General features: G+C 44.0%; 1 protein-coding gene and 1 long non-coding RNA gene across 2 annotated transcripts; both read right to left on the bottom strand.

Annotated features, from left to right (window-relative positions):
• Positions 1 to 65,516: 65,516 nt before the first annotated feature.
• On the bottom strand, positions 65,517 to 82,070 carry LOC123749533 (uncharacterized). The gene is made up of 4 exons (XM_045731628.2): positions 81,553 to 82,070; positions 80,689 to 80,835; positions 66,537 to 66,716; positions 65,517 to 66,420 (listed from the first exon to the last, which is right to left on the bottom strand). Exons 1-4 carry the CDS (start codon positions 82,063 to 82,065, stop codon positions 65,908 to 65,910), a joined length of 1,353 nt encoding a protein of 450 aa, XP_045587584.2. The 5' UTR covers positions 82,066 to 82,070; the 3' UTR covers positions 65,517 to 65,907.
• A 224-nt stretch (positions 82,071 to 82,294) lies between these two features.
• On the bottom strand, positions 82,295 to 137,948 carry LOC138372213 (uncharacterized). Its single transcript, XR_011230737.1, has 3 exons — positions 137,724 to 137,948; positions 111,724 to 111,794; positions 82,295 to 82,632 (listed from the first exon to the last, which is right to left on the bottom strand). It is a non-coding gene; the product is annotated as an uncharacterized lncRNA (long non-coding RNA).
• Between the last annotated feature and the right edge of the window lie 6,231 nt (positions 137,949 to 144,179).

Here is a 144,179-nt window from a genome sequence, read left to right as displayed (position 1 = left end):
GCACTGGTGTGGCACGCTCTGTTAGGCCTAGCATCTCGCCCGGCCAGGGAATGAGGATATTATGCCAGGAACACCTTCACGATCAACATGCTTCTTGCACATCTCTTCGCCAGCTCTCAAGTACTACGGTTTGTTGCCTGTGTATGTCAAGTTTTTGTCAAGTGTTAAGTATCTGTTAAGCAGATACTTATGCATGTACCACCAACTTCAAATTTTTCCGCGCCAACCTGCAAGGTGCGCTGTGACCTTGAAAATAGTGGAGCCTCATATATGCAGGCTGACCGATTTATTTCTGCTGATTTTGTTTGATGGTTGGCGGCCCCTTCCACCCTGTGAATAGGCCATTTGCTGATGTGCTTCTTTGTGGTTCACTGTGGAGCGAGTGTACCGTATTACTCTGCATATAGGTGTTGTGTCTTTAACGCCATGGCAACTGCCCCGGATAAGGTGCCGGGCAGCACATCGCCGTTGCCAGATAGTGACTTTGTGGACCCATCGCACGCTCGTCACTTGTTTTCTAATGATGGTGCCACCTCCTCAGTGGTCCCCCACGACACATCAGAAGGCGGTGCAGATGATGAGGGATTCACGGTGCAAATGAGTAAAAGTCAGCGCCGTAAGCAGTTGAGAAGGTCACGATCAAACTCACCAAATTCGGGTGCTGCCAGACATGTGCGGCTAGATTTTCCTCTGGGAACCACAGTAGAGAGAAAAGTGCGGTGGTTTTGTGAAGCCTCTGGTGCACATTATGATAAGGTCATTAAGTTACCTAGAGATGAAAGTGACTATGTCTTCGTTACAAACGACAATGCTTTTGTAAATGTGTTGCTAAACACAGAGTATGCAGGCATTAAGATGAAAAATGCAGCACCTAGGCGTCCAAAAGTAACCATTGTCATATTCAGTGTTAATAAACTCATTAAGCCTGAATATCTTTGTGATGAAAATATTGTAAACTCTAAACGTCTGAGAAATGGCCTCATAGCTGCCACATGGAAAGGTGCCACGCCTATACCGGACAGAATTTACTCTAGAGCAGCTCTAGGTCGGCACTATAACATTGCCCTCTACAACCCTCCCCCTCGTAGGTGTTATAAGTGTCAACGATGGGGACGTCACGTAGCCAGGTACTGCACAAGCAAAAACTTTTTTTGTGCCGTGTGTGGTGAACCTCATAAATCTGAGGTGTGTTTTAAACTCATAAAGGAACTGCAGTCAGTAAGTGAAAAATGCATAAACTGTGGCAGGAGCTGTGTTCAAGCCTGGCACCTTGACTGTGTCAAGCGACCAGCTGCTTACGGCCAGGTGCCCGGCCCCGCCCACCCGGGAGGACGGTTGCCAGGTACAGCTGCCGGCTCTAATTCCTGTGCAGAGCCACCTGGACGTAGTGTTCGTAGCAGCTGGATACCAAATACTTCACCATCTGCCAAGCACCAAGTGCATCCCGGGACCAGACGACAGGTGTCTGCTCAACCTGCGCCTGCCCGTCAGGTGCCAGGAACCTGCTGCCTCCCGGAGGTGTTGACACAACACTCGCCATACCCTTCACACCACCATGAAGAGCAGTTGCCAAATGCTGCCATCAGTCCCACTCGCTGTTCAGAGCCATCTGGAGGTGATGTTCGCTCCAGCTGGCTGCCAAACTCACCACCTTTAAATTACGAAGTGCACAAGGGGACCGGTACCAGACCGAAGACTCCTGCCATCATCCCAGCTCCCCCACAAGAACCAGGTGCTGCATCTTCTGCCAGTGGTGGGCCTTCCCCTGATGTAGAGTGGCCACTTCCTGGTTCTGGGATAATGTCACCTACTGTGAGACCACTATCCACAGCTGGACCCCACAGTCAACTGGAAGTGGGGGATAAGGAACTGGATCAAAATGAGACAGATCGCAACCTCAGCCTCCCTACCACCTCGCCCTTGGGTCGCTCCACTGTTCAAGCAGTGGTTGCCCTTCGTGACCGGTTGCAGGAACACCAGCAGCAGTCACAGCAGCAAACGGAGCGGCTGCAAGAGCAACTCCAACATGAGAAAAAATCCACCAGTGATATTTCGATGATGCTCACGTGTATGAGGGGACTTGTAAGCAATGACTGCCAAACTTCCCCTTCCACCCCTGAACCCTCCAAACATGTGTTCGCTTGCCCATCAGGGGAAACTTCTAGTGATCTTGAAACCTTGTGTAGTGGAGTCCTTCCACGCAAGTTAACTGCCAACGCTGTGTTAAGGTATGTTCAAAGCGACTCTATAGCTGGAAATGACCGACAAATTGTACTAGACCATTGGAGGCAAATGTGTGACATTGGTAATAAACTAAGAAATGTTCCTGGACTTATACCGTAGTGCAATAAATAATATGTATATAGATAATATATATTAAGTGAACTAATAATATCAATATATAATGTTGACTTTAAATGCACAATTAACTAAGTTATCCGTCCTTAGCTGGAACATTGCGTCCCTCAAAAAAAGGTTCTCAGATTTACATCACAAAGTAACAACTGAACACATCGATATTGTATGTCTCCAGGAGTGCAGAGTTCCCGCAAGATCCTCACCCCCGAAATTGCCCTCATTTGTTTCTTACAACCTCAGATCCAGTAACTCTTGCATTCTATACATCAAACAATCCCTACCCCATCAACTTCTGCCAGAAAAACAAACTGCCGGTCAACAGTATCATGGAGTGAGGATCTATGTGGGCAACTCTGTTCTCAATGTATTTAATCTATATGCTCCAGCAGGAAAGTTAAATTATATTGATCTTCCGGCCTGCGCTCAAGCAGAGCCAACCATCATTCTTGGTGACTACAATGCTAGACACAAGGACATTGGTGGCTCTCGCTTCAGTAACGGTAACGGGAATCAACTGCTGTCGCTACTAAATAGTCACCAAGATGTGCAGATTGTGGGTGACCTTGAACCCACGCATATTTGTGGAGGCATTCTAGACCTCTGTGTTGGTTTCAACGTCTCTCACGTCTGGTGCACATCATCTATTGTAACAGATTTGTTGTCAGATCATCACCCTAGATTGACTGCTCTATGTACAGGAAATACCATCCTGCCCGGTGGGACTTTCAAACACCAACGGCTCAGTGTTCCTCCTGCTCGACGTGAAGACTTTGTTGCTCATGTGTCAGAGTGGTACAGCACTTATCATCCCTCCACAGTCCAGACATTTAACGACGGTCTAGTACAGAACATTCAGATGTTTGCTGACCCTTTAGGTCGGCCTCCTGCACCATCCAATAGTCGCAACGATATGAAAGGTAATAAACGCCATGCCTATTACAATGACCCCAAACTGCGTACTTTGAAACGCACTGCCAGACGAGTTGGGCTTGCATATAGGGAAACACGTACGCCAACAATGCTCAAGCTCTTTCAGAAAGCCCTAGCCAAGGTGAGGGAGCGCATGACAGAGCTCAGGCAAGATAGCTGGGAAACTTTTGTTAACAGTCTCAACTCTCACACCCCCCTCAGCCAGGCATGGAAGGATATTAAAAGAATTAAAGGCGATAAGCTCGGCCAAGTAGCACACCCTCACCCTCTACACAGAGCAAACGAGTTAGTCGATGCTTGGGCAACCACCTCTAGCTTCAATAATCTTCCCCCAGACATACAGTTCAGATTAAATGCTGGTTACGGAGATCGAGAAAGGCTCGTTGACTTCATGCTCCACAACGAAGATGAATGCAACGTGCCATTTACTGAGTTTGAATTACTCGCGGCCCTAAACAAAGGCAAAGCCACATCCCCCGGTGAAGATGGTATCACTTATGACATATTGCGTCTGCTCCCTTTAGTACCAGGGAATCCCCTGATTGAGCTGTATAATATGAGCTATGTTACTGGGGAGCTTCCTAATTCTTGGACCAACAGTATAATCATTCCAATTCCCAAGCCAAATCAAGAGAATGCTTTCCGCCCAATTTCCCTTACTAGCTGCATTTGCAAAACATTCGAGAGAATGGTCCTAAACCGTCTCCTCCATAGAATAAGAACCATGCTATCCCCCAGATATATGGCTTCATGCATGGAAGGAGTGTGCATCATTGCATCACCACCTTTCTTACCCTGCACACTGAAAAGTCATATACCACCTTCCTAGATCTTAAGTCTGCCTTTGATATTGCAAATAGACATGTTATCTTGAGTGAGCTTGCAAGAATGAATATTGGTGGTCGGCTTCTTTGTTGGATCAGGGGTTACTTATCCAACAGGAAGTCATCTGTATTTTTCCAGGGGCGTAGAAGTGTAACAAGAGACTTTGAACTAGGCACCCTGAAGGGTGGTGTCCTCAGTCCTACCTTATTTAATATCTTAATAAACACGCTGTTAAACTCTATACCGAGCAAACCCAACGTCCACATCATTAGCTATGCTGATGATATAATGATACACACCGCTGGGTATGCTAACACGCAGAACACTCTTAACTCTGTATTAGACTCATGTCAGGACCTAGGTTTAATTATCTCAGCAGAAAAAACAAAGATACTAAATCGGCGCCCACCCAGGCAGTGAGGAGCTGTTCGCAAGATGCAACTGTCTGATGGCTCCCAGCTTGACTATGTAAACAGATTCAAATACCTTGGCCTTGAGGTGCCACTGTATGGTCCTGTTGTATTCAGACTCTGTCATCAGTTTAAAGAGAGGCTCCGAGCTCTCAAGGCTGTTGCAGGTTATCACTCAGGCTATGGTGCCAATGTCAGAATTGTCAAAATGATGTACTTTGCATACATCAGATCTTTAGTGGATTATGCTGCACCTCTGCTTGTTTTGATGCCTGAAAGAAAGCTTGGAGGGCTTGAAAAATTGCAGAACGAAGCCTTGAGGATAATCCTTGGGTGCCCTCGTACCACAAAGGTACTTAATATGAGAGAGGAACTTAATATTCTGAGCGTTGTTGATCGTGTTACTGAAATTAACTGTCAAATTGGTATACAAATGCTTAGGCTAACTCATCCTAATCCTTGCACAGAAGCCCTCCAGAATTTCTTTATTGAAGATCAGCATTGTTCCAAATGGATAACAAAAACTGGGACTCAACTCAGAATGTATGGGGTTTTGCATAATCCATAATTTGTGGATTTGATAATCCACTCTTCATTGCCCTTGCGGCGACTGGACTTTAGCTTTTGATCAGAAACCAGTTGGTATTGCAAGGTTACCAGGGACGCCTCACGGTATAGTAGTATAGTAAGGAGATTAAAATATATAAAGCCAAGTTGTCCCTCACTGCCCTTTGATTCAGACGCTGGTGCCATCCTTCTACGTCATTGTTGGTCCTCACCAGTCGTCTAAATGCACACCAGTTCCCCAATTCCCACACACTGTTGCACAGCCACGTATTTTTTTATGTAATGAGTTAATTGTGTCGTTAAGGGTGGACTGCTAGCCGACTTTTCTAATTCAGCAAACGCCTTACAATTATGTAACACATACGTACCACATAAGTACGTGTGTGTTACACACGTACACACACACACACACACACACACACAGACACACACACCTTGTCAAGCACACGACGAAGCTTGAAAAAGTTTAATGGTATGCCAATAGGCTAGTCACAGGACTAAGAGGCATGAGTTACGAGGACAGGCTGCGAGAAATGCATCTCATGACACTGGAAGACAGAGTAGTAAGGGGAGACATGATCACTACCTACAAAATTCTCAGCAATAAGGTACATAAAGATAAACTGTTTAACACGGGTGGTAGGCGAACAAGGGGGCACAGGTGGAAACTTAGTACCCAAATGAGCCACTGGGATGTTAGAAAGAACTTTTTCAGTGTCAGAGTAGTTAATAGATGGAATGCATTAGGCAGTGATGTGGTGGAGGCTGACTCCATACACAGTTTCAAATGCAGATATGATAGAGCGCAGTAGGCTCAAGAATCTGTACATCAGTTGATTGCCAGTTGAGAGGTGGGACCAAAGAGCCAGAGCTCAACCCCCGCAACCACAACTAGGTGAATATACACACAAAAACACACACGTACACAGTACCCCATTAAATTGTTGATGCATAAGCTGGAGAAACAGGCAGGAGTAACTGGTAGGGCGCTCCAGTGGATAAGGGAGTACCTAAGCAATAGGAAGCAGAGAGTTACAGTGAGGGGGTGAGACCTCAGAATGGCGTGAAGTCACCAGTGGAGTCCCACAGGGCTCTGTACTTGGACCTATCCTGTTTCTGATATACATAAATGATCTCCCAGAGGGTATAGACTCATTCCTCTCAATGTTTGCTGACGACGCCAAAATTATGAGAAGGATTAAGACAGAAGAGGACAGCTTGAGGCTTCAAGAAGACCTGGACAAGCTGCAGGAATGGTCGAACAAATGGCTGTTAAAGTTTAACCCCAAGCAAATGTAATGTAATGAAGATAGGGGTAGGAAGCAGGAGACCAGATACAAGGTATCACTTAGGAGATGAAATACTTCAAGAGTCCGAGAGAGAGAAAGACCTGGGGGTTGATATCACGCCAGACCTGTCCCCTGATGCTCATATCAAGAGGATAACATCAGCAGCATATGCCAGGTTGGCTAACATAAGAACGGCCTTTAGAAATTTGTGTAAGGAATCTTTTAGAACATTATATACCACATATGTCAGACCAATCCTGGAGTATGCGGCTCCAGCATGGAGTCCATATCTAGTCAAGCATAAGACTAAACTGGAAAAGGTTCAAAGGTTTGCCACTAGACTAGTACCCGAGCTGAGAGGTATGAGCTACGAGGAGAGACTACGGGCATTGAACCTCACTTCGTTGGAAGACAGAGTTAGGGGGGACATGATCACCACATTTAAGATTCTCAAGGGAATCGACAGGGTTGATAAAGACAGGTTATTTAACACAAGGGGCACACGCACTAGGGAACACAGGTGGAAACTGAGTGCCCAAATGAGCCACAGAGATATTAGAAAGAACTTTTTTAGTGTCAGAGTGGTTGAGAAATGGAATGCATTAGGAAGTAATGTGGTGGAGGCTGACTCCTTACACACTTTCAAGTGTAGATATGATAGAGCCCAATAGGCTCAGGAACCTGTACACCTGTTGATTGACGGTTGAGAGGCGGGACCAAAGAGCCAGAGCTCAACCCCCGCAAGCACAACTAGGTGAGTAAACAGACACAAAGATACACACACTAATGCCCCTATTCACCTTGCAGTAAATAGGAACCTGAAAGTCAGGAAGCTGCTAAAGGCTGCATCTTGGGGATGTGTGTGTGTGTTAGATAAAAATATATGTTGTTTAGATATGATGGAGGAAAAGAGGCCGAGAGTCGGTACATTAGACAACCGACGCTTAGAAAGGCGGGGTCCAAGAGCCAACAGCTAAATCTTGGAAATAATAAATTAAAATATTTAATACACACACATACATGTTTTACATTATTTTGGCTGAGGGCTGATGGCCCCCGTCGACGGGGCAGGAAGTCGGCGGTTGATCAAAGGCCTCCCACATCCTCCACATACCTGAGGATTATTCCGGCTTAATTTTAAACGGAAGTAATGTCTTGGTATTTACGGCTTCAGCGGGTGGGTGGGTCCGTGTGTTTATTACACTATGAGTGAAAACAATCGCCTATTCTCTATTTTATATTGCCGCTTGTAGAGCTAGAAGCTGTTGCCTCTTGTGTGCGTTGCACAAGGGGATTAATATCTGGATTAATATCTTTCAATATTTCCAGTATTTTTTAAGGTATCGCTTAAATACCGAAGATACTGTAACGGTTCTATTGTTACGTAAAGTATGGTGACAAATAAACACAGACACTAAGATACTATATATATATTTGGTCGAATATACAGAAGTACACCGGTGATACTTTGGTGTGAGTTGAGCGCACTGAGCGTCGGGACAGTATCTCGCAAGTGTCTGCTCTAGACCACACTTGAAAGTAGACTAGCCAATGTTCGCTACACCGCTGCTTATATGCTCGGGCAACACCTCACCGTGTTGCCCAGGCAACGCCTCACCTCATTCATCTCCAAAGGTTGACAGGAATATTAACAATGCATTTGGAGCGAGTATATTATTGGGATAATCTACTCGCTACAATACTGCTATTGGACACCGCTTAATTGACAATGTCTCAACAACGCAGGCTGGAGATATGCGTGGCTCCTGCTACTGCAATGATGCTCATTTGTTTTTCAATGATGGGCCTTAGTTGCCCCCTCTCTAACTTACCGTTCTAAATACCCCTTCTCCATCTTCCGCAAACATTTCCCCTCATACATCTCCCCCCTTTCCTCCTGTCCCCCCTGTCCATCTTTGCCCCCCTGTCCATATTTGTCCCCTGTCCCGCACTTTGTCCCCTTGCCCACATTTTCTGTCCTCTGTCCCAGATCCCTTTCCCCCCTCTCTGTCCCCTGTCCCCCCTTTCCATCTCTCTGTCCCCCTGTCCCTCTCTATCCCATTGTCCCTCTCTCTGTACGTCCCCCCTGTCTCTCTCTGTCCCTTTGTTCTTCTCTGTCCTCCTGTTCCTCTCTCTGTCCCCCTGTCACTCTCTGTCCCCTGTACCTCTCTGTCCCCCTGCCCACTCTTTCTGTCCGCTGTCCATCATCTGTCCCCCTCTCTTTCCTCAAGTCCCACTATCCATCTCTGTCCCCTTGTCCCTCTCTCTCTTCCCCTGTCCCTATCTCTGCCCCCTGTCCCTCTCTCTGTCACCCTTTCTGTCCCCTTGTCCGCCCTTTCTGTCCCTCTGTTCCTGTCCTTCTCTGTCTGTCCCTGTCCCTCCCTCTGTCCCCCTGCCCACTCTTTCTATCCCCTGTCTCTCCTCTGTCCCCTCTCTCTTGGTCTCCTGCCCCCCCTTTCCTCCCTCTGTCCCCCGGTCCCCCTCTCTGACCCTGTCCCTCTGTCTCTGTCCCTGTGTTCCTGTCCCTCTGTCTCTGTCCATGTCCCCCTCTCGTTCCCTGTCTCCCTCCCTGTCCCACTGCTCCCCCTCTGTTCCCCCGTCCCTTCTCTGGCCCTGTCCGTCTGTCCCTGTCCCTCTGTCTCTGCCTCTCCTCGTTTCTGACATTCTCTGTGTCAGCCTATCTCTCTGTCTCTTTCCTCGCTCTATCTCTGTCATTCTCTCACTGACTTTGCATATCCTTATCTCTATTTCTCTGTCTCGATCTTCATCTCTTTCTCTCTCTCTCTCTCTCTCTCTCTCTCTCTCTCTCTCTCTGTCTCTCTCTCTCTCTCTCTCTCTCTCTCTCTCTCTCTCTCTCTCTCTCTCTCTCTCTCTCTCTCTCTCTCTCTCTCTCTCTCTCTCTCTCTCTCTCTCTCTCTCTCTCTCTCCTTACATACATACATACTTATTATATATATATATATATATATATATATATATATATATATATATATATATATATATATATATATATATATATATATATATAATTATATAATTATATAATTATATAATATATATATATATATATATATATATATATATATATATATATATATATATATATATATATATATATATATATATATATATATAATAAGTATGTATGTATGTAAGGAGAGAGAGAGAGAGAGAGAGAGAGAGAGAGAGAGAGAGAGAGAGAGAGAGAGAGAGAGAGAGAGAGAGAGAGAGAGAGAGAGAGAGAGAGAGAGAGAGAGAGAGAGAGAGAGAGAGAGAGAGACAGAGAGAGAGAGAGAGAGAGAGAGAGAGAGAGAGAGAGAGAGAGAGAAAGAGATGAAGATCGAGACAGAGAAATAGAGATAAGGATATGCAAAGTCAGTGAGAGAATGACAGAGATAGAGCGAGGAAAGAGACAGAGAGATAGGCTGACACAGAGAATGTCAGAAACGAGGAGAGGCAGAGACAGAGGGACAGGGACAGACGGACAGGGCCAGAGAAGGGACGGGGGAACAGAGGGGGAGCAGTGGGACAGGGAGGGAGACAGGGAACGAGAGGGGGACATGGACAGAGACAGAGGGACAGGAACACAGGGACAGAGACAGAGGGACAGGGTCAGAGAGGGGGACCGGGGGACAGAGGGAGGAAAGGGGGGGCAGGAGACCAAGAGAGAGGGGACAGAGGAGAGACAGGGGATAGAAAGAGTGGGCAGGGGGACAGAGGGAGGGACAGGGACAGACAGAGAAGGACAGGAACAGAGGGACAGAAAGGGCGGACAAGGGGACAGAAAGGGTGACAGAGAGAGGGACAGGGGGCAGAGATAGGGACAGGGGAAGAGAGAGAGGGACAAGGGGACAGAGATGGATAGTGGGACTTGAGGAAAGAGAGGGGGACAGATGATGGACAGCGGACAGAAAGAGTGGGCAGGGGGACAGAGAGGTACAGGGGACAGAGAGTGACAGGGGGACAGAGAGAGGAACAGGAGGACAGAGAAGAACAAAGGGACAGAGAGAGACAGGGGGGACGTACAGAGAGAGGGACAATGGGATAGAGAGGGACAGGGGGACAGAGAGATGGAAAGGGGGGACAGGGGACAGAGAGGGGGGAAAGGGATCTGGGACAGAGGACAGAAAATGTGGGCAAGGGGACAAAGTGCGGGACAGGGGACAAATATGGACAGGGGGGCAAAGATGGACAGGGGGGACAGGAGGAAAGGGGGGAGATGTATGAGGGGAAATGTTTGCGGAAGATGGAGAAGGGGTATTTAGAACGGTAAGTTAGAGAGGGGGCAACTAAGGCCCATCATTGAAAAACAAATGAGCATCATTGCAGTAGCAGGAGCCACGCATATCTCCAGCCTGCGTTGTTGAGACATTGTCAATTAAGCGGTGTCCAATAGCAGTATTGTAGCGAGTAGATTATCCCAATAATATACTCGCTCCAAATGCATTGTTAATATTCCTGTCAACCTTTGGAGATGAATGAGGTGAGGCGTTGCCTGGGCAACACGGTGAGGTGTTGCCCGAGCATATAAGCAGCGGTGTAGCGAACATTGGCTAGTCTACTTTCAAGTGTGGTCTAGAGCAGACACTTGCGAGATACTGTCCCGACGCTCAGTGCGCTCAACTCACACCAAAGTATCACCGGTGTACTTCTGTATATTCGACCAAATATATATATAGTATCTTAGTGTCTGTGTTTATTTGTCACCATACTTTACGTAACAATAGAACCGTTACAGTATCTTCGGTATTTAAGCGATACCTTAAAAAATACTGGAAATATTGAAAGATATTAATCCAGATATTAATCCCCTTGTGCAACGCACACAAGAGGCAACAGCTTCTAGCTCTACAAGCGGCAATATAAAATAGAGAATAGGCGATTGTTTTCACTCATAGTGTAATAAACACACGGACCCACCCACCCGCTGAAGCCGTAAATACCAAGACATTACTTCCGTTTAAAATTAAGCCGGAATAATCCTCAGGTATGTGGAGGATGTGGGAGGCCTTTGATCAACCGCCGACTTCCTGCCCCGTCGACGGGGGCCATCAGCCCTCAGCCAAAATAATGTAAAACATGTATGTGTGTGTATTAAATATTTTAATTTATTATTTCCAAGATTTAGCTGTTGGCTCTTGGACCCCGCCTTTCTAAGCGTCGGTTGTCTAATGTACCGACTCTCGGCCTCTTTTCCTCCATCATATCTAAACAACATATATTTTTATCTAACACACACACACATCCCCAAGATGCAGCCTTTAGCAGCTTCCTGACTTTCAGGTTCCTATTTACTGCAAGGTGAATAGGGGCATTAGTGTGTGTATCTTTGTGTCTGTTTACTCACCTAGTTGTGCTTGCGGGGGTTGAGCTCTGGCTCTTTGGTCCCGCCTCTCAACCGTCAATCAACAGGTGTACAGGTTCCTGAGCCTATTGGGCTCTATCATATCTACACTTGAAAGTGTGTAAGGAGTCAGCCTCCACCACATTACTTCCTAATGCATTCCATTTCTCAACCACTCTGACACTAAAAAAGTTCTTTCTAATATCTCTGTGGCTCATTTGGGCACTCAGTTTCCACCTGTGTTCCCTAGTGCGTGTGCCCCTTGTGTTAAATAACCTGTCTTTATCAACCCTGTCGATTCCCTTGAGAATCTTAAATGTGGTGATCATGTCCCCCCTAACTCTGTCTTCCAACGAAGTGAGGTTCAATGCCCGTAGTCTCTCCTCGTAGCTCATACCTCTCAGCTCGGGTACTAGTCTAGTGGCAAACCTTTGAACCTTTTCCAGTTTAGTCTTATGCTTGACTAGATATGGACTCCATGCTGGAGCCGCATACTCCAGGATTGGTCTGACATATGTGGTATATAATGTTCTAAAAGATTCCTTACACAAATTTCTAAAGGCCGTTCTTATGTTAGCCAACCTGGCATATGCTGCTGATGTTATCCTCTTGATATGAGCATCAGGGGACAGGTCTGGCGTGATATCAACCCCCAGGTCTTTCTCTCTCTCGGACTCTTGAAGTATTTCATCTCCTAAGTGATACCTTGTATCTGGTCTCCTGCTTCCTACCCCTATCTTCATTACATTACATTTGCTTGGGGTTAAACTTTAACAGCCATTTGTTCGACCATTCCTGCAGCTTGTCCAGGTCTTCTTGAAGCCTCAAGCTGTCCTCTTCTGTCTTAATCCTTCTCATAATTTTGGCGTCGTCAGCAAACATTGAGAGGAATGAGTCTATACCCTCTGGGAGATCATTTATGTATATCAGAAACAGGATAGGTCCAAGTACAGAGCCCTGTGGGACTCCACTGGTGACTTCACGCCATTCTGAGGTCTCACCCCCTCACTGTAACTCTCTGCTTCCTATTGCTTAGGTACTCCCTTATCCACTGGAGCGCCCTACCAGTTACTCCTGCCTGTTTCTCCAGCTTATGCATCAACAATTTAATGGGGTACTGTGTACGTGTGTGTTTTTGTGTGTATATTCACCTAGTTGTGGTTGCGGGGGTTGAGCTCTGGCTCTTTGGTCCCACCTCTCAACTGGCAATCAACTGATGTACAGATTCTTGAGCCTACTGCGCTCTATCATATCTGCATTTGAAACTGTGTATGGAGTCAGCCTCCACCACATCACTGCCTAATGCATTCCATCTATTAACTACTCTGACACTGAAAAAGTTCTTTCTAACATCCCAGTGGCTCATTTGGGTACTAAGTTTCCACCTGTGCCCCCTTGTTCGCCTACCACCCGTGTTAAACAGTTTATCTTTATGTACCTTATTGCTGAGAATTTTGTAGGTAGTGATCATGTCTCCCCTTACTACTCTGTCTTCCAGTGTCATGAGATGCATTTCTCGCAGCCTGTCCTCGTAACTCATGCCTCTTAGTCCTGTGACTAGCCTATTGGCATACCATTAAACTTTTTCAAGCTTCGTCGTGTGCTTGACAAGGTGTGTGTGTCTGTGTGTGTGTGTGTGTGTGTGTGTGTGTACGTGTGTAACACACACGTACTTATGTGGTACGTATGTGTTACATAATTGTAAGGCGTTTGCTGAATTAGAAAAGTCGGCTAGCAGTCCACCCTTAACGACACAATTAACTCATTACATAAAAAAATACGTGGCTGTGCAACAGTGTGTGGGAATTGGGGAACTGGTGTGCATTTAGACGACTGGTGAGGACCAACAATGACGTAGAAGGATGGCACCAGCGTCTGAATCAAAGGGCAGTGAGGGACAACTTGGCTTTATATATTTTAATCTCCTTACTATACTACTATACCGTGAGGCGTCCCTGGTAACCTTGCAATACCAACTGGTTTCTGATCAAAAGCTAAAGTCCAGTCGCCGCAAGGGCAATGAAGAGAAACAGGAACATTTGTGGAAGCTTTGGGACCGTTACGAGGAAAAACAGATAAGCACTTCACAGTTCCTCAAGGAATGTTCGCGTTTTATCCCAGGAAGTGCCTGAACTAGAATTAGAAAACAGCAGTCTGTTTACTGGTTGTTATTTAACTTAAGTTAGTTGTAAATGATAATGTAAAAACAGCCACTAAGAACTGATGAGTTGCCCAAGACTTTTGCTCGTAAAGAGGGAATTGATTATAAACTTGGACTGCCTTTGAGCAGCCCGAGGGCAGCAATATCCCAGGAACATCAACTAAATTTCGGAGACTTGAAGCAAAGTGAAATTCACACCAGTTACTCCATCTATCATCATTCTATTATGCAGGAAGAACCGCACGTCTATGGGTCATCCAATAATGTTAGCAGACTTCTAGATGTTACCACTGCTAGGCTTAGGCTCGGCTACAAGTACCTCTGGGAGTTTGTATAACATCTGCTGATGTAGATTTGACTAAATGTAAACTCTGTCAGCAGAACTATTCGCTTACTTTGCGTCATTATATAATGGAATGTGAAAAAATCGCGGAATTTAGAGATAACACCATCAATAGTGTCCAAGAAATGTGTAAGTACTTCATTCATAATGATGTGCTGCTCGAAATCTTAGCGAAGTATCCAAAATTTGCTTACTGTAGGTAATGCTGCACTGTAAAGCTGCCGCCCAGTTGAGTGGGTGTGGAGTACATGACTGTAAAGCTGCCGCCCAGTTGGGTGGGTGTGGAGCACATGACTGTAAAGCTGCCGCCCAGTTGGGTGGGTGTGCAGCAAGACTAGTAATTGTGTGACTCACCATAGATGTAAAGTGCCTTGTATAGTGACTGTTGTGAGCCTCTTGTTGATCACTTGTGACACAAAGATTATTGATGTGTGTATTTGTGTAGGTGATTAGATATATGTATGTGTATGTATATATGTATACGTATATATATATATATGTACATGTATGAGAGTGTGTACATGTATATATATTAATAATTTTGTAACTAGCGTCACAAATTGTTATTTGCTTAGCTAAACGAACTAGAGGGTTCAGTTCCAGAACCGATTATGTGCCTCTGTAATCCTTTACACCACCGCCCACGGGATTGGTATGGGGTGCATAATAAAGAAAGAAATAGAATTTAATTGGTCTGATTAAGACTTTATGACCATGTAATCTATGTTTTGCTCTACTACTTAAAAAGTTGAGTATGGGATGCATAACAAATAATAGCCTCCTTCGGGGGCGCCTTGTTTCTAAACGTGTTAGTCTTAAATCCTTTAATCTCAAATCTTGCTACAATGTACCTCTTAATATATGTTATGTACTCTCGCAACCCAATGTACCTTCTTGTATATAAATAAATAGATTTCAACTGTAAGGGGGTATGGTTTGCACCTTGTTATTCTAATATTGGATAAATAATTCTAATAATGGAAGCGCTAATTATATGAACAAGTACCATGTATTTATTCAGACGAGAACAACAGCGAACACAAACCAGCGCATATACGAACGGAATGGTTTGTATGTACAAACTTCTAAGTGAACGAAGTTGTTTCTAGCCCGGTATCCGAAATTGCAGTATACGACTTGACCAGTCCCCATCGCACACTAATATTTTTACCACTTCGGACACCAGCTTTCGATGTTTCGCATATGTGTACGTGTTCCACATTAAAACGACAATATAATGCTATTAACAATTAAAATATTCTATTTAACAGGCATATAGTTATTAAATGAAGTTTAGTGATGTAATAGACATAATCCGGAGTTGGTAAGGACGTCGCCCGCCAGCGTAAACACAACACACCCGAATGCCCACAAACACGTTACAACGCACAAAACACAACACTTATGTCAGTTTTTAGATAAACTCCTTTTATATTTATTATGTGAGAGTTATACTTGTATAAAATGATAACTATTATAGGTAAGCGCCTAATATTTAATATTAATCAATAAAAAAGAAGTCAGAAGCCACACGCCTGTCTGTACATGTCTTTTGTGTAAAAGTATTTTGGGCGCTCATGTACTTGTGCGCTAGCTGGCGTTCACAACTGTTCTCGCCTACAAGCATTAGAATTAAACAAACGAATTTATTTTTTCATTTATATACAAGAAGAGAAGGCTACCCTTGAGTCTGTAATATTCATCTGATCACTGGTCTCCCATTTGGTCCTCATTGCTTTATCTTACTATTATTGAATGTCAATAACCGTATTATGCAATTTCAATTTCTTCTATTTCTTTCTTTATTATGCACCCCATACCAATCCCGTGGGCCGTGGTGTAAAGGATTACAGAGGCACATAATCGGTTCAGGAACTGAACCCTCTAGTTCGTTTAGCTAAGCAAATAACAATGTTTGACGCTAGTTACAAAATTATTAATGTTGTATACACATGTACACACACACTCATACATACATACATATATATATATATATATATATATATATATATATATATATATATATATATATATATATATATATATATATATATATATATATGACAATGTCAGACCACGGAGGAAAAATGAAACCGGAAATTTCCTTAAAATTTCCTTAAATAAGGAAATTTCCGGTTTCATTTTTCCTCCGTGGTCTGACATTGTCACATTCTTAATCACGTGTTTATTTTCGTGATATACACACATATATATATATATATATATATATATATTATTAAATATGACCGAAAAAGTAAGATTAATAATTCTAACACCAATTTTCTCAATCTTTCGTACATTACGCTTCACTGTTGGAGGTAAATCAAAAATCAATTCTCCAAAACTCATTTTTATTTCTAGTCTGACGCGACACGGGCGCGTTTCGTAAAACTTATTACATTTTCAAAGACTTTAGTTCACAAATACACAACTGATTAGAACTTACGTATCTCCGATTTTATATCTACATTTGAGTGAGGTGGGAGGGGTGATGTGGCATTAACACAAGACAGAACAAGAGGGGATATTAATAGGGTATTAAAAGTATCAACACAAGACAGAACACAAACAATGGGTATTGAATAGAAGTGTTTGTAGAAAGCCTATTGGTCCATATTTCTTGATGCTTCTATATTGGAGCGGAGTCTTGAGGTGGGTAGAATATAGTTGTGCAATAATTGGCTGTTGATTGCTGGTGTTGACTTCTTGATGTGTAGTGCCTCGCAAACGTCAAGCCGCCTGCTATCGCTGTATCTATCGATGATTTCTGTGTTGTTTACTAGGATTTCTCTGGCGATGGTTTGGCTGTGGGAAGAGATTATATGTTCCTTAATGGAGCCCTGTTGCTTATGCATCGTTAAACGCCTAGAAAGAGATGTTGTTGTCTTGCCTATATACTGGGTTTTTTGGAGCTTACAGTCCCCAAGTGGGCATTTGAAGGCATAGACGACGTTAGTCTCTTTTAAAGCGTTCTGTTTTGTGTCTGGAGAGTTTCTCATGAGAAGGCTGGCCGTTTTTCTGGTTTTATAGTAAATCGTCAGTTGTATCCTCTGATTTTTGTCTGTAGGGATAACGTTTCTATTAACAATATCTTTCAGGACCCTTTCCTCTGTTTTATGAGCTGTGGAAAAGAAGGTCCTAGTCAATAACGGCTTCTCCAATGGTTTCATCGAAGACATCATAAGAAGGAAAGTGAAAAGCCATGCAACCTCTGAAGAGACAACTAACACAACACCTATACCCCATATTAGACTATTTTACAGGAACTTCTTTTCCACAGCTCATAAAACAGAGGAAAGGATCCTGAAAGATATTGTTAATAGAAACGTTATCCCTACAGACAAAAATCAGAGGATACAACTGACGATTTACTATAAAACCAGAAAAACGGCCAGCCTTCTCATGAGAAACTCTCCAGACACAAAACAGAACGCTTTAAAAGAGACTAACGTCGTCTATGCCTTCAAATGCCCACTTGGGGACTGTAAGCTCCAAAAAACCCAGTATATAAGCAAGACAACAACATCTCTTTCTAGGCGTTTAACGATGCATAAGCAACAGGGCTCCATTAAGGAACATATAATCTCTTCCCACAACCAAACCATCGCCAGAGAAATCCTAGTAAACAACACAGAAATCATCGATAGATACAGCGATAGCAGGCGGCTTGACGTTTGCGAGGCACTACACATCAAGAAGTCAACACCAGCAATCAACAGCCAATTATTGCACAACTATATTCTACCCACCTCAAGACTCCGCTCCAATATAGAAGCATCAAGAAATATGGACCAATAGGCTTTCTACAAACACTTCTATTCAATACCCATTGTTTGTGTTCTGTCTTGTGTTGATACTTTTAATACCCTATTAATATCCCCTCTTGTTCTGTCTTGTGTTAATGCCACATCACCCCTCCCACCTCACTCAAATGTAGATATAAAATCGGAGATACGTAAGTTCTAATCAGTTGTGTATTTGTGAACTAAAGTCTTTGAAAATGTAATAAGTTTTACGAAACGCGCCCGTGTCGCGTCAGACTAGAAATAAAAATGAATTTTGGAGAATTGATTTTTGATTTACCTCCAACAGTGAAGCGTAATGTACGAAAGATTGAGAAAATTCGTGTTAGAATTATTAATCTTACTTTTTCGGTCATATTTAATAATATATGTCTACAGGAAAGACTGCTACCAAAATATACTAATATATATATATATATATATATATATATATATATATATATATATATATATATATATATATATATATATATATATATATATATATATATATATATGTATATAACTGAAAACTCACACCCCAGAAGTGACTCGAACCCATACTCCCAGAAGCAACGCAACTGGTATGTACAAGACGCCTTAATCCACTTGACCATCACGACCGGACATAATGAGGTGATAGCCGAGGCTATTTGAACCACCCCACCGCCGGCACTCGGATAGTAATCTTGGGCATAGCATTTTACCAAATCACCTCATTCTTTGGGGCACACGTGAGGAACACAAATGCGAACAATATATATATATATATATATATATATATATATATATATATATATATATATATATATATATATATATATATATATATATATATAATAAGTATGTATGTATGTAAGGAGAGAGTGAGAGAGAGAGAGAGAGAGAGAGAGAGAGAGAGAGAGAGAGAGAGAGAGAGAGAGAGAGAGAGAGAGAGAGAGAGAGAGAGAGAGAGAGAGAGAGAGAGAGAGAAAGAGATGAAGATCGAGACAGAGAAATAGAGATAAGGATATGCAAAGTCAGTAAGAGAATGACAGAGATAGAGCGAGGAAAGAGACAGAGAGATAGGCTGACACAGAGAATGTCAGAAACGAGGAGAGGCAGAGACAGAGGGACAGGGACAGACGGACAGGGCCAGAGAAGGGACGGGGGAACAGAGGGGGAGCAGTGGGACAGGGAGGGAGACAGGGAACGAGAGGGGGACATGGACAGAGACAGAGGGACAGGAACACAGGGACAGAGACAGAGGGACAGGGTCAGAGAGGGGGACCGGGGGACAGAGGGAGGAAAGGGGGGGCAGGAGACCAAGAGAGAGGGGACAGAGGAGAGACAGGGGATAGAAAGAGTGGGCAGGGGGACAGAGGGAGGGACAGGGACAGACAGAGAAGGACAGGAACAGAGGGACAGAAAGGGCGGACAAGGGGACAGAAAGGGTGACAGAGAGAGGGACAGGGGGCAGAGATAGGGACAGGGGAAGAGAGAGAGGGACAAGGGGACAGAGATGGATAGTGGGACTTGAGGAAAGAGAGGGGGACAGATGATGGACAGCGGACAGAAAGAGTGGGCAGGGGGACAGAGAGGTACAGGGGACAGAGAGTGACAGGGGGACAGAGAGAGGAACAGGAGGACAGAGAAGAACAAAGGGACAGAGAGAGACAGGGGGGACGTACAGAGAGAGGGACAATGGGATAGAGAGGGACAGGGGGACAGAGAGATGGAAAGGGGGGACAGAGAGGGGGACAGGGGACAGAGAGGGGGGAAAGGGATCTGGGACAGAGGACAGAAAATGTGGGCAAGGGGACAAAGTGCGGGACAGGGGACAAAGATGGACAGGGGGGACTGGAGGAAAGGGGGGAGATGTATGAGGGGAAATGTTTGCGGAAGATGGAGAAGGGGTATTTAGAACGGTAAGTTAGAGAGGGGGCAACTAAGGCCCATCATTGAAAAACAAATGAGCATCATTGCAGTAGCAGGAGCCACGCATATCTCCAGCCTGCGTTGTTGAGACATTGTCAATTAAGCGGTGTCCAATAGCAGTATTGTAGCGAGTAGATTATCCCAATAATATACTCGCTCCAAATGCATTGTTAATATTCCTGTCAACCTTTGGAGATGAATGAGGTGAGGCGTTGCCTGGGCAACACGGTGAGGTGTTGCCCGAGCATATAAGCAGCGGTGTAGCGAACATTGGCTAGTCTACTTTCAAGTGTGGTCTAGAGCAGACACTTGCGAGATACTGTACCGACGCTCAGTGCGCTCAACTCACACCAAAGTATCACCGGTGTACTTCTGTATATTCGACCAAATATATATATAGTATCTTAGTGTCTGTGTTTATTTGTCACCATACTTTACGTAACAATAGAACCGTTACAGTATCTTCGGTATTTAAGCGATACCTTAAAAAATACTGGAAATATTGAAAGATATTAATCCAGATATTAATCCCCTTGTGCAACGCACACAAGAGGCAACAGCTTCTAGCTCTACAAGCGGCAATATAAAATAGAGAATAGGCGATTGTTTTCACTCATAGTGTAATAAACCCACGGACCCACCCACCCGCTGAAGCCGTAAATACCAAGACATTACTTCCGTTTAAAATTAAGCCGGAATAATCCTCAGGTATGTGGAGGATGTGGGAGGCCTTTGATCAACCGCCGACTTCCTGCCCCGTCGACGGGGGCCATCAGCCCTCAGCCAAAATAATGTAAAACATGTATGTGTGTGTATTAAATATTTTAATTTATTATTTCCAAGATTTAGCTGTTGGCTCTTGGACCCCGCCTTTCTAAGCGTCGGTTGTCTAATGTACCGACTCTCGGCCTCTTTTCCTCCATCATATCTAAACAACATATATTTTTATCTAACACACACACACATCCCCAAGATGCAGCCTTTAGCAGCTTCCTGACTTTCAGGTTCCTATTTACTGCAAGGTGAATAGGGGCATTAGTGTGTGTATCTTTGTGTCTGTTTACTCACCTAGTTGTGCTTGCGGGGGTTGAGCTCTGGCTCTTTGGTCCCGCCTCTCAACCGTCAATCAACAGGTGTACAGGTTCCTGAGCCTATTGGGCTCTATCATATCTACACTTGAAAGTGTGTAAGGAGTCAGCCTCCACCACATTACTTCCTAATGCATTCCATTTCTCAACCACTCTGACACTAAAAAAGTTCTTTCTAATATCTCTGTGGCTCATTTGGGCACTCAGTTTCCACCTGTGTTCCCTAGTGCGTGTGCCCCTTGTGTTAAATAGCCTGTCTTTATCAACCCTGTCGATTCCCTTGAGAATCTTAAATGTGGTGATCATGTCCCCCCTAACTCTGTCTTCCAACGAAGTGAGGTTCAATTCCCGTAGTCTCTCCTCGTAGCTCATACCTCTCAGCTCGGGTACTAGTCTAGTGGCAAACCTTTGAACCTTTTCCAGTTTAGTCTTATGCTTGACTAGATATGGACTCCATGCTGGAGCCGCATACTCCAGGATTGGTCTGACATATGTGGTATATAATGTTCTAAAAGATTCCTTACACAAATTTCTAAAGGCCGTTCTTATGTTAGCCAACCTGGCATATGCTGCTGATGTTATCCTCTTGATATGAGCATCAGGGGACAGGTCTGGCGTGATATCAACCCCCTGGTCTTTCTCTCTCTCGGACTCTTGAAGTATTTCATCTCCTAAGTGATACCTTGTATCTGGTCTCCTGCTTCCTACCCCTATCTTCATTACATTACATTTGCTTGGGGTTAAACTTTAACAGCCATTTGTTCGACCATTCCTGCAGCTTGTCCAGGTCTTCTTGAAGCCTCAAGCTGTCCTCTTCTGTCTTAATCCTTCTCATAATTTTGGCGTCGTCAGCAAACATTGAGAGGAATGAGTCTATACCCTCTGGGAGATCATTTATGTATATCAGAAACAGGATAGGTCCAAGTACAGAGCCCTGTGGGACTCCACTGGTGACTTCACGCCATTCTGAGGTCTCACCCCCTCACTGTAACTCTCTGCTTCCTATTGCTTAGGTACTCCCTTATCCACTGGAGCGCCCTACCAGTTACTCCTGCCTGTTTCTCCAGCTTATGCATCAACAATTTAATGGGGTACTGTGTACGTGTGTGTTTTTGTGTGTATATTCACCTAGTTGTGGTTGCGGGGGTTGAGCTCTGGCTCTTTGGTCCCACCTCTCAACTGGCAATCAACTGATGTACAGATTCTTGAGCCTACTGCGCTCTATCATATCTGCATTTGAAACTGTGTATGGAGTCAGCCTCCACCACATCACTGCCTAATGCATTCCATCTATTAACTACTCTGACACTGAAAAAGTTCTTTCTAACATCCCAGTGGCTCATTTGGGTACTAAGTTTCCACCTGTGTCCCCTTGTTCGCCTACCACCTGTGTTAAACAGTTTATCTTTATGTACCTTATTGCTGAGAATTTTGTAGGTAGTGATCATGTCTCCCCTTACTCTTCTGTTTTCCAGTGTCATGAGATGCATTTCTCGCAGCCAGTCCTCGTAACTCATGCCTCTTAGTCCTGGGACTAGCCTATTGGCATACCATTAAACTTTTCAAGCTTCGTTCTGTGCTTGACAAGGTGTGTGTGTACATGTGTAACACACATGTACTTATGTGGTACGTATGTACTACATAATTGTAAGGCGTTTGCTGAATTAGAAAAGTCGGCTAGCAGTCCACCCTTAACGACACAATTAACTCATTACATAAAAAAATACGTGGCTGTGTAACAGTGTGTGGGAATTGGGGAACTGGTGTGCATTTAGACGACTGGTGAGGACCAACAATGACGTAGAAGGATGGCACCAGCGTCTGAATCAAAGGGCAGTGAGGGACAACTTGGCTTTATATATTTTAATCCCCTTACTGTACTGTGAGGCGTCCCTGGTAACCTTGCAATACCAACTGGTTTCTGATCAAAAGCTAAAGTCCAGTCGCCGCAAGGGCAATGAAGAGAAACAGGAACATTTGTGGAAGCTTTGGGACCGTTACGAGGAAAAACAGATAAGCACTTCACAGTTCCTCAAGGAATGTTCGCGTTTTATCCCAGGAAGTGCCTGAACTAGAATTAGAAAACAGCAGTCTGTTTACTGGTTGTTATTTAACTTAAGTTAGTTGTAAATGATAATGTAAAAATAGCCACTGAGAACTGATGAGTTGCCCAAGACTTTTGCTCGTAAAGAGGGAATTGATTACAAACTTGGACTGCCTTTGAGCAACCTGAGGGCAGCAATATCCCAGGAACATCAACTAAATTTCGGAGACTTGAAGCAAAGTGAAATTCACACCAGTTACTCCATCTATCATCATTCTATTATGCAGGAAGAACCGCACGTCTATGGGTCATCCAATAATGTTAGCAGACTTCTAGATGTTACCACTGCTAGGCTTAGGCTCGGCTACAAGTACCTCCGGGAGTTTGTAACATCTGCTGATGTAGATTTGACTAAATGTAAACTCTGTCAGCAGAACTATTCGCTTCCATTGCGTCATTATATAATGGAATGTGAAAAAATCGTGGAATTTAGAGATAACACCATCAATAGTGTCCAAGAAATGTGTACGTACTTCATTCATAATGATGTGCTGCTCGAAATCTTAGCGAAGTATCCAAAATTTGCTTACTGTAGGTAATGCTGCACTGTAAAGCTGCCGCCCAGTTGAGTGGGTGTGGAGCACATGACTGTAAAGCTGCCGCCCAGTTGGGTGGGTGTTGAGCACATGACTGTAAAGCTGCCGCCCAGTTGGGTGGGTGTGGAGTACATGACTGTAAAGCTGCCGCCCAGTTGGGTGGGTGTTGAGCACATGACTAAAGCTGCCGCCCAGTTGGGTGGGTGTGCAGCAAGACTAGTAACTGTGTGACTCACCATAGATGTAAAGTGCCTTGTATAGTGACTGTTGTGAGCCTCTTGTTGATCACTTGTGACACAAAGATTATTGATGTGTGTATTTGTGTAGGTGATTAGATATGTATGTGTATGTATATATGTATACGTATATATATATGTACATGTATGTATGAGAGTGTGTACATGTATATATAATATTAATAATTTTGTAACTAGCGTCACAAATTATTATTTGCTTAGCTAAACGAACTAGAGGGTTCAGTTCCTGAACCGATTATGTGCCTCTGTAATCCTTTACACCACCGCCCTCGGGATAGGTATGGGGTGCATAATAAAGAAAGAAATAGAATTGAATTGGTCTGATTAAGACTTTATGACCATGTAATCTATGTTTTGCTCCACTACTTACTGGTTGAGTATGGGGTGCATAACAAATAATAGCCTCCTTCGGGGGCGCCTTGTTTCTAAATGTGTTAAGTCTTAAATCCTTTAATCTCAAATCTTGCTACAATGTACCTCTTAATATATGTTATGTACTCTCGCAACCCAATGTACCTTCTTGTATATAAATAAATAGATTTCAACTGTAAGGGGGTATGGTTTGCACCTTGTTATTCCAATAATGGATAAATAATTCTAATAATGGAAGCGCTAATTATATGAACAAGTGCCATGTATTTATTCAGACGAAAACAACAGCAAACACAAACCAGCGCATATACGAACGGAATGGTTTGTATGTACAAACTTCTCAGTGAACGAATATATATATATATATATATATATATATATATATATATATATATATATATATATATATATATATATATATATATATATATATATATATATATGTCGTACCTAGTAGCCAGAACGCACATTTTGGCTTACTATGCATGGCCCGATTTGCCTAATAAGCCAAGTTTTCCTGAATTATTATATTTTCTCTAATTTTTTTCTTATGACATGATAAAGCTACCCATTTCATTATGTATGAGGTCAATTTTTTTTTATTGGAGTTAAAATGAACGTAGATATATGACCGAACCTAACCAACCCTACCTAACCTATCCTAACCTATCTTTATAGGTTAGGTTTGGTTAGGTAGCCGAAAAAGTTAGGTTAGGTTAGGTTAGGTAGGTTAGGTAGTCGAAAAACAATTAATTCATGAAAACTTGGCTTATTAGGCAAATCGGGCCTTGCATAGTAGGCTGAGAAGTGCGTTCTGGCTACTAGGTACGACATATATATATATATATATATATATATATATGTATATATATATATATATATATATATATATATATATATATATATATATATATATATATATATATATATATATATATATATATATATATGTCGTACCTAGTAGCCAGAACTCACTTCTCAGCCTACTACGCAAGGCCCGATTTGCCTAATAAGCCTAGTTTTCATGAATTAATGTTTTTTCGACTACCTAACCTACCTAACCTAACCTAACCTAACGTTTTCGGCTACCTAACCTAACGTTTTCGGCTACCTAACCTAACCTAACCTATAAAGATAGGTTAGGTTAGGTTAGGTAGGGTTGGTTAGGTTCGGTCATATATCTACGTTAATTTTAACTCCAATAAAAAAAAATTGACCTCATACATAATGAAATGGGTAGCTTTACCATTTCATAAGAAAAAAATTAGAGAAAATATATTAATTCAGTAAAACTTGGCTTATTAGGCAAATCGGGCCTCGCATAGTAGGATGAGAAGTGAGTTCTGGCTACTAGGTACGACATATATATATATATATATATATATATATATATATATATATATATATATATATATATATATATATATATATATATATATATATATATATGTCGTACCTAGTAGCCAGAACTCACTTCTCAGCCTACTATGCAAGGCCCGATTTGCCTAATAAGCCAAGTTTTCATGAATTAATGTTTTTTCGTCAACCTAACCTACCTAACCTAACCTAACCTAGCTTTTTTGGCTACCTAACCTAACCTTACCTATATATATAGGTTAGGTTAGGTTAGGTAGGGTTGGTTAGGTTCGGTCATATATCTATGTTAATTTTAACTCCAATAAAAAAAATTGACCTCATACATAGTGAAAAGGGTAGCTTTATCATTTCATAAGAAAAAAATTATAGTAAATATAATAATTCAGGAAAACTTGGCTTATTAGGCAAATCGGGCCTTGAATAGTTGGCTGAGAAGTGAGTTCTGGCTACTAGGTACGACATATATATATATATATATATATATATATACATATATATATATATATATATATATATATATATATATATATATATATATATATATATATATATATATATATATATATATATATATATATTATTAAATATGACCGAAAAAGTAAGATTAATAATTCTAACACGAATTTTCTCAATCTTTCGTACATTTATTTTCACTGTTGGAGGTAAATCAAAAATCAATTCTCCAAAATTCATTTTTATTTTTTTTTTTTGAGAATTGATTTTTGATTTACCTCCAACAGTGAAAAGAAATGTACGAAAGATTGAGAAAATTCGTGTTAGAATTATTAATCTTACTTTTTCGGTCATATTTAATAATATATGTCTACAGGAAAGACTGCTACCAAAATATATATATATATATATATATATATATATATATATATATATATATATATATATATATATATATATATATATATATATATATATATATATATATATATATATATATATATATATATATGTCGTACCTAGTAGCCAGAACGCACTTCTCAGCCTACTATTCAAGGCCCGATTTGCCTAATAAGCCAAGTTTCCATGAATTAATTGTTTTTCGACTACCTAACCTACCTAACCTAACCTAACCTAACTTTTTCGGCTACCTAACCTAACCTAACCTATAAAGATAGGTTAGGTTAGGTTAGGTAGGGTTGGTTAGGTTCTGTCATATATCTACGTAAATTTTACCTCCAATAAAAAAAGATTGACCTTATACATAATGAAATGGGTAGCTTTATCATTTCATAAGAAAAAAATTAGAGAAAATATAATAATTCAGGAAAACTTGGCTTATTAGGCAAATCGGGCCTTGCATAGTAGGCTGAGAAGTGCGTTCTGGCTACTAGGTACGACATATATATATATATATATATATATATATATATATATATATATATATATATATATATATATATATATATATATATATATATATATATATATATATATATATATATATATATATATATATATATATATATAAGTGTTAAACCTCTCCCTGCAAGATGACCAATGGGACCAAGCAACGCTCCCAGTTAGACTCGGGGGAATAGGTATTCGCAAGGCGACACAGTTAGCATTGCCAGCATTCTTATCCTCGACCAGTGCAACAGGTGAATTAGTTAAGGAAATACTTCCGGAACACCTAAGAGACTCCATTGGGATTCATGATCCCAAATTCGCGGAAGGAGCCTCGACCGACTTTTCCAAATGACTGCAAACAGTCCAAATGGGATAGCCCCATAGTGGAGAACATCGCCACATCATTGCTGGAGGCAGCTTCCAGGAAGGACAAAGCGCGTCTTCTAGCTGTGCAAGCGCCCCATGCCGGGGACTTCCTGTTGGCAGTCCCTAATTCCGCCTTGGGTACCCGCCTGGACCATCGGACCCTAAGTATTGGTGTTGCTCTGCGCCTTGCCGCCCCTATCTCCACCGAGCACCGGTGTATTTGCGGCCATGCACGGGCAGACCAATATGGCAGCCATGGTCTCATCTGTCGTAAGACACAGGGAAAGATTGCCAGACATGAAGCAGTCAATGACATCATCAAGAGAAGTTTGGCTTCAGCTGGGTGCCCAGCACAAAGGGAACCTCAGTTGTGCAGACCTGACAACAGTCAAAAACGCCCAGATGGAGTCACCCTGCAGCCGTGGAGGGAAGGTAAACAGGTCGTGTGGGACTACACGTGTGCATCCACATTGGCTGATACCTATCTACCTTACAGCGCAGCTGAGGGAGGCGGGGCGGCCACCTTCAGGGAGACCAAGAAAACTAACAAGTACAGGGACCTATAGAACGTTGTTACAGGTTCGTGCCAATAGGCTCTGAGACTCTGGGCGCCTGGGGTAAATGTGCACTTGAGTTCCTGAAGGAGCTGGGCGAGGAACTCATTGGGAAGACTAGAGACCCAAGAGCGGCCAGTTTTATGTTCTAGCGCCTCAGTGTCGCTGTTCAGAGGGGAAATGCATGCTGTATCTTGGGTACGCACCCGACCCCCGAGGAGCTGGACGAGGTCTTCGAACACTGATTGGTATATTGTTATATAAGTGTGTGTTTTCTGTAAACTGTAGCAGTGCAATAAAATCAAATAAAAAAAAATAATAGGGGTGGTAGGAGAGGAAAAGATTAAAGTATTCAGTGAGAATCCACAAGGTCTTCTCTCAACACTATTTATTTTCTTCTTCGAGGATGTGGGTCCCTTTAATTAAACCAGTGGTGGTACCCCTAAATATATATATATATATATATATATATATATATATATATATATATATATATATATATATATATATATATATATATATATATATATATATATATATACATATATATATATATATATATATATACATATATATATATATATATATATATATATATATATATATATATATATATATACATATATATATATATATATATATATATATATATATATATATATATATATATATATATATATATATATATATATATATATATATGTGACGTACCTAGTAGCCAGAACGCACTTCTCAGCCTACTATGCAAGGCCCGATTTGCATAATAAGCCAAGTTTTCATGAATTAATATATTTTCTCTAATTTTTTTTCTTATGAAATGATAAAGCTACCCATTTCATTATGTATGAGGTTAATTTTTTTTTTATTGGTGTTAAAATTAACGTAGATATATGACCAAACCTACCTAACCTAACCTAACCTATCTTTATAGGTTAGGTTAGGTTAGGTGGCCGAAAAAGTTAGGTTAGGTAGGTTAGGTAGTCGAAAAACCACTAATTCATGAAAACTTGGCTTATTAGGCAAATTGGGCCTTGCATAGTAGGCTGAGAAGTGCGTTCTGGCTACTAGGTACGACATATATATATATATATATATATATATATATATATATATATATATATATATATATATATATATATATATATATATATATATGTCGTACCTATTAGCCAGAACGCACTTCTCAGCCTACTATGCAAGGCCCGATTTGCCTAATAAGCCAAGTTTTCCTGAAATAATATATTTTCTCTAATTTTTTTCTTATGAAATAATAAAGCTACCCATTTCATTATGTATGAGGTCAATTTTCTTTTATTGGAGATAAAATTAATGTAGATATATGACCGAACCTAACCAACCCTACCTAACCTAACCTATCTTTATAGGTAAGGTTAGGTTGGGTAGCCAAAAAAAGTTAGGTTAGGTTAGGTTAGGTAGGTTAGGTAGTCGGAAAAAACATTAATTCATGAAAACTTGGCTTATTAGGCAAATCGGGCATTGCATAGTAGGCTGAGAAGTGCGTTCTGGCTACTAGGTACGACATATATATATATATATATATATATATATATATATATATATATATATATATATATATATATATATATATATATATATATATATATATATATATATATGTGTGTATCTATATATATATATATATATATATATATATATATATATATATATATATATATATATATATATATATATATATATATATATATATATATATATATGTATCTATATATATATATATATATATGTATATATATATATATATATATATATATATATATATATATATATATATATATATATATATATATATATATATATATATATATATATATATATAAAAGTGAATATGAAACTCCTGTTGGTCAGTCTGCGCATGTAGTGCATCCACTATGGGAGAGCTATTTCCTTCAAAAAGTATAATCGTGTGGCTTTATATTTAAAGAAACCATTTCAAGTACATTCTTTGATTGAAAAACATGAATATAAATACAAGTGTTAATTGCAAATGACCAGTTATAAACAAAAATAAGAAGTAGGAAAAATGATATATGGAACCAGACAAAAACATTGGAACGCTCAGGTGATGAGAGGGTAAACAACCGCCTCCATTTTAGCAGCACCCGCCGGTGATGTCCAGCACGAGCATTAAGGGAAAACCTTGACACAAACTGCACCTATCATAAAGAAGAAGCATCACCATTGACCGCCAAGTGCTCACATCAAGTCTAACTCTAAGAAACAACATTCAAGCCTTGACGCTTCTCCCAACATCCGGGGGAGAAAACCTTCACACAAACTGCACCTGTCATAAAGAAGATGAAGACTCACCAGTGTCCACAGTGTCCGAAGGTATTCCCCAGTCCTTCACATGTGAAGACTCACATGTTAGTGCATTCAGGTGACAAACCTCATGAATGTCTAGAGTGTGGTGTAGCGAGTAGATTATCCCAATAATAAATACAGTTTTGATATTCCTAGAGTACGACTTAATCAAACTAGAAATGCTCTACAAATCAAGGGGCCCAGAATGTGGAATGACCTTCCCAACCATGTTAAAGACTGTACCTCTCTCAACCAGTTTAAGATAAAAACTAAACACTACCTAATAAATTCCCTGTAACCTACCTCACTCCTCTATTGTCAACCCATGTCTGTTATTTTCTTTTTTTTAATCAACACTGTTTGTCAACCTATTGTATTTGTGCTGCTTTTTCAGTCATGTTCCCCCTTTTTTTATTTTTATTTGTATTTGTTCTCAACACTTTTTATTCTTTATGCTCAATTAGTATATTAAGTTCTAGATATTAATGTTTTTCTTGCCCGAAACGCATTGCGTAATAGTGGCTTTAGGCATTGTATGTACTAGCTCTATCTATATATCAATCCATTAATGTAACATCACTTGTATGTATATACCTTACCTGAATAAACATATTTATTTATATTTATTTATTTATTTTATAATATACTCGCTCCAAATGCTTTGTTAATATTCCTGTCAACCTTTGGAGATGAATGAGGTGAGGCGTTGCCCGAGCAATATAAGCAGCAAGAATAGCAAACATTGACTAGTCTACTTTCAAGTGTGGTCTAGAGCAGACACTTGCGAGATACTGTACCAACGCTCAGTGCGCTCAACTCACACCAACGTATCACCTGTGTACTTCTGTATATTCGACCAAATATATATATAGTATCTTAGTGTCTGTGTTTATTTGTCACCATACTTTACGTAACAATAGAACCGTTACATTGGTGACCCCAGAGAGTTTCGACGATACCCAGCCACGATGGACTACAACATTGACTCTCACTGGACCTCCACTGCTGCTGCTTGCTGTGGACCGCAGTCACCTGTCATGGAACGTTGCCAACACCCTTGCTACAGCTATGATTTTCATCGCGATCGTCTCTGCATTTTCATCTACGGCTTGCTGCTCCACGATCACTACTCACTCATCTGGCAGCTTCATCAGTAACTACATAATGTGGGATCTACAGCCTGTCCTGCCGACTCTCTGTCGCTGCCAGGGCACTGCTTGTTCTACAGGGGCGCCCACGAAAGCTGCTCTTTCGTCAGATTCATCTACACGTTCACTGCATTCTGATACTCTGCCGACTCAAGCACTTTGCGCAGTACAGGACTTACAGCTTGCGTTTCCGACTCTTCGTCGCCTCCAGGACAATTCAGCTCTAGCAGTGATTACCTCGTTGTCCTAACTACGTGCCTACATTACCTCCTAATGTCCTGGTGCCCGAGCCCATCCGCCCCGGATCTAAATGCTCCACCAGCGACCCAACCCAGCAAACACAGAACGTTTGTGGACGTTTTTAAATGGTTCCACAAAGGTAATACTGTAACTTTTGACATAAATACGTATATCTGACATTCTTAAAACCAAAGGATATAACTAAAAACATATATTCTTATGACACAGTTTTTTAAGATTTATGTAAAAATTTAAAAATAATAGTAAATGCTATGGTATTATAATGTTTTCATGCTTTATATTTAAGAATAAATAATTTTCAGTCAACATTTAGTTTTTTTTGTTTACTTTCTGTAAAGCTATCCAATTTACGTTCTTATAACATAAATATAACATTTATATGACGTCAGTATAACGTTATTTACACGACATCATTACGTTATTATGATGTTATATTAATGTATAATTCCTGTATGAAAACCAGAATATATATTAAACTTTATGTTTTAAACATTGTAAAGTTATCATAAAACTTGGAATAAGACGGTAAGCATGCTTTACTTATGAAAATATACAAACAAATCAACAAAAACATTTTAACATAAAAAACATAAACATAACATAAATTAATTGCATGCATGGGAGTTAACTGGAACTCTGTAATATTGCATACATGAACCTTAAGGTACAAACCCAGTGTATTTACTCATGCAGTTCTTTCCTAAATCTAAATTTTTCCAATTTTTACACTTTGTTTCGAGTTCTGTCTTGTGTTGCTACTTTTAATACCCCATTAATGTCCCCTTTGTTATGTCCATTCATCCCATTGTGCACCTCTACCATATGTCACTCCTAATTCTTTGCTTTTCTAGAGAATGTAATATAAGTTTTGACAATCTTTCTTCATATGACAGGTTAACAGGTAGAACAAAGATTACCATTTATATATGGATAACTATTATAAGTCGGTTTGAATGAGTGAATTGCTGCTTGAAGATAGGTATATACACGTGTGGTACTATCAGATTGCATCGTGGTGAGCCTAAAACCCTTCAGATCCAAGCAAAGGGTAAAATGCCAGCAGATACAATTGCGAACACATTGATACCAAAATGAAAGACATATGACGAGAATTGAGGTAACCAAAGTGAAAAGTGTGTTCACATTACATTGCACTAGAGTGCTCCCAGGTTACTTTCTCTCACTTTCTCTGTTTTGTGTGGATGGTCCGCCGTGCTTTCATCACATCAGCGGGTGGAGCACGCTGCTGTTTTTGACATTTCATGCATAAATTCCGGTTGGAAATTCTATTGCGAACACATTGATACCAAAATGAAAGACCTAGGATGACAATTGAGGTGACCAGAATGAAAAGAGTGTATACATTTTATCGCTCTTGTGCGCTCCCTGGTAACACGCTCTCGCTTTCTCTGTTTGTTGCGGATGGTAAGCCGGGCTTTTGGAGTTTATATGCCTTTAGTCCTGTAGAGAATTCTATTGCGAACACATTGATGCTAAATTGAAAAACCTAGGATGAGAATTGAGGTAACAAAGTTGAAAAGGGTATACACTTTTCAGTATTATCACGCTCAGCTTTCTTTTTCTGGTACCCTTGGCCTACATTCATCTTGTCGGCGGGTGGAGCGCGCTGCTGTCTTTGACATTATATTCACATAGTTCTGTTGGGAATTCTATTGCGAACGCATTGATACCAAAATGAAAGACATAGGACGAGAATTAAGGTGACAAAGTTGAAAAGAGTATACACTTTTCAGTATTTCCGCACACTACCAGGGAATGTCCAAAAAAAAATGGAGAGAGTGGAGGGGTAACTTGCCCAAAACGCGAAATTGTTTGGGGAGATTAACTTTCGTTCAATACTATTATGCAAGAGGAGCGACACATCTATGGTTCATCCAATAAAATCAGCAGACTTCTAGATGTTACTACTGCTCGGCTTAGACTCGGTTACAAGTATTTCTGGGAATTCTCATTATCTGCCGATGTAGACCTGACCAAATGTTAACTGTCAACAAAATTATTCGCACACCCTCCGTCACAATGTGATAGTGAATTCAGAGACAATGTTATAACCAATGTACCAACGATGTGTCAATATTTCATTCAAAATTATCTGGTACCAGAAATTTTAGCCAAATATCCCCAGTTTGCTAACTGTAAGTAGTAACAAAGTGATTGTAACCTATCCACCGCTGCCCACTGGATGAGGGGCGGTGTGCAGGACAAACATATCAATTGTGACACTAGCTCTCCACATATGTCAGTTGCTTAATTTAGAAACTGTACTTGTGATCGATCTCGAACCCATTGTTGATGTGACGACTTATACTGAATTTTGTAACTAGCTCATCAAGATTGTAACTTGCTTAGCTAAATGAATTGTGGGGTTCAGTCCCTGAGCCCATTATGTGCCTCTGCAACCCTTTCCACTACCGCCCACAAGATGGGTATGGGGTGCATAATAAATGAACTAAACTAACTTTAAGGCATCCTGAAAGAAAGCTTGGAGGGCTTGAAAAATTGCAGAACGAAGCCGTGAGGATAATCCTTGGGTGCCTTCGTACCACAAAGATACTTAATATGAGAAAGGAACTTAATATTCCGAGCGTTGTTTATCGTGTTACTGAAAATAACTGTCAAATTGGTATAAAAATGCTTAGGCTAGCTCATCCTAACCCTTGCACAGAAGCCCTCCAGAATTTCTTTATTGAATGTTGAAAACAACCCTCAAGTTGACTATTTCCGTAACAGCATGCACTCCTGTATGCTAATCCCCACAATCACCAAGCCCACCCGAGTCACTCAAACATCTGCCACTACCCTGGATCACCTTTGGACTAATATAACAGCTCCCCTTACATCTGGGGTAATTTATGACAGAACAACTGACCACTATCCTACTTTCCTCATAGCAAACATTGACACATCACCACCAGAAACCAAAAAACTTTCATTCAGGCTACATAGTGAATCAGCTTTAGGCAATCTCTCTAATGCACTTCACAATATTAACTGGGAATCTGAATTTAATAATTCACAGGATATAAACTCATCAAATAACCTCTTTCTCTACAAAACTCTAAGCCTCTACAACACTCACTGTCCCCTCCTTACCAAACAAGTAACTGATAAAAGAAAAAATAACCCGTGGCTCACAAGTGGCATAATCAAATCAATCAACAAAAAACATGAATACGAAAAGAAATTTAGGAGTGGCCTAATTCCAATGGAAGTAGTTAAAAGGTACTCGTCAGTGCTTACCAGTATCATAAGAAAAGCAAAACTTTCATACTATGAGACTAGATTCAAAGAAGCAAAAGGCAACATGAAAAGCACATGGAATACCATCTCTAACATCCTGGGAACTAAACAACACTCCCACAACCAGATAACACTCTCTAAGGATGGCCTTACACTGTCATCTGACTTAGAAATGGCGAATGAATTTAATAGCTTCTTTTCATCGATTGGTGCTAACCTTGCAAGTAAAATCCCACAGAGTCAGACACATATCAACACATATCTCTCAGGCAACTATCCAAACTCTCTTCTCCTCTCACCAGTCAGCCCGTCAGATGTTGTGTCCATCATACATTCACTAAAAACCAAAGCTGGGAACATCAGTGAAATCCCATCCATTGTATACAAGAGCGCCTCCAATGCCCTTGCGCCACCTATAGCTCTGCTGTTCAACAAATCCCTTGAGTGTCATACCTTCCCTGATATCCTTAAAAACGCAAGAGTAACGCCAGTTCATAAAGGAGGTAGTGGATTATGTTGCATCTCTGCTTGCCTTGATGACTGAAAGAAAGCTTAAAGGGTTTGAAAACTTGCAGAACGAAGCCTTGAAGATAATCCTTGGATGTCCCTAGTACCACAAAGATACTTAACATGAGGAAGGAACTTAATATTAACTTAATAATAGAATATGAGTGCATATTCTACTGCATTACTATTTGTAATGATCCTCATATTGTGCTTCAGTAATCCAATGTATAACCCTGAGATGTTTTCCTAATTGTACTTAGGATTCCTTGTTCATTATTGTGTATTGTTCTGATCTGCTTTTGTGTCGAAAATTCTTGCATCGTACCTGTAAACAATTTTTTGACAATTTTACTGTAATTATCCTACTTAAAATCATCTGTACTTGTAAAGTAAAGCTGTAATGTACCTGTTAAACACTTTTTATCAATTTTACATTTAATTATTTCTCTAAAACTCTGTTTAAGAATTTGCTCAAAGATTAGTTTAAGGACTTGCCCGAAACGCTATATATGCAAGCTAGTGGTTTTACAAGATTATAATTCTAACTTAAGCTCTATGTTGTCTCTTAACCCCCCAATGTACGTTCTTGTATATATATATATAAATAAATAAAATAAATAAATAACGAGGGATCGAGGCATTAATGCGCAGTACGTGCTTCCCTCATCTGTGACGTCACAGCGCCATCTGACGACAGCATAAACACAGGCGGCCATTTTATGTTCCACCAAGATTAAAAAAAAAAAAATAATTTTGCCCCGAGGGGCGAGTTTATTGGGCAGCGCCCAATGTGTTCGCAATAGAATGTTCTACAAGAACATGTATAAAATAAGTGACACAGAGATTATTGATGTGTGTATTTGTGTGGGTGATTATAAATATGCATGTGTATGTATATATGTATACGTATATATATATATATGTACATGTATGTATGAGAGTGTGTACATGTATATATAACATTAATAATTTTGTAACTAGCGTCAAAAATTGTTATTTGCTTAGCTAAACAAACTAGAGAGTTCAGTTCCTGAACCCATTATGTGCCTCTGTAATCCTTTACACCACCGCCCACGGGATGGGTATGGGGTGCATAATAAAGAAAGAAATTGAAATAATAAGGGTATGAAATGTATCAACATAAAACATTAATGTTAATGGCCATCAGGTAAAATCAGGTTATTAATTGTAAAGAATTTAAATGAGTTAAACTAAATACGAACTTAATATGTTTTGCTAACGCAAAAATATATTCCCGAGGTATTGTAATTGCAAATAAATATTTAATACAATTATTTGTATCATTTTTTTTATTTTAGATTTCCGTATTGCTTGATAATATATAATAGCGTTTAGATAATGCTAGCGCTGGACATTCTTTAGGCTCGTTGCATGTTGTGGTAGTCGCCGCCATTTTAAAACCGTGTCGAGAGGGACTGCTGCTGGCTTATCCACAAAATCCTGCTGCATCTTCAATAGGCTGGACATTCTTTAGGCTCGTTGCATGTTGTGGTAGTCGCCGCCATTTTAAAACCGTGTCGAGAGGGACTGCTGCTGGCTTATCCACAAAATCCTGCTGCATCTTCAATAGTTAAGGTAACTGTTTTCTTTTATTTGCTCTTAGACATGTGTAGTATATTTATAAGCTTGTGGTGGTAGGCTGGATGGTGTGTTGGTGGCCCTGGCTGGATGGTGTGTTGATGGCCCTGGCTGGAGGTGTGTTGGTGGCCCTGGCTGGAGGTGTGTTGGTGACCCTGGCTGGAGGTGTGTTGGTGGCCCTGGCTGGAGGTGTGTTGGTGGCCCTGGCTGGAGGTGTGTTGATGGCCCTGGCTGGAGGTGTGTTGATGGCCCTGGCTGGATGGTGTGTTGATGGCCCTGGCTGGAGGTGTGTTGGTGGCCCTGGCTGGAGGTGTGTTGGTGGCCCTGGCTGGAGGTGTGTTGATGGCCCTGGCTGGAGGTGTGTTGGTGGCCCTGGCTGGATGGTGTGTTGATGGCCCTGGCTGGAGGTGTGTTGGTGGCCCTGGCTGGAGGTGTGTTGGTGGCCCTGGCTGGAGGTGTGTTGGTGGCCCTGGCTGGATGGTGTGTTGATGGCCCTGGCTGGAGGTGTGTTGGTGGCCCTGGCTGGAGGTGTGTTGGTGGCCCTGGCTGGAGGTGTGTTGGTGGCCCTGGCTGGAGGTGTGTTGGTGGCCCTGGCTGGAGGTGTGTTGATGGCCCTGGCTGGAGGTGTGTTGGTGGCCCTGGCTGGAGGTGTGTTGGTGGCCCTGGCTGGAGGTGTGTTGGTGGCCCTGGCTGGAGGTGTGTTGGTGGCCCTGGCTGAAGGTGTGTTGATGGCCCTGGCTGGAGGTGTGTTGGTGGCCCTGGCTGGAGGTGTGTTGGTGGCCCTGGCTGGAGGTGTGTTGGTGGTGGTGTTGTGTTGATGGCCCTGGAGGCGTGTTGATGGCCCTGGCTGGAGGTGTGTTGGTGGCCCTGGCTGGAGGTGTGTTGGTGGCCCTGGCTGGAGGTGTGTTGGTGGCCCTGGCTGGAGGTGTGTTGATGGCCCTGGCTGGAGGTGTGTTGGTGGCCCTGGCTGGAGGTGTGTTGGTGGCCCTGGCTGGAGGTGTGTTGATGGTGGTGTTGTGTTGATGGCCCTGGAGGCGTGTTGATGGCCCTGGCTGGAGGTGTGTTGGTGGCCCTGGCTGGAGGTGTGTTGGTGGCCCTGGCTGGAGGTGTGTTGGTGGCCCTGGCTGGAGGTGTGTTGATGGCCCTGGCTGGAGGTGTGTTGGTGGCCCTGGCTGGAGGTGTGTTGGTGGCCCTGGCTGGAGGTGTGTTGGTGGCCCTGGCTGGAGGTGTGTTGATGGTGGTGTTGTGTTGATGGCCCTGGAGGCGTGTTGATGGCCCTGGAGGTGTGTTGGTGGCCCTAGCTGGAGGTGTGTTGATGGCCCTATATATACATATATATATATATATATATATATATATATATATATATATATATATATATATATATATATATATATATATATATTATATTATGAATATCAGAGGTCCCAGGACAATTATTGTGCATGTGTAGTATGTATATTTATGTAGTATATTTGGCATATTTAATGGCATTTAGTTAATGCCACTTAGTGGCATGTCTCTGCACCGTTTCCAGTTTGTTGATATGCTTTCTAAGATATGGGCACACCATACAACTGCTGCATACTCCAACTTTGGTGTAACAAAAATTGTGAACAATTTCAAAATTTCTGTTGAAGAAATCCTGTTTCCTAGTTCTGCATCTGTTTTGGTATAACACCTCCTTTTTTACTAGGCCTGCAATTATGAATGCCTTTATAACCAGCTAAGTTGTAGAGTTGGGTATAGTCTTTACTTAGCCAAGTTTCTGTTAAAATGAGGGTCCGTCTAATTACCACAAGCTACCACAAGCTACACAAGCTTCACAAAGCTTCCTGGCAATACGTTAGTAATGAATAAATATAATAGGTTAGGTTGACCTAACTTAACCTAACCGACGCTTGGATCGTCGACTTGATTTGGCGTCACCAGCTCTTTATTTTCGTCTAATTTCTTTATAAAAAGATCCTTTTTCAGATTAAAATTATGTTTTTTCGTGTTGTACATTCAGCACCAACATTATAATGAGTAAATATATCATATTTATTCATTACTAACGTATTGCCAGGAAGCTGAGTGGGTAGGTCTCGATAAATTTCCTGGTATAATATTATTGTTTGCTATTCTCCATCTTAGACTAGGCAAGTTGAAGTCACCTAGGAAGATAATATGAGGTATCGAGTTCTCCATTTTGTTTATCTGTTCTGTGAATTCCTCGGCCGTTGCATCTGGCGGTTTGTATATTAGAATAATCACTAAATTTATTTTCTCTATTTTTAATCCCAATACCTCTACCACCTCATTTGTAATGTTAAGGAGCTCCGAGCATACAAGGTCTTCCATAGTATACAGACCCACTCCTCCATGTGACCTAATTTTCCTATCACAGTTGTGTACTTTTCGAGACTACATTTCAAATATTCCCTAACATACATGGCTTCTCCCCCCTCTTTGTGTAAAATAGTTTAAATCCATTTATGGGACATTCAGCAAATAGTTCTCTATTTTTTACATTCATCAATGTTTCGGTACGTGCAATAGTATGTATTGTTTCATTGCAGATAACAGCATTTAAATTTTTGTTGTTTCTTAGACTTAGACTCGTACTACCAAGTTGCTGTTGGCAATTGCATAATTTTTTTATGAAGTCATTTGTTATTTTTTCCCCTACTTTAGTAATTTATGCTTTTGATCTCAATTAGTTTTATATCCTAGCTTTTTAATTTTTTCCCCTTATATATTGCCATCTTATCTGTCTGCTTTACATGGCTTAAGCAGAGTCATGTCTGCTTAAGCCTTTGTTATTTTACTAATTTACCTGTTTTAATTATTATTTGTTTTCAAAGTTTAGTTTACCCCATTTTATTTGCTTTTTGCAGTACAATACTTTACTAATAATCTTGTAATAGTAATTGGTAATGTAGCACTTGGCCTTTCTCCTTCAGAATGTATGCACACATTATAGAAAGAAGAAGAGAATACCACACAAGATGGCAGCGTATGTCACGGGCCAAAAAGCGACGCCTAAAAGAACAGGTAAACCTCGAAGTCTTTCAGAGGTTGATAGATGGAAAGCGACTGAATACAGGCAACTCCTTCTCTACACCGGTAAGATTGTACTGAAGGGAATCTTACCCAAAGAATTGTATGACCATTTCCTGACTCTGAGTGTAGCCATTTCTATTCTTGTATCACCTAAATTGATTCAGTTAAATTACAGCCAATATGCACATGATCTTTTGCTGTACTTTGTGTTAAAGGCTCGTGAGCTGTATGGTAAGGATTTTTTAGTGTACAATGTACACTGCCTAACACACACATCCTCTGATGCCAAAGAGTTTGGTAGTTTGGACAGATGTTCAGCATTTCCATTTGAAAATTACCTGCAGCAGTTTAAGAATATGGTTCGATCAAGTAAAAACCCTCTTGTTCAAGGAGGATTTAAGGGATTTACTGGAGAACTTGGCAAAGGTATATTCACAATAGTCGTCTCTATTACTAATGACACTATTGCAGATGAAGGTATCTTTGTAAGATATTGCTATGCCACCTCCTTTTTTTATTAGGCCTGCAGTTGTGAATGGCTTTATTATCAGCCAAGTTGTAGCATACAACATAGCATATATATGTATATGGCATACATATATATATATATATATATATATATATATATATATATATATATATATATATATATATATATATATATATATATATATATGCGAACAAGCCTGAATGGTCCCCAGGACTATATGCGAATGAAAACTCACACCCCAGAAGTGACTCGAACCCATACTCCCAGAAGCAACGCAACTGGTAACTACAGGGCGCCTTAATCCGCTTGACCATCACGGCCGTCAAAAGGAAGTGATAGCCGAGGCTATTTGAGCCACTTCCCCGACGGCAACTCGGATGGTAATCTTGGGCATAGCATTTCACCAAATCACCTCATTCTTTGGGGCACACGTGAGGAACACAAATGCGAACAAGCCTGAATGGTCCCCAGGACTATATGCGAATGAAAACTCACACCCCAGAAGTGACTCGAACCCATACTCCCAGAAGCAACGCAACTGGTAACTACAGGGCGCCTTAATCCGCTTGACCATCACGGCCGTCAAAAGGAAGTGATAGCCGAGGCTATTTGAGCCACTTCCCCGACGGCAACTCGGATGGTAATCTTGGGCATAGCATTTCACCAAATCACCTCATTCTTTGGGGCACACGTGAGGAACACAAATGCGAACAAGCCTGAATGGTCCCCAGGACTATATGCGAATGAAAACTCACACCCCAGAAGTGACTCGAACCCATACTCCCAGAAGCAACGCAACTGGTAACTACAGGGCGCCTTAATCCGCTTGACCATCACGGCCGTCAAAAGGAAGTGATAGCCGAGGCTATTTGAGCCACTTTCCCGACGGCAACTCGGATGGTAATCTTGGGCATAGCATTTCACCAAATCACCTCATTCTTTGGGGCACACGTGAGGAACACAAATGCGAACAAGCCTGAATGGTCCCCAGGACTATATGCGAATGAAAACTCACACCCCAGAAGTGACTCGAACCCATACTCCCAGAAGCAACGCAACTGGTAACTACAGGGCGCCTTAATCCGCTTGACCATCACGGCCGTCAAAAGGAAGTGATAGCCGAGGCTATTTGAGCCACTTCCCCGACGGCAACTCGGATGGTAATCTTGGGCATAGCATTTCACCAAATCACCTCATTCTTTGGGGCACACGTGAGGAACACAAATGCGAACAAGCCTGAATGGTCCCCAGGACTATATGCGAATGAAAACTCACACCCCAGAAGTGACTCGAACCCATACTCCCAGAAGCAACGCAACTGGTAACTACAGGGCGCCTTAATCCGCTTGACCATCACGGCCGTCAAAAGGAAGTGATAGCCGAGGCTATTTGAGCCACTTCCCCGACGGCAACTCGGATGGTAATCTTGGGCATAGCATTTCACCAAATCACCTCATTCTTTGGGGCACACGTGAGGAACACAAATGCGAACAAGCCTGAATGGTCCCCAGGACTATATGCGAATGAAAACTCACACCCCAGAAGTGACTCGAACCCATACTCCCAGAAGCAACGCAACTGGTAACTACAGGGCGCCTTAATCCGCTTGACCATCACGGCCGTCAAAAGGAAGTGATAGCCGAGGCTATTTGAGCCACTTCCCCGACGGCAACTCGGATGGTAATCTTGGGCATAGCATTTCACCAAATCACCTCATTCTTTGGGGCACACGTGAGGAACACAAATGCGAACAAGCCTGAATGGTCCCCAGGACTATATGCGAATGAAAACTCACACCCCAGAAGTGACTCGAACCCATACTCCCAGAAGCAACGCAACTGGTAACTACAGGGCGCCTTAATCCGCTTGACCATCACGGCCGTCAAAAGGAAGTGATAGCCGAGGCTATTTGAGCCACTTCCCCGACGGCAACTCGGATGGTAATCTTGGGCATAGCATTTCACCAAATCACCTCATTCTTTGGGGCACACGTGAGGAACACAAATGCGAACAAGCCTGAATGGTCCCCAGGACTATATGCGAATGAAAACTCACACCCCAGAAGTGACTCGAACCCATACTCCCAGAAGCAACGCAACTGGTAACTACAGGGCGCCTTAATCCGCTTGACCATCACGGCCGTCAAAAGGAAGTGATAGCCGAGGCTATTTGAGCCACTTTCCCGACGGCAACTCGGATGGTAATCTTGGGCATAGCATTTCACCAAATCACCTCATTCTTTGGGGCACACGTGAGGAACACAAATGCGAACAAGCCTGAATGGTCCCCAGGACTATATGCGAATGAAAACTCACACCCCAGAAGTGACTCGAACCCATACTCCCAGAAGCAACGCAACTGGTAACTACAGGGCGCCTTAATCCGCTTGACCATCACGGCCGTCAAAAGGAAGTGATAGCCGAGGCTATTTGAGCCACTTCCCCGACGGCAACTCGGATGGTAATCTTGGGCATAGCATTTCACCAAATCACCTCATTCTTTGGGGCACACGTGAGGAACACAAATGCGAACAAGCCTGAATGGTCCCCAGGACTATATGCGAATGAAAACTCACACCCCAGAAGTGACTCGAACCCATACTCCCAGAAGCAACGCAACTGGTAACTACAGGGCGCCTTAATCCGCTTGACCATCACGGCCGTCAAAAGGAAGTGATAGCCGAGGCTATTTGAGCCACTTCCCCGACGGCAACTCGGATGGTAATCTTGGGCATAGCATTTCACCAAATCACCTCATTCTTTGGGGCACACGTGAGGAACACAAATGCGAACAAGCCTGAATGGTCCCCAGGACTATATGCGAATGAAAACTCACAAAATTTTGTGAGTTTTCATTCGCATATAGTCCTGGGGACCATTCAGGCTTGTTCGCATTTGTGTTCCTCACGTGTGCCCCAAAGAATGAGGTGATTTGGTGAAATGCTATGCCCAAGATTACCATCCGAGTTGCCGTCGGGGAAGTGGCTCAAATAGCCTCGGCTATCACTTCCTTTTGACGGCCGTGATGGTCAAGCGGATTAAGGCGCCCTGTAGTTACCAGTTGCGTTGCTTCTGGGAGTATGGGTTCGAGTCACTTCTGGGGTGTGAGTTTTCATTCGCATATAGTCCTGGGGACCATTCAGGCTTGTTCGCATTTGTGTTCCTCACGTGTGCCCCAAAGAATGAGGTGATTTGGTGAAATGCTATGCCCAAGATTACCATCCGAGTTGCCGTCGGGAAAGTGGCTCAAATAGCCTCGGCTATCACTTCCTTTTGACGGCCGTGATGGTCAAGCGGATTAAGGCGCCCTGTAGTTACCAGTTGCGTTGCTTCTGGGAGTATGGGTTCGAGTCACTTCTGGGGTGTGAGTTTTCATTCATATATATATATATATATATATATATATATATATATATATATATATATATATATATATATATATATATATATATATATATATATATATATATATATATATATATATATATATATATATATATATATATATATATATATATATATATATATTCAAAATTCGTCAGTGTACTACATTTTTGTTGTTGCTTTTAGGTGATGCTTTTAACCAGTGTACGTGGGTCTGATTGTGCAACCATGGTTCGAAGAATAATGAAGATATGAACAAACGGCCTGTGGTCACTATACAGTCTGGAAGGGCAAAAGAAGAAATTGGCATTTCTACAAAAACAAGAACTATATAATGTTATTTTAAGTAAGTAACCAAAAAATTTAATAATTTTTTTAAAGTTTAAAATTCACTTAAAAATTTAAATTTTAAATTAAAAAATTTTAACCAAAAAACTTAATATTTTTCATATTTGGAACCATTCCATAATATTTTCCCAAGCATAAATGATTATATTTCTATCACTTGCTCTTAAGATTGTTTCATTTAATAGAGGTTGGGCATAATTGTTCTCTGCTGCTAATAGAACTGACTGACTTAGCTATAGGAAAATGTAAACTTAATTGGTTTATCCATTACAGTATTGTGCAGTTTATTTCATGATCCTGTGCTTAATACTTGCATAAATAGTAGATTACAAAATGCATTTTTATATCATTAGTATTGAATAATAATAATGCAAATAATTGACTTATAAATGATGTACAATTAATTGGTAGGTGATATTATATTATTAATATTTTTTCATTCTTGCAAAGCCTTAACAAAGCCATTAACATGTTAATATAAACTTGATCACCTTCCACTTATTTTCTCATGTGCTACCTACATGTACAAAACCTTATTCCTAAATGCATATTTTGTTCTGAAGCTTGTCCTTTATATGTTGTGTATCACCATCTCTGGAGAGTTTTATCTGATTGATGTATAAATTACTTTTAGTTTTACAGAATATTATTGTTATACTGAATTTATTATTATATAAATAACTTAATTTTACAGAATCATCTATCAACGGACATCCACAAGTTGAGGAGGAGGATGTGACCTTCCAGATTTCTCAAGTACTGAAACATAGACCAAACAGGCCTGGTGGATCTAGGTACAAGGTAAAATAATTTAAATTTTTTTTTTTTTTTCCTAATTGTCCGATATATATATATATATATATATATATATATATATATATATATATATATATATATATATATATATATATATATATATATAATGTCGTACCTAGTAGCCAGAACGCACTTCTCAGCCTACTATGCAAGGCCAAATTTGCCTAATAAGCCAAGTTTTTCTGAATTAATATATTTTCTATAATTTTTTTCTTATGAAATGATAAAGCTACCCATTTCATTATGTATGAGGTCAATGTTTTTTTATTGGAGTTAAAATTAACGTAGATATATGACCGAACCTAACCAACCCTACCTAACCTAACCTAACCTATCTTTATAGGTTAGGTTAGGTTAGGTAGAAGAGAAAGTTAGGTTAGGTTAGGTTAGGTAGTCGAAAAACAATTAATTCATGAAAACTTGGCTTATTAGGCAAATCGGGCCTTGCATAGTAGGCTGAGAAGTGAGTTCTGGCTACTAGGTACGACATATATATATATATATATATATATATATATATATATATATATATATATATATATATATATATATATATATATATATATATATATATAATATGTGTGTGTGTGTGTCGTACCTAGTAGCCAGAACGCACATCTCAGCCTACTATACAAGGCCCGATTTGCCTAATAAGCCAAGTTTTCATGAATTAATGTTTTTTCGACTACCTAACCTAACATTTTCAGCTACCTAACCTAACCTATAAAGATAGTTTAGGTAGGGTTGGTTAGGTTCGGTCATATATCTATATTAATTTTAACTCCAATAAAAAAAGAATTGACCTCATACATAATGAAATGGATAGCTTTATCATTTCATAAGAAAAAAAATAGAGAAAATATATTAATTAATGAAAACTTGGCTTATTAGGCAAATCGGGCCTTGCATAGTAGGCTGAAAAGTGCATTCTGGCTACTAGGTACGACATATATATATATATATATATATATATATATATATATATATATATATATATATATATATATATATTTATATATATATATAATATATATATATATATATATTTATATATATATATAATATATATATATATATATATATATATATATTATATATATATAATATATATATATATATTATATATATATATATATATATATATATATATAATATATATATATATAATATATATATATATATATATATATATATATATATTATATATATATATATATAATATATATATATATATATATATTATATATATATATATATATATATATATATATATATATATATATATATATATATATATATATATATATATATATATATATATATATATATATATATATATATATATATATATATATATATATATATATATATAGTGTGTGTGTAAATACCTAAGACCGTCTTCCCAGCACTCTTTGTCATATAACGCTTTGAAACTACTGACAGTCTTGGCCTCCACCACCTTCTCACCTAACTTGTTCCAACCGTCTACCACGCTATTTGCGAAAGTGAATTTTCTTATATTTCTTTAGCATCTGTGTTAAGCTAGTTTCAATCTATGACCTCCTGTTCTTGAAGTTCCAGGTCTCAGGAAATCTTCGCTGTCGATTTTATCAATTCCTGATACTATTTTGTATGTAGTGATCATATCACCTCTTTCTTCTGTCTTTTAGTTTTGGCATATTTAATGCCTCAAACCTCTCCTCGTAGCTCTTGCCCTTCAGTTCTGGGAGCCACTTAGTAGCATGTCTTTGCACCTTTTCCAGTTTGTTGATGTGCTTCTTAAGATATGGGCCAACTTCTGTTGTTGGGCACCACACAACAGCTGCATATTCTAGCTTTGGCGTAACAAAAGTCATGAACAATTTCATGCTCGCGTGTTGCGCTCTTCCTCTCCTCGTCCTTCCCGCCTTCCTCAGACTCACAACCGTTTCCGGGCCTTGGACCCTGATGCGCCCACTGCCCCCTCCTCTGTTCCTTTGGGTTCTCTCCCGAAGGATCCTCCTCCTGGTCCTCTGTCTGGGGTTCCCCTTCCTTCTACCCGGTCTGTCGTGTCTTCTGTGTCTTCTTCCTCGTCCCCCTCCGATCCTCCTTCCCATCCTCTTCCTCCATCTATTGGCTCTCCCCACCGCCTGTCGGTGCGGGCGGATGTCCATCGCTCTCCTAACGGCCGTCGTGTGTGCTCTCGTTCGGCTTCTCCTGTTGAGACACTGGAATCCGTTGCCCGGTACGTAGTTGCTGGGACACCGGTCTCTTTAAGTCAGAAGCGTAAGCCTGGCTCCTCTCCTTCCTCTTCCCCGGCGGGTAAGAAGGCTTCGCTTTCTTCCTCAGCTCCTCCTTCTGGCTCTGTTGCTCTTTCCCCTCCCGTTTCAGTGCTTGCGCCCCCTGTTCCTGCTATGGAGGTTTCTTTGGCCCCTGCTTCCCTTTCGGTTGCTGCTCTTGCTGAGGTGCGCTCCCCTCTTTCTACTCCCCCTCCTCCTACTGCTGTCCTTGACGGCTCCTCTCCGTCGTCTCCTCCTCTTCCTCCTCCTCCAGACCCTGCCCGCCCACCTCTGCTCTGTTCTCCCGTTTCCTTCCCTCCGTCTTTGCTCAGTTTACCCATGCCCCCTAACCCTGACTTTGCTGACCCTGATCCCGACCCTGATATTCTTTAACGTGCTCTGTTGCTCTTTCGCCTTTGTTTCTTCCTTGTTCTCTGTTTTTGTCCTTTCTCTTCTCGTCGTTGTCCATTCTTCAATGGAACGTTCGAGGTTATTACGCCAATTTCCTCGAACTCCAACTTCTGATTTCGCGGTTTTCGCCCCTTTGTATCTGTCTCCAGGAGCCAATGCTTGGTGCTCGTCCTGGTCGTTTTCGTGGCTATTCCTTTCTCTCCCCCCCCCCCAGCCATTGCTGGGGCTTCTAATTCTTCTGCTCTTTTGATTCGGGCTGATGTTCCCTTTGTTCCTTTACTTTTTCCTTTGCCTCTCCATTGTTCTGCTGCTCGTATCTTTGTGGGGAAATGGTACACAGTTTGTTCCATTTATCTCCCCCCGAGTGTCCCGCTCTCTCTTCCTGATTTGAAACACCTCCTGGACTCCTTGCCGGAGCCTGTGCTCCTGCTGGGTGACTTCAATTGTCGTCATTCTCTTTGGGGTGACGTTCTGACGAATACCCGGGGTCGCCTCCTTGAGCCGTTTCTCCTCTCTTCTTCCCTGTCTCTTCTGAATTCTGGTGAGCCCACTCATTTGGACTCTCGGACTCGCACCCTTTCTTGTCTTGATCTTTCTCTCTGCTCTTCTTCTCTTTACTTAGATTTCACGTGGCAGGTTCTTGATGACCTCCATGGAAGTGATCATTTCCCCATCCTTGTTTCCTTTTTCTCTTTTCGCCCTTCCCTCTCTTTCCCTAGGTGGCAGTTTGCTAAGGCAGACTGGACCCTATTTACCCTCAGTGCTGCTCTCCCTGACCTCTCCCTTCTGCCTCTCTCTCGCGCTCTCCTCCTTTTTCATGACACTGTCTTCAACGCTGCCCTCCGCTCTATTCCTCGCTCTTCCTCTCGGGGTCCACGGAAGTGCGTTCCCTGGTGGAATGCGGACTGTGCTCGGGCTGTCCGCTGTAAGCGTGCAGCCTGGAAGAGGCACCGCCGTAGGCAGACGACTGATTCTTTTCTTTTCTTTCGGAAAGCGAGTGCGGTGGCCCGTAGGGCCATCCGTACGGCTAAACGTGAATGTTGGGCATCTTATGTCTCAACAATTACGTCCGAGACCCCTCTGGCCCAGATCTGGAAGCGTATCCGCAAGATAGCGGGTAAGTTCGTTCCCGATGTTTCACCGGTCCTTCACCTCCATGATACTCTTGTGGCGGACCCGTTGCAGGTCGCTTCCGAACTGGGTTCCCATTTTTCTTCTGTTAGCTCTGGTCTTCATCTTCCCCAATCTTTCCTTCTTCGTAAACCTGTCCTTGAGTCTCGTCCTTTAGATTTCTGCACTCATCTTCAGCTTCCCTATAATGATCCCTTCTCTCTCTCTGAACTTCGTTCTGCCCTGGCCCTCTGCGGTTCTACGGCGGCGGGCTCCGATGGTATTCATTATGAGATGCTTCGCCATCTCCCTCCGAGCACGTCTCAGTATTTACTGAGTCTGTATAATCGGATCTGGGAGTCGTCGTCAGTCCCTGAGGACTGGCTCGATGCCGTTGTCCTCCCTGTTCGCAAACCGGGGTCTCTGGGTACTTCCCCTAAGGACTTTCGCCCTATTGCTCTCACAAGTTGTGTCTGCAAACTCTTTGAACGTATGGTTAACGTTCGTCTGATGTGGTTCCTGGAACACCATCACCTCCTCTCCCCTTCTCAATTTGGTTTCCGCAAGTGCCGCAGCACGACAGATGTCCTGGTGAACTTGGAGGTCTATATTCGTACTGCTTTTGCTGCGAAGACCTCCGTTGTTGCCGTCCTTTTTGACCTAGAAAAGGCTTACGACACCACTTGGCGTTATCATATCCTATCTCAACTTCATTCTTTTGGCCTTCGTGGTCATCTCCCTCTCTTTCTCCGCAGCTTCCTCTCTCGTCGTTCCTTTCGGGTGCGCCTTGGTACCGCTCTCTCTCCCTCTTTTCAGCAATACGAAGGTGTGCCCCAGGGTAGTGTTCTGAGCACTACTCTTTTTCTTGTTGCCCTCAATGGTCTTCTTTCCTCTCTTCCTTCTGGTGTCTTCTCCGCTCTCTATGTCGATGATCTTACCCTTTGTTGTCAGGGTGATGATTCGCCTCTCCTTCAACGCCGGCTTCAACTTGCAATTGATGCCGTGTCGTCTTGGGCCACAGGTCATGGCTTCAAGTTCTCTACTTCTAAGACTTGTACTAAGACTAAGTTCTCTACTTTCCTTTTACGCGGAAACGGGTTGTTCTTCGTCCCTCTTTGTCACTTTATGGTCATCCCCTTGAATACAAAGATTCCGCGAAGCTTTTGGGGTTATTCCTTGACACTCGTTTGTCTTGGTCTCCCCATATCTCTTACCTCCGTGTTGAGTGCTCTAAGGCCCTTACCCTCCTTCGGGTCTTGTCCCATACTTCTTGGGGGGCAGATAGGCGCACTCTCCTTGCTTTACATTCCTCTCTCGTCCTGTCTAAGCTCGATTATGGTTGCCCTGCTTACTCGTCTGCTTCTCCTTCTACTCTTCGCCGTCTTGATGCTTTGCACCATACTGGGTTGCGCCTCAGTTCTGGTGCCTTTCGTTCGACTCCCATCCTTAGCTTGTATGTTGACACTGGCTTCCTGTCTCTCCAGGACCGCCGTGATCGCTACTGTCTTCGCTATCTTGCGCGGTCCTTGCAACATCCTTCCTCTCGCCTCTGTCGTGCTTTAACTTTTACCCCTCCTGCGGTTCCTGTTCCTCTTCACCACCTCCCTCTTTCTGTCCGGTTATCTCGCCTACAGGATTCTCTCTCCGTTCGTATTTCTGATGTTTCTCCTCGTGTTGTTCCTTCTTTGCCCCCGTGGAGGGTCCCTCTTCCGCGGTTTTGTACTTCCTTGACCCGTATCACTAAAGCTTTTACCCCTCCTACGGTTCTAAAACGCCTTTTCCTCGAGCACTTTTCTTCTCACTCCCGCTCCGTTTCTGTCTTCACCGATGGGTCTAAGTCAGCGGACGGTGTTGGCTACTCTGTTGTTTTTCCTGATCGCACTTATATGTGTCGCTTGCCTCCGGAGACTAGCATCTTTACAGCAGAACTTTATGCTATTCTCTATGCTCTTCGTCTCCTGCTTTCTCGTTGTCAGTCTTCCTTTGTGTTTGTTGTTGACTCTCGTAGTGCCCTCATGGCTCTCGGGTCCTTTAATCCGGTTCATCCAGTAGTTGTCGAGATCCAGCATTGGCTGTTTCTCGTTCACAGTAAATTTAAGTCGGTTGAGTTTTGTTGGGTTCCCAGCCATATTGGTGTGTCTTTAAATGAGCGTGCGGATGCTGCCGCTAAGGAAGCTGTCCGCTCTTGTCCCATCTCTCGTACAGGCATTCCGTATTCCGACTTTTACCCAGTTATCCATTCCTCAGTTCTTACCCGTTGACAAGCTTCTTGGTTGTCTGTTACTGGTAACAAGCTACGTACTCTTAAATGTTGTGTTTCCTCGTGGCCGTCCTCCTTCCACCGTAACCGGCGGTGGGAAACAGCTCTGGCGAGGTTGTGTATTGGCCATACTCGCTTAACCCATGGTCACTTGATGGAGCGCCGCCCTGCTCCTTATTGTCCTAGTTGCATTGTCCCTCTTACGGTCGTGCATGTCCTTCTTGAATGTCCTGACTTCCAGGACGAGCGTGTGTCTTGCTTTCCGACCGCCCCTCGCGGTCACCTGTCCCTCGATAGAATTCTTGGTGACTCGGATACTTTTGATATCGTTCGCCTTATGCGTTTTTGTTCTCGTATTGGTATCCTTGGTGATATTTAGCGCCCTCTGATTATTTTGCGTATTTGATGGTGCTACATAGCCTTCCCGGTTTGGTGCCTTCTTTTGATAATTACTTACTTACTTACTTTTAAGGGTCTGAGCAGGTGGTGGAGTGACTTAAGGCGTACCTGTTATGCCAGTTGCTGGAAGGCTTCTGTGCTGGCTAGGGTTCGAGTCTCCTGGTGGGAAAGTGTTCTAAAGTTGTATACTTCACTCTCGTGTTTAGGAGAGTTGTGCCTTAAGCATAGACACTGTGTCTTCCCATATTAACAGGGACTTGATGAAATAAACGTATAAATGACCCCTCACTTGCTCTTGGGAGGTGGTGATCTTTGGTGTATTTAAATACTCCGAAATTACCATCTCTTTTAAGGGTCTGAGCAGGTGGTGGAGCAGGTTAAGGCGTACCTGTTATGCCAGTTGCTGGAAGGCTTCTGTGCTGGCTAGGGTTCGAGTCTCCTGGTGGGAAAGTGTTCTAAAGTTGTATACTTCACTCTCGTGTTTAGGAGAGTTGTGCCTTAAGCATAGACACTGTGTCTTCCCATATTAACAGGGACTTGATGAAATAAACGTATAAATGACCCCTCACTTGCTCTAGTGCTCTTGGGAGGTGGTGATCTTTGGTGTATTTAAATACTCCGAAATTACCATCTCTTTTAAGCGTCTGAGCAGGTGGTGGAGCGGGTTAAGGCGTACCTGTTATGCCAGTTGCTGGAAGGCTTCTGTGCTGGCTAGGGTTCGAGTCTCCTGGTGGGAAAGTGTTCTAAAGTTGTATACTTCACTCTCGTGTTTAGGAGAGTTGTGCCTTAAGCATAGACACTGTGTCTTCCCATATTAACAGGGACTTGATGAAATAAACGAATAAATGACCCCTCACTTGCTCTAGTGCTCTTGGGAGGTGGTGATCTTTGGTGTATTTAAATACTCCGAAATTACCATATCTTTTAAGGGTCTGAGCAGGTGGTGGAGTGGGTTAAGGCGTACCTGTTATGCCAGTTGCTGGAAGGCTTCTGTGCTGGCTAGGGTTCGAGTCTCCTGGTGGGAAAGTGTTCTAAAGTTGTATACTTCACTCTCGTGTTTAGGAGAGTTGTGCCTTAAGCATAGACACTGTGTCTTCCCATATTAACAGGGACTTGATGAAATAAACGTATAAATGACCCCTCACTTGCTCTTGGGAGGTGGTGATCTTTGGTGTATTTAAATACTCCGAAATTACCATCTCTTTTAAGGGTCTGAGCAGGTGGTGGAGCGGGTTAAGGCGTACCTGTTATGCCAGTTGCTGGAAGGCTTCTGTGCTGGCTAGGGTTCGAGTCTCCTGGTGGGAAAGTGTTCTAAAGTTGTTTACTTCACTCTCGTGTTTAGGAGAGTTGTGCCTTAAGCATATAGACACTGTGTCTTCCCATATTAACAGGGACTTGATGAAATAAACGTATAAATGACCCCTCACTTGCTCTTGGGAGGTGGTGATCTTTGGTGTATTTAAATACTCCGAAATTACCATCTCTTTTAAGGGCCTGAGCAGGTGGTGGAGCGGGTTAAGGCGTACCTGTTATGCCAGTTGCTGGAAGGCTTCTGTGCTGGCTAGGGTTCGAGTCTCCTGGTGGGAAAGTGTTCTAAAGTTGTATACTTCACTCTCGTGTTTAGGAGAGTTGTGCCTTAAGCATAGACACTGTGTCTTCCCATATTAACAGGGACTTGATGAAATAAACGTATAAATGACCCCTCACTTGCTCTAGTGCTCTTGGGAGGTGGTGATCTTTGGTGTATTTAAATACTCCAAAATTACCATCTCTTTTAAGGGTCTGAGCAGGTGGTGGAGTGGGTTAAGGCGTACCTGTTATGCCAGTTGCTGGAAGGCTTCTGTGCTGGCTAGGGTTCGAGTCTCCTGGTGGGAAAGTGTTCTAAAGTTGTATACTTCACTCTCGTGTTTAGGAGAGTTGTGCCTTAAGCATAGACACTGTGTCTTCCCATATTAACAGGGACTTGATGAAATAAACGTATAAATGACCCCTCACTTGCTCTTGGGAGGTGGTGATCTTTGGTGTATTTAAATACTCCGAAATTACCATCTCTTTTAAGGGTCTGAGCAGGTGGTGGAGCGGGTTAAGGCGTACCTGTTTTGCCAGTTGCTGGAAGGCTTCTGTGCTGGCTAGGGTACGAGTCTCCTGGTGGGAAAGTGTTCTAAAGTTGTATACTTCACTCTCGTGTTTAGGAGAGTTGTGCCTTAAGCATATAGACACTGTGTCTTCCCATATTAACAGGGACTTGATGAAATAAACGTATAAATGACCCCTCACTTGCTCTGGTGCTCTTGGGAGGTGGTGATCTTTGGTGTATTTAAATACTCCGAAATTACCATCTCTTTTAAGGGTCTGAGCAGGTGGTGGAGCGGGTTAAGGCGTACCTGTTATGCCAGTTGCTGGAAGGCTTCTGTGCTGGCTAGGGTTCGAGTCTCCTGGTGGGAAAGTGTTCTAAAGTTCTATACTTCACTCTCGTGTTTAGGAGAGTTGTGCCTTAAGCATAGACACTGTGTCTTCCCATATTAACAGGGACTTGATGAAATAAACGTATAAATGACCCCTCACTTGCTCTAGTGCTCTTGGGAGGTGGTGATCTTTGGTGTATTTAAATACTCCGAAATTACCATCTCTTTTAAGGGTCTGAGCAGGTAGTGGAACGGGTTTAGGCGTACCTGTTATGCCAGTTGCTGGAAGGCTTCTGTGCTGGCTAGGGTTCGAGTCTCCTGGTGGGAAAGTGTTCTAAAGTTGTATACTTCACTCTCGTGTTTAGGAGAGTTGTGCCTTAAGCATAGACACTGTGTCTTCCCATATTAACAGGGACTTGATGAAATAAACGTATAAATGACCCCTCACTTGCTCTACTGCTCTTGGGAGGTGGTGATCTTTGGTGTATTTAAATACTCCGAAATTACCATCTCTTTTAAGGGTCTGAGCAGGTGGTGGAGCGCGTTAAGGCGTACCTGTTATGCCAGTTGCTGGAAGGCTTCTGTGCTGGCTAGGGTTCGAGTCTCCTGGTGGGAAAGTGTTCTAAAGTTGTATACTTCACTCTCGTGTTTAGGAGAGTTGTGCCTTAAGCATAGACACTGTGTCTTCCCATATTAACAGGGACTTGATGAAATAAACGTATAAATGACCCCACACTTGCTCTAGTGCTCTTGGGAGGTGGTGATCTTTGGTGTATTTAAATACTCCGAAATTACCATCTCTTTTAAGGGTCTGAGCAGGTGGTGGAGCGGGTTAAGGTGTACCTGTTATGCCAGTTGCTGGAAGGCTTCTGTGCTGGCTAGGGTTCGAGTCTACTGGTGGGAAAGTGTTCTAAAGTTGTATACTTCACTCTCGTGTTTAGGAGAGTTGTGCCTTAAGCATAGACACTGTGTCTTCCCATATTAACAGGGACTTGATGAAATAAACGTATAAATGACCCCTCACTTGCTCTTGGGAGGTGGTGATCTTTGGTGTATTTAAATACTCCGAAATTACCATCTCTTTTAAGGGTCTGAGCAGGTGGTGGAGCGGGTTAAGGCGTACCTGTTATGCCAGTTGCTGGAAGGCTTCTGTGCTGGCTAGGGTTCGAGTCTCCTGGTGGGAAAGTGTTCTAAAGTTGTATACTTCACTCTCGTGTTTAGGAGAGTTGTGCCTTAAGCATAGACACTGTGTCTTCCCATATTAACAGGGACTTGATGAAATAAACGTATAAATGACCCCTCACTTGCTCTAGTGCTCTTGGGAGGTGGTGATCTTTGGTGTATTTAAATACTCCGAAATTACCATCTCTTTTAAGGGTCTGAGCAGGTGGTGGAGCGGGTTAAGGCGTACCTGTTATGCCAGTTGCTGGAAGGCTTGTGTGCTGGCTAGGGTTCGAGTCTCCTGGTGGGAAAGTGTTCTAAAGTTGTATACTTCACTCTCGTGTTTATGAGAGTTGTGCCTTAAGCATAGACACTGTGTCTTCCCATATTAACAGGGACTTGATGAAATAAACGTATAAATGACCCCTCACTTGCTCTAGTGCTCTTGGGAGGTGGTGATCTTTGGTGTATTTAAATACTCCGAAATTACCATCTCTTTTAAGGGTCTGAGCAGGTGGTGGAGCGGGTTAAGGCGTACCTGTTATGCCAGTTGCTGGAAGGCTTGTGTGCTGGCTAGGGTTCGAGTCTCCTGGTGGGAAAGTGTTCTAAAGTTGTATACTTCATTCTCGTGTTTAGAAGAGTTGTGCCTTAAGCATAGACACTGTGTCTTCCCATATTAACAGGGACTTGATGAAATAAACGTATAAATGACCCCTCACTTGCTCTAGTGCTCTTGGGAGGTGGTGATCTTTGGTGTATTTAAATACTCCGAAATTACCATCTCTTTTAAGGGTCTGAGCAGGTGGTGGAGCGGGTTAAGGCGTACCTGTTATGCCAGTTGCTTGAAGGCTTCTGTGCTGGCTAGGGTTCGAGTCTCCTGGTGGGAAAGTGTTCTAAAGTTGTATACTTCACTCTCGTGTTTAGGAGAGTTGTGTCATTCATACATATATATATATATATATATATATATATATATATATATATATATATATATATATATATATATATATATAATATATATATATATATATATATATATATATATATATATATATATATATATACAGAGCACCACTTGGTTTCCGAACTTTAGTTATCCGAAACTTCCAGTTTCCTGATTGGGGTTGGGGAGTCATGCTACCCGAACAAAGTTCGGGTAGGAAGGGGTCCGCCAAGCGTCACGCCGGCTTGTGGTGGTGGGTGGGAGATGGTCCAGTTTGCCCACTGTGACTTCACAGATTCACGGCCTATTATTCCTATTATTTTGAATTGCCATAAGGCTGGAATGTTCATTCTGTGCTGGAAAGGAAGCAGGCTGCCAGGCTGGGAAGGAGGCAGGCTGCCAGGCTGGGAAGGAGGCAGGCTGGCAGGCTGGGAAGGAGGCAGGCTGGCAGGCTGGGAAGGAGGCAGGCAGGCAGGCTGGGAAGGAGGCAGGCTGGCAGGCTGGGAAGGAGGCAGGCTGGGAAGGAGGCAGGCTGGGAAGGAAGCAGGCTGCGAAGGAGGCAGGCTGGGAAGGAGGCAGGCTGGGAAGGAGGCAGGCTGGCAGGCTGGGAAGGAGGCAGGCTGGCAGGCTGGGAAGGAAGCAGGCTGGCAGGCTGGGAAGGAGGCAGGCTGGGAAGGAGGCAGGCTGGCAGGCTGGGAAGGAGGCAGGCAGGCAGGCTGGGAAGGAAGCAGGCTGGCAGGCTGGGAAGGAGGCAGGCTGGGAAGGAGGCAGGCTGGGAAGGAGGCAGGCTGGGAAGGAGGCAGGCTGGGAAGGAAGCAGGCTGGGAAGGAGGCAGGCTGGGAAGGAGGCAGGCTGGGAAGGAGGCAGGCTGGCAGGCTGGGAAGGAGGCAGGCTGGGAAGGAGGCAGGCTGGCAGGCTGGGAAGGAGGCAGGCAGGCAGGCTGGGAAGGAAGCAGGCTGGGAAGGAAGCAGGCTGGCAGGCTGGGAAGGAGGCAGGCTGGGAAGGAAGCAGGCTGGGAAGGAGGCAGGCTGGGAAGGAAGCAGGCTGGCAGGCTGGGAAGGAGGCAGGCTGGGAAGGAGGCAGGCTGGGAAGGAGGCAGGCTGGGAAGGAAGCAGGCAGGCAGGAAGCGATATATGGGTGTTGAAGTGAACCGTGAACCACGTGACCTTTGAGAGTGTGTGTGTGTGTGTGTGTATGGGTTTGAGGTGGGGGAGGTGTGTCGGTGGTGGGGGGAGAGGGGGAGGTGTGTCGGTGATGGGGGAGGGACCGGCTGACTCCGTAAGCCTAACCACACTCCACAGACCTGTGACTCAGATTTGTTTCTTAAATGTACAGTACATCATCGTATATTTTAGGCAGGATGTGCTTGCAGGCTGGCAGGAAACATCCAGAGGATGTTTGCCAGACGTCTTAATAATCAGTTAGGAACAATTAAGGACTTTTATAAAGCGGATCAGGACTTCACTTATTGATGAGTACAAACAAAACACGGTCGCATTTACGCCATGAACCTGACGATTTTTTTCCCTAGAGTTTTTTCATAAATTTTTCGGAAAAAATTCTTTTTACATTTCTAGTTTATTTTTTCCCCTCTATTTCTCGTATACGAACTTACATGTTAACCGACGGGTCTCGTCCCCAAGGGGTTCGGAAACCAAGTGGTGCTCTGTATATATATATATATATATATATATATATATATATATATATATATATATATATATATATATATATATATATATATATATATATATATATATATATATATATATATATATATTATTAAATATGACCGAAAAAGTAAGATTAATAATTCTAACACGAATTTTCTCAATGTTTCTTACATTATACTTCACTGTTGATGGTAACTGAAAAATCAATTCTCCAAAATTCATTTTTATTTCTCGTCTGACGCGATACTTGTGCGCGTTTCGTAAAACTTATTACATTTTCAAAGACTTTAGTTTACACACACACAACTATAACTGAATAGAGCTTAAACATCTTCGATTTTTTATACCTGCATTTGGGTGAGGTGATATGTTACAGCAGTTTTGGATGAGATGAAAACAAACTTTCAACACAAGACAGAACACGAAACAATGGGTATAATATTTTGTAAGTTAAAGGGAAGAATGGAAGTAACTGCAAAGGGCCTATTGGCCCGTATTTCTTGATGCTTCTATATTGGTGCAGAGTCTTGAAGTGGGTAGAATATAGTTGTGCATTAATTGGCTGTTGATTGCTGGTGTCGACTTCTTAATGTGTAGTGCCTCTCAGATATCTAGCCGCCTGCTATCACTGTATCTATCGATGATTTCAGTGTTTTTTGTTAAGACTTCTCTGGTGATGGTCTGGTTATGGGAAGAGATTATATGTTCCTTAATGGAGCCCTGTTGCTTATGCATTGTTAATCGCCTGGAAAGAGATGTTGTCTTGCCTATATACTGAATTCTTTGAGGCTTACAGTCCCCAAGTGGGCATTTGAAGGCGTAGACGACATTGGTCTCCTTTAAAGAGTTTAGGTTTGTGTCTGGAGAGTTTCTCATGAGTAGGTTGGCTGTTTTCTTGGTTTTATAGTAGATCATGAATTGTATCTTCTGATTTTTGTATATATATATATATATATATATATATATATATATATATATATATATATATATATATATATATATATATATATATATATATATATATTGTATATATTAGTATATTTTGGTAGCAGTCTTTCCTGTAGACATATATTAAATATGACCGAAAAAGTAAGATTAATAATTCTAACACGAATTTTCTCAATCTTTCGTACATTTCTTTTCACTGTTGGTGGTAATTCAAAAATCAATTCTCCAAAATTCATTTTTATTTCTAGTCTGACGCGACACTTGAGCACGTTTCATAAAACTTATTACATTTTCAAAGACTTTAGTTTACATATACACAACTGAATAGAACTTACACATCTCCGATTTGTTTATACTGTATCTACATTTGAGTGAGGTGGATGGGGTGAGGTGGTATTTAATAAGGTATTAATTTCATCAACACAAGACAGAACACGAAACAATGGGTATTGAATAGAAGTGATTGTAGAAAGCCTATTGGTCCATATTTCTTGATGCTTCTATATTGGAGCGGAGTCTTGAGGTGGGTAGAATATAGTTGTGCATTAATTGGCTGTTGATTGCTGGTGTTGACTTCTTGATGTGTAGTGCCTCGCAAACGTCAAGCCGCCTGCTATCGCTGTATCTATCGATGATTTCTGTGTTGTTTACTAGGATTTCTCTGGAGATGGTTTGGTTGTGGGAAGAGATTATATGTTCCTTCATGGAGCCCTGTTGCTTATGCATCGTTAAACGCCTGGAAAGAGATGTTGTTGTCTTGCCTATATACTGTTTTTTTTGGAGCTTACAGTCCCCAAGTGGGCATTTGAAGGCATAGACGACGTTCGTCTCTTTTAAAGCGTTCTGTTTTGTGTCTGGAGAGTTTCTCATGAGTAGGCTGGCCGTTTTCCTGGTTTTATAGTAAATCGTCAGTTGTATCCTCTGATTTTTGTCTGTAGGGATAACGTTTCTATTAACAATATCTTTCAGGACCCTTTCCTCTGTTTTATGAGCTGTGGAAAAGAAGTTCCTGTAAAATAGTCTAATAAGGGGTATAGGTGTTGTGTTGGTTGTCTCTTCAGAGGTTGCATGGCGTTTCACTTTCCTACTTATGATGTCTTCGACGAAACCATTGGAGAAGCCGTTGTTGACTAGGACCTGCCTTACCCTACAGAGTTCTTCGTCGACTTGCTTCCATTCTGAGCTGTGGCTGAGAGCACGGTCGACATATGCGTTAACAACACTCCTCTTGTACCTATCTGGGCAGTCGCTTTTGGCATTTAGGCACATTCCTACGTTCGTTTGCTTAGTGTAGACTGCAGTGTGGAAACCTCCGCTCTTTTCCATGACTGTTAGATCTAGAAAGGGCAGCTTCCCATCCTTTTCCATCTCGTAAGTGAAACGCAGCACGGTACTCCGCTCAAATGCCTCCTTCAGCTCCTGCAGGTGTCTGACATCAGGTACCTGTGTAAAAATGTCGTCAACATACCTGCAGTATATGGCCGGTTTCAAGTTCATGTCGACTAAGACTTTTTTCTCGATGGTACCCATGTAGAAGTTTGCAAACAGGACACCTAGGGGAGAACCCATGGCGTCCCCATCTACTTGCTTATACATGTGCCCATCCGGGCTCAAGAAGGGTGCCTCTTTAGTACAAGCTTGGAGTAGTTTCCTTAGGATATTTTCTGGTATGTCAAGAGGTATGTCAAAGGAATAAGAGCCTCGTTGGACGTAGAATCGCTGTTCACCAACGTACCAGTGGACGAGACAATCGGGATGATAGCCGACAGAGTGTATCGTGATCCAGCCTGTACTCCTCTTGACATACCAGAAAATATCCTAAGGAAACTACTCCAAGCTTGTACTAAAGAGGCACCCTTCTTGAGCCCGGATGGGCACATGTATAAGCAAGTAGATGGGTTCGCCATGGGTTCTCCCCTAGGTGTCCTGTTTGCAAACTTCTACATGGGTACCATCGAGAAAAAAGTCTTAGTCGACATGAACTTGAAACCGGCCATATACTGCAGGTATGTTGACGACATTTTTACACAGGTACCTGATGTCAGACATCTGCAGGAGCTGAAGGAGGCATTTGAGCAGAATTCTGTGTTGCGTTTCATTTACGAGATGGAGAAGGATGGGAAGCTGCCCTTTCTAGATGTAACAGTCATGGAAAGGAGCGGAGTTTTCCACACTGCAGTCTACACTAAGGAAACAAACATAGGAATGTGCCTGAATGCCAACAGTGACTGCCCGAACAGGTACAAGAGGAGTGTTGTTAACGCTTATGTCGACCGTGCCCTCAGCCACAGCTCAGAATGGAAGCAAGTCGACGAAGAACTCTGTAGGGTAAGGCAGGTCCTAGTCAACAACGGCTTCTCCAATGGTTTCGTGGAAGACATCATAAGAAGGAAAGTGAAACGCCATGCAACCTCTGAAGAGACAACTAACACAACACCTATACCCCCTATTAGACTATTTTACAGGAACTTCTTTTCCACAGCCCATAAAACGGAGGAAAGGGTCCTGAAAGATATTGTCAGTAGAAACGTTATCCCTACAGACAAAAATCAGAAGATACAACTGACGATTTACTATAAAACCAGGAAAACGGCCAGCCTACTCATGAGAAACTCTCCAGACACAAAGCAGAACACTTTAAAAGAGACCAATGTCGTCTATGCCTTCAAATGCCCTCTTGGGGACTGTAAGCCTCAAAAAACCCAGTATATAGGCAAGACAACAACATCTCTTTCCAGGCGTTTAACGATGCATAAGCAACAGGGCTCCATGAAGGAACATATAATCTCTTCCCACAAACAAACCATCACCAGAGAAATCTTAGCAAATAACACAGAAATCATCGATAGATACAGCGATAGCAGGCGGCTTGATGTCTGCGAGGCACTACACATCAAGAAGTCAACACCAGCAATCAACAACCAATTAATGCACAACTATATTCTACCCACTTCAAGACTCCGCTCCAATATAGAAGCATCAAGAAATATGGACCAATAGGTTTTCTACAATTACTTCCATTCAATACCCATTGTTTCGTGTTCTGTCTTGTGTTTGAATTTAATACCCATTGTTTCGTGTTCTGTCTTGTGTTTGAATTTAATACCCATTCAATACCCATTGTCGAAAGTTTGTTTTCACCTCATCCACCTCACCCAAATGTAGATAAAAACTCGAAGATGTGTAAGCTCTATTCAGTTTCAGTTGTGTGTTTGTAAACTAAAGTCTTTGAAAATGTAATAAGTTTTACAAAACGCGCTCAAGTGTCGCGTCAGACTAGAAATAAAAATGAATTTTGGAGAATTGATCTTTGAATTACCATCAACAGTGAAAAGAAACGTAAGAAAGATAGAGAAAATTCGTGTTAGAATTATTAATCTTACTTTTTCGGTCATATTTAATAATGTATGTGTGTGTGGGGGGGGGGGGGGGGGAGAGTAACCTACAGCATGTTTTCTAATGGAAATCACATCCTGGCCAAATATCAATAAGTGTCTAGGGGAGTGAAAGGCTAACAAAAAATATTCCAGTTTACTGGCCATTAACATAAGAAAAAAAGAATACACAATATAAACTCACACTCAATGATTTATCCATCTTCTCAAAGCTGGGCATGATCATCAACAGGTCTCAAAACTGCATACAATCAGCACTAGCTGACGCCAGGCTCTATCATGGTGCAGTGGGACACTAGCGCCTATTATGCTGCTAATACCAATACAGGGTGGTGGTGGTGGTGTCACAACCATTAACAAATGAGGTACGAGGAATCAATATCATATACAGCACAATGGCATCACTTAAGATCCTCAGGTACCCACCTCACTAAGATATATAACAGCACCTATCACCTGGTATAAAGGATGCACAATGGTAGAACTGATCCATGGTATACATTACTGCAACATGACAAATATCCTAGCAGTCAAATGACACAAATAAGGTCACAAAACCCGGACCGTAGCGGCAACACATGAGCTCGACTGAGAAAATCAAAGAGTGACCGCCCAGAGCCATGCTGGCTGGGAGCGACACTGTATCCACCTCTATGAGTCAGCTGACTCCTCTCTTTCAAATATCTCAAGCCCATATACAGACATATCTCCATCAAGAACTTCTAATTCATATATCAACAAAAAAAAAAAGACTATAATACACAACCTTACATAATAATGCATATCAATAATTCAGTACATTAAAGATTGTATCATGATATAAAAATATGTGAACAAAGAATTCATATTGGCAAGACATGGTAACACTGGCGGGAGAGGGGAGGAGGGGTTAAGGGAGGATTTCAAGACGTCTGTCCGCCAGCCATTATACATAAGTATACATGAATACAATATAAAGTATATATATACATGTGTATCAAAACCATGTCTATGTGGTATACATCTCACAGTGCCAAAATCTTATTAATGTTAGAGGACAATGTAATGAACAATAATGAAAGGGAAATTACACAGTATACATGACAGTAATACATCCGAGACCTAAATTTATACATTCTCCATCATAGTTCACATAATATTTCCTATACAGCATTATGTAGCATTCCATAATATAAGCATATACGAATGTTTTTCAAGCTACATTACAATAGGCTACTGCTATTCCCTAGACTTCTAATATATATCCACAAATACATGGCAAGGACTTATAGTACAGAAATATAATATACATAGATATATGTGGAATACATTGGCAATACACATTTAATACTAGTGTGTTGTCAAAAAAAGAATAACTATATAATCTAATATTCGTGATACTAGGCTAATCAGCCAAGACATCACTATACAGTTTGAGCACATCATACACCAGCTACAGTATGATCATACTGGTGTATGTGTGGTCATAACACCACCTCACACCCATATGGTAATACCACAATACACCATGGTCCAGTATGGTAATACCACAACACACCATGGTCCAGTATGGTAATATCACAACACACCATGGACCAGTATGGTAATATCACAACATATACAGAGTGATATACAGAGGTGATGGTGATATACAGAGGTGATAGTGAAGCTATAGTGATACAACAATGATAGGTTACAGTACTGGGAAGATATAGCATTGATGGTGATACAGCCGTGATTGTCAGGTATACGATACCAAAGTACAACAGCACAACACCACAGTAGTGATGGTACAGTGAACTAGAGTGGCAGCACAACACCACAGTAGTGATGGTACAGTGAACTAGAGTGGCAGCACAACACCACAGTAGTGATGGTACAGTGAACTAGAGTGGCAGCACAACACCACAGTAGTGATGGTACAGTGAACTAGAGTGGCAGCACAACACCACAGTAGTGATGGTGGTGGTACAGTGAACTAGAGTGGCAGCACAACACCACAGTAGTGATGGTACAGTGAACTAGAGTGGCAGCACAACACCACAGTAGTGATGGTACAGTGAACTAGAGTGGCAGCACAACACCACAGTAGTGATGGTACAGTGAACTAGAATGGCAGCACAACACCACAGTAGTGATGTTGGTGGTACAGTGAACTAGAGTGGCAGCACAACACCACAGTAGTGATGGTGGTGGTACAGTGAACTAGAGTGGCAGCACAACACCACAGTAGTGATGGTGGTGGTACAGTGAACTAGAGTGGCAGCACAACACCACAGTAGTGATGGTGGTGGTACAGTGAACTAGAGTGGCAGCACAACACCACAGTAGTGATGGTGGTGGTACAGTGAACTAGAGTGGCAGTACAACACCACAGTAGTGATGGTGGAGGTACAGTGAACTAGAGTAGCAGTACAACACCACAGTAGTGATGGTACAGTGAACTAGAGTGGCAGCACAACACCACAGTAGTGATAGTACAGTGAACTATAGTGGCAACACAACACCACAGTAGTGATGGTGATGGTACAGTGAACTAGAGTGGCAGCACAACACCACAGTAGTGATGGTACAGTGTACTAGAGTGGCAGCACAACACCACAGTAGTGATAGTACAGTGAACTATAGTGGCAGCACAACACCACAGTAGTGATGGTGGTGGTACAGTGAACTAGAGTGGCAGCACAACACCACAGTAGTGATGGTGGTGGTACAGTGAACTAGAGTGGCAGTACAACACCACAGTAGTGATGGTGGAGGTACAGTGAACTAGAGTAGCAGTACAACACCACAGTAGTGATGGTACAGTGAACTAGAGTGGCAGCACAACACCACAGTAGTGATAGTACAGTGAACTATAGTGGCAACACAACACCACAGTAGTGATGGTGATGGTACAGTGAACTAGAGTGGCAGCACAACACCACAGTAGTGATGGTACAGTGTACTAGAGTGGCAGCACAACACCACAGTAGTGATAGTACAGTGAACTATAGTGGCAGCACAACACCATAGTAGTGATGGTGGTGGTACAGTGAACTAGAGTGGCAGCACAACACCACAGTAGTGATGGTGGTGGTACAGTGAACTAGAGTGGCAGCACAACACCACAGTAGTGATGGTGGTGGTACAGTGAACTAGAGTGGCAGCACAACACCACAGTAGTGATGGTGGTGGTACAGTGAACTAGAGTGGCAGCACAACACCACAATAGTGATGGTGGTGGTACAGTGAACTAGAGTGGCAGCACAACACCACAGTAGTGATGGTGGTGGTACAGTGAACTAGAGTGGCAGCACAACACCACAGTAGTGATGGTGGTGGTACAGTGAACTAGAGTGGCAGCACAACACCACAGTAGTGATGGTGGTGGTACAGTGAACTAGAGTGGCAGCACAACACCACAGTAGTGATGGTGGTGGTACAGTGAACTAGAGTGGCAGCACAACACCACAGTAGTGATGGTGGTGGTACAGTGAACTAGAGTGGCAGCACAACACCACAGTAGTGATGTGATGGTACAGTGAACTAGAGTGGCAGCACAACACCACAGTAGTGATGGTGATGGTACAGTGAACTAGAGTGGCAGCACAACAACACAGTAGTGATGGTGGTGGTACAGTGAACTAGAGTGGCAGCACAACACCACAGTAGTGATGGTGATGGTACAGTGAACTAGAGTGGCAGCACATCACCACTGTAGTGATGGTGATGGTACAGTGAACTAGAGTGGCAGCACAACACCACAGTAGTGATGGTGGTGGTACAGTGAACTAGAGTGGCAGCACAACACCACAGTAGTAGTGGTGGTGGTACAGTGAACTAGAGTGGCAGCACAACACCACAGTCCACCACAGTCACCTCCCTAATGTTACTGTGGTTGACTGCTGCCCTCACCACATCCAGGCCGCTCTCCACATCACCGAAGACATGTGGCCACTGGCGACCACCCGGGCGTTCCCTGGTGATGATGACGAACTGGGCACTCTTGGGACCCCCCGGCCCACTCGAGGCCCGCACAGCTCCTGCCCGGCCTGACTCCCGGTACTGCCCCTGGAGGTCAGGCAGCAGTGGGGCTCCTCCCTCACCATCATTACTCTCGCAGTCTCCGCCCTCCACCCACTCCCCCGGGAAACCCTTGTTCCACACCCTCAACAGTTTAGTGTTGCGGTAGGTGTGGCCCCGCTGGCCCGTACACAACAACACAAACTGTCTGGCCAGCGAAGTGTCAGGGGTCAGCCGGATGGTGACCCGCCCTCTTGTTGACCCCGCCCACCCGAGGTCAAGGAACGCCAGGGTGCAGGAGGGGTCCAGCACGCCCACAACCTCACTCTCCTGCAGAAAATGAAATAAATCACGCTGATAACTGTATAACAAAATGTTATCATATTAGTTATCATAACTCAGTAAGTCTGTAATGTCAGTAAGACTAGTGAGTGTAATAAAGTAACCTGGAGGGTGTGGGCGTGGGCGGGCGTGGGCTGACGCAGGAGTGGGTGGAGGTACAGCTGTCCGTCTTGTAGAGTTATCCTGGCGGAGCGGCGGCCATCTTGGTCTTCCTGGACGGCCAACACCCGGCCAGCCTCCACCAGCCTCTTGACGGGCTCCCTCATCCTGCGGAGGTCCTCAACCTGTGGACAGTGTCAGCCCCATTATCACCTGTGGTCAGTGTCAGCCCCATTATCACCTGTGGTCAGTGCCAGCCCCATTATCACCTGTGGTCAGTCTTATCACCTGTGGACAGTGTCAGCCCCATTATCACCTGTGGACAGTGTCAGACCCATTATCACCTGTGGTCAGCGTCAGCCCCATTATCACCTGTGGTCAGTGTCAGCCCCATTATCACCTGTGGTCAGTCTTATCACCTGTGGACAGTGTCAGCCCCATTATCACCTGTGGACAGTGTTAGCCCCATTATCACTTGTGGCCAGTGTCAGACCCATTATCACCTGTGGACAGTGTCAGCCCCATTATCACCTGTGGCCAGTGTCAGACCCATTAAAACCTGTGGTCAGTGTCAGTCCCGTTATTTTAGACCTGTAGCTCCAGCCCCCCTTTACTGGAAGAGGGTTGGTGCTGGACCTGTAGCTCCAGCCCCCTCTACTGGCAGGGGGTTGGTGTTGGACCTGTAGCTCCAGCCCCACTCTACTAACAGGGGGTTGGTGTTGGACCTGTAGCTCCAGCCCCCTCTACTGGCAGAGGGTTGGTGTTGGACCTGTAGCTCCAGCCCCACTCTACTGGCAGGGGGTTGGTGTTGGACCTGTAGCTCCAGCCCCCTCTACTGGCAGGGGGTTGGTGTTGGACCTGTAGCTCCAGTCCCACTCTACTGGTAGGGGTTGGTGTTGGACCTGTAGCTCCAGCCCCCTCTTCTGGCAGGGGGTTGGTGTTGGACCTGTAGCTCCAACCCCCTCTTCTGGCAGGGGGTTGGTGCTGGACCTGTAGCTCCAGCCCCCCCTCTACTGGCATGGGGTTGGTGCTGAACCTGAAGCTCCAGCCACCTCTACTGGCATGGGGTTGGTGCTTGACCTGAAGCTCCAGCGCCCTCTACTGGCAGGGGGTTGGTGCTGGACCTGTAGCTCCAGCCCCCCTCTACTGGCATGGGGTTGGTGCTGAACCTGAAGCTCCAGCCACCTCTACTGGCATGGGGTTGGTGCTTGACCTGAAGCTCCAGCGCCCTCTACTGGCAGGGGGTTGGTGCTGGACCTGTAGCTCCAGCCCCCCTCTACTGGCATGGGGTTGGTGCTGGACCTGTAGCTCCAGCCCCCCCTCTACTGGCAGAGGGTTGCTGCTGGAAATGTAGCTCCAGCCCCCCTCTACTGGCAGGGGGTTAGTGCTGGACCTGTAGCTCCAGCCCCCTCTACAGGCATGGGGAGTTGGTGCTGGACCTGTAGCTCCTGCCCCCTCTACTGGGAAGGGGTTGGTGCTGAACCTGAAGCTCCATCCCTCCCCTCTACTGGCAGGGGGTTGGTGCTGGACCTGTATCTCCAGCCCCCCCTCTACTGGCAGGGGGTTGGTGCTAGACCTGTAGCTCCAGCCCCCCTCTACTGGCAGGGGGTTGGTGCTGGACCTGTATCTCCAGCCCCCCCTCTACTGGCAGGGGGTTGGTGCTAGACCTGTAGCTCCAGCACCCCTCTACTGGCAGGGGGTTGGTGCTGGACCTGTAGCTCCAGCCCCCCCTCTACTGGCAGGGGGTTGGTGCTGGACTTGTAGCTCCAGCCCCCCCTCTACTGGCAGGGGGTTGTTTCTGGACCTGTAGCTCAAGCCCCCCCTCTACTGGCTGGGGGTTGGTGCTAGACCTGTAGCTCCTGCCCCCCCCCCTCTACTGGCATGGGGGGTTGGTGCTGGATATGTAGCTCCAACCCTCCCCTCTACTGGCAGGGGGTTGGTGCTGGACCTGTAGCTCCAGCCCCCCTCTACTGCCAGGGGGTTGGTGCTAGACCTGTAGCTCCAGCCCCTCTACTGCCAGGGGGTTGGTGCTGAACCTGTAGCTCCTGCCCCCCCTCTACTGGCAGGGGGTTGGTGCTGGACCTGTAGCTCCAGCCTCCCTCTACTGGCAAAGGGTTGGTGCTGGACCTGTAGCTCCAGCCCCCTCTACTGGCAGGGGGTTGGTGCTGGACCTTTAGCTCCAGCCCCTCCTCTAATGGCAGAGGGGTTGGTGCTGGACCTGTAGCTCCTGCCCCCCTCTACTGGCAGGGGGGTTGGTGCTGGACCTGTAGCTCCATCCTCCCCCCCCTCTATTGGCAAGGGGTTGGTGCTGTGCCTGTAGCTCCAGCCCCCCTCTACTGGCAGGGGGTTGGTGCTGGACCTGTAGCTCTAGCCCCCCTCTACTGGCAGGGGGTTGGTGCTGGACCTATAGCTCCAGCCCCACACTACTGGCCGAAGAGTTGGTGCTGGACCGGTAGCTCCAGCCCCCCTCTACTGGCAGGGGGATGGTGATGGACCTGTAGCTCCAGCCCACCTCTACTGGCAGGGGACTGGTGCTGGACCTATTACTCCACCCCCCCCCCTCTACAGGCAGCGGGTTGGTGCTGGACCTGTAGCTCCAGCTCCAATCTACTGGCAGGGGGTTGGTGCTGGACCTGTAGCTCCAGCCTCCCTCTACTGGCAGGGGGTTGGTGCTGGACCTGTAGCTCCAGCCCACCTCTACTGGCAGGGGGTTGGTGCTGGACCTGTAGCTCCAGCCCCCCTCTACTGGCAGGGGGTTGGTGCTGGACCTGTAGCTCCAGCCCACCTCTACTGGCAGGGGGTTGGTGCTAGACCTGTAGCTCCAGGTTTTCTCTACTGGCAGGGGTTGGTGCTGGACCTGTAGCTCCAGCCCCCCTCTACTGGCAGGGGATTGGTGCTGGACCTGTAGCTCCAGCCTCCCTCTACTGGCAGGGGGTTGGTGCTGGACCTGTAGCTCCAGCCCACCTCTACTGGCAGGGGGTTGGTGCTAGACCTGTAGCTCCAGGTTTTCTCTACTGGCAGGGGTTGGTGCTGGACCTGTAGCTCCAGCCCCCCTCTACTGGCAGGGGATTGGTGCTGGACCTGTAGCTCCAGCCCCCCTCTACTGGCCGGGGGTTGGTGCTGGACTGTTCGGTGTTGGTGCTGGGTGTTCGTGGGTAAACACCCACGGTCACGGGAGTTGTTTTGGGTGTGAGAGGGGAAGGGCCACGCGGTGCGAGCTCCGCGGAAAACAATATATAACTAGGGACATTTCAGTGATACAGGAACTAAACACAGTCAGATAACTTTTAAAGTGTGTCTCAACATATTAACCAATATATCATAGTGATTACCATCAGACCGTTTGTGCTAAAGGAAAAATAAGTGAACTTCGTGTGTAGTCAAGGCTGCCCTCGTGGTGCCAGGAGGCCTTAGGCGATAGTTGCCAAGTCGTCAATAAATCACATCTCTCGCTATTGAAACATCAAGTAATCAGTGCCCATAGTGCTAAGCTCTCTATGCAAAACCTGTGTCTATTATAACAAAAATTAAGATAACATAGTCTAATATCAAGTGAACAAATTACACACAAAATAAGTCCGTCGTGTGTGTGTAAACAAAGGCCACTTGGAGGTAGGCCCACCCCAGTACCCTCTTGTGTGTGTATTCTTTCAAATAGTGTAACGTACTCAGGTAACTAGTGCCCAGACACAGAAACTAGACGCCTCTACTGTATGATAACTAGTGGGAAAATGCAAGTAATGTAATCTAACAAGTGAACAAAACAAATTAAGAGTGCGACACGTGGTAGCAACACTGGCCGTCCATACAGCCTCTTCCAGGCCTATCTCAAGTTGGTAAACACCCACGGTCAACACCCACGGCCAGCTCCCACGGCTAGCTCCCACGGCCAGCACCCGCGGTCCACTCCCCCACCGGTCAACACCCCACCTTGTAAGACCATCACCACTGAACAGAAGTGTTCAAAAAATGTCTTTGATAAAAACGTGCATAGAATGCAACATGAAGGTAGATTACCAACAGAGCTTTCAATGCCAACTCTGTTCAGCAGCCATACACAAAAAATGTGCCAACATGACTAACAATTCAAGGAGAAATGGTCCCAGTGACCACTCTGTGTACTGGCTCTGCAAAAAGGATGATGTAACTTTTTTGAAATTGATGGAAATCCTGGATAAAACTCCCGCCGAAAACAGAGAATTACTAATTAATGCCTGCATAGCAATTTCTAATGTCTTCAAACAAACTGTACATGACACCAAGGTACAACCAGCTGTAGCACAGAGCTCTGTGGCAGCGGCGCCTGAGCAGGGCGCGGAGTCGGGGATGCCTGAGCAGGGCACGGAGTCGGGGATGCCTGAGCAGGGCGCGGAGTCAGGGATGCCTGAGCAGGGCACGGAGTCGGAGATGCCTGAGCAGGGCGCGGAGACGGGGATGCCTGAGCAGGGCACGGAGTCGGGGACCCCTGAGCAGTGCGCGGTGCCACAGGTACCGGAGCAGAGCGCGGTGTCACAGGCACCGGAGCAGAGCGTGGTGTCACAGGCACCGGAGCAGAGCGCGGTGTCACAGGCACCGGAGCAGAGCGCGGTGTCACAGGCCCCGGAGCAGAGCGCGGTGTCACAGGCACCGGAGCAGAGCGCGGTGTCACAGGCACCGGAGCAGGGCACAGTGTCGGGGGCGCCGCAGCAGAGTGCGGTCCCTGGCAGAGGGAAACAAACAAAACAAGGCCCCAAAATCTGTTGGTATTACAGATGGGCAACCTGTAAGCATGGGGAATCGGGAAGAATAAATGGAACATGTACACACGATCACCCTAGAAAGTGCAGAAACCTCCTCAATACAGGTAAATGTACCAAAAGCTGTGAATTCTTTCACCCAGAAATTTGCAAGAACTCTTTGGACAGGAAAGAGTGCTTCAATGCTGAATGCCCAGCTTTTCATATAAGAGGTACCAGGCGAATAAAACCGACAGACTACCACTATGAAAACAGCCACTACTCCATCAACCGGGATAATTTTTTAGCAAGAGGAGGAGGAGAAGAATGGCTAAAAATGACCAGACTCTACCACCAACTCGGTCAAATGCTAGAGAGGACGCAAACACAGTGGCCTCCTTACCAGAGCCTCAGATATTAACACCAATTAAAGCATCCAGCACTTCCACCAACACGATAACATCATTTATATTTGCCAACATCCAGGGTATAAAAACACGCAAATCCAACAAAGTTCATTTTATAGATGGTCTCCTTCATGAGGCAAATGCAGTGTTTGCAGCCCTAACGGATACTCACACAAAGGACTACCTTGATGGTGAAATATGGATCTCAGAATACAATCTCTTCAGATGTGATAGGAAACACCGGCTTCAGGGTGGGGTCAGCCTCTACATCAAAGACACACTCATCTGTACTGAGCTGCTAAACACCTCAAATGATATGGTGGAAGTGCTGATAGTCAAAATAGAGATCCTAAATGTAGTTATTGTCCTTGTATATAAGTCACCGGAGGCAAACCCTCAGCAGTTTAAAGACCAACTAATGAAAATAGAGCACTGCTTGGAAAACCTCACAAATCCAGCTCCGAACATCATCCTGCTTGGGGACTTCAACCTACGGCACCTGAAATGGAAGCACCTGGCTAATACAGTAATATCAGAAAGAATACCAGGAAGTAGCCTAAATGAGCAGGCACATGCAAATGACCTGCTACGGATGTGCGATAGGTTTGCCTTAAACCAGCAAATAGTAGAACCAACTAGGAAGGAGAACACGCTGGACCTCATTTTCACTAATAATGATGAGTTGATCGGGAACATAATGATTACAAATACCTGTTACTCAGATCACAACTTAATTGAAGTTCTGACAACCATGGGGAATGGACCTTCAAAACCAGTCCAGATTCCCGGTGGAGGAGATTTCAGCAAATTCAACTTCAATAATAAACGGATAAACTGGGAGCAAATAAACCAGGACTTCACAGAAATAAACTGGGAAGAACAGCTAGAAAATGCAAACCTGAACCAGTGCCTGGAAAAAATAAGCTCAGTAGCACTAGAGATATGTTCAAACCGCATACCCCTAAGAAAAAAGAGAAAGAGATGCAGATTGGAACGGGAACGTCGTTCCCTATATAGGCGAAGAAAACGAATCGCGGAACAACTTGAGAGTCGCACCCTATCTCAAGAACGGCGAAGAAGGTTAGGTAGAGAAATAGAAACAATTGAACTCAAGCTACAAGAATCATACAAAACCCAGGAGAGGCAAAGAGAGCAAAAGGCCATCAGTGAAATAGAGAGAAATACGAAATATTTTTTCTCCTATGCAAAATAAAGATCAAAAACCACATCTAGTATCGGGCCCCTGCGAAAGGGAGATGGAACTTTCACAGATGACAACAAAGAAATGAGCGAGTTACTGAGGAAGCAGTACGACTCTGTTTTCAGTGAGCCATTAAATGCACTAAAGATTGATAACCCAAATGAATTTTTCATGGATATGATACCAACATCAAATCATATATCAGACGTCGCCCTATCCCCACTAGATTTTGAAGAAGCCATAAACAGTATGCCTATGCACTCTGCACCAGGCCCGGATTCTTGGAACTCCATATTCATCAAGAACTGTAAAAAACCACTATCGCAGGCCCTTCACATTCTGTGGAGACAAAGCCTAGATACTGGCGTTATCCCTGACATACTAAAAACAGCAGAGATAGCACCACTCCATAAAGGAGGAAATAAGGCAGAGGCAAAAAATTACAGACCGATAGCACTAACATCGCACATCATAAAAATTTTTGAGAGAGTGCTAAGAAGTAAGATCACAAAATACATGGAATCACAGCATCTCCATAACCCCGGACAACATGGTTTCAGAACAGGGCGCTCTTGCCTGTCGCAGTTGCTGGACCACTATGATATGGCATTAGATGCTATGGAAGACAAACAAAACGCTGATGTAATTTACACAGATTTCGCAAAAGCTTTTGATAAATGTGACCATGGTGTTATTGCACATAAAATGCGTTCAAAAGGAATTACCGGGAAAATAGGCAGATGGATCTACAATTTCCTGACTGACAGAACCCAATGTGTAATAGTCAACAAAATAAAATCCAGCCCATCAACCGTGAAGAGCTCAGTCCCCCAGGGTACTGTGCTTGCTCCAGTACTTTTTCTCATCCTCATATCGGACATAGACCAGAACACAACCTATAGCACTGTATCATCCTTTGCAGATGACACTAGGATTTTCATGAGAGTTGGCAACATAGAGGACACGGCAAACCTCCAATCAGATGTAGATCAGGTCTTTCTATGGGCTACAGAAAATAATATGGTATTCAACGAGGATAAGTTTCAGCTCATGCGCTACGGAAAAATTTAAAATATAAAAACAGAAACCACGTACAAAACGCAGGCAAATCATAACATAGAACGAAAAGGCAATGTAAAGGACCTGGGTGTACTCATGTCGGAAGACCTTACCTTTAAAGAACACAATAAAGTAGCCGTCACAACTGCAAGAAAAATGACAGGTTGGATAACAAGAACTTTTCACACTAGAGATGCTATACCGATGATGATACTTTTCAAAACGCTTGTGCTCTCTAGAGTGGAGTACTGCTGCACAATGACAGCCCCTTTCAAAGCTGGAGAAATTGCTGACCTAGAGAGCGTGCAGAGATCCTTTACTGCTAGAATCCACTCAGTAAAACATCTAAATTACTGGGACCGACTAAAGAGCCTAAATCTGTACTCCCTTGAGCGCAGGCGGGAGAGATACATAATAATTTACACGTGGAAAATATTTGAGGGGCTGGTCCCAAACCTGCACACAGAAATAACACCACATGAGACCAGAAGACATGGCAGGATGTGCAGAATACCCCCGTTGAAAAGCAGAGGTGCAACAGGTACTCTGAGAGAGAACTCTATCAACATCAGAGGCCCGAGACTGTTCAACACGCTTCCACTACACATAAGGGGCATAACTGGCAAACCCCTCACAGTGTTCAAGAGAGAACTGGATAAGCACCTCCAAAGAATACCTGATCAACCAGGCTGTGACTCATACGTCAGGCTGCGAGCAGCCGCGTCTAACAGCCTGGTTGATCAGTCCAGCAACCAGGAGGCCTGGTCGACGACCGGGCCGCGGGGACACTAAGCCCCGGAAGCACCTCAAGGTAGCCTCAAGGTAGGACCTGTAGCTCCAGCCCCCCTCTACTGGCAGGGGATTGGTGCTGGATCTGTAGCTCCAGCCCCCCTCTACTGGCAGGGGGTTGGTGCTGGACCAGTAGCTCCAGCCCCCCTCTAGTGGCAGGGGGTTGGTGCTGGAACTGTAACTCCAGCCCCCCTCTACTGCCAGGAGGTTGGTGCTAGACCTGTAGCTCCTGCCCCCCCCCCCCTCTACTGGCAGGGGGTTGGTGCTGGACCTGTAGCTGCAGCCCCCCCCCCCTCTACTGGCAGGGGGTTTGTTACGAACCCGGATCCAGCGTCCGAGCCCGGAGCAGTGACGACCGCGCCATCTGTGGGTCAGCTCCCGAAACCTCCTCCAAACGGACGACGACACCTGGTGAGGACGACGTGTACTGGCCTCGAGGGCCAGTTTCCAGTCCTGTTCAGCGCTCAACACAGCCGCTGCTGACCTCTGGTGAGGTGGTGCTCAGACACCAGTGCCATCTATGGAGTGGATAGGTGGGCGTTTGTGTCTGAGCCTGTAAGTGAGGTGTTTTAGTGTCCCTGTTTTTGATGACGTGTCTGCTTACAGAGTCGACCTGGGACTGCTGTGATGGAAGTTGAGTCAGTCTACCCAAAGCAGCCGTCTCCATACCTTGTGCTTTGCTGCAGCAGCTGTGAAGTCGTCCCCCGGAAGAACACTGTGGTGTTACCCTGTCAGTGGAGTGGCAGTAGAAGGATTACCCGGGACCGACTGCTGGAGACGATTATCCACTGGGGTACTGAGGACAGGAGAGTGATTTGTGGTATCACACGAGGCTCCTGTCTAGGGCGTTACCCCTAGTATCGGTCGTGGAGTGGCCTGACCAGCCTGGCTGATCCAGAACCTGCCAGCAGACCTGCTGGACTTGTGGTTGACGGCCTCCACGGCGGTGCCCCCAGTGGACCTGTGTTTTGGCTGACCTGTGGCCAGGGTAGACTCAGCTTGGTCGAAGGATTCGTCAAGAGACCACGAAAGCACCGAGGACTCAGCACCGAGAGTCTGGATCCAGAGTCTTCAGCAGAAGACGATTGTGTATTTCCCCTGTACAGTGTTAATACCCCTCCCCCTGTGCACTCTTTTATATATATTATTTATTTGGTGATGGTAACAATTATAGTCTTAAGTTCTTAACTTTCTTTCCCTTCCCCCTTTAAGTTTTCTTGTGTCACGGATCTTATCCCTTGAAAGCCACTACTGGCTTGGGGCCGGATACAACTTCCTCTAACAACATCAGAGTAAGAACCCCGTTGCGACCCGAGAGGGCCGTAACAGGGTCGGTGCTGAACCAGTAGCTCCAGCCCCCCTCTACTGGCAGAGGGTTGGTGTTACCCCTATATCTCCAGCCCCCCCCCCCCCCTCTGCTGACAGCGGGTTGGTGTTAGCCCTATAGCTTCAGCCCCCCCTTTGCTGACCGGGGGTTGGTGCTGGACCTGTAGCTCCAACCCCCCTCTACTGGCAGGGGGTTGGTGCTGGACCTGTAACTCCAGCCTCCCTCTACTGGCAGGGGGTTGGTGCTGGACCTGTAGCTCCAGCCTACCTCTACTGGCAAGGGGTTGGTGCTGGACCTTTAGCTCCAGCCCCTCCTCTAATGGCAGGGGGGTTGTTGCTGGACATGTAGCTCCAGCCCCCCCTCTACTGCAAAGGGGTTGGTGCTGGGCCTCTAGCTCCAGCCCCCTTCTACTGGCAGGGGGGTTGGTGCTGGACATGTAGCTCCATCCCCTCCTCAATTGGCAAGGGGTTGGTGCTGGACCTGTAACTCCAGACCCCCCTCTACTGGCATGGGGGGTTGGTGTTAGACCTGTATCTCCTGCCCCCCTCTACTGTCAAGGGGCTGGTGCTGAACCTGTAGCTCCAGGCCCCCTCTAATGGCAGGGGGTTGGGGCTGGACTAGTAGCTGCAGCCCCTCTCTACTGGCAGGGGGTTGGTTCTGGACCTACAGCTCCAGCGCCTCCCTCTACTGGCAGGGGGTTACGGCTGGACCAGTAGCTCCAGCCCCCCTCTACTGGCAGGGGGTTGGTGCTGGACATGTAGCTCCAGCCCCCCTCTACTGGCAGGGGGTTGGTGCTGGACCTGTAACTCCAGCCCCCCTCTACTGCCAGGGGGTTGGTGCTAGACCTGTAGCTCCAGCCCCCCCTCTACTGGCAGGGGGTTGGTGCTGGACCAGTAGCTCCAGCCCCCCCCCTCTACTGGCAGGGGATTGGTGCTGAACCTGTAGCTCCAGCCCCCCCCCCTCTACTGCCAGGGGGTTGGTGCTGGACCTGTAGCTCCAGTCCCCCTTTTACTGGCATGGGGTTGGTGCTGGACCTGTAGCTCCTGCCCTCCTCTACTGTCAAGAGGCTGGTGCTAAACCTGAAGCTCCAACCCTCCCCTCTACTGGCAGGGGGTTGGTGCTGGATCTACATCTCCAGCCCCCTCTACTGGCAGGGGGTTGGTGCTGGACCTACAGCTCCAGCCCCTCCCTCTACTGGCAGCGGGTTGGAGCTGGACCTGTATCTTCAGCCCCCCTCTACTGGCAGGGAGTTGGTGCTGGACCTGTAGCTCCAGCCCTCCTCTACTGGCAGGGGGTTGGTGCTGGACCTATATCTCCAGCCCCCCTCTACTGGCAGGGGGTTGGTGCTACGACCTGTAGCTCCTGCCCCCCCCCCCCTCTACTGGAAGGGGGTTGCTGCTGGACCTGTAGCTCCAGCCCCCTCTACTGGCAGGAGAGTTGGTGCTGGACCTTTAGCTTCAGCTGCCCTCTACTAGCAGAGGAAGTTGGTGCTGGACCTGTAGCTCCAGCCCCCCCCCCCCCTCTACTGGAAAGGGGTTGGTGCTGAACCTATATCTCCAGCCCCCCCTCTACTCGCAGGGGGTTGGTGCTGGACCTGTAGCTCCAGCCCCCCCCCCCACTCTACAGCCAGGGGGTTGGTGCTAGACCTGTAACTCCAGCCCCCTTCTACTGGCAGGGGGTTGGTGCTGGACCTGTAGCTCCAGCCCCCCTCTACTGGCAGGGGGTTGGTGCTGGACCTGTAGCTCCAGCCCCCCCTCTACTGGCAGGGGGTTGATGCTGGACTTGTAGCTCCAGCCTCTCTCTACTGGCAGGGGGTTGGTGCTGGACCTGTAGCTCCAGCCCCCCCTCTACTGGCAGGGGGTTGATGCTGGACCTGTAGCTCCAGCCCCGCTCTACTGGCAGGGGGTTGATGCTGGACCTGTAGCTCCAGCCCCCTTCTACTGGCAGGGGGTTGGTGCTAGACCTGTAACTCCAGCCCCCTTCTACTGGCAGGGGGTTGGTGCTGGACCTGTAGCTCCAGCCCCCCTCTACTAGCAGGAAAGTGCTGGACCTGTAGCTCCAGCCCCCCTTTACTGGCAGGGGGTTGATGCTGGACCTGTAGCTCCAGCCCCCCTCTACTGGCAGGGGGTTGGTGCTGGACCTGTAGCTCCAGCCCCCCTCTACTGGCAGGGGGTTGATGCTGGACCTGTAGCTCCAGCCCCCCTCTACTGGCAGGGGGTTGGTGCTGGACCTGTAGCTCCAGGCCGCCTCTACTGGCAGGGGGTTGGTGCTGGACCTGTAGCTCCAGCCCCCCCTCTACTGGCAGGGGGTTGGTGCTGGACCCGTAGCTCCAGCCCCCCCCCCTCTACTGGAAAGGGGTTGATGCTGGACCTCTATCTCAAGCCCCCCTCTACTGGCAGGGGGTTGGTGCTGAACCTGTAGCTCCAGCCCCCTCTACTGGCAGGGGGTTGGTGCTGGACCTGTAGCTCCAGCCTCTCTCTACTGGCAGGGGGTTGGTGGTGGACCTGTTGCTCCAGCCCCCCTCTACTGGCATGTGGTTGATTCTGGAACTTTAGCTCTAGCCCCACCCCTCTAGTGGCAGGGGGGTTGAAGCTGGACCTGTAGCTCCTGCCCCTCCCCTCTACTGGCAGGGGGTTGGTGCTGGACCTGTAGCTCCAGCCTCACTCTACTAGCAGGGGGAGGGATGGTGCTGGACCTGTAGCTAGAGCCCCCCTCTCCTGACAGGGGGTTGGTGTTGGACCTGTAGCTCCAGCCCCGCCCCCCTCTACTGGCAGGGGGATGGTGCTGGACCTGTAGTTCCAGCCCCCCTCAAGTGCCAGGAATTTGGTGCTAGACCTGTAGCTCCAGCCCCCCCCCCTCTACTGGCAGGGGGTTGGTTCTGGACCTGTAGCTCCAGCCCCCCTTTACTGGCAGGGGGGTTGGTGCTGGACCTGTAGTTCCAGTCCCCCTCTACTGGCAGGGGGTTGGTGCTGGACCTATAGCTCCAGCCCCCCCCCCCCCTCTCTACTGGCAGGGGGTTGATTCTGGACCTGTAGCTCCAGCCCACCACTATACTGGCAGGGGGTTGGTGTGGGAAATGTAGCTCCAGCCCCCCCTCTACTGGCAGGAGGTTGGTGCTAGACCTGTACCTTCAGCCCCCCTCTACTGGCAGGGGGTTGGTGCTGGACCTGTACCTTCAGCCCACCTCTACTGGCAGGGGGCTGGTGCTGGACCTAAAGCTCCAGCCCCTCTCTACTGGCAAGGGGTTGGTTCTGGACCTGTAGTTTTAGCCCACCTCTACTGCATGTCAAGGATTTGGGAATAATGATGTCCGACGATGTAACGTTTAGGGAGCATAACCAAGCAAATATCGCATCAGCCAGAAAAATGATCGGATGGATTACGAGAACTTTCAAATCCAGGGATCCCATCACAATGGTTGTACTCTTCAAGTCACTTGTGTTGTCCCGTCTTGAGTACTGCTCAGTACTCACTTCCCCCTTTAGAGCAGGAGAGATTGCTGAAATAGAGGGAATACTGAGAACATATACGGCACGCATAGACGAGATAAAACACCTAAATTATTGGGATCGTCTCAAAGCTCTCCAAATGTACTCTCTAGAAAGGAGACGAGAGAGTTACCAAATAATATACACATTGAAAATACTGAAGGGTCAGGTCCAAAATGTACACAGTAAAATAACAACGTACTGGAGTGAACGATATGGAAGAAAATGCAGGATTGAACCAGTGAAGAGCAGGGCTGCCATAGGCACAATCAGAGAGCACTGTATAAACATCAGAGGTCAGCGCTTGTTCAACGTCCTCCCAGTGACTATAATAAATATTGCCGGAACAACTGTGGACATCTTCAAGAGAAAACTGGACGGTTTTCTAAGAGAAGTTCCGGATCAGCCGGGCTGTGGTGGGTATGTGGCCCTGCGGGCCGCTCCAAGCAACAGCCTGGTGGACAAGACTCTCACAAGTCGAGCCTGGCCTCGGGCCGGGCTTGGGGAGTAGAAGAACTCCCAGAACCCCATCAACCAGGTATCAACCAGGTACTGGCAGGGGATTGGTGCTAGACCGCTGGACCTGTAGCTCCAGCCTCACTCTACTGGCAGGGGGTTGGTGCTGGACCTGTAGCTCCAGTCTCACTCTACTGGCAGGGGGTTGGTGCTGGACCTGTAGCTTCAGCCCCCACCTACTGGCAGGAGGGTTGGTGCTGGACCTGTAGCTCCAGACTCCCTGTACTGGCAGGGAGGTTTATGCTGGCATTGTCTGGGAGTTTGTTGGCAGTTTCAAGGCTTCAGTCTCTTCGACCCCAGCAGTGGTCTGTTTTGGTTCACTGTCTTCCTGGATGCTTTCCCGGTAGGTTGGTGGAATGTCACCCGCTCTCTGCGCCTCTGTGAGGGGGCCAGGATCCCGGGTTCAATAGAGGATCACAGGTTCAATCACCATGCAGGACAGAAATGGTTCACATGCTTCCTTTCACCTGTTAGGTCTGTTCACCTACCAGTAAATATTTATCCAGGAGTTAGGCAACTATTGTGCATTGTATGTTAAGGAAAGTCAGTAGTTGACCTTGGGGAACCTCGATAAACCTAAGAACAGGCTTCCTCTCCTCAAAAACGCAACTCAATATCTTGTGATATGACCTATGAGAGGAAATCAGAAACTCACTGTTAATTGCTTCTGGTGGATCTGTCCAGTGATTTCCTGAACTTTATTCATGATGCTGGAGGCTGAGTCTCCCAGGTGTACGGGGTCAGCTGTGGCACCTGTCTCTGTGGTCGTCATCTCCAGGGCCTCCCTGATGGTCTCCTGCACCTGTCATTACCAACACAAACATTAATGCTGGAGGCTGAGTCTCCCAGGTGTACGGGGTCAGCTGTGGCACTTGTCTCTGTGGTCATCATCTCCAGGGCCTCCCTGATGGTCTCCTGCACCTGTCATTACCAACACAAACATTAATGGTGGAGGCTGAGTCTCCCAGGTGTACGGGGTCAGCTGTGGCACCTGTCTCTGTGGTCATCATCTCCAGGGCCTCCCTGATGGTCTCCTGCACCTGTCATTACCAACACAAACATTAATGTGGAACCTGGACTATAATGAAGCATCAGGCTCTGAGTAAAGTAACTGGACTATAATGAAGCATCAGGCTCTGAGTAAAGTAACTGAACTATAATGAAGCATCAGGCTCTGAGTAAAGTAACTGGACTATAATGAAGCATCAGGCTCTGAGTAAAGTAACTGGACTATAATGAAGCATCAGGCTCTGAGTAAAGTAACTGGACTATAATGAAGCATCAGACTGAGTAAAGTAATTTGACAATATAAGTAATGTTTTTCTACACTGACCACAGTGTAGAGAAACACCAAGATGACAGTTGACTTTATTAATAAAAATGTTTCAGGTGTTAGAACAAAAAGTTTCCTATATATAAAGTCTACTCTCATCTTGATGTGTGTCCATGTCAAAAGTGTTTATATAGAGGCAATACTACACTCAGTTGGGTGAGAACAATGTGACCTTCAGCAGCGTACCTTCACTGAGGTGTGGACAGTCTTGACATCTGGGAAGAGTTCCTGGCACTTCTTGAGCCAATTTTCTACCTCCATGTTGCATTGGTCAACTTCATTGATGGTCATGAATACTTCCTGTGCTGTGTTGACTGTGTTGAGGCTCCCCAACATGGCCTGCAGCTGAGTCTTCCCTTCCTCTCCTTGTGTTGTCATAGCCACCACACTGGTATCCTCCAGTTCCAAGAGTTTCATTGCTAACTTATTCTGCTCTACCAGAGCATAGAGTCTGTCCTGGAGCTGGAGGTGATGAGTCTTCCAGTCCCCCAGCTGCCCCCGGTACTCCACCAGCTGGGACAGTACCTCTTCACAGCTAATAATGAGGCGGCTGATGCTGCTCATCTGCTCCTGCACCATGGAACGTAATGTCTTACTGATGCCTTTGGCAGGACCTTCATAAGGTTTTGCTGGCACTACTTCCTCCAACCCGTTCTCGCAAATTCGTAAAGTCAATATTGACTTATTAACTACGTGCATAGGTGATATACTAAACATAATAGATACCCTTAAAAAGATTCATAGAAAACACCGACCTTACCTAACCTTGTTAGTATCTTAAGATAAGCATCTTATTGCTTCGTAATTACAATTATTACTTAACCTATACCTATTAAAGGTTAGGTAATAATTGTAATTACGAAGCAATAAGATGCTTATCTTAACATACTAAGTAGGTTAGGTAAGGTCGGTGTTTTCTATGAATCTTTTTAAGGGTATCTATTATGTTAAGTATGTCACCTATGCACATATTTAATAAGTCAATATTGACTTATTAAATTTGCGAGAACGGGTTGCTTCCTCAGTTGTTAGCCGGATATTTTTGAGTTTCCTAACTAAAGCCTCCACAGCATAGTTAATTGGGAACTGAGTAGAGGCTGTGGCAGCGTGCTCGGCACGGCAGCTGGGGCAGGTCAGTTGACCATTCTTGATAGCATTGTCAATACACTGGGAGCAGAATGTGTGGCCGCATGGCAGTGTGCGAGGTCGTAGCCGATTTTCGGCATAATCGTTAAAACACACTGAACATTCCTCTGGCTTGTTATCCTGTGGAAAAGAATATTTAGTTTGCTAGATGTATTTACAACTAAAACTAATATTACAGTACTTTATTTACTAATACAAATTACATAATATTTTTATACATTCTTTGCATTAGCTATTTCAAAGCAGGGTTAATATTACTGACAGATTAACACATTCACAGCAAGGTCAATATTTTTTATAAACATATCCCGGAGTATGGGATAATATATTTTGGTAACATATTGCAGCAGTAGGGCTGTTTATAAGCCATACCCAAGAGTACAGACTAACAAAACCCATCCTTACTTTATTATGAATAATGGAAGGAAATGTATGTATCGTATGTGATAATGGGGGAAGGATCAAGTATTCTTAGTCTAAGTTGGACAATAAGTACACTGTGGGTTACATCTTAACACATGGGTTTTATTGAACAACTCTGGATTATTTTACACTTACTATGGGAACACACAATTACGTTACAGGACTGTTGAGATTGAGTGATACTCTTCACCAAACATAACCATGATGGATAAATTGACTATTGGTCTCACACAAATCTGGGCTTAGTCGATTTGGTGGTGATAAGACCACCAAATCTTATCTATTTGATTTATAAAGTACAGTATATATATATAAATATATATATATATATATATATATATATATATATATATATATATATATATATATATATATATATATATATATAATATATATATATACACAATGGGGCCTCGACTTCCGATGCTAATCCGTTCCCAGAGACGGATCGTAAGTCGAAGCGATTTTTCCCATAAGAAATAAAGGGAATTGAATTAATCCGTTCCCCACCCTCCAAAATATTAACATGCAAATACATTTTATACTGAATACAATGTTTTTTTCTAACTACAATACAGTGCCAAAGTGTCTCTTACCTTTATGGAGGGTTCTTGATGGTGTATGGAAGATGATGATGAGAGGGAAGGAAGAGAGTTGTTACTGTTTGGAAGGGGAGTCCCCTTCCATTATCACATCAGGCAGTGATGTTTTCTCTGGGGTACTCTCTTTCCTACGTTTTGCCTGAATACCACTAGAACCTGGTTATGATTCAGTGCTTGTTTGTCTCACTACAAATTTGTCAAGAGGCATTTGTTGTTCCCTTAATTTTAACATTTGTCTGTAATGATGCATCAGTGTCATTGAATAGGTTAAGGCAACGACCTACTGCAGCTTGATTTGGGCGAGTCGTTTCAGCAAAGGTTTGCAATTCTTCCCATGCTGCACACATTTTCTTAATTGTTGAGGAAGAGACATTCTGTACTCTTGTATCTGCTATATGCTCATCCTTACATGGGTTTTCATATGTTGAGCCTTACCACTGACTTTCCTGGGACTCATGGCAAGGTATATAATAATTACTTTAATGTTCAAAATGCAAAAAATCACCACAAAAGTGGAATTTCTTATAGGCGCAATCACCACTAAGCGGGCAGCTGTAGTAAACTGAGGCAGGTCGGCCGCGTGACTGGGAACCAATCGCTCGGTCGACCAGAACGTGTACCAACAAATATCGTAAGTCGACGACACCATCGGATGTCGAGTCGCATTTTTCGATGAAATTTACATCGTAACTCGAAATTATCGCAAGTAGGGGCAATCGTATGTTGAGGTGCCACTGTATATTATATATATATATATATATATATATATATATATATATATATATATATATATATATATATATATATATATATATATATATATATATATATGAATGAAAACTCACACCCCAGAAGTGACTCGAACCCATACTCCCAGAAGCAACGCAACTGGTAACTACAGGGCGCCTTAATCCGCTTGACCATCACGGCCGTCAAAAGGAAGTGATAGCCGAGGCTATTTGAGCCACTTCCCCGACGGCAACTCGGATGGTAATCTTGGGCATAGCATTTCACCAAATCACCTCATTCTTTGGGGCACACGTGAGGAACACAAATGCGAACAAGCCTGAATGGTCCCCAGGACTATATGCGAATGAAAACTCACACCCCAGAAGTGACTCGAACCCATACTCCCAGAAGCAACGCAACTGGTAACTACAGGGCGCCTTAATCCGCTTGACCATCACGGCCGTCAAAAGGAAGTGATAGCCGAGGCTATTTGAGCCACTTCCCCGACGGCAACTCAGATGGTAATCTTGGGCATAGCATTTCACCAAATCACCTCATTCTTTGGGGCACACGTGAGGAACACAAATTTGACGGCCGTGATGGTCAAGCGGATTAAGGCGCCCTGTAGTTACCAGTTGCGTTGCTTCTGGGAGTATGGGTTCGAGTCACTTCTGGGGTGTGAGTTTTCATTCGCATATAGTCCTGGGGACCATTCAGGCTTGTTCGCATTTGTGTTCCTCACGTGTGCCCCAAAGAATGAGGTGATTTGGTGAAATGCTATGCCCAAGATTACCATCCGAGTTGCCGTCGGGGAAGTGGCTCAAATAGCCTCGGCTATCACTTCCTTTTGACGGCCGTGATGGTCAAGCGGATTAAGGCGCCCTGTAGTTACCAGTTGCGTTGCTTCTGGGAGTATGGGTTCGAGTCACTTCTGGGGTGTGAGTTTTCATTCGCATATAGTCCTGGGGACCATTCAGGCTTGTTCGCATTTGTGTTCCTCACGTGTGCCCCAAAGAATGAGGTGATTTGGTGAAATGCTATGCCCAAGATTACCATCCGAGTTGCCGTCGGGGAAGTGGCTCAAATAGCCTCGGCTATCACTTCCTTTTTACGGCCGTGATGGTCAAGCGGATTAAGGCGCCCTGTAGTTACCAGTTGCGTTGCTTCTGGGAGTATGGGTTCGAGTCACTTCTGGGGTGTGAGTTTTCATTCGCATATAGTCCTGGGGACCATTCAGGCTTGTTCGCATATATATATATATATATATATATATATATAGCGGGCAGAGTGTATCGTGATCTGGCCTGTACTCCTCTTGACATACCAGAAAACATTCTAAGGAAACTACTCCAAGCTTGTACTAAAGAGGCACCCTTCTTGAGCCTGGATGGGCACATGTATAAGCAAGTAGATGGGGTCGCTATGGGTTCTCCCCTAGGTGTTCTGTTTGCAAATTTCTACATGGGTACCATCGAACAAAAGGTCTTAGTCGACATGAACTTGAAACCGGCCATATACTGCAGGTATGTTGACGACATTTTTACTCAGGTACCTGAGGTCAGACATCTGCAGGAGCTGAAGGAGGCATTTGAGCGAAATTCTGTGTTTCGTTTCACCTACGAGATGGAGAAGGATGGGAAGCTGCCCTTTCTAGATGTAACAGTCATGGAAAAGAGCGGAGGTTTCCACACTGCAGTCTACACTAGAGAAACAAACATAGGAATGTGCCTCAATGCCAATAGTGCCTGCCCAGACAGGTACAAGAGGAGTGTTGTTAACGCTTATGTCGACCGTGCTCTCAGCCACAGCTCAGGATGGAAGCAAGTCGATGAAGAACTTTGTAGGGTAAGGCAGGTCCTAGTCAACAACGGCTTCTCCAATGGTTTCGTTGAAGACATCATAAGAAGGAAGGTGAAACGCCATGCAACCTCTGAAGAGACAACTAACACAACACCTGTACCCCCTATTAGACTATTTTACAGGAACTTCTTTTCCACAGCTCATAAAATGCAGGAAAGGGTCCTGAAAGATATTGTTAATAGAAACGTTATCCCTACAGACAAAAATCAGAAGATACAATTGACGATTTACTATAAAATCAAGAAAACTGCCATCCTACTCATAAGAAACTCTCCAGACACAAAGCAGAACGGTTTGAAAGAGACCAATGTCGTCTATGCCTTCAAATGCCCACTTGGGGACTGTAAGCCTCAAAGAACTCAGTATATAGGCAAGACAACAACATCTCTTTCCAGGCGATTAACGATACATAAGCAACAGGGCTCCATTAAGGAACATATAATCTCTTCCCACAACCATACTATCACCAGAGAAGTCTTAACAAAAAACACGGAAATCATCGATAGATACACCGATAACAGGCGGCTTGATATCTGCGAGGCACTACACATTAAGAAGTCAACACCAGCAATCAACAGCCAATTAATGCACAACTATATTCTACCCACTTCAAGACTCCGCACCAATATAGAAGCATCAAGAAATATGGGCCAATAGGCCCTTTGCATTTACTTCCATTCTTCCCCTTTAACTTTACCCAATATTTCGTGTTCTATCATGTGTTGAAAGTTTGTTTTCACCTCATAAAAAACTGTTGTAACATATCACCTCACCCAAATGCAGGTATATAAAATGAAAAGCCATTTGAATTATAGCATAGTAAGAAATCTGTTTAGTGTTTGCAGGTTATAGTTGTGTGTGTGTAAACTAAAGTCTTTGAAAATGTAACAAGTTATTACGAAACGCGTTCAAGTGTGGCGTCAGACTAGAATTAAAAATGAATTTTGGAGAACTGATTTTTCAATTACCATCGACAGTGAAAAGAAACATAAGAAATATTGAGAAAATTCATGTTAGAATTATTAATCTTACTTTTTCGGTCATATTTAATAATATATGTCTACAGGAAAGACTGCTACCAAAATATACTATATATATATATATATATATATATATATATTTATAATATCAATAATATCAGTAAGATTAATAGAAAAAGAAAAGAAAAAGAAAAAGTAAGATTAATAATTCTAACACGAATTTTCTCAATATTTCTTATATTTCTTTTCACTGTTGATGGTAATTGAAAAATCAATTCTCCAAAATTCATTTTTATTTCTAGTTTGACGCGACACTTGAACGTGTTTCGTAATAACTTATTACATTTTCAAAGACTTTAGTTTACACACACACAACTATAACTTGCAAACACTAAACAGTTTAACCCTTAAACTGCGCATGGTGTATATATACGCCCTGAGTAACATGTCCCACGGTGTGCATGGCGTATATATACGCCATAGGGTGCCAGGCCCGATTCAAATGGCCCGCGGCTACACCGGGTTCACAGAAGCTTCCTCAGGGCTCTTGTAAACAGACGCCATTTTTTTTAAAAATCGTGGGCAATATTCTCAGGTGTAAGAGGCACAGTACTGTTGGAGCAACCAAGGCTGGCGCACGCAGCATGAGCGAACAGCTTTGCTGTTCAGCTTGTGACCACAGCATCGCCGAAAAATGTCAAAATAAATATATAATTGTTATTATTTAGCGATGACAATATTACAGATGACCCCTGACTGTGATATAAATAACCAGGGTTGTGATAATAGCAGGACTGTTGTAATAATTAGCGCTGTGGGAGGAGTGATGCTGAGAGACGGAGAGAGACAGCATCGTTTACTGACTGTGTGGCCACCTGTTATTGTTTGCATTCACCATACCAGGTCAGTGATTCTCTATGGTGAACACAAAATAATAAATAATAAGAAATAAATTCTTAATATAATAAATAAATAATAAGAAATAAATAAATGAAGAAATAAATTCTTTTTTCTACAAAGTGATAGGGGTAGGCAAACCAGTAAAGTGGTACATAAAGGCAAACCAACAAAATCAATAGAGAGAGGGGGAGTGAAGAATAAGGAGAGGGGGAACAAGTTCCTGAAGATTGCATACACCAACATAGATGGAGTGAGATCGAAGATACTGGAGTTAAGTGATGTAATACAGCTGCAGACACCAGACATTGTTGCACTCACGGAGACAAAACTTGAAGATGTAATTTTAAATGAGGTCATATTCCCAAGGGGCTACTCAATTTGGAGACGGGACAGAAAAATTAGGAAAGGCGGTGGCGTTGCTGTGCTGGTAAAAGAAGACCTAAAGGTGAAGGAAATAATGACTACCAATCCACAAGAAGTTGACATAATAGCACTAGAGATCTGCTATGAGGATGATAAACTAATGATGATAAATGCATATAGTCCACCGCCAAGCAGCACATGGTCAAAGGAGGAGCTAGATAGTAAACGTGAAGGTCTTATAACAATAATGAGAGAGATTATAGCGAGAGCGGATAACGACAGATCACGACTGTTGATAGTCGGTGACTTCAACTTGAAATCCATAGACTGGGAAGCATATGAAGCTAAAACAGAAGATTTTTGGACCTGTAAATTTGTAGACCTCATCCTGGAAACATTCTTGTATCAACATGTTAAACAAGCTACGAGGATGAGGGAAGGGGACGTTCCCTCCATGCTACATTTGATATTTACCAGGAAGGAGGAAGAGATATTTGACATTCAGTACCTTCCTCCCTTGGGTAAAAGTGACCATGTCTTTTTGGGAATAAAGTATGCAATGCGTTATAAGCTGGAAGAAAATAAGGAGGTTGAAGCAGTTGAAAAACCAGACTTCAGGAGAGGACATTATGGTGACCTTAGAAATTTTTTTAGTGAGTATAATTGGACAGACTTGATGCTAGGCAAGGAAGTGAATGAGATGTATGGCAAGTTTTGTGAAATATATGATAAAGGCACAAAAAAATTTATACCAAAACAGAGATGCAGAACTAGGAAACAGGATTGGTTCAATAGAAATTGCGAGAGGGCTAGAGACCGAAAGACACAAAAATGGAATCAATACAGGAAGAGGCCGAACCCCCAAACATACCAGCGATACAAAGATGCGAGAAACAACTACACGGCAGTGAGGAGAGAGGCAGAAAGAAATTTTGAAAAAGGGATTGCGGACAAATGTAAAACAGAACCAGGTCTATTCTATAAATTCATAAACAACAAATTGCAGGTAAAGGATAATATTCAGAGGTTGAAAATGGGAAATAGATTCACGGAAGATGAAAAGGAAATGTGTGAAACACTAAACGAAAAGTTCCAAAGTGTGTTTGTACAAAATGAAATCTTTAGGGAACCAGATACAATAAGAATTCCAGAGAACAACATAGAACACATAGAGGTGTCTAGAGACGAAGTGGAAAAAATGCTCAAGGAGCTCGGTAAGAACAAAGCAGCTGGCCCAGATGGCATTTCACCATGGGTTCTGAGAGAATGTGCATCTGAGCACAGCATTCCACTTCACCTGATCTTTCAGGCATCCCTGTGTACAGGAATCGTAGCAGACGGGTGGAAACAGGCTAACATAGTTCCAATCTACAAAAGTGGCAGCAGGGAAGACCCCCTCAATTATAGACCTGTATCATTGACAAGTGTAATAGTGAAAGTATTGGAAAAACTAATCAAAACTAAATGGGTAGAACACCTAGAGAGAAATGATATAATATCAGACAGACAGTATGGTTTTCGATCTGGAAGATCCTGTGTATCGAATTTACTCAGTTTCTATGATCGAGCCACAGAGATATTACAGGAAAGAGATGGTTGGGTTGACTGCATCTATCTGGACCTAAAAAAGGCTTTCGACAGAGTTCCACATAAGAGGTTGTTCTGGAAACTGGAAAATATTGGAGGGGTGACAGGTAAGCTTCTATCATGGATGAAAAATTTTTTGACTGATAGAAAAATGAGGGCAGTAATCAGAGGCAATGTATCAGAATGGAGAAATGTCACAAGTGGAGTACCACAGGGCTCAGTTCTTGCACCAGTGATGTTTATTGTGTACATAAATGATCTACCAGTTGGTATACAGAATTATATGAACATGTTTGCTGATGATGCTAAGATAATAGGAAGGATAAGAAATTTAGATGACTGTCATGCCCTTCAAGAAGACCTGGACAAAATAAGTATATGGAGCACCACTTGGCAAATGGAATTTAATGTTAATAAATGTCATGTTATGGAATGTGGAATAGGAGAACATAGACCCCACACAACCTATATATTATGTGAGAAATCTTTAAAGAATTCTGATAAAGAAAGAGATCTAGGAGTGGTTCTAGATAGAAAACTATCACCTGAGGACCACATAAAGAATATTGTGCAAGGAGCCTATGCTATGCTTATTAACTTCAAAATTGCATTTAAATACATGGATGGCGATATACTAAAGAAATTGTTCATGACTTTTGTTAGGCCAAAGCTAGAATATGCAGCTGTTGTGTGGTGCCCATATCTTAAGAAGCACATCAACAAACTGGAAAAGGTGCAAAGACATGCTACTAAGTGGCTCCCAGAACTGAAGGGCAAGAGCTACGAGGAGAGGTTAGAAGCATTAAATATGCCAAAACTAGAAGACAGAAGAAAAAGAGGTGATATGATCACTACATACAAAATAGTTACAGGAATTGATAAAATCGACAGGGAAGACTTCCTGAGACCTGGAATTTCAAGAACAAGAGGTCATAGATTTAAACTAGCTAAACACAGATGCCGAAGAAATATAAGAAAATTCACCTTCGCAAATAGAGTGGTAGACGGTTGGAACAAGTTAAGTGAGAAGGTGGTGGAGGCCAAGACCGTCAGTAGTTTCAAAGCGTTATATGACAAAGAGTGCTGGGAAGACGGGACACCACGAGCGTAGCTCTCATCCTGTAACTACACTTAGGTAATTACACTTAGGTAATTACAAATGTAGATACTTAATATATAATGTGTGTATTAGTGTAATAACAGCAAAAGGATTATGCTGGGAGGAGCCATATGGGTGACGTAGGTGACGTCGTCTGCACGATTTGTCTAGCTGTTTAGAGGGTGGCCACTATGCTCTTTGGGCGCACTACAAGCTTAGGTGTATAGTTACGGTGCATAAAACATGTAGATACTTATATATAATATGTGTATATAGGGTAATAACACTGCAAACAGTATTGTTGGGGGAGAGAGTTTAGTGCGTGTGACCTTGAATGAGTGAGGGAGCCGCCAGCCGCCATCTGTGTATAGCGACGACTCTTAGTGCCTGAACTAACTATATCAGCTTAGCTGTACAGTTGTGGTGAACAAAATATATACATACTTATATATAACGTCTGTATATAGTGTAATAACACCACAAATGGTATTGTTGGGGGAAGAAAGTTTAGTGCGTGTGTTGAGGGAGTGGCAGCGAGTGGCTGGCTGGTGTGTGGCGGTAACTCTTCGTTGCTTTTCGACTCTCAATACCAACTTAGTGGTTCGTTATGGTGACCAAAACATGCAGATATCTTATATATAACCTGTGTATAGAGTGTAATAGCAGCAAAACTATTTGTGTATTGTTTTATAAACATAATAATTGAATCACTAATATGCACATCATACTTTTGAGTATAGTGATTATTCACCACTTTTATTATATAAATATATTACAATACACACTACTGAATAATATTACTGCAAAAAAACTGAGAAAAAATCAATCGAAGACATTGAAACAATTAGGTAATAATATCTTTGTGGCAACTCCCACCTGTCAGCGCGGGTGACACTAACCGGGTCTGACGACCGCTCTGTCAACGCCCACTTTTTGCCAGACTTCCTCGGTCAATTGCGCCCAAAATATGTAACCTACGATTTTTTTTATTTTTCCCGTGCTCAGGGGACACAAATTAACATGTCTAGAAGACAAAAAAAAATTTTGAATTTTTTTTTTTCTTGCGCACAGGGGTGTAAATGTCCCCAGGACCCCTGAGAAGTGTAAGGGTTAAACAGCTTTGATTTTATACCTGCATTTGGGTGAGGTGATATGTTACAACAGTTTTGGATGAGGTGAAAACAAATTTTCAACACAAGACAGAACACGAAACAATGGGTATAATATTTTGTAAGTTAAAAGGAAGAATGTAAGTAACTGCAATGGGCCTATTGGCCCATATTTCTTGATGCTTCTATATTGTTGCGGAGTCTTGAAGTGGGTAGAATATAGTTGTGCATTAATTGGCTGTTGATTGCTGGTATCGACTTCTTAATGTGTAGTGCCTCGCAGATAACAAGCCGCCTGCTATCGCTGTATCTATCGATGATTTCCGTGTTTTTTGATAAGACTTCTCTGGTGATGGTCTGGTTGTGGGAAGAGATTATATGTTCCTTAATGGAGCCCTGTTGCATTGTTAACGATGCATAAGCCATTCTATAGGCCATTGCTCCCCTTGCCTCTCTGAGGGGGCCAGGTTCTGGCCGTGGTCCCCGGTAGGCCCTTGAACTCCATACACATGACTGATGCCAAAGTCTGACATTAGCATATCAGCCTGGTAAAGCTCCGGGGAGCCTCCGGGTCTCACCCAGAAAATGGCGTTTCATTACATTCAACGCTGGTTTTTTCCAAAATTTTCACTATACAGTAACACTTGGCAATGATACAGGTCTATATTTGATGGGATCTTCCCTGCTGCCACTGTTGTAGATTGCTGCTGCCTCTAATATCAACAGGGAATCTGAAATAGGTAGTACAGTGAATATCAACCTTGTAGTGCAAACATTTGTTCTATGTTAGCCTGTTTCCACACATCTGCTAGGACTCCTGTTCACGGGGATGCCTGAAAAAATCTGTTAAGTGGAATGCTGAGCTCAAGTGCACATTCTCTTAAAACCCATGGTGAAACTCCATCTGGACCTTATGCTTTGTTCTTACTTAGCTCCTTTGGCATTTTTTTCACTTTATATTCAGACACCTCTATGAAATGTGAGAAATCTTTAAAGAATTTGGATAAAGAAAGAGATCTAGAAGTGGTTCTAGATAAAAAGCTATCACCTGAGGACCACATAAAGAACATTGTGTGAAGAGCCAATGCTACACTTTCTAACTTCAGAATTGCTTTTAAATACATGGATGGCAAAATACTAAAGAAATTATTCACAACTATTGTCAGACCAAAACTGGAATATGCAGTGGTTGTATGGTGCCCATATCTTAAGCAGCACATCAACAAACTGGAAAAGGTGCAGAGACATGCAACTACTGTAATTTACGCGTGGAAAATAGTAGAGGGGCTGGTCCCAAATCTGCACACAGAAATAATATCATTTGAGACCGGAAGGTATGGCAGCATGTGCAGAATACCCCCGTTGAAGAGCAGAGGTTCAATAGGTACTCTGAGAGAACTCTGTCAACATCAGAGGCCTGATACTGTTCAACACGCTTCCACTAAATATAAGAGGCATAACTAGCCGACCCCTCACAATGTTCAAGAGAGAACTCAATAAGCACCTCCAAATGATACCTGATTAACCAGGCTGTGATTCATACGTCAGGCTGCGAGTAGCCACATTCAGCAGCCTGGTTGACCAATCCAGCAACGAGGAGGCCTGGTCGACGACCGGGCAGCGGGGACGCTAAGCCCAGAAAACACCTCAAGGTAGCCTTAAGGCAAGGCTAAAAGTTTTGTAAAGAAATGTTTGCACTGCAAGGTTGATATTCACTATGTCACCTATTTCAAACTCCCAATTGATATTAGAGGCAGCAGCAATACAGTTGCTTTTACAAGTTTCATTGTGTAGCCTAAGGCTTATCTTCATTGTATCTAGAGGCGGTTTACCTGCTTGATGGGGTTCTGGGAGTTGTTTTACTCCTACTTCTACTCTACTGGAAGTACTTGAGGAGTACTCTCTACTCCTCAAACTCTGACTTGTGAGAGTTTGGTCCACCAGGCTGTTGCTTGGAGCGGCCCACATATCAACCACAGCCAGGTTGGTCCAGCACTCCTTGGAGAAACCTATCTAGTTTTCTCTTGAAGATGTCCATGGTTGTCCCAGCAATATTTCTTATGCTTGCCGGGAGAATGTTGAACAACCGCGGACCACTGACGTTTATACAGTGTTCTCTGTGCCTATGGCACCCCTGCTCTTCACTGGTTTTATTGTGCATTTTCTTTCGTATCATTCACTCCAGTATGTTGTTATTTTACTGTGTAGATTTAGAACCTGGCCCTCTAGTATTTTCCATATGTATATTATTTGATATCTCTCTCGTCGACTTTCTAGTGAGTACATTTGGAGGGCTTTGAGACGATCCCAATAATTTAGGTGCTTTATCAAGTCTATGTATGCCGTATATGTTCTCTGTACTCCCTCTATTTCTGCAATCTCTCCTGCTCTGAAGGGTAAAGTGAGTACTGAGCAGTACTCATGATGCGACAACACAAGTTATTTGAAGAGCACAACCATTGTGATGGGATCCTGGATTTGAAAGTTCTCGTAATCCATCATTTTTCTGGCTGACGCAATATTTGCTTGGTTATGCTCCCTAAACATTAGGTCGTTAGACATCATTATTCCCAAATTCTTTACATGGTGCTTACCTACTATGGGCAAATTTGATTGTGTTATGTACCCTGTATTATGTTTAACCCCTTGTGTGGCTCCAAGCTATTTAGCATTTGTCACCCACAGGCGCATACAAAAAAAAACAGCGTTGAATGTAATGAAACGCCATTTTCTGGGTGAGACCCGGAGGCTCCCCGGAGCTTTACCGGCTGATATGCTAATGTCAGACTTTGGCATCAGTCATGTGTATGGAGTTCTAGGGCCTACCGGGGACCACGAGCCAGAACCTGGCCCCCTCAGAGAGGCAAGGGGAGCAATGGCCTATACAAACCCCCGTGTGGTTGGAAGCATTCTATGTCTGCCATCGACCGGGTCAAGCATCCAGAAAGGTAAGCATTCCAAAACAAACCCCTATTCTGGTGAAAATTGCTACCTAAAGCCGAACTAGTGGATAGAACTCTTCAACAGAAAACAAGGAAACTTGCATGACGTCATACGTCACCGCGCCGCTGTCTGCGCAGCTCCCCCCTCCCCGGGAGGGGGAAGGGGGAGACCCAGACCTCCCACACCGGCTATCCACCCATCAGTTCTGAGGCTGGATGTCAAAACACGCGAAAAACGCCGACCGGAGGGAGGGAGGGTTGCCGGGGAGCCTCCGGGTCTCACCCAGAAAATGGCGTTTCATTACATTCAACGCTGGTTTTCTGGGGGGAGCCCCGTCGGCTCCCCGGAGCTAACTACCCACAGAGGAAGGTCAAAGGGACAGAACCGGGAGGCGGACACCACGCACCCCCCAAGGAGGCGAGACAGCCGACAGCAAACGCCAACCCAAGGCGCCACAGCCCCAAAAATCCCGAGAACAACAAGAGAATCACGAGCAGCAAGGCCCCTGCACGAACACCAAAAATCCATGCCCGAAAGACCGCAAGGCCACGTCGCCCAGATGGCAGCGAGAGCAGCAAAGCCACGAACGCCACAGGCATGAGGGAAGAACCCAGGCAGCTTAGCCGCAAGAACACGGCTGACCACCCGGGACACTATCACTCGCGAACCGGGATGAACAGAACCGGATCAACGCAAAACGCGCTCCGGACCCAAACGCCGTGGCACGCAAACAACAGCGGAGGGCCGCCACTGAACACAAAAACGAGACACCCCGGAACCGAAGGGGCACTACCAACCGAGGAGAAGACAGAGCACGCTGACCAGAGACCAGGATGGTGCAAGCGGCGCACGAACAGGCCGGAGGTGAAACGACGCACAAGACAGCTGACTAACGGTGCAGAAACAACACCAAGACCGAAAGCAAGCTGAAGCGGCTCCGCCCGCGCCGCACGAAAAGAGGCGACAGTATGTGGCAAGACGACGGCCCCCAACCCCCACCAGAAAACCAAGCCGAGAGTAAACCAAGCCAACAAGAGTAACCACCTAAGAAGGGACAGGAAAGGGAAGGACCGCCAAAATACCCCATACTGTCGCCAAGAGAAGCACGCAGGTGGGACACCTACCACGAAGCCACCCGACCACCAACCGGAGGCGAGACCGCGAGGCAGAACATAAGCAGCCCCGACAAGGCCCCTCCGAGCCCAGGAAAAAGGGGGAGCCGGGGGAAGATCTCGGGTGCGACCACCGAAACCCAGGTACAAGGAGATGGAACGTCTGCCGAACAGAAAAACTCCCCAAAGCATGCAAGCCCGCTAGGAGTTCAGAAACAACGGGTCCGACGCGAGACATCGCAAGACCCCCCCAAAAAAACCAACCGGCAGGGCAAGCTAGGAAACCAAAGAAGGCGGAAGGGTCGCCGCCAGAACAGTACCCGAACCAAGGGGTACGAACAACTGCAATAGACCGAGACAAAGAAGCACATCACAGGACACAGGCTGACCAACGACTAAGAACACACGCAGAACATCCCTGCTGCAGAGGAGGCAGGAAGAAAGAGCAGAAGCCCCAAAACCCCAGGAGAACAACCAGGGGTGGACAATCAGGCAGGGACAGAAAAACCCCCACGCAATCCCCAGGCACAAAACGGCAGCAAAGTGCCACTCCACTACCGGACACAGGAACAAGGACACGCCACCGTGAAACACGGTACCAATGCACACGTGCAGCAGCAGCAACAGGCACCACTGCAACATGCAACATGAAAATAGCAACACCCTTCTGCAAAGGCAGAGAACGGAGCAGGCAGACCCCAGACAGGGCCAACGGAGACACGACAAAACCCTGCAGGTCCAGAAACCTGCACCAGGCGACCGACGGCGGAGAAACCCCGCTCGATACCTGCTGGATGAGGTACTGGGAGCTCTTTCACACCTGAAGCCCGGCCCAAGGCCAGGCTAGACCGGCCAGAGGGTGGCCCACCAGGCAGCTGCTAGGAGCAGTTCACGGGCCCACATACTCCCACAACCAGGACGGGCCGGAACAGCCATACGAAAACAGGCTAGTGCGCCCTGGAAGTCCACAGACGAACCAGCAAGAAAGCTTATGCTCGCAAGTAGGTCGTGTAACAAGCAGACCTCTGATGGTAATACAGTGTTCCCCAAATGTGCCAACAGCACCACTGCACTCCACTGGTACTATCCCGCAAGTTCTACCAGATAGGCGGGACCCAAGAGCCAGAGCTCAAAAACTTGCAAGCACAGCCAGGAGCCTACCAGGTGAGTACAGAACCAACCCTACAACCCCCACATCTCACAACAGTAAAAAAGGAGGGTCCCCTGAATGACTCCAGCATGGGTTGGACATGCACATAAGGGGGACAGGAAGGGTTGAAAAAGGGACAGTCACTGGTGTGCGAACGGTCTCAGTCGTACAAAAATATACCTAAATAAAGACAGGTATATAAACAACACCGCATCCAGCGCCCGGCCAAAAGACGCCAGACCGCAGAAACTCACCTGGCGAATGGTGGCACGAACTTGACATGACTCAACCGTGCCCAGAAGAACTTGGGAGCACCGCCAGGTGAAGACGCCAGAGCCGGACCCTGCCGGACCCGCAGGAGAGCAGGGAGAGGCGAAGGAGGCGGTCCACACCCATGACACATGGAAAACCGCGGTGGCCTCCCCACAACTGGGAACCAGGACACCCCCGGCGCGAAGGGACACATACCGCAACCAGGGAGAAGAACGAGAGACGAAGCACTGTAGCAAAAAGGGCGCAAAACACCAGTACTGAAACACCGCCCAGACCAAAACAAACTCCACGGCGCATGGCATAACACGCTGGCCGAACCGCACACCCTCCCTGCGGGAAGGCGCCAGCCAGGACTACTGCACGAGAAATACTCCCGGCTCACGCACCACCTAGAAAACAGACACCACACTCTAGGTACAGTGCTGAAACAACCACTGGAGCCGGAGCACATAACCGGTGCCTATAGCATCAGCCGAAGAACTGATGGATGGATAGCCGGCGTGGGAGGTCTGGGGCTCCCCCTTCCCCCTCCCGGGGAGGGGGGAGCTGCGCAGACAGCGGCGCGGTGACATATGACGTCATGCTAGTTTCTTTGTTTTCTGTTGAAGAGTTCTATCCACTAGTTCGGCTTTAGGTAGCAATTTTCACCAGAATAGGGGTTTGTTTTGGAATGCTTACCTTTCTGGATCCTTGACCCGGTCGATGGCAGACATAGAATGCTTCCAACCACACGGGGGTTTCTATAGGCCATTGCTCCCCTTGCCTCTCTGAGGGGGCCAGGTTCTGGTTCGTGGTTCCCGGTAGGCCCTAGAACTCCATACACATGACTGATGCCAAAGTCTGACATTAGCATATCAGCCGGTAAAGCTCCGGGGAGCCGACGGGGCTCCCCCCAGAAAAATTATTTTTTCTTTTAAACCTGTTAATTTGTGTTCTCTGATCATGGGAAAAATAATAAAAAAATCGTAAGTGGCATATATTGCCTGCTATAGGGCGGGGAAGTCTGGCAAAAAACAGGCGCTGACTCAGCGTGCGTCCTAAGCGGTCTGTTGCTCGCCAGCTGTCAGGCCGGAGTTGCCACAAAGAGATAATTACCTAATTATTTCAATGTCTCTGATTGATTTTTCATAGTATTTTTGCTGTAATATTATTCAATAGTGTGTAGTGTGATATATTTATATAATGAGTGAATCATCGCTGTACTCAAAAATATAGTGTGCATATTGTTGATTCAATTATTATGTTCATCAAACAGTGAACAAATTTTTGTCGATTATTACACTATATACACAGGTTATATATAAATATCTGCATGTTTTGTTCACCATAACGTACCATTAAGTCGCTAATATGAGTCAAAAAGCAATGAGGAGTGACCGCCACACACCAGCCAGCCACTCACTCGCTCACATTCTCCTCCCACCATACTGTTTTTGCTTTTATTCACTATATGCAGACGTTACATATAAGTATCTACATTCGTGTTCACCATAACGAACCACTAAGTTGGCATGCTGAGTGGCAGTGGCAACCAGTGGCAGCCCGCTTCTGGCTGCTACTTCCTCCCTCCCTCACCCACATTCTCCTCCCACAATACTGTTTTTGCTTTTATTCACTATATACAGATGTTATATGTAAGTATCTACATGTTTTGTTCACCACAACTGTACAACTAAGTTGGTATAGTTAGTTCAGGCACTAAGAGACGTCGCTACACACAGTCAGGTGGCGGCTGCTTCCTTCACACATTCAAGGTCAGACGCACTAAAGTTTCACCCCCAACAATACTGTTTGTGGTGTTATTACCCTATATACAAACGTTTTAAACACTTTTATTATGTGTGATGTTAGTGCAACTGGCCTATAATTTTTTGCCAAGGCTTTACTTCCCCCCTTGTGCAACGGAGCTATATCTGCAGATTTAAGTGCTGCTGGTATGTCTCCTGAATCCAGGCTCTTTCTCCAAATTACGCTGAGTGCTCTCGCTACTGGTACTTTACATTTCTTTATGAATATTGAATTCCATGAGTCAGGCCCAGGAGCTGAGTGCATAGGCATATTGTCAATTTCTCTTTCAAAGTTTTCCGAGTTTGTGGTAATATCCGTTATATTATCTGCAGCTTGAATGTCATTCATAAAGAAGCTGTCTGGGTCATCAACTTTCATGTTGTTTATTGGTGTGCTAAACATAGCCTCATACTGGCTTCTTAGAATTTCACTAATCTCTTTGTTGTCCTCTGTGTACGTACCTTCATTTGTAATTAACGGTCCAATACTGGTAGAGGTTTTTAATTTTGATTTTGCATATGTGAAAAAATATTTCGGATTTTTCCTTATCTCTTGTATAGCTTTCTGTTCCAATTCCATTTCCTCAGACTCATATGATCGCTTCAACGTTTGTTCTATTTCTTCGATCTCCCTGCTTAGGCTTATTTTTTTTGCTTGTGATAGCTGTGTCTGCCGAAGCATTTCCGTTATTTTTTTCCTTTCCTGTACAGTTGTCTGCGTTCTCTTTCTAGAGTGGTCCTCTTTCTGCCCCTCCTCACAGGTACGTGCTTCAAGCAGACCTTGTAAGCTTCAGCTGTCAGTTGAGCTATTCCCTGTGTGGGAGTTTTGTCGTTTATGACTGTCTCCCATTGAATGGTTGCAAAGTCTACATTTATTTTTTCCCAGTCGATCCTCTTATTGTTAAAATTGAATTGATTGAATATTCCTTCTCGCTTGTTGGGTCTCTTAGACCTACTACCATTATTTATGCTAGTTCGCACTTCAATGAGCTTATGGTCTGAGTATGAAATATCTGAGATTGTGATGTCTCTGATTAGTTCATCATTGTTTGTGAACTAATGATGAACTAGAAAAAGTCTAGAAAACTAGAAAACAGCAAAAACACACTAGAAAACAAGTCCAGTGTCTTTTCGTTCCTAGTTGGTTCTGTAATCTGTTGATTGAGCGAGAATTTGTCACAGAATCTCAAAAGTTCTCTAACCTGTGGTTGGTTATTTCCCGGGTCATTCCCTGATATGATATTTCTGTTTGCCATTCTCCATCTTAGACTCGGTAAATTGAAATCTCCGAGGAAGATTAACTCTTTTGCTGGCCTGGCAAGCGACCTGGCACACAATGCAACGAAGGCTGAGCATTGGCCGTGAGCGCACAAACCACACTCAAATGTTTATACAGTGTGACCTCACTCGAACGAGGCATAGGCGTTATATGAAGCGAGGCCGATTCGTTTCACTGCGGAATTCGTTCTACCCGTCAGCCCCAGGCTGTCCCTCCCCTTCATGTGAAAATAACAAAGGTCCTACATCCACTATCAACAAAACAAAAAATCACAGAAAATCTATTTATTATGTATTTATCATTTTGAACATGGCACATGATAGAACAATCAATTGTAAACAATTCCATATTAAAATCAAAACTATGTGACTGTTATTGGTGGCCGCAAATATGATGTATTGGCCAGGATTTCCATAAGCCAACTGTATCAGTCTATATAAATATTCATAAACAATTAATTTATTATGATGTCTTCATTTTCACTATGGCATTTGATAGAACAATCACTTACAAACAATTTGGATTAAAAATTCTACATATATGAGCATTATTGAATCCAAAAAAGCAAAATCACATAATTTTCTCAACAAACTGAGGAGGAGGGGTGGTTGGCGGGCCGCCGGTGGTAGGGGAAGGAGGGTCAGGGCCGGCCGCTGGTAGTCAGGTGCGGGAGGGGAGGGGAGGGGGGGTTGTAGCATGTTGGTGGTATAGGAGTGAGGGGGGGAGGGTGGCAGCCAGACTGACAGGCCTTGGGCCAGACCAGGCCTCAGGCCAGGCCTCAGACCAGACCTCAGACCAGACCTCAGACCAGACCTCAGACCAGGCCTTGAACCCAGACCTCGACGAAACTCGACCCAATGTTGACTGCATAGAGGCTAGCCGCCTCCTTACCCCTCCCCCCCCCCCCCGACCCCAATACATCCTCTCACCACTGACCCCACACTTTATTATGAATTCTTCAGTTTGACTACGGAATATGGTAGAGCGATGTATTACAAGCCACTGAAATGGTAAAATTTTCTCTCCTAATTTTGTCAAAAGCAGCAAGTGAGCTTAGTATCGAGGCAGGCACGTGCTGTAGCAGTCAGCTGGCGTCTCTACTCACCCTCCTTCTCTGACGCCTTTCCACCCCTAATACATCCTCTCACCACTGACACCACAATTTATTATAAATTGTTCATTTTGACTATAGAATATGATAGAGCTTTGTGTTGCAAACAACTGAAATGGTAACATTTTCTCAACTAATTTGGTGAAAAGCAGACAGTGAGTGAACTATCGAGGTGGAGCATGGAGGCGCCAGCCACGTAATTACCTAAGTGTAGTTACAGGATGAGAGCTACGCTCGTGGTGTCCCGTCTCCCCAGCACTCTTTGTCATATAATGCTTTGAAACTACTGACGGTTTTGGCCTCCACCACCTTCTCACTTAACTTGTTCCAACCGTCTACCACTCTGTTTACAAAAGTGAATTTTCGTATATTTCTCCGGCAGATTTGTTTCGTTAGTTTAAATCTATGACCTCTTGTTCTTGAAGTTCCAAGTCTCAGGAATTCTTCCCTATCAATTTTATCTATTCCTGTTACTATTTTGAACGTAGTGATCATATCGCCTCTTTTTCTTCTATCTTCTAGTTTTTGCATATTTAATGCCTCTAATCTCTCCTCGTAGCTCTTGTCCTTCAGTTCTGGGAGCCACTTAGTGGCATGTCGTTGCACCTTTTCCAGTTTGTTGATGTGCTTCTTAAGATATGGGCACCATACAACCGCTGCATATTCCAGCTTTGGTCTAATAAAAGTCGTGAACAATTTCTTTAGTATTTCTCCATCCATGTATTTAAAAGCAATTCTAAGGTTAGAAAGTGTAGCATAGGCTCCTCGCACAATGTTCTTAATGTGGTCCTCAGGTGACATTTTTCTATCTAAAACCACCCCTAGATCCTTTTCTTTATCAGAATTCTTTAAAGATTTCTCACATAATTTATAGGTTGTGTGGGGTCTATGTTCTCCAATTCCACATTCCATAACATGGCATTTATTCACATTAAATTCCATTTGCCAAGTGTTGCTCCATATACTTATTTTGTCCAGGTCTTCTTGAAGGGCATGACAATCATCTAAGTTTCTTATCTTCCCTATTATCTTAGCATCATCAGCAAACATGTTCATGTAATTGTGTATTCCCACTGGTAGATCATTTATGTAGACAATGAACATTACCAGTGCATGAACTGAACCCTGAGGTACTCCACTCGTGACATTCCTCCAATCCGATACCTTGCCTCTGATTATGGCCCTCATTTTTCTGTCAGTTAGGAAATTTTTCATCCATGTTAGTAGCTTACCTGTCACTCCTCCAATATGTTCCAGTTTCCAGAACAACCTCTTATGGGGAACTCTGTCGAAAGCCTTTTTTAGGTCCAGATAGATGCAGTCAACCCAACCATCTCTTTCCTGTAAAATCTCTGTGGCTCGATCATAAAAACTGAGCAAGTTCGTTACACAGGATCTTCCAGATTGAAAACCATACTGTCTGATATTATGTCGTTTTCCTCCAAGTGTTCTACCCATTTAGTTTTAATTATTTTTTCCAATATTTTGACTATTACACTTGTCAATGATACCGGTCTATAATTAAGGGGGTCTTCCCTGTTTCCACTTTTGTAGATTGGAACTATGTTAGCCTTTTTCCACACATCAGCTACAGCTCCTGTACACAGGGATGCCTGAAAAATCAGTTGAAGTGGAATGCTGAGCTCAGGTGCACATTCTCTCAGAACCCATGGTGAAACTCCATCTGGACCAACTGCTTTGTTCTTACTTAGCTCCTTGTGCATTTTTTCCACTTCGTCTCTAGACACCTCTATGTGCTCTATGTTGTTCTCTGGAATTCTTATTGTATCTGGTTCCCTAAAGATTTCATTTTGTACAAACACACTTTGGAACTTTTCGTTTAGTGTTTCACACATTTCCTTTTCATCTTCCGTGAATCTATTTCCCATTTTCAACCTCTGAATATTATCCTTTACCTGCAATTTGTTGTTTATGAATTTATAGAATAGACCTGGTTCTGTTTTACATTTGTCTGCAATCCCTTTTTCAAAATTTCTTTCTGCCTCTCTCCTCACTGCCGTGTAGTTGTTTCTCGCATCTTTGTATCGCTGGTATGTTTGGGGGTTTGGCCTCTTCCTGTATTGATTCCATTTTTGTGTCTTTTGGTCTCTGGCCCTCTCGCACTTTCTGTTGAACCAATCCTGTTTCCTAGTTCTGCATCTCTGTTTTGGTATAAATTTTTTTGTGCCTTTATCATATATTTCACAAAACTTGACGTGTTGCCATTTACATGATAACTCGAGCCAGAGCTCTCCACTGACACAACCTGCCTCCCCTGACACCACTGTTACTCCATCTTCCCTGACAACTTCCACCACTGACACAACCTGCCTCCCCTGACACCACTATTACTCCAGCTTCCCTGACAACTTCCACCACTTGACACAACCAGCCTCCCCTGACACCACTATTACTCCAGCTTCCCTGACAACTTCCACCACTGACACAACCAGCCTCCCCTGACACCACTGTTACTCCAGCTTCCCTGACAACTTCCACCACTTGACACAACCAGCCTCCCCTGACACCACTATTACTCCAGCTTCCCTGACAACTTCCACCACTGACACAACCTGCCTCCCCTGACACCACTATTACTCCAGCTTCCCTGACAACTTACACCACTGACAACCTGCCTTCCATGAGAATAACTTACACCACCTGCCCCCCCTAACAATAAACCCTAACTACTGACACCACTTGCCCCCCCTGACAACAACTCTCACCAATGACCCTTGATACCATTTTATCATCCTTCAACCATTTATCCCTAGAAACAATGGGTAAGCATAATAAAACACTGTATAACTGTTTACACTTTGGCGAATCATAGATGAAGACAGCCACCTCCGACGCTCAGTCTCGGTGACTGCTTGGATGAACAATCCTCACTTAATCAAACATTTGTATGTTCCACTGAACATTTAGTACCTAATTCAATTTGTTCGGATCTTCTGGGAATTCGCTAGAACGGGGTTCGTTAGTGAGGATGAACTGTACTCTTTTCAGCTTTCTAACCACAATTTTCATGCTACGTCATTCATTTTGCTATCAAACTGTTCACAATATAAAGGGGCACATTTAAAACCAGTCCCATAATATTCGGACAATAAATGGGATTTTTTAAAATGCATTAATTGATGATGGCATTACCTTCATCAGGGACTCAGCGTGTTTTGGTTTTATGATGTCGATACGCTCATCAGGCCGCGAAACCCGATATTATTAGTTGGTTTTTGTTAACCCTTGGGCTGCTCTCTTGCGATTTTAGCCTGCAACACATCTTATAAAAGTGTTCATTTGTGTTCCCTGATCATGGGAAAAATAGGAAATAATTTGTGACATATTTTGACCACAATAGGGTGAGGAAGTCTGGCAAACGTGAGGCGTTGACAGAGTAATCATCGGAGGCAGTCAGCTCCACCCGAGCTGTCAGGCGGGAGTTGCCACAAAAATATTATTACTTAATTATTTCAATGTCTTTGATTTTTTTTTCTGTTTTTTTTCGAGTAATATTATTCAATAGTGTGTAGTGTGATATATTTATATAATAAAATGTGATCCATCGCTATACTCAAAAAGTATTGTGAGCATATTAGTGATTCAATTACAGTGCATCCTCACTCTAACGAACCCTACTCTAAAGCATTCCCGGATAATCTGAACAAATTGCATTTGGCGCTAAATGTTCAGTAGAACATACAAAAATTCATTTGTGTTGTTCCACTGATGGTGATGACCTAGGCCGGTATGGCAGGGCTGTGAGAGCTGTGTACTGTACACACTCTCCACATCGTTTACTTCAATATCCGTATCACTAGTATCAGACACCTGTCTTAGGTCTTTTTCCAGATTTGAGTTATCAAAATCACTGGCATGCTCATCTTCAAGGAATATGCCCTGTATTTCAACATCAAAGAGTGTTTTCTCAAAAACATGGCCAACTAGAGACTGGGAGCTCAATATGGATACATACAAAATGGTTGCTACCTTGAATATGAGCCTGCCCACAACCGTGGGGAATGCTGGGAATTTTTTTCAAGCTGGCAAACACCTCAGGAATCCATCTTGTACCCAAGTTTTGAACCCTACAATATACATACGAGAGCCTTAAACACTGTGATGCGCCATGTTTATTGTGACATTCCCCGTGCGCATGAAATCAAGTGTTCCCAAAAAATCTTTTTGTTTGTAAAATTATAAATTCCCTTCCCTGAACATGTCTATGTAAAAATAAATACAAAATTCCACTTACTTTGGCTGTGGGGACGTGGACAAGGTGCGCTGTGACGTCATCACGGCTGGTCGCCCGTACCAGAAACTCCCAGAAACAAGCGTGCAGGCCATTCAAGCATTGCGAGTTGCCACAAATATATTTTCAATTATTTGTTCTATGTATTTCCAATGCAGTTTTATTAGTTTTTTTATTGTATATGATGCATATTTTTGTTATTTACAATATGTATACAACAGAACGTTCATAATGTTCCATGGAACTGTGATACTGTGTGTCAGTAATGTATCCACAATGTTTATTGTTGCAATATTACTTGCTAAAAATTCACTAAGAATACAATATGTATAGTTTCACACACTATTTACACACTAACACACTGTATTACACAATCAGTACTTCGGAAGTGAGTAATAATCAATGAAGTAGTCCATGGTACATAGCACGACTTCGCTCTCGGTGCACCAGGTACAGATACATTTTCGCTGTTTCTTTGTTCTGTGTGCTTGCAAATAACGCACTCACGTACACCCTTGGCTTTAGTACTTGTAAGTGGTATGTAGCCAAGCTTGTAATGCGTAAGGTAGTCTTGAAAATATCGCTTTGTAAGGTTCCTGACTGGAAGATTCAGTCATTTATGGCAAGTGTCAGTCAATCTAGAAGAGATTCAGCCATTCTGGAAAAGATTCAGTCACCCTCGGAAATAGTCAGTCAATCTGGAAGAGATTCAGCCATTCTGGAAGAGATTCAGCTAATCTTGAAAATATCTATGGAAAACACCACCATGGAAACCGCTAACACTGTTCATCTATGCTACTTGTATCAGATGCATCATCACTGAACCCAGAAAACGATTCATCTATGTATCACCTATATAAATTGGCAATGGCATAGGTGGGCATGGGTGGCGTTCACAGCTACAACTGGATACGCTCGCTGTATCGTCCTAATAGGTGCGGTATCACTTGCTTCTGACCTTTGTGTTAGGTCCGTATTGCGCCTAGCTTCATCAATATCATGACCCTTATGTTCTTCAAGCTATAAGGTCTGAATTTCACCGACAGAGAGCGATCTTTCAACACTGCGTCGGACAGGTGTTTGGGAGCCAGAGGCGTGTGCACCACCCCATGGTTACTCAATACTAACCCAGCCAGCAGCCCTAGGACATTCTGGGAATTTTTTTCAAAGAAAGCTGCCTCTCACTGGTCCTCCCCTCCCAAGAGTTCATTTTGTATCCAACCTACCGCGAGTGTGTTTTGACCGTGTACGAAAAAAAACTTTTGTCGGTGGGGGACAGTTATTGGCGAAAAGCATTTGTCGTTTGGCACAGTGCAGTGGTAAAGGTGTTATGCGCACCCCTTGATTGATCGAAATTAGGCGCTAATGCATTTCAGAGGGTTAATACACTCAACAAAACTGGTTAATAATACTATGACTAATACAATCCACATCACTGGGTAATGCCAATATGATGAATACACTCACCATCACTGGGTAATGAAAACACCAAGATTAACCCTTGTGTGGCTTCGGGCTATTTAGCATTTGTCACCCACAGGCGCATACCAAAAAAAAAAAAATATATATACATATATATTTTTTTTTCCTAACCTGTTAAGTCGTGTTCCCTGACCACGAGGAAAAAATTCAATTGAACTTACCGACGACGTAATTGAGCGACAAGATGAGCGATGACATCACACCCTGCATGATCGCTCATGCACGGTGTGTCCCAGAGGCGTCGCACACGGTCTTCAAGCAGCCAGAGTTGCCACGAATTTATTTTCGAGTCATTATTTACAGTGTCTAGGCCTATTTTATTAGCAATATTAGTCACTAATTGTGTTTCACATAATGTTACATCAGTCATTGTCAATAAATGTTACATACATCGAGTATACACATGTGCACACAAATGTTTTCCATTACGCCATTATATTATGTAATCACAATGTTCATTATTATATGTACACACAAGCACGCACTATGTACAGGTTTTCGCACTATTATTGCACATTTAGAATTCTTGGAGAGAGTGGTAGTCATTGAAGCAGTCGACAGCACACAATAGAACTGCACACACTTCACACCATATTTGCACCACTTTACGTTTCTGTACTCTCCTTTTTGTTGTTTTACATACTAGGCATTTACGTTGGCCTATTGCATGCTTTCCAGCTGGTGGCAAATGTTTTAGTCTGTGTTGCTGAAAGGCCTCCATGTGAGCAAGCCTGGGTTCATGATTGGTCTTTGCATGCCAGGGACATCTTTACCAAACTTTGCTAATAACTGTGTTGCAAGTGTAAAAGCAAACGCACGGAAACTAGGTTTACGTCCAGTTTTCACCAGATACATATTATAGCAGGTCAACATGCTCATGTCAACACGATGGAAAAACACTTTTTTCGTCCATTTTAAATGTTTTCCGCACACACTCAATAGTGCCAACCATCATGTTAGCCTTATCAATCAAACGCATGTTGATATAATAGTCAAGAACACAATCTGGCTTATATACTGGTTCTTTCGTTACACAGTTCACCTTGCCACTGTTCACCATTGTACCCTCATGAATGGTTGTCAACATGTTCACTTCTCTCTTGTCTTTCCACCGAACCGAGAGTATTTGATCACATTTCCGTAACTGGCACTCACCAACTGCAAGTCTACCATCAAACACTGGCATTTCCCTCCTTCGTGCCTTTACTGTGCCAACCAATCCAGTTCTATTTTCAACCAAAAACTTAGTTAGCAATGGACTTGTATAGTAATTATCTGTGTATAAGATGTGGCCCTTGTTCATCCATGGCGCCATCAGTGACTTCACACTACCAGAGAAACCATGCTCGTCGTTACCGGGAATGTCTACATCGCTAGCTGAATACAGAATCATGTGTAATACGTATCCTGTTTCACAGTCACACAGTACAAAGAATTTCAATCCAAATCTGTTTCGTTTGGAGGGAATATACTGCTTGAATGAAACATATCCTTTGAAAAGCACAAGGGATTCGTCAATCACCAGCTTCTGTGCTGGTACGTAAAAATCTCTGAACTTATCAATCACTTCATTCATATAGTGCATCACTCGCCAAAGTCTATCATCCTCTGTCCTGTCCTCATTACAGTACTTGCAAAATGCAGACACCTGAGGAGTATCTGAAACCTATCTCGGGATATATATTTCCCTAAGAAAGGTGTTGAAATAGTCAGATCTTTGCTCCAGTAATCTGTGATAGCGTGTTTGACACAGTGCTTCATTAACATACATATTGCTAAAACACATACATTTCACCTACATTGGTGGTTTTCCAATGTTGCAATCGTGAAAATTCTGTTATCTCTCTTCTAATGAGATGAGCCGCATGAAGGTTCGTTTGGTGTACAATATATTCCATGAGCGGCTCATCATAGAATGCTGTAAAATAAAATAGGATATGAGTGTAAAATTCACTCATATCCTCTCCATTATCAGGGAAAAGCTCGGTAATCCCATCTTTATTGTCAAAGGCAGGAATTCGAGGAATAAAACCAGCACCATCACTCCACACTAGTACACCTGGTGTCCTGCGAGACGCAACAGGGGCACAACGGCGAGGAAGTGATGTACACAGTGAACCAGGAGCTGAAGCCCGTCTACGCACAGTACGGCCGCTACGTGCACATAAGGTGGAAGCACGTGAACATCACCACACTACACAGTACCCCATAAAAGGTTCATGCATAAGCTGGAGAAACAGGCAGGAGTAACTGGTAGGGCGCTCCAGTGGATAAGGGAGTACCTAAACAATAGGAAGCAGAGAGTTACAGTGAGGGGTGAGACCTCAGACTGGCGTGAAGTCACCAGTGGAGTCCCACAGGGCTCTGTACTTGGACCTATCCTGTTTCTGATATACGTAAATGATCTCCCAGAGGGTATAGACTCATTCCTCTCAATGTTTGCTGACGACGCCAAAATTATGAGAAGGATTAAGACAGAGCAGGACAGCTTGAGGCTTCAAGAAGACCTGGAAAAGCTGCAGGAATGGTCGAACAAATGGCTGTTAGAGTTTAACCCAAGCAAATGTAATGTAATGAAGATAGGGGTAGGAAGCTGGAGACCAGATACAAGGTACCATTTGGAAGATGAAATACTTCAAGAGTCAGAAAGAGAGAAAGACCTGGGGGTTGATATCACGCCAGACCTGTCCCCTGAAGCTCATATCAAGAGGATAACATCAGCAGCATATGCCAGGTTGGCTAACATAAGAACGGCCTTTAGAAACTTGTGTAAGGAATCTTTCAGAACATTATATACCACATATGTCAGACCAATCCTGGAGTATGCGGCTCCAGCATGGAGTCCATATCTAGTCAAGCATAAGACTAAAATGGAAAAGTTTCAAAGATTTGCCACCAGACTAGTACCCGAGCCGAGAGGTATGAGCTACGAGGAGAGACTACGGGAATTAAACCTCACTTCGTTGGAAGACAGAAGAGTTAGGGGGGACATGGTCACCACATTCAAGATTCTCAAGGGAATCGACAGGGTTGATAAAGACAGGCTGTTTAACACAAGGGGCACACGCACTAGGGGACACAGGTGGAAACTGAGTGCCCAAATGAGCCACAGATATATTAGAAAGAACTTTTTTAGTGTCAGAGTGGTTGACAAATGGAATGCATTAGGAAGTGATGTGGTGGAGGCTGACTCCATACACAGTTTCAAGTGTAGATATGATAGAGCCCAATAGGCTCAGGAACCTGTACACCTGTTGATTGACAGTTGAGAGGCGGGACCAAAGAGCCAGAGCTCAACCCCCGCAAGCACAACTAGGTGAGTACACTACCCGAGAACATCACCATCACTACACTACTCTTGGTGCCTCATGTTGTTCCATGCGGTGGCGCTTGGCTGGGCGAGACGCTGCTGATGCAACAAATTCTCACCCAGTAACACCACTGGTACTGGCACCAGGCTCGGTAACACTATGTTCTGATTCCACTTCACTAAAACCAGAAAAAGAGTCACCTTCCTCTGACTCGTCACCGAAAATATCCTGAGACTCTAAATAAGCACATGAACTGTGTGGTCGAGGGTGAATTGGAGTAGACACTGGGCGAGGCGGCATAGGTGAGCGTATAGGCCTCGCCATGGGAGGCGGCTGTATCTCATTTTCACTGTCCGTGCTACTATCATCGGTCAATTGTGTGTAGTCTTTATTAATATCAGTTATCAAAATCACTTTCCTCACCATCAGAAAATAATTCACTGGTTATTTGCTCTTGGGCGAGTGATTACGTGGTGCGCGCCCGGGAAGTGTTCAGCCATGCGCTCGACATGGTGGCTGCTGGGTAACTGATGCCTCCCACGCGATGGTAGGCGAGCTGGAATTTTTTTACAAAATGGCGTCTGTTTACTATAACCCCTAAGCAGCATATGGGAGCCCCCTCTACCCGCGGGCCTTTCAAATCTTGCGCGGTACTCCAATGCATCGTATGATGTGGAGCGCAAGTTACTGGAAGTCACTTACCCATCATATGATGTGTTGCGCAATTAAAGGGTTAATACACTCAGCATCACTAGTTAATGACAACATAATAAATATACTTACCATCACTAGTTAATGACAATATCATGATACACACACACACACACTGGTAGTACAGTAAGAATAAAATTGTCCTTACCATCATTAATGGGCAGAAGTTGTGTTTGCTATCGTCCTTGGGAGCCGAGCAGAGACTGGAAGCAGTATTACCTATTAGGCAAAATAAAACAAATTTAAGGTTCCTATGGCTAAATTTTTCCCACCAAAACATAGTAAATTTTTAGAAAAATTTAATAACTTTTTTTAGGTATTGTGCTTTGAGCAAAAGTAAGGAGGGTGGGCAGGAGTGAGGAGGGTGGGCAGGAGTAAGGAGGGTGGGCAGGAGTAAGGAGGGTGGGGCAGGAGTAAGGAGGGTGGGCAGGAGTAAGGAGGGTGGGCAGGAGTAAGGAGGGTGGGGCAGGAGTAAGGAGGGTGGGCAGGAGTAATGAGGGTGGGCAGGAGTAAGGAGGGTGGGCAGGAGTAAGGAGGGTGGGCAGGAAAGGGGAAGGGGGTATGGGCGGGTTCTCGGTTGCCTTCCCCGCCTCTCTAACAGCCTACGTAATACAAACCATGTGCATTAACCTGTAAATGCTGCTATAGCCTGGGCTGTAAAAGCTGGGGCTGGGCAAAAAATATTTGAATTATGTGAAAATTAATATTAAATGTTAGACAAATCTCCAACTTATTGGCATAAGCATCATGAAAGTTTCATTCCAATATGTTCAGAAATGTATTTTAGACACTTTTTTTTTAAAAAGGAGAACATTTTGTTGATAAGGAGAACAGCTCCTGTTAACTGGAACTGAGGGATAATGCAGTAATAAAGAGATGCAAACACTTGTCCAATGTACAAAGAAGAAGAATAGTAGCAAGAAGTGTCCACAAAGTGGATATGCAGCTGGTGCCTGTATAGCATTGCTGAGTAATACATAATAATACCAATAATAATGAGTATGTTATCATGCTCTATTTTGTTATATATCATAAAAATGTATTGCCTAATGTTAATATCTGTTACTGTCACCAATATCCAAAAAATATATATTTTTTTATCTCCTTTGTTTATTATCCCATTTTGATGTAACCTCTACATCCTGGAGAGTGCATACCCATCCCTAACTATGTCAAGATAGAATGAAATTGGTCACCCAATAAATCAGTCACAACTGGCAGAACTTGGGACTTTAAATTTTTTTTGATTGAGTTTTTCACAGATTTCAAATTCTATTTTCTTTGTCTCTTTAGGCGGTTTTGATGATCAGGGCTTTATCACTTTTATAAAGTACAGTAGCACCTCGATTAACGAGTGGCTGTATCTACGATCATTTCGAGTAACGAGCGAGCCACTCACAGCAAATTTGTCTCTATTGACGAGCTTCACCTCTATTAACGAGCAAAACCACATGGTGCTTCCTAGCGTCTCACGGGTTCTTGCAAATTCTCGGACGCCTCCGACACCAGTGTTGTTGTTGTATCGCGCACGACAAGCATCCCTCTGCATTTATTTGCGCTTTTCTTTCGGTATTTTGTGGTTTTGTGACTACAATTTGTAACGCAAGATGTCGCCAAAGAAGCTGCTTGCTAAAGATAGTGTTGTCAAGAGGAAGAAAGACACAATTACTGTGGATTTGAAGAAGAAAATAATAGCAAAGCATGAGTGTGGTGTCTGTGTGACTGATCTCACAAGGAAGTATGGCAGGTCCTCATCAACAATTTGCACCATTAGTAAGGAGATGAGGAGGTAAGGGAGGATGCTGCCTCTTCCAGTTAGATCAGGGAAGTGTTGGGAATGTTTGAAAAGGTGACTGCATTCTTGGAAAAGCTGCCCTGATAAAGCAGTGATATAAATTCAGTTTCTGACCGATTCTCACCATTTTTACAAATAATGTGCACAGTTGTCTCTTCTACAATCCTATTAGAATGGATTTTTCACAAACCCTGAACATTTGTAGTTATCAATTTTTTTCTAAATTTGGCACATAATTCAAATGCCACATTGATGATATTTTTTACAGTAAACTAAACTGTAAACATATATTCTAAATCTATGAAAATGAAGATCATATACTATTCTGAGAGCATAATAACACCAAATGAACAATTGGTGATAGTATATATTTTTGCAGCTGATCTCAATATCTGAAGTTTTCAATATTCAATTTTATAATTATTTTTTATTTTCTTACTTTACAAGTTACGTTTGTGATCATTTAGACAAAGTTGCAGGATTTGCTAGTATGCACAAAAAATTGGAAAGCATTAGAGCAAATTTGAGAAATTGAACTTTACCATCAGGTCCTGTCGTATATGTATGCCATGCACAGCTTAAGGGTTAATACAGAGCTGTACTGTATAAAATGCATAAAACTTCAAAACTAACAATATTTCTCTAATTATAACAATAATAATATTTTAAATAAAACAATTTGTAACAGTCAATATGTACATTAAATTTTCAGTATGCCTATAAAATAAGCACAGGTCATGTTAACACGTTGGGCCTGGGTGAGATGGCTGGCACCATGTGCTTCTCCTCTTCCTGGGGTAAAAACATCGGGCTCATGTGCGAAGGATTTTTGTGATAAATTTTAACAATTTTTACTGTTTGAACTCATTTAATCTGTCAAGATGTCTCAGAGCAGCATTCATGGTATTGAAGGTATAAACCAAAAGAGAAAACATTTGTCAATTGATCAGACAGTTGACTTCACAGAGAAAGTAGAGCGTGGATACTCTGTCACTCGACTTGCCCAAGAATTCAACATCGGTAAAACTACAATTTGTGATATAAAAAAGCAGAGGATAATATTAAGAAATTTTTTGCTCAAACTGATGCAATAGGCAACAGGAAAAATTGAGGCCTGCAAAGTATACGGGTTTGGACTCGTCTGTATTTAAATGGTTTACACAGCATGGTGCGAAAGGAATTGCTGTTTCAGTTGATTCTATTAGAAATGCAGCTGAAAGACTTGCTGTAAAGTTAAACATAGACAATTTCAAGGCTTGTATTGAATGGGAATGTCGATTTAAAGAGAGGCATGGCATCATTAACAAGATTGTGCTGTAACGCAGATGGCAGTCACCGAACAAAGTACGCAATTGTTGGGAAATCTGCCAACCCAAAAGCATTGAAAAACTGCACGAACAGACTACCTGCCATCTACTACAACACAAAAAATGCCTGGTTCACACAGATTATTTTTGAGAATTGGTTCCAGTATCACTTTTATAAATTAGTAAAAAAGCAGCAGATCAATGAGTGTAGAATTCATCCTGCTAAGGTAAAGGTAATGCTGTTGACAGATAATGCCCCAGCTCACCCCATTGCTAAATTAACATCGCCTGATGGCAAAATAACATGTATGGCTTTACCACCAAACACTACATCTGTAATACAATTCATGGATTAAGGGTTATCTATGCTCTCAAAAGGCTTTGTCTGGCTAATGTCTGAGGCTAATGCCTGAGCTATGAATTTAGACATTATGGAAGTTCTGCTCTCTGAGGAAGACGAGATACTTAACCACTGCACTGTGCAACGCGCTTGTAGGCGCTCGACGGGTGGTGCGTAACACACCTCAGGGATCTTATAGGTATAGCGTATGATTCAAAACTCCCGCAGCTACATGGGGTTCACATCAGCCTCCTCAGGGCTCTTATAAACAGACGTCATTTAAAAAAAAATCGTGGGCAACATTCCAGGGTGTAAGAGCCTCAGTACTGAGTGAGCAACTAAGGCTGGCGCACGCAGCATGAGCTCACAGCACTGCTGTTCAGCTTGTGACCACAGCATTGCCAAATAATGTCAAAATATATATGAAACTGGTATTATTTAGCCATGATAGGACGATAATAGCAGGATTGTGGTGATAATTAGTGCTGTGCATAGTATTGTGGGCAGGTGGAATTTTGGTGAGGGAGGGAGGGGAATCGAGGTAGCGTCAGTGTGTGGCAGCCACTCTTGTTTTGCTCACCATACTAGCTTAGTGGTTCACTATGGTGAACACAAATGTAGATACATATATATAATGTGTGTGTATATAGTGTAATAACAGCAACAGGAGTATATTGGGAGGAACCATTTTGGTGAGGGAGGTGGTGTCATACTCGTAGCGTTGTCTTCTGCTGTGTGACTTGTCATGCAGTGTATGGTGGCCACTGTTCTGTTTGGACATAATACGAGTTTAGTTGTATGGTTATGGTGAATAAAACATGTTGATATTTATACATAATGTGTGTAAATAGTGTAATAAAAACAATAACAGTATAGTGGGAGGAGGAATGTTGGCGAGTAAGGTGTTGGAGAAGTGAGGGAGGGCTGGCTGGGTGTGGTAGCTCAATCTTGTTTTTTGGGCTCACCATACGAACTTAGTGGTTCGTTATGGTGAACACATATGTAGATGTTTTTTTTTTTTTTGAGATATATACAAGAGTTGTTACATTCTTGTACAGCCACTAGTACGCGTAGCATTTCGGGCAGGTCCCTGGAATACGATCCCCTGCCGCGAAAAATCGTTTTTTCATCAAAGTACACATTTTACTGTTGCGTTAAACAGAGGCTACAGTTAAGGAATTGCGCCCAGTAAATCCTCCCCGGCCAGGATACGAACCCATGACATAGCGCTCGCGGAATGCCAGGCGAGTGTCTTACCACTACACCACGGAGACTAAATACATATACAATGTATATGTTATATACAATGTGTGTATATAGTGCAATAACAGTAAAATCACTGTTTGATTGTAGAATATAATATACACCTTACATCTTGTATAATCTATGATTGAACAACTGACCACTATCGTACCATCCTCATAGCAAACATGGACATAACACCACCAGAAGCAAACTCTCATTCAGGCTACACAGTGAATCAGCTTTAGGCAATCTCTCAAATGCACTTCACAATATTAACTGGGAATCTGAATTCAAGAATACACAGGATATCAACTCATTAACTAACCTCTTTCTCTCCAAAACTCTAAACTTCTTCAATACTCACTGTCCCCTCCTTATCAAACAAGTAACTGACAAAAGAATAAACAATCCATGGCTCACAAGTGGCATACTCAAATCAATCAACAAAAAACTTGAATATGAAAAGAAATCTAGGATTGGCCTAGTTATAAAGGAAGTAGTTAAAAGGTACTCATCAGTGCTTACCTGTATCATAAGAAAAGCTAAACTTTCATATTATGAGAATAGATTCAAAGAAGCAAAAGGCAACATGAAAAACACATGGAAAACCATCTCTAATATCCTAGGAACAAAACGACACTCCCACAACCAGATAATACTCTCTAAGGATAGCTACACAGTGTCAACTGATTTAAAAATGGCAAGTGAATTTAATAGCTTCTTTTCATCGGTTAGTGCTAACCTTGCCAGTAAAATCCCACAGACTCAGACACATATCAATACATATCTCTCAGGCAGCTATCCAAACTCTCTTCTCCTTTCACCAGTCAGCCCGACAGATGTTGTGTCCATCATACACTCACTAAAAACCAAAGCTGGGAACATCAGTGAAATCCCATCCATTGTATACAAGAGCGCCTCCCATGCCCTTGCGCCACCCATAGCTCTGCTGTTCAACAAATCCCTAGAGTGTCATACCTTCCCTGATATCCTTAAAAAAGCAAGAGTAACACCAGTTCATAAAGGAAGCAATCCGGCAGACATAAACAATTATAGACCAATATCAAACCTACCCATACTATCAAAAATATTTGAAAAAATTATCTACAAACAGCTCAACTCCTACCTCGTAAAACTTGACATACTCAGCCCCTGTCAGTTTGGCTTCTGCTCCCAAAAGAGTACCAACGATGCAATTATTAGTCTCCTTGATATAATTTACTCAGCCCTTGACAAAAATGAGTTTCCGATTGGACTCTTCATTGACCTGAGAAAGGCCTTTGACACTGTTAATCACAACTACCTCTTACGTAAACTCCATCATTAACCCTCAAACCGCGCATATCATATATAAATGATATCAGTGACAAAACCGAAACCGCGCACATCATTTATATATGATTTCGTGTCTAGCGCTATAATTTAAACGCCCGCCTGGGATAGGGGCAGCTATAGTACAGCCACGACCGATAGTTGCCAGATGCCACCTAGAAAAAAAATCCAGGCCAACATTCTTGGGTGTTACAGCGTCAGTATTGAGCAAGCCACCAAGGCTGGTGCACGCAGCACGAGCTCACAGCACTGCTGTTCAGCTTGTGACCACAGCATCGCCTACAAATACCATAATATAAATGATACTGCTATTATTTAGCAGTGATAGTATTACTGAAGCCCCCTGACTGTGATAAAACTGACCAGGATTCTGATAATAGCAGGATTGTAGTGATATTTAGCGCTATGCTCCATGGAGGGAGGAGTAAGGCTGTGGGAGAGAGGGTTGTGGCGTCGTTTTCTGACTGTGTGTGGCCACCATTTATTGACTGCACTCACCATACCAGCTTAGTGGTTCGCTATGGTGAACACAAATGTAGATACTTATATATAACGTGTGTATAGTGAGAGATAACAGCGAGAGGAGTAGGTTGGGAGCCGCCATTTTGGTGAGAGAGGAGCATCGTCTGCACGACTTGGCATGTTGTTTACTGATGGTCACTATGATCTTTGGGCACCATACCAGCTTATTTGTTCAGGTATGGTGAATAAAACAGGTAGATACTTATATATAATGTGTGTATATGGCGTAATAACACCACAAACAATATTGTTGGAGGACAAATATTAGTGCGTCTGGCCTTGAGGGCGGCCGCCGATCAGCTGACTGTGTGAGTAGCTACGTCTTTCTGCCTTTACTCACAATACAAGCTTAGATGTACAGTTATGGTGAACAAAATATGTAAATACGTATATATAACGTATGTGTATAGTGAATAAATACAGAAAGAGTATTGTGGGAGGTGAATGAGGGTGAGTGAGGTGGTGTTGAGGGAGGGAGTGGCAGTGAGTGGCTCGCTGGTGTTTGGCGATCACTCCTCGTTGCTTTTTGACTCACAAGACCAACTTAGTAGTTCGTTATGGTGTACAAAACATGCAGATACTTATATATAACGTGTGTATATAGTGTAACAACAGCAAAACTATTTGTTTATTGTTTTATGAACATAATAATTGAATCACTAATATGCACACCATAATTTTGAGTACAGCGATGGTTCACACATTTTATAATATAAATATACCACAATTCACTGTATGGAATAATATTACTGCAAAAAAAAACTAAGAAAAAATCAATCAGTGACATTGAAATAATTAGGTAATAATATATTTGTGGCAATTGCCGTCTGACAGCTCGAGCGGAGTAGACCTCGTCTGGCGAAGGCTCTGCCAACGCCCGTTTTTTGCCACACTTCCCTACCCTATTGCGGCTAAAATATGCCATCTACGATTTTTTTGTTATTTTTTCCGTGATCAGGGAACAAAAATGAACACTTCTATAAGACGAAAGAATTTCTTGGATTTTTTTTTTTGTTGCGCCTGTGGGTGTGAATTCCATTTGGGCCCCTAGCGGTTTGAGGGTTAAGGTGTAACGGGGGGTGGGGGAAATAGCTCTCTTTAGTCCATTAGTTCGCCCCCCCAGTTAGTCAACTATTCTAGAGTTCCCCCCAGAGTTCCTACTGCAACCTCTCTTGTTCAACACCTTGTAACCCAGGTATTTGATTACCTAGGTGCTACAACTACAAGGCGCTGTAACTTGATCAGCTACCCACAAACTCTAGAGAAACTCCAGAACCATTTCACTGCCACAAATGTATACGAGAACCAAGAGGGAAGAAATGGATAATGAAGTAATGAGTGAGGGTTTGGGGTAAGAGAGGTAGGGAGGTGGGAGGAGCGAGGAGGGTTGTCAGTTGAAAGGGAGAGTTTGGAGAGGGGCAGAGGGAGAAGAGAGAGAGTACGGAGATGAGTGGAGGTAGAGCTAGAAGGGTAGGTGGGTAGAAGTACAAAAGTAGAGGTGGGTAGAAGTACAAAAGTAGACAGTAGAAGTAGTAGTGCTGCCACCATCCATTCTAGACAGTACATACATGACAAGGAATGGAACTTGTCTGTATCAAAAGATGTTATTAGCATATGTCAACGGGAATCATGTTCCAGGCAAGATTCTTTAATCCCATAGTCTCAAGAGTACTCTACACTTTAGTTTGCATATTGTATCCAAAAATCCCAAATCTAGAAACAATTAAAATCAGATTAAAAGTAAGTGAATTTCTCAATAAATTCATCAAGTATATTTAAAAGGATAGATATCATAATTCAAACAAACAAACTGAAGGTTCACTATTAAATTACAAAGTGAGCCACTACCCAAGAATTTGAGACCATTACCACTGTCTGTCCCTGCTAGTCACACAACACTAGTAAACACGACTAAGTCACCTTCCATGTTCAACTCACCAAGTGTCTGCCAATAGCTGGATAGAGAGGGAGGGGGGGACTGTAGTTGACAGGAACAGTCCCGCCCTGTCCGGCTGACAGCCTCCCTGGCTATGCTGTCCTCTGTTCTGCTCTGCTGGCTGTTCTCCTATTGCTTATCCTCCCGAATCTACAGCTCTCCGAGTATATATTGGGAAACCTAGTAGCTAACTCCGCCCACAAGTAGATAGCCCCAGGCACTCTAACAAGCCACACCTAGAACTGGCGGCTTGTTTGAAGGCTATCAGGCTACAATTATCAGATTAGCAGAAGCAAGGTGAAATTTGCTTGAGCTGACCTCAGGTCAACTTGAGGTCATTAACGCTTAGAGGTGTGAGTTTCAGGCCGACTGAATAGCGCCTTTCAAATCCTTGTCTGTGACTCATGAACTATATATATATATATATATATATATATATATATATATATATATATATATATATATATATATATATATATATATATATATATATATAATATGTATATATATATATATATATATATATATATATATATATATATAAATACAACAAAACAAAACACCTTTACGGTGTTACAATGGAATCCGAGGCCATGCCCTGGACTATATCCAATCCTATCATAGTGATAGACACCAATGTGTAGCCATCAATGATATAACCTCTCCCACTCTACCAATAACCGTTGGAGTGCCACAGGGCAGCATCTTGGGACCTCTCCTATTTCTTATATAAATCAATGATCTGCCTAATGTCTCTAACATTCTGAAACCTATATTGTTTGCTGATGATACTACCCTCATCTATTCTAACCCCCAACCTACATACACTAAATAATGTTGTTAATAATGAACTAAAAAAAGTTCACTTATGGACGTCAATCAACAAACTATCACTTAACATAGAAAAGACCTACTACATCTTATTTGGTAGCAAATCAACAAATGCAATTCAGCTTCAGATAGACAATGTTAACATTAGTAATAAAAATGATGGCAAGTTTCATGGCCTATTCCTAGACAAGAGACTCAACTTCAGCACCCACATACAACACATAACTAAGAAAATCTCTAAAACAGTTGGTATACTCTCCAAAATCAGATATTATGTACCTAACTCTGCTCTCATCTCACTATATTATGCACTTATCTATCCCTATCTTAATTATGGTATCTGTGCATGGGGTTCTACCACTGCAAACCACCTCAAGTCCATCACCACCCAGCAAAAATCTGCAATCAGAATAATAACCAATTCTGCTTTCAGACAACACTCAGCCCCCTTGTTTAACTCTTTAAACATGCTAAATATAATCTCACTCCACACATTCTCTTGTGTCAACTACATTTACAAAACCCTGTTCTTAAATGCAAATCCTGCACTGAAACTCTCCCTGGACAGATGTAATAGGACCCATTATCACCACACCAGAAATAAATATCTCTGTGACATCCCCAGTCAAACTTAATCAGAGTAAACACTCTATACAAATAAAGGGACCTAGTCTATGGAACTCACTCCCTAATGAATTGAAAAGCTGTCCAACTTTGGCGTCATTCAAAAACAAAACTAAAAACCAGCGTTGAATGTAATGAAACGCCATTTTCTGGGTGAGACCCGGAGGCTCCCCGGAGCTTTACCAGGCTGATATGCTAATGTCAGACTTTGGCATCAGTCATGTGTATGGAGTTCTAGAGCCTACCGGGGACCACGAGCCAGAACCTGGCCCCCTCAGAGAGGCAAGGGGAGCAATGGCCTATAGAAACCCCCGTGTGGTTGGAAGCATTCTATGCCATCGATCAGGTCAAGCATCCAGAAAGGTAAGCATTCCAAAACAAACCCCTATTCTGGTGAAAATTGCTACCTAAGCCGAACTAGTGGATAGAACTCTTCAACAGAAAACAAGGAAACTAGTATGACGTCATACGTCACCGCGCCGCTGTCTGTGCAGCTCCCCCTCCCCGGGAGGGGGAAGGGGGAGCCCCAGACCTCCCACGCCGGCTATCCACCCATCAGTTCTGAGGCTGGATGTCAAAACACGCGAAAAACGCCGACCGGAGGGAGGGAGGGTTGCCGGGGAGCCTCCGGGTCTCACCCAGAAAATGGCGTTTCATTACATTCAACGCTGGTTTTCTGGCGGGAGCTCCGTCGGCTCCCCGGAGCTAACTACCCACAGAGGAATGTCTAAAGGGACAAAACCGGGAGGCGGACACCACGCACCCCCCAAGGAGGCGAGACAACTGGCAGCAAACGCCAACCCAAGGCGCCACAGCCCCGAACATCCCGGGAACAACACTAGAACCACGAGCAGCAAGGCCCCTGCACGAACACCAAAAATCCATGCCCGAAAGACTGCAAGGCCACGTCGCCCAGACTGCAGCGAGAGCAGCGAAGCCACGAACGCCACAGGCATGAGGGAAGAACACAGGCAGCTGAGCCGCAAGAACACGGTTGACCACCCGGGACACTCTCACCTGCAAACCGGGAAGAACAGAACCGGATCAACGCAAAACGCGCTCTGGACCCAAACGCCGTGGCAAGCAAACAACAGCGGAGGGCCGCCACTAAACACAAAAACGACACACCCCCGGCCCGACCAACGAAGCACCAACAAACCCTGGACCCCTCCAGAATGCAGCAGCCCCACCCCGCGCCAGAAAAGATGGAGACTGCTGCCATCAAACAACCAAAACGCTAAAACCGAAGGAGCAAGAAAACTCAGCGACCAGACCCCCAGAGGCAAAGGCCCAAAGGAAAGAGCCGACGAAAAAACACACCGGAACCGAAGGGGCACTACCAACCGAGGAGAAGACAGAGCACGCTGACCAGAGACCAGGATGGTGCAAGCGGCGCACGAACAGGCCGGAGGTGAAACGACGCACAAGACAGCTGACTAACGGTGCAGAAGCAACACCAAGACCGAAAGCAAGCTGAAGCGGCTCCGCCTGCGCCGCACGAAAAGAGGCGACAGTATGTGGCAAGACGACGGCCCCCAACCCCCACTAGAAAACCAAGCCGAGAGTAAACCAAGCGAACAAGAGTAACCACCTAAGAAGGGACAGGAAAAGGAAGGACGACCAAAATACCCCATACTGCCGCCAAGAGAAGCACGCAGGTGGGACACCTACCACGAAGCCACCCGACCACCAACCGGAGGCGAGACCACGAGGCAGAACATAAGCAGCCCCGACAAGGCCCCCCCCCCGAGCTTAGGAAAAGGCGGAGCAGCGAGAAGATCTCGGGCGGGACCACCGAAACCCAGGCGGCACAAGGAGATGGAACGTTTGCCGAACAGAAAAACTCCCCAAAGCATGCAAGCCCGCCAGGAGTTCAGAAACGACGGGTCCGACGCGAGACATCGCAAGACCCCCCCCCAAAAAAAAAAAAAAAAAAAAAAACCGGCAGGGCAAGTTAGGAAAACCAAAGAAGGCGGAAGGGTCGCCACCAGAACAGGACCCGAACCAAGGGGCACAAACAACTGCAATAGGCCGAGACAAAGAAGCACATCACAGGACACAGACTGACCAACGCCTAAGAACACACGCAGAACATCCCTGCTGCAGAGGAGGCAGGAAGAAAGAGCAGAAGCACAAAAAACCCCAGGAGAACAACCAGGGGTGGACAATCAGGCAGGGACAAAAACCCCACGCAATCCCCAGGCACAAAACGGCAGCAAAGTGCCACTCCACAACCGGACACAGGAACAAGGACACGCCACCGTGAAACACGGTACCAATGCACATGTGCAGCAGCCGCAACAGGCACCACTGCAACATGCAACATGTAAATAGCAACTCCCCTCTGCAAAGGCAGAGAACGGAGCAGGCCGACCCCAGACAGGGCCAACGGAGACATGACAAAACCCTGCAGGCCCAGAAACCTGCACCAGGCGATCGACGGCGGAGAAACCCCGCTCGATACCTGCTGGATGAGGTACCGGGAGCTCGTTTACACCTGAAGCCTGGCCCAAGGTCAGGCCAGACCGGCCAGAGGATGGCCCACCAGGCAGCTGCGAGGAGCAGACCACCGGCCCACATACCCCCACAACCAGGACGGGCCGGAACTGCCATACGAAAACAGGCCAGTGCGCCCTGGAAGTCCACGGACGAACCAGCAAGAAGGCTTATGCTCGCAAGTAGGTCGTGTAACAAGCACAGACCAATGATGGTAATACAGTGTTCCCCAAAAGTGCCAACAGCACCACTGTACTCCACTGGTACTATCCCGCAAGTTCTACCAGATAGGCGGGACCCAAGAGCCAGAGCTCAAATCCTGCAAGCACAGCCAGGAGCCTTACCAGGTGAGTACAGAACCAACCCTACAACCCCCACACCTCACAACATTAAAAAGGGAGGGTCCCCTGAATGACTCCAGCATGGGTTGGACATGCACATGAGGGGGACAGGAAGGGGTGATAAAGGGACAGTCACTGGTGTGCGAACGGTCTCAGTCGTACAAAATATACCTAAAGAAAGACAGGTATATAAACACCGCCGCATCCAGCGCCCGGCCAAAAGACGCCAGACCGCAGAAACTCACCTGGCGAATGGTGGCACGAACTTGACACGACTCAATCGTGCCCAGAAGAACTTGGGAGCACCGCCAGGAGAAGACGCCAGAGCCGGACCCGCAGGAGAACGGAGAGGCGGAGGCGGTCCACACCCAAGACACAGGGAAAACCGCGGTGTCCTCCCCACAACTGGGAACCAGGACACCCCCGGCGCAAAGGGGCACATACCGCAGCCAGGGAGAAGAACGAGAGGCGAAGCACTGTAGCAAAAAAGGGCGCAAAACCCCAGCACTGAAACACCGCCCAGACCAAAACAAACTCCACGGCGCATGCGCATAACACGCTGGCCGAACCGCACACCCTCCCTGCGGGAAGGCGCCAGCCAGGACTACTGCACGAGAAAAAGGAGCCAAAAGAGGAAGCAGGAACAAGAAAACCGGCCAAAGAAGCAAAGAGCCCAAAAAGGAGCCCAACCGGGCGACAAGTAGCCCAACCGGGCGACAAGTAGCCCAACCGGGCGACAAGTAGCCCAACAGGGCGACAAGTAGCCCAACAGGGCGACAAGTACGAGGAGCCGACAGACGTTCCAATAATGCGGGAAGTAGCGAAAAACCTTCCCGTACCCTCGAGAACACAGAAGCCAACACTAGTCCCGAAGGCACACGAAGGCGCAGGCGCACCCGAGATCAGAAGTCACGCAGAACCCCATCGAACGGGGAAACATGACAAAAACACCGTCCCAAAAAGGGGGGGGAGGAAACATCCACCCACAGGACGGAACCAACCGACTCAAAGGCCAAGGAACCGAGCCCGGGAAGGGGCCGACATCCAACAGCACGTACGGCGAGTGGGGAGGAAAGACCCCACTCCGCGTAACCACAAGCCCCGCCTAGAGGGGGATAAAAAACCCCACGGGGTCTAACGGGGCCAAGGCCCCCCCCAAGTCAGCCCCTCCCCAGCCCCGGGAACCTACACGACAGGCCCCGGGGCCGAGCCGTTCCCCCAAAGCCCCGGCCGTACCAGAAAACCGGGGCAGCCGTGAAAACACTAAGAAAGGGAGCCCACTGGCAGACTCATACAACACGGCTGGAGGAACAGGCCCAAATGCCCCCGTCACTACCCCGGAAGGGGAATTCCCTGAGACTGCCCGAGTCTCAACACCACCAAAAACCCCGCCCCGAACCTACAGACGGTAAGGAACCGGATGCAGGCAGGAAGGGTGAACCAGGGGAAAGACAAGAGGGCGTGGATGGAACCGAAGCAACCAACACCCCCAAGTCCCAAAACGAACTACAACGGGGCAGCCCCGGGGCTCCCGGGGAGGAAACCACGAGAACGTTGCCACCACCAAGGCTCAAGTGCAACGCCCCTGCTGCCCGCACCCGCTTTGTTAGCACAACTGGGTAACCGAGCCACCAACGAGCAACCAAACTCGCAGGACTCCGGGTCGAAGGTGTCACCGACCCCACAGGCAGCAGACGGAGGCAAAACAGAGAGTCACCCAGAGACAAAAGGTGAGAGCAACCCTCAAACTCGCTGGAAGCGAGGGGGGGGCTCTGGGGTCACATCCATCGGACCCGCGCGCCCCCAGGGGTTTCCCAGTGTCCCGAGCGTTTACTTTAAGAGGACTCGCGCTCAGGTAATCCCAGGCAGGGTACTGCTAACCGGCACCCAAAGCTACCAAACAACTTTCTAAGAGCTGAACCCCCGGGACGTGTACACTCACGGGGACCTAGCAGGGGTACCACCAGAAAATACTCAGAACACAAGGGACACAAGGGGCAAGAACGAAGGCAGACCCCCCACCAGGTAGATAAACAAAAAGAAAAAGAAAACCCCGCAAGAGGACAGCGTACCCAAGCGGAACAGAGCCGGCCGCTATGATTGGTAAAGACAAGCTGCACAGTACCCTGCGCCCCACCAGTGCAAACACTGCCTCTTACTCTAAGGCGAACAAGGGAGACAGAACACCCGAGCACACAAAGAGCGGCCGAAAACCAAGCAGTAAACGGCCAAGCAGGGGCAGGGGCACCCAAGGAACTTGTGGAAGGTGGCCCCAAGCCCCAAGGGCAGTACTTACAGGGCACCTAGGGAAGGAATCCCTAGGCGCATGCAGCCCGAGTACTGAAGAAACACTCCCGGCTCACGCACCACCTAGAAAACAGACACCACACTCTAGGTGCAGTGCTGAAACAACCACTGGAGCCGGAGCACATAACCATTGCCTATAGCATCAGCCGAAGAACTGATGGGTGGATAGCCGGCGTGGGAGGTCTGGGGCTCCCCCTTCCCCCTCCCGGGGAGGGGGGAGCTGCGCAGACAGCGGCGCGGTGACGTATGACGTCATACTAGTTTCCTTGTTTTCTGTTGAAGAGTTCTATCCACTAGTTTGGCTTAGGTAGCAATTTTCACCAGAATAGGGGTTTGTTTTGGAATGCTTACCTTTCTGGATGCTTGACCCGGTCGATGGCAGACATAGAATGCTTCCAACCACACGGGGGTTTCTATAGGCCATTGCTCCCCTTGCCTCTCTGAGGGGGCCAGGTTCTGACTGTGGTCCCCGGTAGGCCCACAGAACTCCATACACATGACTGATGCCAAAGTCTGACATTAGCATATCAGCCGGTAAAGCTCCGGGGAGCCGACGGGGCTCCCCCCAGAAAAGTACCTAATTTCATCTTCATACTTTTCTAGCTTGTTGCTTTAAAATTGCACTGTATCTAGTGCTACCCAATCTTGATGTACCCAATCCAAACAACTTTACCATTGTGATCATTGCTGTCTTCTTATATGCGCTATCAATTTGCTGTATCGTGCCTATTAATCTTTGTTTAAATTACCAATCAAGCTGTCAATGCAATCAGAGCTTTAATATACCAATATGCTTTAATATACCTACTAATTTCTCTCATCTCATTTTTTTCTTGCAATGTATCTGTTATCATTTTATTAATTCTGCTAGAATTTACCTACTTAAAATTATCTGTTAGATTAAGGACCTGCCTGAAACGCTGTGCGTATTAGCGTTATTTACAAGATTGTAAATACCATGCTATGTATTCTCACAAACCCAATGTACCTTCTTGTATATAAATAAATAAATAAATAAATAAATATATATACATATATATATATATATATATATATATATATATATATATATATATATATATATATATATGCGAACAAGCCTGAATGGTCCCCAGGACTATATGCGAATGAAAACTCACACCCCAGAAGTGACTCGAACCCATACTCCCAGAAGCAACGCAACTGGTAACTACAGGGCGCCTTAATCCGCTTGACCATCACGGCCGTCAAAAGGAAGTGATAGCCGAGGCTATTTGAGCCACTTCCCCGACGGCAACTCGGATGGTAATCTTGGGCATAGCATTTCACCAAATCACCTCATTCTTTGGGGCACACGTGAGGAACACAAATGCGAACAAGCCTGAATGGTCCCCAGGACTATATGCGAATGAAAACTCACACCCCAGAAGTGACTCGAACCCATACTCCCAGAAGCAACGCAACTGGTAACTACAGGGCGCCTTAATCCGCTTGACCATCACGGCCGTCAAAAGGAAGTGATAGCCGAGGCTATTTGAGCCACTTCCCCGACGGCAACTCGGATGGTAATCTTGGGCATAGCATTTCACCAAATCACCTCATTCTTTGGGGCACACGTGAGGAACACAAATGCGAACAAGCCTGAATGGTCCCCAGGACTATATGCGAATGAAAACTCACACCCCAGAAGTGACTCGAACCCATACTCCCAGAAGCAACGCAACTGGTAACTACAGGGCGCCTTAATCCGCTTGACCATCACGGCCGTCAAAAGGAAGTGATAGCCGAGGCTATTTGAGCCACTTCCCCGACGGCAACTCGGATGGTAATCTTGGGCATAGCATTTCACCAAATCACCTCATTCTTTGGGGCACACGTGAGGAACACAAATGCGAACAAGCCTGAATGGTCCCCAGGACTATATGCGAATGAAAACTCACACCCCAGAAGTGACTCGAACCCATACTCCCAGAAGCAACGCAACTGGTAACTACAGGGCGCCTTAATCCGCTTGACCATCACGGCCGTCAAAAGGAAGTGATAGCCGAGGCTATTTGAGCCACTTCCCCGACGGCAACTCGGATGGTAATCTTGGGCATAGCATTTCACCAAATCACCTCATTCTTTGGGGCACACGTGAGGAACACAAATGCGAACAAGCCTGAATGGTCCCCAGGACTATATGCGAATGAAAACTCACACCCCAGAAGTGACTCGAACCCATACTCCCAGAAGCAACGCAACTGGTAACATCAAAGTGGCTCAAAGTGGGGTAGTGGCTCAAATAGCCTCGGCTATCTCTTCCTTTTGACGGCCGTGATGGTCAAGCGGATTAAGGCGCCCTGTAGTTACCAGTTGCGTTGCTTCTGGGAGTATGGGTTCGAGTCACTTCTGGGGTGTGAGTTTTCATTCGCATATAGTCCTGGGGACCATTCAGGCTTGTTCGCATTTGTGTTCCTCACGTGTGCCCCAAAGAATGAGGTGATTTGGTGAAATGCTATGCCCAAGATTACCATCCGAGTTGCCGTCGGGGAAGTGGCTCAAATAGCCTCGGCTATCACTTCCTTTTGACGGCCGTGATGGTCAAGCGGATTAAGGCGCCCTGTAGTTACCAGTTGCGTTGCTTCTGGGAGTATGGGTTCGAGTCACTTCTGGGGTGTGAGTTTTCATTCGCATATAGTCCTGGGGACCATTCAGGCTTGTTCGCATTTGTGTTCCTCACGTGTGCCCCAAAGAATGAGGTGATTTGGTGAAATGCTATGCCCAAGATTACCATCCGAGTTGCCGTCGGGGAAGTGGCTCAAATAGCCTCGGCTATCACTTCCTTTTGACGGCCGTGATGGTCAAGCGGATTAAGGCGCCCTGTAGTTACCAGTTGCGTTGCTTCTGGGAGTATGGGTTCGAGTCACTTCTGGGGTGTGAGTTTTCATTCGCATATAGTCCTGGGGACCATTCAGGCTTGTTCGCATTTGTGTTCCTCACGTGTGCCCCAAAGAATGAGGTGATTTGGTGAAATGCTATGCCCAAGATTACCATCCGAGTTGCCGTCGGGGAAGTGGCTCAAATAGCCTCGGCTATCACTTCCTTTTGACGGCCGTGATGGTCAAGCGGATTAAGGCGCCCTGTAGTTACCAGTTGCGTTGCTTCTGGGAGTATGGGTTCGAGTCACTTCTGGGGTGTGAGTTTTCATTCGCATATAGTCCTGGGGACCATTCAGGCTTGTTCGCATTTGTGTTCCTCACGTGTGCCCCAAAGAATGAGGTGATTTGGTGAAATGCTATGCCCAAGATTACCATCCGAGTTGCCGTCGGGGAAGTGGCTCAAATAGCCTCGGCTATCACTTCCTTTTGACGGCCGTGATGGTCAAGCGGATTAAGGCGCCCTGTAGTTACCAGTTGCGTTGCTTCTGGGAGTATGGGTTCGAGTCACTTCTGGGGTGTGAGTTTTCATTCATATATATATATATATATATAATATATATATATATATATATATATATATATATATATATATATATAAAAGCCCCATAATTTTGAGCATAGCGATGAACCCTGAGCGCTCCATCGCCCAGTGCCCAAAATTTGCTCAACTTCCCAGCTCCATCACGGCTAAAGTATGTCAGTTAAACAAGCTACGAGGATGAGGGAAGGGGACGTTCCCTCCATGCTAGATTTGATATTTACCAGGAAGGAGGAAGAAATATTTGACATTCAGTACCTTCCTCCCTTGGGTAAAAGTGACCATGTCTTTTTGGGAATAAAGTATGCAATGTGTTATAATCTGGAAGAAAATATGACGGTCGATGCAAATGAAAAACCTGACTTTAGGAGAGGACATTATGGCAACATTAGAAAATTTTTTAGTGAGTATAATTGGACAGACTTGTTGGTAGGCAAGGAAGTGAATGAGATGTATGTCAAGTTTTGTGAAATATATGATAAAGGCACAAAAAAATTTATACCAAAACAGAGAAGCAGAACTAGGAAACAGGATTGGTTCAACAGAAAGTGTGAGAGGGCCAGAGACCAAAAGACACAAAAATGGAATCAATACAGGAAGAGGCCGAACCCCCAAACATACCAGCGATACAAAGATGCAAGAAACAACTACACGGCAGTGAGGAGAGAGGCAGAAAGAAATTTTGAAAAAGGGATTGCAGACAAATGTAAAACAGAACCAGGTCTATTCTATAAATTCATAAATAGATTCACGAAAAATGAAAAGGAAATGTGTGAAACATTAAACAAAAAGTTCCAAAGTGTGTTTGTACAAAATGAAATCTTCAGGGAACCAGATACAATAAGAATTCCAGAGAACAACATAGAGCACATAGAGGTGTCTAGAGACGAAGTGGAAAAAATGCTCAAGGAGCTAAATAAGTACAAAGCAGTTGGTCCAGATGGAGTTTCACCATGGGTTCTATGAGAATGTGCACCTGAGCTCAGCATTCCTCTTCAACTGATTTTTCAGGCATCCCTGTTTACAGGAGTTGTAGCTGATGTGTGGAAAAAGGCTAACATAGTTCCAATCTACAAATGTGGAAGCAGGGAAGACCCCCTTAATTATAGACCGGTATCATTGACAAGTGTAATAGTCAAAATATTGGAAAAAATAATTAAATCTAAATGGGTAGAACACCTGGAGAGAAATGATATAATATCAGATAGACAGTATGGTTTTCGATCTGGAAGATCCTGTGTATCGAATTTACTCAGTTTCTATGATCGAGCAACAGAGATATTGCAGGAAAGAGATGGTTGGGTTGACTGCATCTATCTGGACCTAAAAAAGGCTTTCGACAGAGTTCCACATAAGAGGTTGTTCTGGAAACTGGAAAATATTGGAGGAGTGACAGGTACGCTTCTAACATGGATGAAAAATTTTCTGACTGATAGAAAAATGAGGGCTATGATCAGAGGCAATGTATCGGACTGGAGAAATGTCACAAGTGGAGTACCACAGGGTTCAGTTCTTGCACCAGTGATGTTTATTGTCTACATAAATGATCTACCAGTTGGTATACAGGATTATATGAACATGTTTGCTGATGATGCTAAGATAATAGGAATGATAAGAAACTTAGATGATTGTCATGCCCTTCAAGAAGACCTGGACAAAATAAGTACATGGAACGCTACTTGGTAAATGGAATTTAATGTTAATAAATGCCATGTTATGGAATGTGGAATAGGAGAACATAGACCCCACACAACCTATATATTATGTGAGAAATCTTTAAAGAATTCTGATAAAGAAAGAGATCTAGGGGTGGTTCTAGATAGAAAACTATCACCTGAGGATCACATAAAAAATATTGCGCGAGGGGCCTATGCCACGCTTTCTAACTTCAGAATTGCTTTTAAATACATGGATGGCGATATACTAAAGAAATTGTTCACAACTTTTGTTAGGCCAAAGCTAGAATATGCAGCAGTTGTGTGGTGCCCATATCTTAAGGAGCACATCAACAAACTGGAAAAGGTGCAAAGACATGCTACTAAGTGGCTCCCAGAACTGAAGGGCAAGAGCTACGAGGAGAGTTTAGGCATTAAATATGCCAAAACTAGAAGACAGAAGAAAAAGAGGTGATATGATCACTACATACAAAATAGTAACAGGAATTGATAAAATCGATAGGGAAGATTTCCTGAGACCTGGAACTTTAAGAACAAGAGGTCATAGATATAAACTAGCTAAACACAGATGCCAAAGAAATATAAGAAAATTCACTTTTGCAAACAGAGTGGTAGACGGTTGGAACAAGTTAGGGGAGAAGGTGGTGGAGGCTAAGACCGTCAGTAGTTTCAAAGCGTTATATGCCAAAGAGTGCTGGGAAGACGGGACACCACGAGCATAGTTCTCATCCTGTAACTACACTTAAGTAATTACACTTAGGTAATTACATACAATATTTATTTTTTAGTTTCCCGTGATCAGAAACTTTATTTTAACATTAGAAGAGAAAAAAAATTTTGCCAAGAATTTATTTCCTGCACACAGGGGGTATCCATATTTGGAGCCCGAGCAACACAGTGACTAATAAGGATACAAAGTACGCTCTCGGACGCAAGTTCGAATCCTCGTCACAGCCCTTGTGGATTTGTTCATACAAAGGCTAGTAGAACATTAGAAAACTTCAAGAAATATTCAATTAAAGATGCAATTTACAACTAGGCCAAAGAATGGAGCGAGTTAAAGGTCACCACATTAAAGAATGCATGGAATAAAATTCTGAGTCCGGTACCTGGTTAGAATGAAGACAACGCTTACTATGATTTTGAGGGCTTTGATAATGCGATTTTTGAGACATTCAGAGATGCATGTGAGGAAGATTTGCAACTTTCTGATGTGAATGAGTGGTTAGATAATGATGCTGATGATCCAGGTTATGGTGAATTAACTGCTAATGAGATTATCTAGTCTGTTGCTGGTAATAATGATGAGGATGTGGAAGAGGAAGATGATAGTGTGTTACCTATTCCATATGCTGCATCATTGCAAAAGGTTAATGATCTGCTTGATTTGGTTGTTGTAACTGATAATGAAGAGCTGAGAGATTATTACCTGCACCTAAAGGACATGAAAGATATTATAATGAAGCACACGACAAAGAAACAATCTAAGATTCCAAAGTTTTTGGTACGATTTCACAGTAGGCCTACAGGACCAGCACCCAGCAATAGCAAAGACTCACCTTCCGAGGATGCCCAGGCAACTGGACCAGCACCCAGCACTAGCAAAGACTCACCTTCCGAGGAGGCCCAGGCAACTGGACCAGCACCCAGCACTAGCAAAGACTCCCCTTCCGAGGATGCCCAGGCAACTGGACCAGCACCCAGCACTAGCAAAGACTCACCTTCCGAGGATGCCCAGGCAACTGGACCAGCACCCAGCACTAGCAAAGACTCACCTTCCGAGGATGCCCAGGCAACTGGACCAGCACCCAGCACTAGCAAGGACTCACCTTCCGAGGATGCCCAGACAACTGGACCAGCACCCAGCACTAGCAAGGACTCACCTTCCAAGGATGTCCAGGCAACTGGACCAGCACCCAGCACTAGCAAAGACTCACCTTCCGAGGATGCCCAGGCAACTGGACCAGCACCCAGCACTAGCAAAGACTCACCTTCCGAGGATGCCCAGACAACTGGACCAGCACCCAGCACTAGCAAGGACTCACCTTCCATGGATGTCCAGGCAACTGGACCAGCACCCAGCACTAGCAAGAACTCACCTTCTAAGGATGCTCAGGCAACTGGACCAGCACCCAGCACTAGCAAGGACTCACCTTCCAAGGATGTCCAGGCAACTGGACCAGCACCCAGCACTAGCAAGAACTCACCTTCTAAGGATGCTCAGGCAACTGGACCAGCACCTAGCACTAGCAAGGACTCACCTTCCAAGGATGTCCAGGCAACTGGACCAGCACCCAGCACTAGCAAGAACTCACCTTCCGAGGAGGCCCAGGCAACTGGACCAGCACCCAGCACTAGCAAGGACTCACCTTCCAAGGATGTCCAGGCAACTGGACCAGCACCCAGCACTAGCAAGAACTCACCTTCTAAGGATGCTCAGGCAACTGGACCAGCACCCAGCACTAGCAAGGACTCACCTTCCAAGGATGTCCAGGCAACTGGACCAGCACCTAGCACTAGCAAGAACTCACCTTCTAAGGATGCTCAGGCAACTGGACCAGCACCCAGCACTAGCAAGGACTCACCTTCCAAGGATGTCCAGGCAACTGGACCAGCACCCAGCACTAGCAAGAACTCACCTTCTAAGGATGCTCAGGCAACTGGACCAGCACCTAGCACTAGCAAGGACTCACCTTCCAAGGATGTCCAGGCAACTGGACCAGCACCCAGCACTAGCAAGAACTCACCTTCTAAGGATGCTCAGGCAACTGGACCAGCACCCAGCACTAGCAAGGACTCACCTTCCAAGGATGTCCAGGCAACTGGACCAGCACCCAGCACTAGCAAGAACTCACCTTCTAAGGATGCCCAGGCAACTGGACCAGCACCCAGCACTAGCAAGGACACACCTTCTAAGGATGTACAGGCAAGTGGACCAGCACCCAGCACTAGCAAGAACTCACCTTCTAAGGATGCCCAGGCAACTGGACCAGCACCCAGCACTAGCAAGGACTCACCTTCTGAGGATGCCCAGCCCACTAGACCAGCACCCAGCACTAGCCATAACTTACCTGGGAGTACCAATTGAGCTGTACAGCACAGTTCTAATGACATTAAATGTACAAAGTGTAGTTTATATGATATAAGTGTACTGCAGTAGTGTGATTCTAGGTCTGTACTTTATGTACAGACTGTAGTGTATAATGTACATTTGTTAGAAAAGTTACTGTTCTTTAAACAATTTATATTCATGTGTGTGGCACTCTCAGGATATTAAGGCTAACAAAGTTTGCACTACAAAACTCAACTGGTAGGGTAAGTACAGTACTGTAGCATGCCATATCAATGTATTTCATTGCAATACAAATTCTTTATTATTTAAATTTTTCATAAGGCAAATGTGGACTGGCATATGCATTAATGTGATTGTATTTTTTATTTATTTTTGTCGGGGGGGGAAGGGAGTTGCTGGGGGCCGAACGGATGGAATGAATTCCACACTGGAATGAATCGGCTATGCCCCATATAGTTCATTCAAGCGAGGACACACATTTAATTTCTACATTTACTGTCTACATTTAATGTCATCTAATTTCATGCATTTCTTTGATAAAGTGTTTACTCGTGTCCTTTATGATCTTGGTTATTTGAAACTGTTGGCCAAATTAACCTTAAATTATAGTATGTTACTCTATGTTCTGATATGTTCAAAGAAAATGTTATGAGGAATAGTTCACTTGCTTTTCTAAATTACACCTTGTATTTCCATTCTATAATTAATGTAAATAAACTACTGTACTGTTGCTAGAACTACTGACTCCATAATGTAACAGTCTATGCTTGTCATCCTTAAGTATCACCTTCTTCGTATTAATTTTTTATTTTCCTTGAACATTCTCATTTTGTTAGCTTACTTCTCTAATAGTATTAAGTGTTTTATCCCGTCACAACTTTAATTAAAAAATTTCTATATTATTATTAATTTTGCCCGAAACGCTTTGCGTAATAGTGGCTTCATTAGTATGTGTAACTTCTGTCCTTTCAATTGAACAATATTCTTATGTTCTTTGTACACACAATCTTTTGAATAAATAATATTATTATTATTAATATTTACACAGAAAATAACACTAAAGTGATATACATCAATGAGAAAATTCACGCGGGCTGTGAGGCGATGCGAACCTGCAATGTTTGCATCACCTCACAGCCTCAGTGGATTGTTCATTGATGTATATCTCCTTAGTGCTACTTTCTGTGTATCTGAAGTTGTGCATACAATGTTGAACTACAGTACTTTATCCTTCACCTGAGTGCTTGGGGGTCTTACATAAAACTTGGACTGGCTTCAGGACTGTGATATCAGGATATCACAGACTTCCTGTGATATTAGTAGAAATCCGATTGTAAGAAAGTCAGTGGTGGTACAGTGGTAGAGTATGCAGCTGGCAATGCCTTGGTCATGGGTTTGCAACACCACACAGTCCCAGTGGAATTTCTCATTATTATTATTATTATTATAAAAGTTGTCATTATTCGATAGGCCAATGTCCACACCCCAACAATGCCATTGGCATATAATTTACCCCAACAATTCTATTGGCCTACATCTACACCTCCAACAATTCCATAGTCCTATTTCCATACCCCAACATTTTTGTTGAAGAAAAAAAAATGCTGTTTGTTGACCAACTTGTATATTGACTATTTTCTACCATGTCCCCCCCTTTTTTCATCTTTTATTATTTTTATTTTTTTCTTTCAATGCAATTATACTTTAAGCTTAATTACTATTAAGTTTTAGTCTAAGTGTTTTTTTCCCCCACCTCACCTTGCCCGAAATGCTATGCGTACTAGTGGCTTTAGGTATTGTATGTACTACCTCTATCTTTAAATCAAACAGAATGTTTGTACTGTAACTCTGCAACTATGTACAGTATGTACTTTTCTTAAATAAATTTTTATTATTTTTATTATTAACAATTGTATGTTGGGGGTGTAAGACAATGTTGGAGCAGAAAGCTCAGTACTCACTTCCCCTCTTCAGAGCAGGAGAGATTGCTGAAATAGAGGGAATACAGAGAACATATACGGCACGCATCGTTGAGATAAAACACCTAAATTATTGGGATCGTCTCAAAGCTCTCCGAATGTACTCTCTAGAAAGGAGACGAGAGATACCAAATAATATACACCTGGAAAATACTGGAGGGCCAGGTCCCAAATCTACACAGTAAAATAACAATGTACTGGAGTGAATGATATGGAAGAAAATGCAGGATTGAACCAGTGAAGAGCAGAGGTGCCATAGGCACAATCAGAGAACATAAGAACATAAGAGCAAAGGCAACTGCAGACTGCCTATTGGCCCATACGAGGCAGCTCCTATCTATAACCACCCAATCCCACTCATTTACATGTCCAACCCGCGCTTGAAACAATCGTGGGACCCCACCTCCACCACGTTACGCGGTAATTGGTTCCACAAATCAACAATCAACAACCCTGTTACCGAACCAGTATTTACCCAAGTCTTTCCTAAATCTAAATTTATCCAATTTATACCCATTGTTTCGTGTTCTGTCTTGTGCTGATACTTTTCATACCCTATTAATATCCCCTTTGTTGTGTCCATTCATCCACTTGTAAACCTCTATCATGTCACCCCTAACTCTTCGCTGTATAAACATCAGAGGTCCACGGTTGTTCAACGTTCTCCCAGTGACTATAAGAAATATTGCCGGAACAACCGTGGACATCTTCAAGAGAAAACTGGACTGTTTTCTAAGAGAAGTTCCGGATCAGCCAGGCTGTGGTGGGTATGTGGCCCTGCGGGCCGCTCCAAGCAATAGCCTGGTGGACCAAACTCTCACAAGTCGAGCCTTTCCTCGGGCCGGGCTTGGGAGGTAGAAGAACTCCCAGAACCCCATCAACCAGGTAATGCACTCAAGTACTTACGGAGGATGATGAGAGTGCGAGGAACAAGGTGGTCAGGTGGCGCCAGCAACTCTTTCCTTCAACAGTTTTGTCTCTCCCTCGTGGTATATCCTCAATGTCTTCAGTGGTGTGGCCTCACCACACACTTACACTGCCATAAGTGTCCTGAGAGTACTGTGGGAGGGACAATTTGGCGGGTATTGTGGACACAGGTCTTTAAGACAGGCGAACTTCACGAGTCGTGGAAACGTCTATAGCAACCTTTGTTATGATGACGTCACTCGCTCGCTCGCTTACTCGCCACGTCGCTCTTCCCATTTTCTTTGGTTACTGATCTTTGTCGACGTTTAATTTACTTGAGACACTAATATTGGTGGCCTCAACGAGGACAGGAAGTTGGCGGCTTGTCAAAGGTCCTACCCATTTGCCTGGACGATCTTTTCTATCTGTATTTTAAAACCCAGTAGAGTTTTGGCGTTTACCTTACCTACTTTTTGGCGAGTAGGCTGTTCCACGGGTTTACCACCATACGGGTGAAAAAGCCTCTCCTGTTTTCTGTCCTACATTGTGGCTTGTTGAGCTTGAACCCGTTGCTCCTCGTTCGTGTTACATCTGACCTTTTGAAGAAAGTGTCCGGATCAACATCGTCCAAATTGTTGAGTATTTTAAGTGTTTCGATGAGCTCCGCCCTGTCATGCCTGGTTTGCTGTGTTGTTTGGCCAGTGGCCCTCAACCCTTCCTGATACGAGAGATGACTAAGCTCTGGTATGATTTTTGTTGCCCGGTGTTGCATCTTCTCCAGAGCAGCTATGTCTTTCTGAAGATAAGGTCTCAATGCCTGTATGCAATAATCCAGGCGGAGGCGCACCAGATTCAGATTCAGATTCAGATTCAGATTCAGATGTTTATTCAGGTAAGGTATATACATACAAGTGATGTTACATTAATGGATTGATATATAGAGCTAGTACATACAATGCCTAAAGCCACTATTACGCAATGCGTTTCGGGCAAGAAAACATTAATATCTAGAACTTAATACTAATTGAGCATAAAGAATAAAAGATGTTGAGAACAAATACAAATAAAGATAAAAAAAAGGGGGAACATGACTGAAAAAGCAGCACAAATACAATAGGTTGACAAACAGTGTTGATTAAAAAAAAAAAAAAAAATAACAGACATGGGTTGACAATAGAGGAGTGAGGTAGATTATAGGGAATTTATTAGGTAGTGTTTAGTTTTTATCTTAAACTGGTTGAGAGAGGTACAGTCTTTAACATGGTGGGGAAGGTCATTCCACATTCTGGGCCCCTTGATTTGCAGAGCATTTCTAGTTTGATTAAGACGTACTCTAGGAATATCAAAACTGTATTTATTTCTGGTGTGGTGCTCATGGGTTCTGTTACAACCTTCTATGAAGCTTTTAAGATCAGGATTGGCATTATAGTTTAGCGTTTTATATATGTATAATACACATGAGAGAATGTGCAGTGACTTAATATCTAACATATTAAGAGATTTGAGTAGGGGTACCGAGTGATGTCTGGGGCCAGAGTTGGATATTGTTCTAATAGCGGCTTTGTGTTGGGTAATTAGAGGACGTAAGTGATTTTGGGTAGTAGAACCCCAAGCACAAATACCATAGTTGAGATAAGGATAGATAAGGGAGTAATAGAGAGTCACCAGGGCAGGGCGTGGTACATAATATCTGATCTTAGAAAGAATGCCCACAGTTTTTGAAACTTTTTTTGATATATTTAGAATGTGTCCCTGGAAATTCAGCTTGTGGTCAATGAGAATGCCAAGGAATTTGCCATCTAATTTGTTACAAATTTGAGTATTGTTTATTTTGAGATTTATAAGACTAGAGGATTTATAGCCAAACAGAATATAGAAGGTTTTGTCAATGTTAAGGGTGAGTTTGTTGGCAGTTAGCCAAAGATGGACTTTATTTAGCTCAGTATTTACTGTGGCATTTAGAGCAAGAGGGTCAGGACTGGAGTAAATGAAGGTTGTGTCGTCAGCAAATAGAATTGGTTTGAGGTGTTGGGAGGCATTTGGAAGGTCATTAATGTAGATGAGAAAGAGGAGAGGGCCAAGTATGCTGCCCTGAGGAACACCAATGTTGATGGGTAGGGTGGGAGAAATTGTATTATTCACAGAAACATATTGGAGCCTGTCAGTAAGGTAGGACTCGAGGTATTGTAGGGAGTGTCCTCTGACTCCATAATGATGTAATTTAAGAAGAAGGTTATGGTGGTTGACAGTATCAAAAGCTTTACGCAGGTCCACAAATAACCCAACAGGGAACTCCTTTTTATCAAGAGCTGTATGAATCGAGTTAAGCATACTAATAAGTGCATCGTTAGTGCTTTTTTTGGGTCTGAAGCCATATTGGCAAGGGCTAAGTATATTGAGTTTGGCTAGATATGAGTAAAGCTGCTTGTATATAAGTTTTTCAAAAATTTTTGACAAGTTTGGCAGGATTGATATAGGTCTGTAGTTGTTAACATCTGTGGGGTCACCACATTTGTGGACAGGCGTTACTCTCGCTTTTTTTAGAATATCTGGAAAGGTTTGGAGTTCAAGTGACTTGTTGAAGAGCAAAGCAATAGCAGGGGCTAAAGATCTGGAGGCTTTTTTGTAAATTAAAGTTGGTATCTCCTCAAGGGCACCAGACTTGGTTTTAAGGGAAAGGATTATCTCATTGACGTCAGTGGAGTTAATAGGCTTTAGGTACAGAGACTGTGGATAGTTACCTGTAAGATAGTCCTTAATGTCAGTACTGGAAGATGGAATATCATTTGCAAGGGATGAACCAATGGAAGAGAAGAACCTATTAAACTCAATAGCAGAATCAGAGGCTGAAAGCTGACCATCGTTATTAGACAGGAGAGTCGGTTTGTTATTTAAAGATTTCTTTGATCCCAATATTTGTGAAATTGTGAAACCAGAGACTTATACAATTGAAGGACTACTTTAGTTTCCTTGAAGGTAAAGGCACGCTTGATTATTCCCAAGGTTTGGTTCGCTTTTTTTACTGGCGCTCCCACTTGTTGTGCAACTTTTAGTGAATGATGGATTCTGATTCCAATGTCGCATTCTTCATCTATCTGTTGTAAGGTAAAGCTGGCAATTTGGTAGTTGTGACGTGGAATGTTATGCCCTACAGGCAAGGTCTTGCATTTATCGACATTAAAGAGCATTTGCCAGTCATCTGACCATTGGTGGAGTTCATGTAGATCTCTTTGTAAGGTCTCAATATCACTTTCACTTCCTTCTTTATCATAGATCTTTGTGTCATCTGCAAATGTGTCATCTGCCCAACATTCCATCTCCCAGGATGAACAGGACCAGCAAAAGTTGCTTGACTATGTTATTGTGTCGTCCCAAAATATTCCTGTGGAACGTGAAGGTGAAAAGTGTATTGAAATAGTTCAGGCTCTCATAAAAGACGAATTGCGTGTCACTCTAAATAAAACTGACATTATTGCTGCCTACAGAGTAGGCAAAAGGAATCCTTCAGGTCTAAACCAGCGAAAAATTCGCCTCAAGCTAGCTTCCCAGTCCATAAAATCACATCTTGTCCGGACAGCTGCATCCCAACGAAAGGGAATCTACATGAACGAGTGCTTGACTCAAATCAAATCAAATCAAATCAAATATTTATTTAGGTAAGGTACATACATACAAGAGATTTTACAAAGAGTGATGGATTTATAGATAGGGCTAGTACATACAATGCCTAAAGCCACTATTACGCAAAGCGTTTCGGACAAGAAAAACTTAAATGACTAAAGCTTAATACTAATTGAGCATAAAGAATAAAATGACAACATGGAATGAAAACATAGCTTAAAAAATCAGCACAAAAACAATTCTGTCGACAAACAGCGCTCTATAAAAACAGACATTGGTTGACAATAGAGGGGTAAGGTAGGTTACAGGGAATTTATTAGGTATAGCTAGAAAAAAAGACTAGAAAAAGACAGCAACTCCTCCACCGCCTGCGTCAAATCCGTAATCAAAACCCAGCTGCGATTCATCAGTGCTTCGTTAGAGATGGCGTGATTAAAGTGAGAAAGACCTCAGGAGGTAAAATGTTTACAATTGCTAATGAGGATAACCTCAACACTGTCCTCTCCCAATGTGGTTTGTCTCACCTTATTATCCCTCTCATTGAGTCAACATAATTAACCCCCTTGTCACCTAGTGCGGGCTACGTATCCAAAGTCTCTTTGTTACACTTTTTTAAAGTAAATTTTAATTTAATGTATATTAGTCATTTATTGGACTTAATTAATTGAGTGCATTAATATATCTTTAGTTCTTATTAATTATAGGATCAAAACTAAACTATTTATAGTTAATAATCATTAGATTAAACTTGCCTATGTTTATTATTCAACTTTTTTCTTTGCTTTCATTTATTACCTAGGTTGCCTAGCCTCGCCATACTCCCTTACTCCATTGTACCCCTGGCTTTGTCTGTGTCTCAAAATGCAAATTATTACTTACAGTGTACCTGAGAGTACTTGTAAGCAATCTACTTCATTTTCTTTTTGTTCATTTTGTGTTTGTCTTGTATAGGTCTTGTTTATATTTTAATTCCCCCCCTTTTATATCAAAATTTTGTTTTGTAATTGCCATTCTTGCCTTGTTTTCCTGCAACCAGCCTTCTTATGCAAACAAGTATAGACCCAGAACTAAACCTCTTATCCACTATCTTTGACAATCATCACTTTAATGATCAAAATTGCAAATATTTTACAGCACATGATGTAAACAATGTATTAACACATAATCACAATATCTCTGTAATTAACTTGAATGTAAGATCACTTAGCAAACACTTCGATGATGTTAGTGCCTTGATTGAAACTATTGACAACAAATTCTCTTTTATTATACTTACTGAAACGTGGTTAAAAGAGGATACTACTCAACTCTTTAATATGCCTAACTACTCAGCAATTCACAACTGTCGACCAATTCAGAGAGGTGGTGGTACTGCTCTTTACTACCACCAAGAACTAACATGCTTAAAAGTAATTAGAACTAGAGACTACTGTGGGGAGTATATCTCTGCTAGTTTCAGAGTCAAGGGTGCTGAGTCAGTCCTGTCTGTGGGAGCAGTCTATAGAATTCCTAACACTGATGTGTCCGAATTCAACTCTAACCTTAGAAATCTAATATTAGATAACAGACTGAACAAAAACCATCTAATTATCGCAGGGGACTTTAATATTGACCTCTGTGAGCCTGAGCATCCTACTGCTGCCAGCTTCCTCAACTGTATGAATTCCTGCTTCCTCATACCCTTAATCACTAGACCTACTAGAACCTAGCAGTGCAATCTTTTCTTCAAAAAACTCTCAGCCTTTATAACACCCACTGTCCTATGCTAACGAAACAAGTCACAACTAAAAGGCTAAATAATCCCTGGCGTACAAAGGGGATACTTAAATCCATTAATAAAAAACATGGCCTTGAGAAGTATAGGTTAGGAATCGTTTCCAAAGAATTTTCAAAGAAATACTCATCATTGCTATCTAAAATAATTAGGAGAGCCAAAATTAAATACTACGAAGATAAATTTACCCACACAAAGGGAAACATTAAGAAAACATGGAGCACAATTTCACAAATATTGGGATCAAAGAAGATTTTAAATAACAAACCAATATTCCTGTCAAATATTGATGGTCTGCTTTCAGCCTCTGACACTGCTCTTGAGTTCAATAGGTTCTTCTCTTCCATTGGGTCATCCCTTGCAAATGATATTCCATCTTCCAAATACAAATACAAATATTTATTCAGGTAGAGTACATACATGCAAGGTGAGATACAAAAATTTATAGATTTATAGATATAGCTAGTACATACAATGCCTAAAGCCACTATTACACAAAGCGTTTCGGGGCAGGAAAAACACTAAGACTAAAACTTAATACTAATTTAGATTAAAGTATAAATTGTGTTGAGAAAAAATAAGAAAAAATGAAAAAAGGGGGCGGGGTAAACTTGGAAGAAAAAAAAGAAAAAATACAATTTGGTCAACAAACAGCATTGTTTCAATTAGTAGACATGGGTTGACATTTTGGGGGTGAGGTAGGTTACATGGAGTTAATAAGATAGTACGTTGTTTTTATCTTAAACTGGTTGGGAGAGGTACAGTCTTTAAGTCCAGTCGAGTTAAGTCCAAATTAGTACAGTCCAGTACTAATATTCAGGACAATCTTACAGGTAACTATCCACAGTCTCTGTACCTAATGCCTACTAATTCCACTGATGTTACTGACTTAAATCCTTAACCTTAAAACCAAGTCTGGTGCCCTTGAGGAGATATCGACCCTTATTTACAAAAAAGCCTCCAGATCTTTAGCTCCTGCTATTGCATTGCTCTTCAACAAGTCACTTGAACTCCAAACCTTTCCAGAAATTCTAAAAAAAAGCAAGAGTAACCCCTGTCCA

This window comes from Procambarus clarkii, chromosome 38, assembly GCF_040958095.1.
Source record: "Procambarus clarkii isolate CNS0578487 chromosome 38, FALCON_Pclarkii_2.0, whole genome shotgun sequence".
Taxonomy (NCBI): Eukaryota; Metazoa; Arthropoda; class Malacostraca; order Decapoda; family Cambaridae; genus Procambarus; species Procambarus clarkii.
The sequence above is the reverse complement of the archived record's forward strand: the minus strand, read 5'-3'. Positions and strand labels throughout refer to the sequence as shown.

Coding starts and splice junctions, on each gene's coding strand:
- LOC123749533 (XM_045731628.2), bottom strand. CDS start 82,065: ATGCACGTAGTTAATAAGTCAATATTGACTTTACGAATTTGCGAGAAC. Junction 80,836..81,552: donor CTGTCCACACCTCAGTGAAG/GTACGCTGCTGA, acceptor TGGTAATGACAG/GTGCAGGAGACCATCAGGGA. Junction 66,717..80,688: donor TCCACCAGAAGCAATTAACA/GTGAGTTTCTGA, acceptor CACTGTCCACAG/GTTGAGGACCTCCGCAGGAT.